The sequence below is a fragment of the Thamnophis sirtalis genome, unplaced genomic scaffold, assembly GCF_051295495.1.
Source record: "Thamnophis sirtalis isolate CommonGarterSnake01/CBP01778 unplaced genomic scaffold, rThaSir2_p1.2 scaffold_4, whole genome shotgun sequence".
In the NCBI taxonomy this organism is placed as follows: domain Eukaryota; kingdom Metazoa; phylum Chordata; class Lepidosauria; order Squamata; family Natricidae; genus Thamnophis; species Thamnophis sirtalis.
In genome coordinates, this window is record NW_028261384.1 from 121,679,143 (window position 1) to 121,822,570 (window position 143,428).

General features: G+C 42.7%; 5 protein-coding genes, 1 long non-coding RNA gene and 1 pseudogene across 8 annotated transcripts; 4 read left to right on the top strand and 3 right to left on the bottom strand.

Moving 5' to 3' along the window:
• Nucleotides 1–8,067: 8,067 nt before the first annotated feature.
• CD2BP2 (CD2 cytoplasmic tail binding protein 2) lies at nt 8,068–24,398 on the bottom strand. 2 transcript variants are annotated; one of them, XM_014065082.2, is made up of 7 exons: nt 24,283–24,398; nt 22,084–22,178; nt 20,834–20,969; nt 12,761–12,918; nt 11,508–12,021; nt 10,659–10,774; nt 8,068–8,401 (listed from the first exon to the last, which is right to left on the bottom strand). In XM_014065082.2, exons 2-7 carry the CDS (start codon nt 22,156–22,158, stop codon nt 8,291–8,293), a joined length of 1,110 nt encoding a protein of 369 aa, XP_013920557.1. In that variant the 5' UTR covers nt 22,159–22,178; nt 24,283–24,398; the 3' UTR covers nt 8,068–8,290. The 2 variants fall into 2 exon arrangements, with proteins under 2 accessions (XP_013920557.1, XP_013920559.1); XM_014065084.2 differs by having other exon boundaries at nt 22,084–22,165; nt 24,283–24,390.
• A 6,522-nt stretch (nt 24,399–30,920) lies between these two features.
• Nucleotides 30,921–36,449, top strand: LOC106547822 (sesquipedalian-1-like). Its single transcript, XM_014065086.2, has 3 exons — nt 30,921–31,092; nt 34,779–34,837; nt 35,709–36,449. The coding sequence occupies exons 2-3, from the start codon at nt 34,835–34,837 to the stop codon at nt 36,303–36,305; spliced, it is 600 nt and encodes a 199-aa protein (XP_013920561.2). The 5' UTR covers nt 30,921–31,092; nt 34,779–34,834; the 3' UTR covers nt 36,306–36,449.
• A 3,720-nt stretch (nt 36,450–40,169) lies between these two features.
• Nucleotides 40,170–62,588, bottom strand: TBC1D10B (TBC1 domain family member 10B). Its single transcript, XM_087714039.1, has 9 exons — nt 61,681–62,588; nt 56,294–56,393; nt 55,577–55,684; nt 54,747–54,853; nt 52,995–53,109; nt 51,693–51,758; nt 49,170–49,359; nt 44,209–44,363; nt 40,170–43,437 (listed from the first exon to the last, which is right to left on the bottom strand). The coding sequence occupies exons 1-9, from the start codon at nt 62,514–62,516 to the stop codon at nt 42,706–42,708; spliced, it is 2,409 nt and encodes an 802-aa protein (XP_087570165.1). The 5' UTR covers nt 62,517–62,588; the 3' UTR covers nt 40,170–42,705.
• Nucleotides 62,589–72,759: 10,171 nt separating this feature from the next.
• On the top strand, nt 72,760–84,113 carry MYL11 (myosin light chain 11). The gene is made up of 7 exons (XM_087714041.1): nt 72,760–72,916; nt 75,989–76,078; nt 82,096–82,171; nt 82,277–82,381; nt 82,473–82,551; nt 83,005–83,053; nt 83,753–84,113. The coding sequence occupies exons 1-7, from the start codon at nt 72,914–72,916 to the stop codon at nt 83,855–83,857; spliced, it is 507 nt and encodes a 168-aa protein (XP_087570167.1). The 5' UTR covers nt 72,760–72,913; the 3' UTR covers nt 83,858–84,113.
• Nucleotides 84,114–85,409: 1,296 nt separating this feature from the next.
• QPRT (quinolinate phosphoribosyltransferase) lies at nt 85,410–90,536 on the bottom strand. The gene is made up of 4 exons (XM_087714040.1): nt 90,362–90,536; nt 87,779–88,335; nt 86,680–86,811; nt 85,410–86,032 (listed from the first exon to the last, which is right to left on the bottom strand). Exons 2-4 carry the CDS (start codon nt 88,328–88,330, stop codon nt 85,811–85,813), a joined length of 906 nt encoding a protein of 301 aa, XP_087570166.1. The 5' UTR covers nt 88,331–88,335; nt 90,362–90,536; the 3' UTR covers nt 85,410–85,810.
• Nucleotides 90,537–96,671: 6,135 nt separating this feature from the next.
• Nucleotides 96,672–100,644, top strand: LOC148046342 (uncharacterized). The gene is made up of 3 exons (XR_015696498.1): nt 96,672–96,724; nt 98,393–98,479; nt 100,525–100,644. It is a non-coding gene; the product is annotated as an uncharacterized LOC148046342 (long non-coding RNA).
• Nucleotides 100,645–100,830: 186 nt separating this feature from the next.
• On the top strand, nt 100,831–103,453 carry LOC148046343 (E3 SUMO-protein ligase KIAA1586 pseudogene; annotated as a pseudogene). The gene is made up of 2 exons (XR_015696497.1): nt 100,831–102,881; nt 102,980–103,453. The product of XR_015696497.1 is annotated as an E3 SUMO-protein ligase KIAA1586 pseudogene (transcript).
• The last annotated feature ends 39,975 nt before the right edge of the window (nt 103,454–143,428 follow it).

The window sequence follows — 143,428 nt, forward strand, 5'->3', positions numbered from 1 at the left end:
TTCTGCATATTTCACCACAAAATCATCAGAACAATATGTTAGAGGGAAGAAGTTCATTGTTATAAATAATTCTTTCGCTTTCTTTATGACAGTTCTTTCTACAAAAAAAACAATAACACAACCACAGGGCTGCCTTAGAAATGAACTCCCTGTCTCCATGTTATCTACATCTCTGTGATTTTTCTTGAGCAAGATACCCTCAGTGCCCACTGGTGAAACATCTTGTGTAAAAAAAACCCAAACTGAAGCAGATGACAGGTACAGTTAGCACAACCAGCATGTCATCTCATGAAAAAGGCAAATGAACTTGCTGTTCCGCTTTGCCTGGATAATGCGGTCAGCAAGAACAGGAAAGAACCAGAGAAACAGTTAATAAGAGTGGCAAGCAGAGGTGTCAAACTCAATTTCATTGAGGGCCACACCAGGGTTGTGTTTGACCTCAGGGGGACAAATAGGCATAGCCGGGGTGGGCATGGCCAGCTTGATGTCACTCGTGCCAGGGGACACCTGTGGTGGCCCCGGCGGGGTTGGGGGGATCCTCCTGCAGCCCTCTCCTCTGTTTTTGCTGGCAGAGGCACCACGGGCTAGTCCTTCACTATTTCCGCGGACCAAATCTAAGCACCCCATGAGTTGGATCCAGCCCACGGGCCTTAAGTTTGACACCCCCGGTCTAGAGGCTTTGATGAAGGAGAACAATGCAAGAAGTTGTGTCAGGCTCCAAAACGCAAAAAAGACATGCTGAGTTTCCAGCAATTCCCTTTATTGTTCGTTGCTTATGGACAGAAATCTTACCAAACTAAAGCAAACGATTAGCGTCAAGTAAGATTTCTGCCCATAAAGATATACTCTGAGAACCTCTGGGGAAGAATTGCCTTCCTCACAACCAAACTACCTAAACTTTGCTGTGTCTCAGTCCTCTGGAATGCAGCCCCTTCCTTCTGGGAATCCAGACTGCCCGGTTGCTGGGTGGGCATGGCTATCGTGAGCGTGGCCTAGTCAGCCTCCTGCACCATGGCAGGGGGGAGTTTGTTCCCTCCCCGGGCTCCGGAGGCTTTCTTTGAGCCTCCAGGAGGGCAAAAATGGCCTCCCCAGGCTTTGGAGGCCAGAAATTGCCCTGCTTCTGGCTTTCTGGAACTTCAGGGCTGCCCGTTTTTCGCCCTCCTGCGTCGACCTGGCATCCCAAAAGGCCTGTATGGAGACTTCTGAGGTGGGTGGGGCCAGCCAGAGGTGGGATTTGTGGGTTTGCCGAACTGGGAAAATCCTTTATTTTAGTCCAAAGAGTCTCCTAGTCCAAAAAGAGTGGGACTGGTGTATCAGATGGAGCTGAACAAAGTGCCCTTGGCTGTGCTGAGGTTATCTTCAGATGATATGCTACTTTTGAGTGAGGAAGTGCTACCATATCTAAGAGTATGGTTGGAAAGTTCTTGGGTCCCTAAAACCCACATTCAGATCCAACTACAGGTCACATTCCTGGATGCCTTAACAATCCAAGAACTAATAGAGCAGGCAACTTTTTCCTCAGGTGTCACCAATCCAAACCTCTCCCAAATCACATAACAAGGCTGATCCCAGGCATTTCAGCCCAAATATTCTTTACAGAGGCCCTGTAGATGTACTTGCCTGATCCTCCTCATCAGGACTGGGACATCCATGGCTATCAATTGATACAATTAGGGAAATCGGTGGCAGCAATTCCAAGCATGACCTTAAGCCCAATCCAACCAGAAGACTTCATATCCCATTATCTCCAGAGAACTTCTAAAAGCCTTGTAGGGTAACAACTTTGCTAAGTATAGAAAATACTAGATGTGTGGGGGAGGGGCAGAGATTAAGGTCCTACAAGATTATACAACCTGTCCCTAAAATACAGAGCAATCGTGTTTAAGTGATCTATGATGGGGCATGTGTATTTTGGTGTTCACTTGTGAATAGCTGTGTGGCATGGGGTAAATTTGCCTGTGTGGCCTAAGTTCTCTCAAGGTTGATGTTTGAGCTCTTCATCAGGTAAAAAACATGATGCCTTTAGCTGCTCTTTGCCAGTGGGGTGGAATGTAGTCTGGATTCCCAGGAGAGAATGGCTGCATTTCAGAGCAGAGGTGGGTTCCTACCGGTTTGGACTGGTTCAGCCAAGCAGGTAGTAACTTGGCTGGCCATGCCCCTAAACTGATTCTATCAGTGGCACCATAGGCACCACCATCTTGGTTTTTTTTTACTTCTACGCATGCGCAGAAGCATTTTTCCCCACTAATGTGCATGCCCCCGAAGCGTGAGCCCTCCAAAGCACATCCCTGAGCGGACTGGCAGTAACAGAAGCCGGAAGCCACCCCTGTTTCAGAGGATCGAGAGTCAGCAAAGTTTAGATAGTTTGGTTGGGAGGAAGGCAGTTCTTCCCCAGAGGTTCTCAGAGTATATCTTTCTTGACACTAATTAATTGTTTGCTTTAATTCGGTAAGATTTCTGTCCATAAGTGAGGAACAATAAAGGGGATTGCTTTGGGGTAACTCAGCATGTCTTTTTTTTTTTACATTTTGGAGCCTGATACAACTTCTTGCATTGCTATCCTTGATCAAAACTTCTAGACCAAGGGTGTCAAACTTAAGGCCCGTGGGCTGGATCCGAGCCATGGGGTGCTTAGATCTGGTCTGCGGGGCTGCCCTGGAAATAGTGAACCACCAGCCCACAGTGTCTCTGCCAGAAAAATACAGGAGGGCTGCAGGAGGATCCCCCCCAACCCCACCTGGGCCACCACAGGTGTCCCCTGGTACGAGTGACATCAAGCTGGCCATGCCCATCCCGGCTATGCCTATTTGTCCCCCTGAGGTCAAACACAACCTTGATGCAGCCCTCAATGATGCCTCTGCTCTAGACCTTCATAAGAGCATTCCACTCTTATTGACTGTTTTTCTGGTTCTTTCCTGCTCTTGCTGACCATATTATCCAGGCAAAGAGGAATAGAGAGTTCATTTGCCTTTTTCATGAGATGACATGCTGGTTGTCCTAACTGCACCTGTCATCTGCTTCAGTTTGGGGTTTTGTTACACAAGATGTGTCACCAGTGGGCACCAAGGGCATCTTGCTCTAGAAAAATCACAGAGATGTAGATAGCACGTAGATAGCTGTTCATTTCTAAGGCAGCCCTGTGGTTGTTATTGTTTTTTGAAAGAACTGTTGTGGGCAGTAAAGAAAGTGAAAGAATCATTTACAATAATGAACTCCTTAGTTTGGAATTCAGAGAAGTAATAAAAAATGGCTTAGAATAAAATATCAATCAACAGAAATTTAAAAAAAAAACAGTTGTAAAATATGCAGAATAAAATCCGATAGAGAGAAAAAGTGAATGCAAATGACATTGGGTTAAGAATAGAATTTACCACAGAAAGGGAAGCCTAAGCACTTTGAATTATGCAAGGCACTAGAAGCATCTTATTTTGAAACATCGAATCTGAAATGGCTGTTTCTGATACAATATGGGCTGTTCCCAAGTATTTCAAAAATGTCTCTCTCTGTAAATTATTGTTTCAAATTCAAAATATCGCCAGAATGTTCAATACAGCAGTTTTGATCTCAAAATGGGAATTTTCATGCTCAAAACGATTTGAAATTATGCGTTTTACATACCCTTCCTGGGAAATTATTGTATTTAAAAGCTGGTCCTATCTTTTTTCTTCTATTTGGCCTGGTGTTACAAGTTCCTAGCAGTTGTCTAGGATTAGTTTAAGATGCTTAGAGTACTCCACATTAATCAGACCTCCTTAAATTAGAATTCATTAGGATGAAATACTGTGTCCCTTTTCAAGCACATAACTTGAAATGCAGTTTGTTATTTTTTGGGGGGAGGAATTGCATTACAAATATAAAATGCAACTTTAATCAAACCTACTGTTGGTTTAAGTTGGCCTGAGGTTGTAAGGCTGTTTCCCTCTGCTATGGTTCAAAACTGGTTTTTACCGCTTCTTGTGAATATAATACACATTAAAGTGAAATCAATGACAAAACTACCTGCAATATATAATGACTAAATTAAACTTGGTTAATTTCACAGGCCACTGCTGGAGAATTATACAGGAAATCTGAAAACATCTAGTTGAAAGGTACGATATAAATTGATGGCATTATTAGACTATATCTTTCATGTTCTGAAATGGATAACATGACATTTTATAAAGTCTTGGAATGTTTCTTATGTTGTACTGCCTCAGGCAGTGATTTTTGCATAATCCCATAGAAAAAGTTAACGAAGCTTAAAAGCAATCCCCTATTTTAATAACTGTCTTGAAAATTCCTTAGGCAGAAAACAAAACAGGCTATCAGTGAAAATTAATCCCGTAGCTGGGGCCAGTAAGCACCCAGTTCTTTTAGTACTGATTTCTACATTAGGTATTGAATAAATAAGCGTTTTATAAAAACTGCTTAGATTGGATGAGTAGGAAGCACTCCTTCAAACATGAGTGAATTTAACAAACACCATTCTCTTCCCACCTGGTTTGCGTGACACAGTGTGTGAGCATTTAACCTACTTTACAGAGTTTGACAGAAGGGCTAAGTCGAAGCGATATTTAGCGATCCTCTCAAAATTGTTCTGCCAGTGCAACACTTAAGAAAGGCTTCTGTGCTAATATTAACTTTTCTTTTTTTTTCAAAATACCAACAGGTGGAATTAATTCAAGAGCATTTAGGCTCCCCATTTTGTGGGGATACCCAACCCTTGCAACACAACCTTTACTTTGGATGCTTTGGAATTATCATTCCTTCCCCAGCCAATTCCTCTCATTCCAGATGAAAAATATTAATCCAGTTCTATAAAGAAATAAGAATTCCTCCCCATCCCCAAGCTGGAAAATACGCTGAAATTTATGAAAGGCAAGATAAACCTGATACTTTTCAGGCCACCTGTTGCCTTGTTCCTGAGCCACTCAACACAACGGAGATCTGCTACCTACCATAGGCAAGACAAAGAAGGATCACGGCTTGGTAGAAAAGCTTCACTTCGGTGATAGGACCCATGGTGTTGCTTCAACGATCTGGAGCTTCTTGCCTGGCTCCACTCTGCATCTGACTTCCTTTTCTTCATGCACCAATATATATTTCCTCCCAACACTTAGTTCCTCCAACTTTTGCTCCTTTGTGTAATGTCTATCTAAAGTATTGCTAAACCACTTCCTGTGGTATATTGTGCACTAGAGTGATTATATGGTCCCTTTCTCCTCCTGACCAGTGTACGCTTAATGTGGTAGGCCGGCAATGGCAGACGTATGACATATGTATCGCAGGTCATTTTTGGTGATGTGGCAGGTTTCCAGACCCTTTGGCAGTCACTCAAGAGTGTCCTGCTCTTGTGGCCACTGAGGTCTCCAAAAATTGTGTGAGCATCCCTGTGTAGCTTTTGGAGTTTCCAGAGGCACCAGGAGAGCAGGAGTTTCTCATGCGACTTTCAGAGTCCAGAGAGGTCTTGAGAGGTCTCCTTTGTCCATGCTTTGTGTGTGTGTGAGATAAAGCAGCAGAGTCAAGAAAGGCATTTTCTAAATCTTTTGACACATCAAGCCCAAAAGTTTTGCCATCATTGCCGTAGGCGAACCCAGTGGGCAAAACTTTTGACAGGCAATGCTGTGGTTTCACTTCCATAGCTTCATCCTAGGAAAACGTTGCTCGATGAAGAAAAATTGACAGGGAATTCTGTCAATGCCTCTTAGTCAATATTGCCAACTGGACTGCGACTACAACTGAGCTGAGATTTCCACTGCTGAACAAGACAGTTGAGTTTTGCTTCATTTTACCATATTTCTTGCCACAGTTGTTAAGTGAATCATTGGAGTTGTTAAGCAAATCTGACTTCCCCATTGACTTTGCTTGTCAGGTCACAAAAAGTGATCACGTGGCCCCAGGACATTGTTAACTGCCATAAATATATGTCAGTTGCAAGTGAATTTTGAATCAAGTGACCGGATGCCGCACTGGTTGCAAGTGTGAAAAATGGTCAAGTTACTTTTTTTCAGTGCTGTTGTAACTTCAAACGGTCACTAGACGAAGTCACAGGCTACCTGTATCCTAAAGATGGATATTGGCAGGCAAGCTTTCTAGAGATGGGGTTGCTCAAAGTTGCTGTTAAAAAAATAAGGCTAGATAGATTTACAGGGATGTCAAACTGGCGGTCCGCAGGTAGATGCACCACACACAGGCCACGCTCACCCCAGCTCCACAAAGGGGAGGGGAAACATCCCGAAATGTCACGTGACGGTAACATGATGCCGGGAGTTTGACACCCGTGAGCTAGAATTTCAGTCTGGGTCACTAAATCGGGTCAATTTCAATTCTGTCCACAAAAGGGCCACATTCACTCTGTTGCAAAATAATCAGCTGAAGGAATCGCACACATGACATCTGCTTCCTGGCAGGGACAATAAAATTCACAGGAAACAAAAAGCTCATCTTCCAAGAATGAAGCTATAAATTAATAACCAATCACAACCTCCACAGAAACTCTATGAAGATACCATGAGATAGGGTTCATCCCTACAAGATGGTGGGGAGGAAGGGTAAGCGCCACCAGAACCATCTCTAAAATTGAGGTTCCTATCCCCTTCCCGATCCGTTCTTTTTCTAAAATAAAAATAACATAAAGCTTCACATATCTATCTCTGGCTTGCTTCATTGGACACAGCAAAGGATCGATTGCTCAAATAATTTACCATAGTTTCCTTCCTGTGCCAAGTTGGCTCACGTTGAATTTCAGGAAATCAGGATTTCAAGATGGTTATCAAACATGTCCATTAGACTGCCTGCCACTTGTTTTAATCATTAATCTATTCTTTAATTTGAAAGAGACATTCTGCCTCTTCAGCAGATCTTTTGATATGATACAAGAAGTCATACTGAAGCTCTTTTGAACTTGCAAAGAATCCCTTAAGGCAGGGGCACATGACTATGGTCCCTTTAAAAATCTGTGGACTTCAACTCTTAGAATTCCTGCTGTCTCAGGAATTTTGGGAGTTGAAGTCCATAGATTATAAAAAGCCTTAGTCATCCACCTCTGTCTTAAGGGAGTAATAATGTGGCATCTATTTATTTGATCGTAACTATCTTGCTACAACAGCATTTTCTATCTCAGTTGCCATAAACTTGCCGAGTTCCACCCAGAGAACTATTTAGATCAATGTTCCCAAATCTGAAATTTTATTTTTAAGGGATCTTTTGAAAAGATAATTTCCTTTCTATAAATCTAAGGACACAGCTGCCACCTATGTGGCAAGATAGCTAACTATTTGGCTTTGGACTAAGCAAGACTGAGTGGAAAATACGTTGACTTTATTTTAGGAATTAGGTTAGTCATCTATGCTTTTTTGTGTTTTTAAATCTGTGTATTAAATTTTTTCCCCCTTGTTTGACAGGCTCTGGGCTGGTGTGTAGAAGAAGCATAAAGCATCACTTGATAAACTTAAAAACTCTGGGCTGAAAGAAACTGTCTTGTACACAGGTAGTCCTCGGCTTACATACCATTCATTTAGTGATGAAAAATCTTATTTTCCAGCAACCAATCACATTGACTGCTGCAGTTGATATAATGCATGTGATCCCAAATAAGCCACTTGCTCTGGTTAATGAGCCATGCTCAAGTAGTCCTACACATATACAGATATTCCTCAACTTACAACCATTTGTTTAGTGACTGTCCAAAGTTACTGAAAAGAGTGACTCATGACTGTTTTTCACACTTAACAACCACTGAAATATCTCCATGGTCACATAATCAAAATTGGCAACTGGCATGCATTTATGATGGTTACACTGTCCTGGGGTCATGTATCACCTTTTGTGACCTTCTGACAAACAAAGTCAAGAGGAAGCCAGATTCCCTCAGGAAGTGACAACTTTGACAAGAAAGGTCATAGAATGGGGCAAAACTCACTTAATAATTGTTTTGCTTAGCAACAGAAATGTTTGGCTCAATTGTGGTCATAAATCGAGGACTACCTGTACAAAATTATTTGTCTCTGGCAACCGTTACCCCACACAAAACATACAGCAATGGGACGTAGTAAGCAGGAAAATAGAAAGAGCTGACTATCCAAACCAATTTAAGGTTATTTTATTTTTCACAAAATACCAAACATCCTTGGATTTAAGTGAGAACCCCCTCTTCCCCTCGGCAAATGCACCCACCCACGCACACACACACACATATCACCCCTGTGCCCTCACCCCACCCCACCCCAAAGTCTGGCAAGTTGTTTCAGTCTGTCGATGGGTTGAACTCTTGTCCTTCGTGCTCGGCAGGATCGGAGGTGGGTTCCGATCATGTGTAGAGATCAAAATCAATCCGCCTGGAATTGTAGAACTGGCCCTCGGAATTATCCGCCTTCCGGCAGTAAACCCCATCAGGGAAATAGCCTTGGGATACCCAGTCCTGAAGAGACAGAAAAAAGAATTTGAAAGAGAAGAGAGAAGGATGGCAGGGAAAAGAAGGAAAGGAAAGAAAACAGAGAGAAGTTCCCTGAGGATGGGGCTCCAGCACGAGTTGGGAAAGCTCAGAAGACTAAGCCTCTGGTCCCGGGGGCTGATCCAAATATTATCCTGGGACTCATCTATTCATCTTCATTCATGAAAGAAAACAGAACCATCTGGCACAGAATCTCACAGAAGAGGCAACCAAAGTTGAACGCTTAACTGGCAGCATTAATAAAAGGGCCATTCCGAAATGCACTCAGCCAATATGGTATCTGATAGGACTATATTAGAAGAAATCAAACTGTATTAATTGCACATGTTTTGCTAATAAGGGAGTAGAAGATCATTTATCATCGAATCTGGTATTGCAAGGAAACTGAATGCTGCACATCATTTCTGATTCTGGTTTTAACAGTTTTATTGAGTTATAAAATGCTGTAAAATACACATTACAAAAATAAATAGAAAAGCAATTGGCGGAGGGGAAGGGGGAAGAGAAGTGAAGAAAGATAAGGAAAATAGAAAAAGAAGCATTGACTTCCGACTCTATTTCAGTAAAATAAGGCATTAACATCAAACCACAACTTTTTGCTTTTTCATAATAATTATGAACAAGCCATTTCTGTAAAAATCTATCAATCTACTCGGTAAAACCCCAAATCAAAATTTCATTGTTTTCCACATCAAGAACGAAGTTCGGAAGTGGTCAGATTCCTACTAGGGACGAATGGTTGCAGACGTTGACGCAGCTGGCTGAAATGGCAAAATTGACTACTTTGGTTAAAGAAAAGAACATGTAAATACTTTTGTTTCCACACATCATTTCTGATTCTATATTCAAGACTGCGCAATATGCTGCCCTTGGTTTAGGTTAGTTAATCTAAAGTCTAATAAAAGAATCATCATTCACAGGATGTCAGGAAAAGAACAGATACTAAAAGATGCACATTGGGTATGTTAGCATGGATTTGGGGGCAGTGATGCTATATCAATCAAAACTAATTCTCAAGCACCATCCTCACAGGAAATGAATTGTCCAGGAAAAAAATTCTGTCCAAGGAAATAAATTATAACCAATATAGCAATATGTGTCATGTGATTAAAAATCCCTCTGATGCAATCTGCCTAGGAACAAGCTTTCCTTCTCACTATTGGCCAAAACAAGGTGCACCAACAGAAACCTCCTTCCATCAGTACAGATAGTCCTCAACTTACTGCCACAATTGAGCCCAACATTTCTGTTAAGTGAGAAATTTGTTAAATGAGTTCTAGCCCATTTTACGACTTTTCTCGCCACGTTTGTTAAGTGAATCACTGCAGTGGCTGAATGACTAACATGGTTGTTAAGTGAATCTGGCTTCTCCATTGACTTTGCTTGTCAGAAGGTCGCAAAAGGGGATCACATGACCCCGGGACAATGCAACTGTCATACATGTGAGTCAGTTGCCAAGTGACTGGATTTTGAAAACACCTGATCATGGGGTCATTAGTCACTTTTTTTCAGTTCTGTTGTAACTTTGAACAGTCACTATGTGAACTGTTGAAAGCCAAGGACTACCAGTATTCAACGTAAGCCAGGATGTATATACAACTAGCCGATAACCTGGCATTGCCCGGGTATTTATTTATAGGGGGGAAATGTCCAGACCAAAAATAATTTCTAATGTTGGATTTTCCTCCAAGAGGGGAGCCTCCTTGTGGAGTACTGTGAAGCCGTTGCCATGGCAACTCCACTGCGCTGGACAGTAGAAGCCATTTTATAGCAGTACAATAGAAGACATTTTAAGGCACAACATGCTGTATCTTAACAGAACACACACACACCCCCGAGGGGTGTTAATGGTGCCTTACCCCCACAGAATTTGTCTCCAGAGACTACGTCATCTGTGTACCAAGTTTGGTTGAAATTGCTCGAGGAGTTCCAAAGTTATGTTGGAACATACACACACACACACAGCGCCATTTTTGTATATGTAGATTGCAAAATCAAACAACCAGCAACACTAAATAGACGGCCATCAAAATGAATAGAATTGCATTTTTTTAAAAGTCACTCAGGAAAAAAGAAAGATAAATGAAATATTGGAGAAGGGAAAAGGATATCTGTACCAACGAGGGAAAAAGAACATTATTAGGATAATGAATAGATAAGAGAGAAATGGACACAAAATGAGGAAGCGAACAAGAAGTTCATCTGCCCTCTTTTGGCCTCTTACCTGCATCTGAGAGCTGCTGAAAGGTCCGTAAAGTTCAGACGTGTTTGTGTTTTCCCACTTATATTCCCACATCACCTCAGAGAGTGTGTCGTCAGTCTCCCCACGTGCCTGACTTCCTGTTGTTGGAGAATAAGCATATATGTCAGAAGAATTTTTCTTAAACTCCCTAATAAAAGACGCCTCACCCCCACTCCCCCCACTTCCCAATAGAACATCATGTAGTTAAGGCAGCTATTCTCAACCTTGGGAACTTTTAAGACGTGTGGATTTCAACTCCCAGAAAGCTCCAGCAAGCATGGCTGGCTTGGAGCTTCTGGGACTTGAACTCCACACTTCTTAAAGTCCCCAAGGTTGACAAATATTGAGTTAAGGATTGTTGAGCATGTTAAGATGAGGGCAGGGGTGGGTTCCAGATGCTGCTATTGCCAGTTTGCTCAGGGACATGCTGTGCACGCGCTCGATGCGCGCTATGCGGGCATTTGCAGTACGTTAAAAAATGCTTCTGCGCACGTGCAGAAACTAAAAACAAGATGGCGCCGCCTATGGAGCCACCAAAAGAACCAGTTTGGGGGCGTAGCAGGCCAGATTACTACCTATCCAACCGAACTGGTGCAAACCGGTAGGAAGCCACCTCTGGATGAGGGGTTGTTTATTTCAAGGCTTCCCCAAATAAGCTCTTGACACACAGCTTTGCAAGTTTGAGAGGGATTTCCTCCTGAACCCTGACATAGTGAAAAACACCCCAACAAGTGATCCTTCGCCCGCTAGGATAAAATTCAGCAAACCGTTCTTGACTGTATGTTTCCAATCCTGGAACACTGTAGCCCTCAGTTCCCCAAGCACACTCACCTGCTGATGTCTTCTCTCCTAGTTTGGCTTCGTCGATTTCCTCAGCGAACATGTCGAGTTCTGGTTCACCAGAGGAAGGTGCCGCAGGAGGGTGCTGCAATGCCCGGAGTCTCACGGCCAGCTTCTCCCGGGTTTCCTGATAGATCTCATAGACGCCTCGCGCCACCATTTGGTCAGCCAGCCCTGACAGCTGTTCCAGCTGCTCTTTCCGCTCAGGTGACCCTGGCTTCTGGGGGTCATCTTCCTCAGCTGGATCAGCTTCATCTACTTTGAGGCGGGTCCAGGGCTTCCGCTGACGTCCACTACTTCTCTGGCCACCCTTGTCTCCAAACCTTTGAATGGCTCTAGCTACTGTCTCACCAGGTAACATTAGGTCTACCATCCTTTCCAGGAGTTCCTTCTTCTCCAGAGGTGTTCGGCCCACCTCAAGATCTTCATCGTCTTCATCTTCTTCGTCGTTATCTGCAGAAACAAGTAGTTTCTTCTGACCGGGAGGCTGTTCCTTTATCTTGACCTGGTAAACAGAAAAGGATAAATTAGGTAAAATAAAAGTGATGCATTATGGATTAAAATGGATTTTAGGTTCAAAACAAGAACGTAAATGGCTGATCTATCCTTGCAATCATTTCCAATTTTTGCAAGCCCACTTTCCACCAATATTGGTCTCAATTTTATTGGTGGAGGGGTACTATGTAGGGGAATTCTGGGAATTGAAGTCCACACATCTTAAAGTTGCCAAGGTTGAGAAACATTGGCTTAAACTGATAATCATTATGGAGTGGATGGCAGAAAATTATATGGCTTGTTCATGTTATTTCCTTTTACACTCCTGAAACTCGCCTACATTTACTTCAAATAATGTATATGCACACTTTTTCCATAGCAGCAGTGAGACTTTAGCAGCAGGAGGAAAATCAAGCTATATAAACACACACCGGTGGTATCCCTACTGGTTTGCAAATGTGAACGCATGCGCTTAGCCTTCCATGCATGTGCTTTTGGCTAAAAAAGGGCCTAAATGGGATGCCATAGATCCAGGGCCGGTGGGCGGGACCACTCACGATTTCCGCTACCGGTTCAAGCGAACTGGTCTGAACTGATCGAATACCACCACCCCCTCTCTCTCTGCATGTGTGTGTATGTATGTATGTATGAATGCATGTATGTATATGTAGGTAGGGAGGGAGGGGGGAAGGAGGGAGGGATAGAGAGAATACGTTGTCTTCCCTTCAAATGTACCTGAAAAGACTTACCCAATCTATGTTGTCCAACCAATTGTCCCGAATCATTGCCTCTTTTTTCAAGAAATAGTTGCCTTCTGAATCAAAATGACCTTCCTCCATCTCCTCTTGCAAATTGAAAGGGGTGATCCGGATACCATCTTCATAGTCAATAGTGGCAGATTCCTGCCCTAAAAAGATAAAAGTAAGGAGATTACCATATTTTTCAGAGTATAAGACGCACCTTTTTTCCTCAAAAAAGAGGCTGAAAATCTGGGTGTGTCTTATACATTGAATACAGCATCTTTTGCCTCCCGAAGCCCCACCCCTTCAAAAAATGGCTGTGCATACCCTAATGGAGCCTTTCAGAGAGCTCCTGGGGGCTGGGGAGAAATGAGCAAACAATGGACTGTTTTTTGTCCCCCCGAGCCCCCAGCAGCAATCCATAAGGCTATGCATGCAATTTTTTTGACAAAACTTGCTCCTGTTTTTGCGAAAACAGGCCACTTTCTGTACATTTTTTGGGGGGAGGCACCCACCAGGGGCACTGAAAGCCCCCAACCGAGGTTATTCATGCCTTTTATTTGAGAAAAACATGGGCCCCTTTTTGTGAAAAATGGGCTGTTTTTTGGGAAGTTTGCAGATTGCAACAATTTCCTCCCCCTCTTTCCGAAAGCTCTTTAGTTAGCGTGAGTTAGATGAGAATTATATTGATCAAGTGCTGTGCCAGCAGAAACAAATCTTAGGTACTGCAGTTTGTCAGCAATTTCCTTCTCCAGCACATGGATAAATACACCTGGAAACCCTCCCTATCTACTTTCTCTCTCTCTCTCTCTCTCTCTCTCTCTCCCTACCAACTGTATTGCTCCCTCTCTCTTTATCCCTCTATCTATCTATCTACCTACCTACACACTCTCTCTCCCTACCTACCTACTCTATTTCTCTCCCCCTCTCTGTCCCTCTATCTACCTACCTAACTATTCTATCTCCCTACGTACCTACTGTATTCCCCTCTCTATCCCTCTATCTAGCTACCTACTCTCCCTTCTTCCTTCCCTATTGTATTTCTCCCTCCCTCTCTAATCCTCTACCTACCTACCTACCTACCTACCTACCTACCTACCTACCTACCTACCTACCTACCTACCTACCTACGTACTTCTCTCCCTACCTACTGTATTTCTCTCACTCTCTATCCCTCTACCTACCTACCTACCTACCTACTCTCTCTCTCCCTACCTATTGTATTTCTCTCTCCCCACCTACCTACTCTTTCCGCCCTACCTACCTACTGTATATCTCTCTCTATCCCTCTATCTACCTACTCACTCTCTATCCCTACCTACCTACTGTATTTCTCTCTCTTGCCCTCTACCTACTCTTTCCTCCATAACTACGTACTGTATTTCTCTCTCTATCCCTCTATCTACCCACCTAGTCTCTCTCCGCCCTCCCTCCCTACTGTATTTCTCTCTATCCCTCTACCTACCTACCCGCCAACTCCCCCTATCTACCTACTGTATTTCTCTCACTCTCTATCCCTCTACCTACCTACCTACCTACTCCTTCTCTACCTACCTACTGTATTTCTCTGCCCCTCTCCCCACCTACCTACCCTCTCTCCCTATCTACCTACTATATTTCTCTCTCCCCCTCTACCTCCCTCCTTCCTCCTCCCTCCCTACTGTATTTCTTTCTCTCGCTATCCTCTATCTACCTACCTACCTACTCTCTCCCCCCCTACATACCATATTTCTCTCACCCCCCTCTACCTACCTACCTACCTACCTACTCACTCTCCTCGCTACCTACCATATTTCTCTCTTTCTCTCTCCCTCTTTCTACCTTCCTATTCTACCTACTGTATTTCACTCTATCCCTCTATCTATCTACCTACCTACTCTCTATCCCTATCTACCTACCTACTGTATTTCTCTCTCTATCCCTGTGTCTACCTACCTACACTCTCTCTCCCTACCTACCTACTGTATTTCTCTTTCCCTCCCTCTATCTACCTACCTACACTCTCTCTCCCTACCTACCTACTGTATTTCTCTCTATCCCTCTATCTACCTACCTACACTCTCTCTTCCTACCTACCTACTGTATTTCTCTCTCTATCCCTCTACCTACCCACCTAGTCTCTCTCCTCCCTCCCTACCTACTGTATTTCTTTCTCTCTCTATCCTCTATCTACCTACCTACTCTCTCTCCCCCTACCTACCATATTTCTCTCACCACCCTCTACCTACCTACCTACCTACCTACCTACTCTCTCTCCCTACCTACCTACTGTATTTCTCTCTCTATCCCTCACATACCTACACTCTCTCCCTACCCACCTACCTACTGTATTTCTCTCTCTCCCTCCCTCTACCTACCTACCTACCCTCTCCTCTCTACCTACCTACTGTATCTCTCTATCCCTCTACCTACCTACCTACCCACTCTCTCCCTACCTACCTACTGTATTTCTCTCTCCGCCCTCCCTACCTACTGTATTTCTCTCTATCCCTCTACCTACCTACTTACCTACTCTCTATCCCTCTCCCTACCTACCCACCTACTGTATTTCTTTCACTCTCTATCCATCCATCTACCTACCTACCTACCTACCTACCTACCTACCTACTCTCTCTCCCTACCTACCTACTGTATTTCTTTCTCTCCCCCTCTACCTCCCTCCTCCCTACCTGCTGTATTTCTTTCTCTCTCTATCCTCTATCTACCTACCTACCTACTCTCTCTCCCCCTACCTACCATATTTCTCACCCCCTTTCTACCTACCTACTCTCCCTACCTATCTACCTACTGTATTTCTCTCTCTATCCCTGTATCTACCTACCTACCTACACTCTCTCTCTACCTACCTACTGTATTTCTCGCTCCCTCCCTCTACCTACCTACCTACCCTCACTCCTCCCTACCTACCTATTGCATTGTTCTCTCTCCCTCTATCTACCTACCTACCTCCTCTCTCCCTACCTACCTACTGCATTTCTCTCTCTATCCCTCTACCTACCTACTTACCTACTCTCTCTCTCTCCCTACCTACCTACTGTATTTCTCTCTCTATCCCTCTCCCTACCTACTTACCTACTCTCTCTCTCTCCCTACCTACCTACTGTATTTCTCTCTCTATCCCTCTCCCTACCTACTTACCTACTCTCTCTCTCTCCCTACCTACCTACTGTATTTCTTTCACTCTCTATCCCTCTACCTACCTATCTACCTACCTACTCTCTCTCTCCCTACCTACCTACTGTATTTCTCTCCCCCTCTCCCCACCTAGCTACTGTATTTCTGTCTCTCCCCCTCTACCTCCCTCCTCCCTCCTCCCTCCCTACTGTATTTCTTTCTCTCTCTATCCTCTCTCCACCTACCTACCTACTCTCTCTCCCCCTACCTACGTACTATATTTCTCTCACCCCTCTACCTACCTACCTACCTACCTACCTACCTACCTACCTACCTACCTACCTACCTACCTAGTCACTCTCCTCCCTATCTACTGTATTTCTTTCTCTTTCTAACCCTCTATCTACCTACCTATTCTCTCCTTCCTACCTACTGTATTTCTCTCTCTATCCCTTTATCTACCTACCTACCTACCTACCTACCTACCTACCTACCTACCTACTGTTTCTCTCTCCCTACCTACGGAATTTCTCTCACCCCCCCGCTATCTACCTACCTACTCTCTCCTCCCTACCTACCTACTGTATTTCTCTCCCCCTCTCCCCACCTAGCTACTGTATTTCTGTCTCTCTCTATCCTCTATCTACCTACCTACCTACTCTCTCTCCCCCTACCTACATACTATATTTCTCTCACCCCTCTACCTACCTACCTACCTAGTCACTCTCCTCCCTATCTACTGTATTTCTTTCTCTTTCTAACCCTCTATCTACCTACCTATTCTCTCCTCCCTACCTACCGTATTTCTCTCTCTATCCCTTTATCTACCTAGCTACCTAGCTACCTACTGTTTCTCTCTCCCTACCTATGGAATTTCTCTCACCACCACCCCCGCTATCTATCTACCTACTCTCTCCTCCCTACCTAACTAATGTATTTCTCTATCCCTCTATCTATCTACCTACCCCCTCTCTATCCCTACCTACCTACTAGATTTCTCTCTCTCTCTCCCCCTATCTACCTATCTACTCTTTCCCCCCTACTTACCTACTGTATTTCTCTCTATCCCTCTACCTACCTACCCACTCTCTCCCTACCTACCTACTGTATTTCTCTCTCTATCCCTCTACCTACCCACCTAGTCTCTCTCCGCCCTCCCTACCTACTGTATTTCTCTCTATCCCTCTACCTACCTACTTATCTACTCTCTATCTCTCTCCCTCCCTCCCTATCTACTGTATTTTTTTCACTCTCTATCCATCTACCTACCTACCTACTCTCTCTTTCTACCTATCTACTGTATTTCTCTCCCCTCCTCCCCACCTACCTACCCTCTCTCCCTCCCTACCTACTGTATTTCTTTCTCTCTCTATCCTCTATCTACCTACCTACCTACTCTCTCTCCCCTTACCTACCTACTATATTTCTCACCCCCTCTGCCTACCTACCTACTCACTCTCCTCCCTACCTACTGTATTTCTTTCTCTTTCTAACCCTCTATCCACCTACCTAGCTACTCTCTCCTTCCTACCTACCTACTGTATTTCTCTCTCTCTCCCTCTATCTACCTACCTACCTACCTACTCTTTCTCTCTCCCTACCTCTCTAAGGTATTTATCTCACCCCCCTCTATCTATCTACCTATCTACTCTCTCTCCCTACCTACCTAATGTATCTCTCTCTCTATCCCTCTATCTACCTACCCCCTCTCTATCTCTACCTAACTACTATATTTCTCTATATATATATACCTAACTACCTACTCTCTTTCCTCCCTAGTTACCTACTGTGTTTCTCTCTCTATCCATCTATCTACCTACTTACTCACTATCTCTACACCTACCTACTGTATTTCTCTCCCTCCCCCTCTACCTACCTACTCTCTCTCCTCCCTCCCTCCCTCCCTACCTCTATCCCTCTATCTACCTACTCACTCTCTATCCCTACCTACCTACTGTATTTCTCTCTCTCTCCTTCTACCTACTCTTTCCTCCGTAACTGCGTACTGTATTTCTCTCTATCCCTCTATCTACCTACCCACCTAGTCTCTCCCCACTCCCTACCTACTGTATTTCTCTCTATCCCTCTACCTATCTACCTACGATCTCTCTCTCCCTACCTTCCTACTGTATTTCTTTCTCTCTCTATCCTCTATCTACCTACCTACTCCCTCTCCCCCTACCTACCATATTTCTCTCACCCCCCCTACCTACCTACCTACCTACCTACTTACTCTCCTCCCTACCTACTGTATTTCTCTCTTTCTCTCTCCCTCTTTCTACCTACCTAGTCTCTCCCTACCTACCTACTGTATTTCTCCCTCTACCTCCCTCCCTACTGTATTTCTTTCTCTCTCTATCCTCTATCTACCTACTTACTCCCTCTCCCCCTACCTACCATATTTCTCTCACCCCCCTCTACCTACCTACCTACCTACCTACCTACCTACCTACCTACCTACCTACTCTCCTCCCTACCTACTGTATTTCTCTCTCTCTCTCCCTTTCTACCTACCTAGTCTCTCCCTACCTACCTACTGTATTTCTCTCTCTATCCCTGTATCTACCTACCTACCTACACTCTCCCTCCCTCCCTCCCTACTGCATTTTTCTCTCTATCCCTCTACCTACCCACCTAGTCTCTCTCCTCCCTCCCTCCCTACTGTATTTCTTTCTCTCTCTATCCTCTATCTATCTACCTACTCTCTCCCCCTACCTACCATATTTCTCTCACCCCCCTCTACCTACCTACCTACTCTCTCTCCCTACCTACCTACTGTATTTCTCTCTCTATTCCTCACCTACCTACTCTCTCTCCCTACTTATCTACCTACTGTATTTCTCTCTCTATCCCTGTATCTACCTACCTACCTACACTCTCTCTCTACCTACCTACTGTATTTCTATCCCTCTATCTACCTCTTCCTATCTACCTACTGTATTTCTCTCTATTCTATCTATCTACCTACCTACTCTCTCTCCTCCCTCCCTCCCTACTGTATTTATCCCTCTCCCTACCTACCTACTCTCTCTCCCTACCTAATGTATTTCTTTCTCTCCTCTATCTACACTCTCTCTCTCCCCCTCTATCTCCCTACCTACCCCCTCTCTCCCTACCTACCTACTGTATTTCTCTCTCCCTCTACCTACTCTTTCCTCCGTAACTACGTACTGTATTTCTCTCTCTATCCCTCCATCTACCTACCCACCTATCTCTCCCCACTCCCTACCTACTGTATTTCTCTCTATCCCTCTACCTATCTACCTACGATCTCTCTCTCCCTACCTACCTACTGTATTTCTCTCACTCTCTATCCCTCTACCTGCCTGCCTGCCTGCCTGCCTGCCTACCTACCTACCTACCTACCTACTCTTTCTCTACCTACCTACTGCATTTCTCTCTCTCCCCCTCTACCTCCTCCCTCCCTACTGTATTTCTTTCTCTCTCTATCCTCTATCTACCTACCTACCTACTCTCTCCCCCCCACCTACCTACTAGATTTCTTTCACCCCCTCTATACCTACCTACTCACTCTCCTCCCTACCTACTGTATTTCTCTCTTTCTCTCTCCCTCTTTCTACCTACCTAGTCTCTCCCTACCTACCTACTGTATATCTCTCTCTATCCCTGTATCTACCTACCTACCTACACTCTCCCTACCTACCTACCTACTGCATTTCTCTCTATCCCTCTACCTACCCACCTAGTCTCTCTCCTCCCTCCCTACCTACTGTATTTCTTTCCCTCTCTATCCTCTATCTACCTACCTACTCTCTCTCCCCCTACCTACCATATTTCTCTCACCCCCTCTTTCTACCTACCTACTCTCTCTCCCCCTACCTACCATATTTCTCTCACCCCCTCTTTCTACCTACCTACTCTCTCTCCCCCTACCTACCATATTTCTCTCACCCCCTTTCTACCTACCTACTCTCTCTCCCTACCTACCTACTGTATTTCTCTCTATTCCTCACCTACCTACTCTCTCTCCCTACTTATCTATCTACTGTATTTCTCTCTCTATCCCTTTATCTACCTACCTACCTACACTCTCTCTCTCTACCTACCTACTGTATTTCTATCCCTCTATCTACCTCTCCCTATCTACCTACTGTATTTCTCTCTATCCCTCTAGCTATCTACCTACCTACTTTCTCTCCTCCCTCCCTACCTACTGTATTTATCCCTCTACCTACCTATCTACTCTCTCCCTACCTAATGTATTTCTCTCTCTCCTCTACCTATCTACTCTCTCTCTCTCTCTCTCCCCCTCTATCTACCTACCTACCTACTCCCTCTCTCCCTACCTACCTACTGTATTTCTCTCTCTATCCCTCTATCTACCTACCTACTTTTTTTAAAATTTGCCTCTTCAAAACCTTGGTGCGTCTTATACTACAGAAAATAGGGTAATTTCTGATTGACCTGACAAGAGCCAAGGTGGCGCAGTGGTTAAATGCAGCACTGCAGGCTACTGCTAGATCAGCAGGTCAGCGGTTCAAATCTCACCGGCTCAGGGTTGACTCAGCCTTCCATCCTTCCGAGGTGGGTAAAATGAGGACCCAGATTGTTGGGGGCAATATGCTGACTCTCTGTAAACCGCTTAGAGAGGCCTGAAAGGCCTATGAAGCGGTATATAAGTCTACTGCTATTGCTATTGCTATCAATAAAAATATTAATTAAACTTATTTTTTAACACTGTTAACAAACAGTAAATTATTGGAGTAGAAAGTGCAAATAAGAAACCTGCCCCCAAATTATCATTTTACTTCAATTATAAAGTCTGAAAACATTTTTCCTATTGAGATTGAAGATTATGTAATAGGTTATCACATAATTCAGAGTGTCTTAACTGTTGTCACTAAAACAATCCACAATCTTGGGGACTGACTTTTTTTTAACTGAGAGGAGAAACAATGTAGAAGTTCCAATTACTGAAATCTATAATCACTACAGCTCCCTACTTACCTTCCACATCATCTGATGCAAGGATATCATATTTACTACCCTGTCCTTCATCCTCCTCCTCATCTTCCTCATCGCTGTCCAATGAATGCTTCCCCTTAAAGCGGCTGCCTGGCCCTCCAATAGCAGGTTCCACCAGCTGTTCAAGACATGAAGTGAATTGTTCAGCATTTGAAGAATCTACAGTGTTTATGTGTTTTCCCCCAAGTGTCAAGTTAGAAAATTAACTAATTCTTCAAATTAGCAAATTACTCCCTGTAACTTTCTCTATTTTTTCTGAATAACTTGAGGCCCTTATAGGCAGTCCTCGACTTATGACCACAATTGAGCCCAACAGTTCTGTTGCTAAGTGAGGCAGTTAAGTGAGTTTTGTCCCCTTTTATGACTTCTGTTGACATAGTTGTTAAGTGAATCACTGCAGTTGTTACTTAGTAGCATAGCTGTTAAGTGAATGTGACTTCTCCATTGACTTTGCTTGAGAGAAGATTGCAAAAGATGATCACATGACCCCAGGATGTGGCAACCATCATATATATATATACCAGTTGCCAGATATACAAATTTTGATCATATGCCCATGGGGATGCTGTAATGGTCATAAGTGAGAAAAATAATATCATGTCATTTTTTTTCAGTGCTGTTGTAACTTCACAGGTCATTAAACAAGTGGTTGTAAGTCGAGGACTACCTGAATTTAAGTCTGTAGTTATTGACTTCAACTTTACTGTCCAGTATTTTTCAAATATGATAACTTTAGGATGTGTAGCCCAAAGCTGCTTTTTCAAGAGGCAACTGGACTTCCTTGTTTTTCTTTTAAGACATTTTGCTTCCGATCCAAGAAGCTTCTTCAGCTCAGCTGAAACATCTTCAAAAAACCTCCAAGAAAGTCCAGTTGCCTCATGAAAAAGCCAACTATGACCTGGTTGACTGAAAATTTCCACAGACATTTAGGAAGTGTGGACTTCACACATTTCAGAATACCCCAGATAGCATGAGAATTCTGAGAGTTGAAGTCCATCTATACCTTAAAGTTGCTAAATTGACAACCACTGTTATGAACAGTTCCCCTTAAGCTTTATTTTCTGGATCTCAGGTTAAATAATAGCTTTCCTCAACCTGGGTTCTATCAGGTGGTTTGTCCTACAATTTCTAGGAGCTCCTACCACTAGATTGACCAGCATTGATAGGAATTCTAACCAACAACAGGCAGAAGAGCTCAGATTAGGCAAAGGTGCTATAAAGCTTTATTTCACCTTCTTCTTTGGGGGAATCATCTCCTCTTCATCATCATCGCCTTGGTCTTCAAATGTGACTTTCCGTTTTGACATGATGACTCTGTAAAATACAACTTAGATCAACAGCAGAGAGAATTAAGAAACTCACACACAACTGACCACCTTCCAAAACATGAACTTGGCAATTCTGATAAGTTTCGTATCCAGCTTTACCAGAATGCTGGTTCCTCTATTGATAAGGACCTTATCATTACTATACACTACCCCTGGGGAAAGTTTGTAAACAAGCAGCTGTCAGCTCTGCATTTGCTACCCATTCCAGGGTAGATGCATACAATACATATTGCCTACCCTTTGGCATCAATGAAGTGATAGGTTAATATAACTGAAGAATATGATAAACTCTCAGAACCAAAACACTGCCCCCAAAAGCGCAATTTAAAACAATAACGCTTTTATTCCAAATAGCTGTCAGACACTCCCAAATGTTATAATAGAAATAATCCTGTATTCTGAACATCTCAGTTTGGAATTGGGAAAGTTTGTTAAAGGAATTGCAGAGGCAGAAAATTGCAGCTTCAACGAGTGTAACAAGACCAGTAACAAATGATGGGACAACTACTGCCTAGCAACAAGAAAGTTATAAGAAAGTTTGAAGTTAGAAGGACGCTTCCTTGTAATGTATGAAGAAGGAGGGTAAAGTACAAGAATCCAATCAAAAGAAATATGTGTCAAGCAACCAATGAATGATTTTTAGAATGCTAACTTTCTTAATCATAAGATTTGTATTTGTATTCATAGTTCGGGATCTTAACCCCTTTTACTGAAGTACAGGTAGTCCTCTATGACCACAACTGAAGCCAAAATATATTATTGTTAAGTAAGAATTTGTTAAGTGAGCTTTGCTCCATTTTATGACTTTTCTTCCCACAGTTGTTAAGTGAATCACTGCAGTTAATGTTAGTCACCCACTTGTTAAGTGAATCTGGCTTCCCCATGGACTTTGCTTGTCAGAAGATTGCAAAAAGTGATCTAATGACCCAGGATACTGCAACGGTTATAAGTAGGAACCAGTTGCTGCAAAGGTCATAACTGTGGAAAACAGGCATGTCACTTTTATCAGCACTGTTAACTTTGAACAGTCATTGAGTGAAGTGCTGTAAGACGAGGACTATCTGTTCGTCAATAAAAGTTTCTGCACCAGGCTAAACCCAGTTTGCAGACAACCATTCTCTACTTTCTTTGGTAGACAGAAAGATGAAAAACCATTATTTCCAAAAACCAGGGCTTTTGTTGCCATCTCTTAAAGTAAGTCTCCTTTTCTTCCTGAAGCATTACCAGCAGCACTACTCAGGTGACCCTGAGGAGAGATAAACCTCCAAGTGCTTCAATAACCCTCTAAAACAGTGGTTCCCAACCTGGGGCCCAGGCCCCACATAGGGGCAATTTGATTTTTAATGGGGGTAATATGAATCTTGTTTAAACCAAGTTAATGGCCTTTAAGGCTTCCTCCTCCATGTGAGTAGAGTTCACTTTTTGAGTAAAGTAAAAATTATATGGGTGGGGTGGGGTGGGGAGACCAGGATTTTAAAGATGCTTAGGAAGGGCATGGCCAAAAAAAGGTTTGGAACCACTGCTCCAAAAGAATGCAGATTACCAGCTGTCTGCCAGGAATATAAATTCTTCCATTCTCCACCATCCAGTCAGAACTGAAAAAACCTCTTGGATGAGAAGTGAAACATCTTCAAAAGATAAAAACTAAGTCCAGCCTCCTCCTGAAAAAGTACCTTTGGGACAACCATGGTCTGTGTGACTGAGAAGCTCTACAGACTTCACTTCCTGAACTTCACAACAATCTCCATTAATTTCAACCGAAGCCCACTCACTCCTTTCTCAATTGGGCATCCTGGAGAATTGGGTGTAAGGGACGTCTTTCGACCCCCACCCCCCACCCCAATAAAACAATTTTGCCCACACTTTCCTTCGGCCGATATGGAAGCCAAAGGGGGAATCCCCAGGATTTTTCTCGTGCATCTAATGAAGTTTGCCCCAAAGCAGCCACGTCTGAAGTCAACTCAGAAGGCGAACTGGACATTCATTTGGGAACCCCGGGAGCGCCCCATTCTTCTGACTCTCCAAGGGGGCCCCGCGAGACCCCTAAATTAGAAAAGGCGGATTTGCACCATCCCATCCCCGGAGAAACGACCCGGGCCGTACCTAGGCGGCTGCAACCACAGCACCCGAAGCCTCCCAGCAGCACTGCGCAGGAATCGACATCAGACTCCTGCTGCCATTAGAGCCGGATATGACGCCATAGCTAGAGACATTTTTCTTCTTTTTTTATCCCAACAACCCAACTTGGCGCACAGGAAGTGACATTATTTCTGGCAACCCGTGACTTCAACCGCGGAGCTCGGCCGAAGGAAAGTGTGGGCAAAACTGGAAAAAAGCGCTGCGTATGCTGAGGCCGGTGACGACAGCGGCAGCGGGCCAAATTTTTTATCTTTTGATAAAATGCTGCAATGGATAAAGGAGGATTTAAAAAAAAATAGATCTGATCAATAATAGTCTCGCCCTTTCTTGAGCTTCTGTTAGCGGGAATAGTATATTTATATTTTCAGCCCTCGCTGACTTTTTCCCGCCCTTTTATTGCGCAATGACGGACGTGTAATGAACGCGCATGGGGTGGTCGTTGCGGTTAAGCGTTGCTACTGTTCCAAGAACACTTGAAGAAATGTAAAGAAAACCCGTCTGAGAGACTCCCAGAGTTGTTTGAAAGATGGGCGGCGTTGTAAATGTTTTAAATAAACAGCTTTGTTAAAAGATGGGCTTATCATTAATTCTAATTGGTAGATTAAAAACTCCATGGCCAAAGGAAATTATCTTAATTAAGCTCTAAATAAGGAAGAATAGGCTTCAGCTTCTTGGATGAGAAGCGAAATGTCTTAAAGGAAAAACAAAAGTCCAGTTTCCTTTGGAAAAAGCACCTTTGGGAAAACCAAAAAGACAAGAATAGCCTACATTAACTTATCCTGTTTCTGCGGTAACGGCTTCTTTCTACACAAAAAATCCTATACACACAATCTGAAATTGACTGAATCTTCATAGCTCTTCATAAAACCATTTTATTCCCTTAGGGAAACTTCCTTGATTCAACCTTGGCTCCTGGCAATTTGATAAGGTTTTTGTGTGTGGCAACAATAAGGAAATTAATTTGGGGGGGGGGGCTTTTTTTGCCTTTCCATTATATTGTTTTCAAGTTTCCTGATTGATTCCACTCAAATATTAACCATTTGTTCATACTTTGTTTTTTGAGATCAGCCAAGGTAGTTTATCCTCCAGTGTTCTATCAGTTCCACCAGCATGCAGAGATCCTTATACAATGGGGGTGCACAAAAAACTTTAATTGGGCACAAACCAGTTGCTGTGTTTAAGCAAAGTTTAGACTCACTTTTAGGTTATTGTTCAGTTCTTATTCCTCTGTGACCTGGGTGCCATGGAACAAAGGACATTCAGCCCAAGAGTCTAGTTTGGATCAAAAAAAATATTGCTGGGGATATTCAGCAGGTCTTATTGTGATAGAACTCATTCTATGTTCTTATGCAAAAATAGAATGCATTTGCTTTCTTCCGTCAATAATTGTTGCCCTTCCTTATTTTAATTCAGTGCCTGTGGATCTACATCTATGTTTTTCAAACTTGGCAACTTTTAAAATGTGTGGAATTCTGGGAGTTGAATCCACGCATCTTAAAATTGCTGAATTTGAAAAATATTGTTTTACATTATTGTGACTACTACTTGGCTGATGGATTGATGGGCATTAAATCCAATACTATATCATCTTACAAGTCACAGGTTTCATTATTCTTCCTTATAGTGAGATATGTGGTAATTGCCTTTTCTCTATACTTGATGTTGAACTTTTGAAAATGAGACAAAGGCCAGGATTCTCCAGCTATTCCCCCTAACGCAGCTTACTGGAATTTGGTACCCCACAGATGAATGAGTAATGATATACAGAAACAAATTCTGTCGTATTAATAGTTTTTGCACTCTCATGGATAATTTATACATAATTTACTTAGTCCAGTTTTCACATATTATAATAATCAGATAGATTAAGTTCACCCATTTGGTTGGATGTCATGCATATACAACATACAAATTCTCAAGCAGTATAAAGGTTTTAGAATTTACATCAAACACATCAGGACACTGGGTTGAGGAAATTTACCAAAACATATGCAAATTAAACTATTGAAAAATTGTCAGATTTATTTATTGTTTAAAAGGTAAAGGTTTCACCTGCCTAGTCATGTCTGACTCCAGGAGGTGGTGCTCATCTCTATTTCTTAGCTAAGGGAAGCCAACATTGTCCAAAGATGCTTCCTTGGTCATATGGCCACCATGACTGTTTGCTGAGACATACAGACCACTTACTTTCCCACCAAAGTAGTACATATATTTACTCGTGACCCGTCAAAACCGCGCTCGACTAAACCGCGCCCGACTAAACCGTCATCAACAGGGCGACAACAGCCAGCGCGGAGAAAGAAGGGCGCTTTAAATAGCGCTTTGAAAGCAAGCTGATTCAACTTAAGGTAAGGGTTAGGTTTAGGGTTAGCTTTAGGGTTAGGTTAAGGGTTAGGTTTAGGGTTAGGTTAAGGGTTAGGGTTAGGGTTAGGGTTAGGTTTAGGTTTAGGGTTAGGTTAAGGGTTAGGTTTAGGATTAGGTTTAGGGGGGTTAGGTTTAGGTTTAGGGGTTAATTTTAGGTTTGGGGTTTACAGCGTGCTTCTGTCTCCGCGCTGTTGTCGCCCTGTTGATGACATCAGCGATGCAGTTTAGTCGAGCGCGGTTTTGTCGGTGAATCATATTTACTTGCTTTTGCATGGTTTTGAATTACTAGGTTGGCAGGAGCTGAGGCAAGTTGCGGGAGCTCACCCATCACGCAACACTCGGGTCTCAAACCTAGGTGTCAGGGTTCCAAGTAACACCCTCAACGAAATCAAACTTCCAGGGTATGTGTTTTCCACAAAGCTTGAATTTATTAGAGATGTCATATTGGCACATCTGGAAAAACCTGAATCTGAAGCCCCCGGGTTTTCCCCACCCAAACTAAAGTCAAAGTCTCTTCCCCTGTGTTGGATCGGGTAAAGGAAAGGCTCACTCAGGCTTAGGCAGCAACAGCTCTTTATTAACTCTGAAACAACTATGTACAATCCAGCGAAGGTTCAGTCTGACAGCAGCACTTTTATAGGGAGCTGTCAGACCCTTCAACCAATCAGATTGAATCTCTGTTCCCACCAGAACAGAGGTCCTTGGTGTAAACCATTGTAACTGATTCTGGTATCTAACATCTGTCCCCTCTTAGATGGGATCAACCAATTTGTGACGTAGTCATGTAGGTAGGCGGGCTTTCTGATGGCTCGCTCAGACCTGCACAGTTCAGTTGGTGGGTGTTCTTAAGTCAGGTCGGATGAACCTGTTGTCTCCACAGCTTTGCCTGGTGGAAACTCCTGGAATTTCTCACAAGCCATGGCTGGAGCTTCTAGAGCCAGTTCGCTCGGAGCTCGGCCTGCAACACTAACAGATAAGTGCCCTGGTACCTTCGGGCTTGAGTTGGCTGTGGAAGGAGTGACTTTGTGCTCCTTTTGGGTAGGGCTTTGACTAACTCGTGGAGTTACCTCTGGTTGCCTAACATTGGAGTTGGAGAGGCGGCCACGGAGTTGATCAACGTGCCGTCTCCAGTTCCGACCATCCTCAAGCTCTACTAGGTAAGAGCAAGGTCCGGTGATGCCTATTACTGTGGCAGGAATCCACAGAGTTCCCCCAGCGTAGTTGTGGGCGTAAACTGAATCCCCTTCGCTAAAGTTCCTTACTTTGCTTGTTGAATCTGGGGGCGATGCGGCAGAGTAGTTTGGGTGTAGCCGGTCTAAGTGGGACCTTAGCAGGCGACTCATTAGAAGCTGGGAAGGATTTCTCTCAGTGGTAGCACTTGGCGTGATGTGCTGAGGAGGAATTGATCAACCCATGTTTGCCAATCTCCCGGGCCCATCCTCTTTTGCAGATCTCACCATTCTCTCCACCTGACCATTGGAGGCCAGATGGAATGGAGCGACCAGGGTATGTCTGATTCCCTGCGCTGCTAAGTAGGTCTCAAACTGCATAGCCATAAATTGGGGGCTGTTGTCAGAGACCAAGACATCGGGTAGGCCGTAAGTGGAGAAAAGTCTCTGTAGTGCCTTGATGACCGCTTCTGCCATGGTAGAGGTCATGAGGACTACTTCTAGCCATTTCGAGTAGGCATCCACAACTACCATGAAAGTCTGGCCATGAACTGGGTCACCGAAATCTATGTGTACCTTAGACCATGGTGCTTGAGGTCGCTCCCACTCCTTAGCGGGCACCTCTGGGGGAGTTGGTCTGGACTCCTGGCACAGTGCACAGGTAGCCACCCATTCTTCTATCTCCCTGTCCATGTTAGGCCACCACACATAACTCCTGGCCAAAGACTTCATCCGGACAATTACAGTATACCCTACGTGCAAAGCCTCTAATACTGCAATGTGCAGTTTGGGTGGAACAACAACCCACTCCCTCCCACAGTAAACAATTTATTACCGACAGTTCATCACGTTTGCAGTAAAACATTTTAAATTCAGACTCAACAGGCCCCTTGGGCCACCCCCTCCACACCCAGTTCAAAGCCTGTTTGAGTGTAGAGTCTTTTGCAGAGTGGCGGGCAACGTCAATAGACGAGATAGGACCAGTCTTTAGGCAGTCAATGAAGGCAATTTGGAGTGTCAGATTAGATTTCACTAGTAGTCTCCTCTGCAGGCCAATGTCTCGAACACCACATATGATGCGGTGAAGTATCAGTTCATCGAGATCTCTAAACTCGCAGTATGCTGCGGCTTTTCTAAGTGCCACAACATATTCATTGATGGATTCAACCTCTTTCTGGTTATGAATGTTGAATTCATGTTTTCGGACGTGTTTAGACGGTTTGGGAGCATAGTGTGTCCTCAGCATCTGTTGTAGCAATAGCAGTTAGACTTATATACCGCTTCATAGGGCTTTCAGCCCTCTCTAAGCGGTTTACAGAGTCAGCATATCGCCCCCACAGTCTGGGTCCTCATTTCACCCACCTTGGAAGGATGGAAGCCTGAGTCAACCTTGAGCCGGTGAGATTAGAACCGCTGAACTGCAGATAACAGTCAGCTGAAGTGGCCTGCAGTACTGCACCCTAACCACTGCGCCACCTCGGCTCTATTGTAGCACTGACCAAGTGACCGATTGGAGCAGCGTTGGCTCGGATAAGTCCTTTGCTGTCTCAAACACCTCTCGTCCACAGTAGCTCAGGAACATGTTCTTTTTCTGGCTTTCAGAAAGGCCCATGAGGTCGTTGGCTTCAAGGAAGCAATCGAACCTCAGCATGTAGGATTTCCAGTGCTCGGTGACTGGGTTGTACAGAGTCAGTGGAATGTACATTGACATCTTGTGTCCCTGAGCATATTTGAATTTGCCACTCAAAGATGGCTGCTTGATGCCGTGTCAAGCTCCGAGCTGGATTTACTTGCTGGATTGTTGTACTCTTTTCGTTTGCCTAGTTGCCTTCCAATATCACCCTCGTCGCCAGTGTTAGATCGAGTAAAGGAAAGGCACACTCAGGCTTAGGCAGCAACAGCTCTTTATTAACTCTGAAACAACTATGTACAATCCAGTGAAGGTTCAGTCTGACAGTAGCCCTTTTATAGGGAGCTGTCAGACCCTTCAACCAATCAGATTGAATCTCTGTTCCCGCCGGAACAGAGGACCTTGGTGTAAACCATTATAACTGATTCTGGTATCTAACACCCTACATCCATATCGGCGCCACATGGTCCAATCAGGTCACTGTCCCAATTATAGTTGATTCCCAGTCATGCCTCCCCAGGTGCAGGCTGAACATCCTTGACTTCCAAGGGAAAATATGTTGTTATGGCTATACATCCCATACTGTCTCCACCCCACCCCACCCCACTCCTGATCCACCGCTGTGGCAGCCCTGAAGATTCCAAGTTAAAGATGGCTCCAGGGCTGACACTAAGCTTTCCAGCTGATAAGCTCAGCATCTTTAACCACTGAGCCATCGTGCCCCCCCCCCATTTCTTTTTTAGCGACCATAAATGGAACCAACAACTTGGTTGTTAAACAAACTGGTTACTAAGTAAAATTGCAACTATGTTTCAGCTTTCCTTTGCTTTGCACATATGCAAAGGTTGTAAATACGAGGATTGTAAAATACTTTTTCTTCACTGCCATAATTGCAAATGGTCGAGGCAGTCGCTAAATGAGGACTACCGCACCTACCAGTTAAACTCCATCTATCTTGCAGTAACTCTGAAGCTGAACTACCTGCTCTGTAGAAGCAAGCAGAAAAGTTAATTTCCAGAATTGTTTTTCTGATTAGGATTTTAGTCATTCTATACTTCACCATTTCATGATGCCATCTCAGAGTAGCTTACAGTATGAATAATAAAAAGGAAAACAGAAAGTTTTTTAAAGAAAAAAAAATTAGAAACAAATATAAGGTTCACCCATGCAAAATTCAATAGATCCAAATGTTTAAACAGAATGCTATAAAAACCATTAGTACCTCAGGTGTTTGATTCTATTTTGCAGAACAATTTGTGTTATATTCAATTTATTTCCCTCCTAAAACTGTTTCTCTTTAGGACCAGTGAGAACTCTTGTTTGTGGTCAAGTTAACTTCCTTTTTTCTAGCCATTTGTTCTTCAAACTCACTTGTGGGTAGGTGTGGATGAAGAAAACAAGAAACCATGATCAAAGTCATTTCCTGCTCTTATCTCTGCCTCTCTGCACTCAGAGATCAAATGACTTTTAATGGCACTTGCAGAGAGGACATAGGTGAGCATTAGCCCCACCCTCTTCATCTAGGAAATTACTGCTTTTGCATCGAAAGCAAAGCAAAACTGTCCTAGTGAAAAATCTAAGGGGGAAAACCTGATGAATTTGGCACCAAAGGTAAGGACTGAATACATTCAGCAAGTGCTTGCATGTCATACTTTTCTCTCATTACCCCTATCTGGATCTTGTGATTAATTTACTTCAAATATCCCTGAAAATGCCCTATCTAGCCTCTTTTGAAACAATGGGTTTGGTGTTTTTTTTGCAAACTCAGAATCTCGCACCACTGTTTTGAGACTCCATTTGGGCATGTCTGAAGGCAGCCTGTCGTTTCATTAAGCAATATGACCTAGGAGACATAACATTACAAAATTGGCCTCTTTCCCTTTCTTTGCAATCCACTTTCCTTTCGTGCTCAAAAGCTTAGACTTTTTTTTTAATGACATTTTTTTTGTACTACTTCAGCATAGATTTTAAATTTCTTTTGCATCAGGCTTTCCACTTTCCAGTGTCTCTTTTCATTCCCCTGTATTTCTTCACCACTCTTTTGTGAAATGATTCGTGTACTTCCTCATTCAGATCATCTCTCTCTTTTTTTCCACTGTATTTTTCCTTCCATTGTCCACAATTTTCAATTTTGTGTTTACTTTTACATCCCATTTCTTCTTTAAATTCCATGTAATGGCCTGATTGACAGCAGTGGGTTGTACACATTTAGTTATCACTGGTTCACCAACCACATGCCGGCATGCTTCATGCGCATGAGGTGGGCTCACGTGCATCTTCTGCGCATGTGCCCAGCCTTCTGTGCATGTGCTTTGCTCACAGGTGCGCCTTTTGCGCATGCACCTGGCCTAAAAAGTGCCTAAATAGGACAGCATAGAGCTGAGGCAGGTGGTTGGACCCACGATTTCCACTACTGGTTTGTGCGAACCAATCCAAACCACTGTATACCACCTCTGCTGACTGAGCCTTTAGGATGAAAGGCTGAAGTTTGAAATTAGAAGCCTTCTCAGTCCATACAGATAGTCCTTGACTTACGACCACAATTGACCCCAAAATTTCCGTTGCACAGTGGAACATTTGTTAAGTGCATTTTGACGCATTTGATGGCCTTTCTTGCCACAGTTGTTAAGTTAGTAACTCGGTTGTTAAGGTATTCTGGCTTCCCCATTGACTTTGCTTGTCAGAAGGTCATAAAATGAGATCATATGACCTTGGGACACTGCAATTGTCAGAAATATGAGCCAGCTGCCAAGCGTCACATTTTGATTGCGTGCCCAAGGGGACACTGCAATGGCCATAAAATATGAAAAATGATCACATCACTTTTTTCAGTGCTATTGTGACGTTGAACAGTCACTAAATGAACTGTTGTAAGTTGAGGATTACCTCTGTCTCATGTCTTGGTGCATAGGCTTGGTAGTCCCTGCCAACACCAAGTGTTTTCAAAGGGGCATCCATCTCCAGCATATGTGGGGTGGAGGATTCTCACAAGTATGTTGCTCGACTGGCAATTTAAAAGAAAAAAAAACTGGAATCCCAAATCCTGGGCCTTTAATCCTGGGCCTTTACTGGCATGTTACTTTCCTCTTCCCTTTAGACAGTCCTTCTAGAGCAGTGGTCTCCAACCCTGGCACCTTTACGACTTGTAGACTTCAACTCCCAGAATTCCTCAGCCAGCATGGACTTGCGGACTTCGACTCCCAGAATTCCTCAGCCAACATGGGCTGGCTGAGGAATTCTGGGACTTAAGAGTCCACAAGTCATAAAGTTGTCAAGGTTGGAGATCCTACTCTGGAGATAATTTAAATGGAACTTGAGGAAGACAATTTTTAGCTTTAAGTTCTCCCATGCCATTCATTGGCAAAAACAGGGGAAAATATAAAGTTACACAATTTCCAGGCGACTTTAGAAAAATACAAAGGAAAATATGAGCAGAGCCATTGGTCTGGATCCAGTGTAGAAGTAGTAGCTGCTTATAAAATTGCAAAATAAATAAATATATAAATACTGAGCTTGCAGAGAAAGAATACATTTCAGACATGATAAAACTTAAAATGTTAGTTTTGCCTAGAAGTATACCTAATCTGGGACACACAGATTCCTGAAGTAAAACATTCTGCTTGCTTCCCTTATTTTTTTTCCCCATTTCCTAATACAATAGTTTTCTTCTTTGGAAATTTTAAGAAGTGTGGACTTCAACTCCCAGAATTCTAGTTGACATCCACACCTTTTAAAGATGTCAAGGTTAGATTCAGGCCTCCATCAGAAGGAAGATGCTGTTTATTTCCATTATCTTTCCATGGCTCTGAGCCTGGGTCTTTATTTTCAAACAAAACTTTCCGATTCTTATCTGCTCTTTAATTTCTCTCTGAGATTATTGTAGATTCGGTTCATTGGCTGCCTGTTAGTGCTCATGTGCTGCCACCCATTCAGCTTACCTTTGCTATACAGCAGTCAATAAAACATAGGGCTGTTTGACAGGTTCCAAGCCACGGTGCTGAAGTTGGCAATTTTTGATGCCTTCAAATCAGTTTTGGACTCTGGTGATTCATGGGATACGTCCTGGCAATTTTCTTGGCAAGGGTTTTTGGAAGTGTTTTGCCATTGCCTTGTTCCCAAGGCTGAAAGTGACTGGTCCACTATCATCAATTGACTTTGTGGCAAAATCAGGACTAGAACTCATGGTCTGCTACTTTCTACCTTGATGTCCTAACCCTACATCAAACTGAGAGTCCATGGAAGTCATACCTCAGCCAAACCCAAGTAAATTGTGGTTTAATTACATTACAATACAATGCAATAGCAGAGTTGGAAGAGACCTTGGAGGTCTAGTCCAACCCCCTGCCTAGGCAGGAAACCCTATACCGTTTCAGACAAATGGCTATCCCACATCTTCTTAAAGACTTCCAGTGTTGGGGCATTCACAACTTCTGGAGGCAATTTCTGTTCCACTGATTAATTGTTTTAACTGTCAGGAAATTTCTCCTCAGTTCTAAGTTGCTTCTCTCCTTGATTCTTGTTCAACCCTCAGGTGCCTTGAAGAATAGTTTGATTCCCTCTTCTTTGTGGCAACCCCTGAGATATTGGAGCACTGCTATCATGTCTCCCCTAGTCCTTCTTTTCATTAAACCAGACATACCTAGTTCCTGCAATCATTCTTCATATGTTTTAGCCTCCAGTCCCCTAATCCTCTTTGTTGATGATATTATGTTGTCCTTGCTCTGCCTCCTGCCCCCGCTCACCAGAAAGGTCTCTCTCTCCCTCTTTTTCTATTAAGTATCAAAAGTAGTGTTGTCTGGTAGTGCTAGCAGTAATACCTGGTTCATCTGCTGCCTTTCCTTTCAAGGTAAGCAAACACCTCTCCAACCTACCTACTGACAAGAGGAGGGGAGAGGCATGTGGCCCAAAAACATGGCTCTCCCCCAGTGGTGAGATTCAAAAATGTTTACTACCAGTTCTGTGTATGTGGCTTGGTTTGGTGGGCATGGCAGAGGAAGGATACTGCAAAATCCCCATTCCCATCCGATCAGCTGGCGGGGCTAGTCAGGGGTGGTATTTACCAGTTCCCCGAACTACTCAAAATTTCCGCTACCAGTTCTCCAGAACTGGTCAGAACCTGCTGAATACCACCTCTGCTCTCCCTTCCTTTCACTGTTTTTCCTTTAAAAAAGAAAGACAGAATAACTTCATCAAAGAAATAGAGCACTTGATTTTTCAAAGTTAAAAAGAAAAACACTGTTGAAAGACTAAAATGTCTTGAAAACTTGACTTGCATGTTTTTTTTTTTCCTGCGCTAGGTGAAATCGACAAGAATTCTGCCATTTTCTCCTTCTAAACCAAGCAACAGAAAAAAATGGTAAATTTTTTCTTCTCTCTGTGGTCAAAATTAGGTTAGCTGTTGGCTACCTCAGTGTTGGAGGTTGAAGTATTCCCACGAGCATTCCTGAGATTGGAGTGATGGACAAAGAGGGTTTATGGAGTAAATGCATAATGCTCTAGTAGCTACATCCCTCTGTCCCCTTGTGTATAGTAGGTCACGAGGCACTAAAAGTATTAGTGCTCTTGGAGTCACAACTCCAACTGCGAGGAAGATCGGGGCAGAACATGGCCATGATCACCACCATCATGGTCAAAGAGGAGGAACTTCTCTGTAGTGCCTCGAAACCCCTAGACCATGGGTGTCAAACTCAATCGCATCACGTGAGGTATCGCAAACGTTTTTTGCCTTTGCGGAGCTGGGCTAGGCATGGCCTGTGCATGATGCATCCAGCCTGCGGGCTGCCAATTTCACAGGCCTGCACTAGACAGTTTTGAATGGCTTTCTACCATTTCTTAAAGTATACTACTTCACTGTGCTTTACAGCCCTCTCTAAGTAGTTTACAGAGTCAGCATAGTCCTCCCAGAATTTCAGTCCTTGTTTTACTGACCTCAGAAGGATGGAAAGCTGAGTCAACCTTGAGCCAGTGAGAATCGGATTGCTGGTGGTCGTCAGAATTAGCCTGCAACACTGTATTCTAACCATTGCACCACTACAGCTCTTTAATGAGTTAAACATCTTTTGCTAATGAACTATAACTTGCTCAGGTTGCTGGGGGAAATATAATTCCACACATGTGGAAGCCTGGCTTAAGGAAAAGTGCTCAGCTCAGTTCCTCTTTTAGCTTCTTCATTTTCCTTGTTATTTGTCTGTATGCTCCCTCATCCCTTTCTATGATTCTTTCTCCAGTTTCAGAGCCAGTCGGCCACCAAACTCCACATTGCCAGCATCCTTACCTCTTCCCGCCTGGAACAGCCCCCGGACTGGCAGGGCGTCCTTTTCAAGAAAAATAACCGCACCGCTTCCTATCAGCACTGCTGGTGTGAGCTCAGAGGAAATCTTCTTATCTGCAGGGAACAGCCTGGAGACCGGGGTCCTTGTCACCTCATTGTGTTAGAAGGCTGTAGGGTGGAATTGCAGGAATCCACCTCGGAACCTCATACTTTTAAAATCTGCTACCCCGATGACTTGCCTGACCAGTCCTATAAGATGGCAGCTGAGGATCAAGAGACCATGGAAAACTGGATGCGAGTTCTGAGCATGGCGGGATTCGAGAACCTCAGAGCGTTGGTTACCGAGTTAGAAAGCCAATTTCACCAGTTGAAGAGCCAACAGTACTCTAAGGAAGAAGCAAGCTGCAAGGCAACAGAAAGAAGATTCTCCGACATGGATTTCGCTTGCCTCCATCAGGAGTTTGGGAAGGATGTCAATGAGGCTAGGAAAAATTGGCAGGAGGGAAAGAGGAAGCATGTCCCAGCACGGGAGAATTTGATGCATTTTATATAGGACAACCAGCAATCTCCAAACATTTGGCTGTGACCGAATTTGGAGGCAGCCAATTTCAGTTTCAGTGGAGTCAGTGTCAGTGAAAAAGATAATTCTTGTTTCAAAATATTGGTTCTTCTTTAAACACTTTTAATAAATGCATCTTCGGAAAAAGTTGGGAGCCGGGTTTGTTTGTTTGTTTGACTGAAATGCAGCAGCGTTCAAGAAGAACGAGATCTCTTCTTAGGAAAGGGACATTTGTGGGTTTCTTATTGTGGGTTTTATTTACACCAATGTCTAGTGAACGAAATCAGAACGAATCCAGAACGCAAGAGTAGTTCCCCACCAGGATCTTTTCCAGCAAGGGTCAAAATACTGATTTCCAGTGAGGCAGGAGGGGGATCCACATATATTGCAGCCTGATCTATATTAGACCGCAGGGGCCTATTACTAACAAAAATGATCACAGCATCAGCCCTGAAGCTATTTTGGGAGCATCTTCAGGGCCGCCACAGCCAGGCATGTTGAAGCTGTGGGGATGTGGGGGAGGGGGGAGATAAGAGAAAGCTGAGGGGGAAGTGTAGTCAAAATAACATTCTTCCCTGTGGGAGCCAAGGACACTGTACCAGGTGTTGGAAGGGCATGAACAAGAGCCAGCCGGAGCTGGGACTCTGACCTGATGGAACTATGGGATGGACTTGTGACCTGGGGGCAAGAATATGGGGTTTTGATTTGGGTGGGGAAAACTCCCGGTCCTTCAGAGTTGGATCTTCACCAGCTGTGCCAATTTGATATTCCTAATAAATTTACACTTTGAGGAAATTTTAGGCCTCAAGAGTTATGATTGCTGTGAGTCTGCTACTGGGAAACCTGATACATAGATTCCTAAATGTATGCTTAGAATAAAGCATGGAATCCAGTCTTGAAAAAAAGGCTACCTATACTGTTTTTTGTTGTCTGATACTATCCAGACAGCTGGGGCTACAACTGACAACTTCTAGCCAGGATAGCCACCAGGGTGCAGAGATGCTAATTAAACATGTATTAGCGATAGCGATAGCACTTAAGACTTATATACCACCCTATAGTGCTTTTACAACATTCTCTGGGTGGTTTACAAATGTCAGCATATTGACCCCAACAATCTAGGTTCACATTTTATCAACCTTTGAAGGATGGAAGGATGAGTCAACCTTGAGCCGATCAGGATCAAACTCCTGGCTATGGGCAGAATTAGCCTGCAATACTGGATTCTAGCCACTGCACAATAGCAATAATATGCCTCAGAAGGATGGAAGGCTGAGTCAACCTTAAGCCGGTGAGATTTGAACTGCCGTTTTGCAGCTAGCAGTCAGTTGAAGTAGCCTGCAGTACTGCACTCTAACTACTGCGCCACCTCGGCTCTTAATCATTAGTTGAGGTCAGCAGTATCCAGGTCAGAGGATCTTCTCTGGCCTGCTATCAAATACCACTGTAGATAAACCAGGGATGATGGTGTTTCCCCAATCATTATCTTTTTCTTCCATTGAGTGGAAATACTGTTTACTATGTATCGTTTATTAAGCATTTCCTCAAGCTTTACTACAAGTTGCAGCATCTGTGATGTTCTATCTTTATTTAGTTCAGCTTTGTGGGGGAAAAATACTTACTTCAGACTCCAAGAAGAGTCCACACCTTTTCTGAAGTCTGATTCTGCATAGAATCATTGGGCGATTCTAAGTGTAATCTTTATTGTCATTGTACTTAAATACAACAAAATTGGTTCTCAAGATGATCTCCCAGTAGTAGCAGATTAGAGTGCAGAAGATGTTATAATTTTGGGGTGCCAATGGGGGGAGTACTTCCTGGGAGTACCTGCTTTCCTTTTGCAGGAAACTCTTGACAGAAAGCAGAGATGAGATGTTGAATACTACTTATTCTGAAGTAAATCTCAAATCTTAAAATTTTCTGTCCTGATTCTTAAACACAACAAAAAAGAATAAAACCGACCTGTTTACTATGACCCAACACCTAGCATACACTACTGTACTTTATTTAAAATTAAGGCAAATATATATATATGCAATATCAGAATGAAAATTTAGTGGAGGGAGTTTTCAGTTGGCAACAAAGAGAATAGGGTTCCCAAGATAATCCCAGTTTAATTATATATAATATATATAACTTAATTATAATTCCGGCATATTTATATTTTACTCCTTGTTTTAAGTTCCAGAATATCGTGCTTCATTTTCCTTTCCTACTTCTGGCATGTTTCCAATGAAACATGAACGCTCACAAAGGTGAGGGGAAAATGACTGTCCAGATGATGTCCAGCTATTAATTCCCCATTAGCTAGACTAGGGGTCCCCAACCCTTGGGTCGTGGTCCACTATCGGGCCTTGAGCCATTTGGAACTGGGCTGTGGAAATGGTAGGCAAGCTCGAGCAGTGGACCCGCATACCTAGTGCTCATGCAAGTGGGACTACACCTGTGCCATCCCCCCCCCCCTCCCACCAGTCCGCAAAGCCAGAAAGATTAGGAAACTCTGGGTTAAACCGAAGGAGTTGACTTCAACATCTGGAGGGCTACAAAATCACAGAATGTATGGGCTAGGAAGAGGGGAAGGAATCTCATGGAAATTACTTGTAGAAAAAAGGGATGCAAAATATTTAGTGGTATCTTGCCACTTAACTGCTTTGAACTCACCCAATTTGGTACTCATTTTGACGTGAAAATTTTGTCCCGAACTCAATGTACCAGCTAGAATTTGTCGGTGTCAGCTGCCTTGTGACTTACATTATTCCTTATGGGAAAATTTTGTTTGGTACTTATTATTTTTGGTATTCATTACGCCTCCCGGAACCAAGCCTCCCAGAACCAATTATCAATGAGTAACAAGGTATTTCCTTATCACCTTCACAGCCTCCCTCCTAGTTAATTAGCCTAGCCTAATTAGACTCATAAAAATACTTAAGGAACTGCAACAGAAACTTGTGGAGGGGAATGCAAGTTCAAATCTCCAGTGACCATGGCAGATTCATCATACTTCATATTACTGATCAGCAGGAGAGCAAAGTGAAATTCCAGCAGGTACCCACCCAAGCACTATTCAAAGAACAGGATGTGCAATGTGTCCAAAGCATTGTAAAATGCTTCAAAAGGCTGACCCAACTGGAGGCTTTGCTATGGACCAAGACTTCCACCTGCCAGGCCTGTCCACAAGAGGCTTGGATGATCAGATCATTCATTTGGCAGCTGCCAAAGAAGCTGCAATCTCCCTTTCCATTTCCGACAGTTTTCCCTCTGAAGGGGAAAACAAATCTGGGATGGCACCATAAGAGTTGGAACAACCTTGGACAGGTTTAGGGGAAAAGCAGCCACTCTCACATCTCTATCCATTTTGCCCCCTGTCCTCATAGGGCACGGGATGAAATGTACAATGAGATGGAGTGTCTAGAAAAACCAAGTTTTAGCAAAACCTCTCTAGGGCTTGATTTCAGTCACAAATGTCAGTGAATGAAGTTAGCTGTCCAGAAAGAATTTGTCTGACTCCCAGCACAATCTGATCTATTTAGGACTAAATCTACGTCACTCTGGGTTGTCTGAATCCACTTCCCCCTGGTTAATTGAAATTTGTGTGGTACAAGCTTTCTGAACCAGGACTTCTTCAATAAACAAACCATTTCTTTCAATCTGAACCATCCCATAAAAATAAATAGCTTAATTCAGAATAACAACATAACAGAGCTGTAACCTTGGACACCTTCTAATTTAGCCCCCTGCTCTGGCAGGAAACCCTACACTATTTCAGACAAACGATTGTTCAGTCTTTCCTTAAAAACCTCCAGTGTTGGAATTTCAGTCCAATTCATCCTTGGTTAACAAAGTCACTCGACAAACATGGTCTCTATTTTGTTTTGTTAACATTTTTAGACAAAGCAATGCAGGAGAATGGGGAAATCTAATAAAAATGAAGCACAAATTATTTTTTTAAAAAAGAAAACATATTAACAAGTAGGACAGCAAAGAGTTGTTATTTGTAATTTACTGCTTGACCAAATTAGGGGCAGTGGTTAAAAAAAAACGTTAAAAATAACAATAAGGCATGGGGAGATGATGGATTCCTAATTTCCAGTGTCTGTCCCATTAAATAAGAGCATAAGGTCAAAGAAAAAACTCCAAGGATCTGTATACATAATTACAATACTGAAACATATATATAATATATGTGTTAGAGAGAAAAAGTATATACAGAGAGGAGAATAGGCTAATAGAACATTTTCGTTAGGGATGTGATTCAAAGAGAAACTGCTATTTGGTACAGATCTATTTGGGGAAATGAGATTCTGAAACAGGCTCATGATTTTCAAACTATTCACAACTGCAGAGAACATGACACAAGAGAAGGAAAAGATGCTGCGGAAGAATTGAGAACTCACGAATCCAGTATGGACTCATAATACTGTAGCCCAGTCTGACTTCCAAGGCAGCAAGAATTTATCTTCCAGTTTCAAACTCCCCAAACCTCTTTCCACCATTCCTAAGCTGATCAACTCTATGACCTGCCAATATTATTTTCCTAGACTGCATAGAATAAAAACCCAGAGTTTTGACAGTTGCCTTCTGCTCCACCATTAAAGGTTTGCAAGACAGTTATCAGCACGTAATTCCTTAAAAGGAAACAGATCTCCATTGTGGCCGCACAGCGAACCACAGGGGGGAAAAAAACTTCTAGAGCAAAATACATTCCAATTACTTTAAAATAGTGTTTCCCAACCCTGGCAGCTTTAAAATGTATAGACTTCAACTTCTGGAATTCCTCAATCATTCCCCATGCTTGCTAGGGAATCCTGGGAGTTGAAGTTCCCACATGTTAAATTTGCTAAGGTTGAGAAATACTGCTTGAGGGGCCTATTTTTGTGGGACAAGGAAATCAGGCATGCATCATATTTGTTATTACCTACATCAACAAGTTATAAACCAGTTTTAAACCAGTTTTATCAGCCACTGCTCAAGAAACCCTGTCCGTTTTGTGAAAAGACAGGGGAGCAGCACTAAAATTGGGGGGAAAAAATCAGTTATCTTCAAAAAGTACACCCCAGGAACTATCTAAGTAAATCAGTGGAAGTTAAAAACTAATTCTTAAGGAATTTATTCTGTAAGGGAGAAGGATATTTTGTTTTTAAGGGATAGGATTAAAAGCTAAATGTAATAAACATTTCCATAATTTACAGCTATAGGCATTTGGGGGAACAGTTTGCCAAAATCTCTTCTTGGGAACAGACGTTCTCCCCAAAATACCTCTTTTGGACAAAATAGCAAGCGGTCAGACAAAGGTTATCCTCCTAGATTTCTCAGGAATGTTTCTGCCAAAAGCTATTATTGAAGGGTAAGAAATTGACCCCCCCCTCTTTTTTTTCTGATTGAAACTATTTGACAAAAACAGAGAACCAGAAAATGCAACCTCTCTTTTGAACCCAATCTAATTACTTCTCTTTTCTGCACCAATGCAGCAAACCTTTCTAGAAACTGAGGGGTTTTTCTTTCCTCATTGACTGCTAGGAATCCCTTATATGGGAACAGCCAATTGGCCAAACCTAGCTTCCTTAATCTTCTGCCACAGTTTTGACACACATCATTGTAAAAAGTCAAGAGGACCAAGCTTCTCTTTTCTTGAATGTCCAAGCTCGAAGAAGCCACCCTGGTTCCATGTCTGCCTATCAACAAATGATTCTGAAAAGAGAGGCAATTTGGCCGGGAGGCAAGGCAGCTAGCTTAGCCTGTAAGAAGCCATGCAAGGGGGTGGGGGGGTGGGGAGTACCTATCTATATGGGATGTTTCCTAAGTGCCTTGTAGAGTCCATCAGGTCAAAGAGAATTGGGGGGGGGGGAGGAAATATGTGATAATGTTGAAAGGGCCAATCCACTTTGCAATGGCAGAAGAGCCTCTTAATACTGGGGAGGGGCAGAGTCCATATTTTGCCTTTCTGGAGGGAGGTGATGACATGGAGCGACTGAGCAGTTTTAAAGAGAAGCGGTTGTATTACAAAGTACTCATGAAGAACGCAATTGCTTCCTTGGTTAGGCTCCCAGCTTGGAGGGGACGGAGGAGGGTTGTGCAGTTGCATCTGTCGGTTGTGGCAAAATTCATACGGGGCCCACCAAGTTCCATATCCATGCGTAGAGCAGAGCAGCTACTGTGGACCTTTTTTCTCTGGTCCTTAGGATTCAGGAGAGCAGGATGGGGGATTCAAGCCCACCTCCTCCAACCTTCTCTCACCCTCAGTCTGGGGGATTTCCGTATCCAGTTGCAATTCCCCTTGGCGTACCTCTCCTCCAGTCCTTTGGGTCCTTCAACCACACTATGCCTCTAGTGGCAACCATATTCTTGGTCCTCGGGAGTTGCTCAGCCTTGAGCTGTCCCACTCCTTTAGTATTATTCAAAAATAAGTGTCCTGGAGCACAGACCCCCCTGAGGTCTCCCCATCTCTTCCATCTTCAGGGGTCGGTTTGGGTTCTTTTTTCCTCAAAGACAGCTTCTTCTCTTTCTTTAGCTTGGCTTCCTCTTTGGTTCGTTCTTTCTGCTGCTTCTTCTCCCGCTCCTTTTCCTGCCTCTCCCGCTCTTTTTCCTGCCTCTCCCGCTCCTTTTCCTGCTTCTCCCGCTCCTTCTGCAGCTTCTTCTCCCGCTCCTTCTGCAGCTTCTGCCTCTCCTTCTCTATCTTCTCTTGCTTCTCCCGTTCTTTTTCTTTCCGCTTTTCTGCTTTGCTGCTGCTGCTGCTTTTCTTAGGGCCACCCAAAGGGGTGTTGTTCCCGGTAGGGGAGGGCAGGGCAGCGTGAAGACCTTCGGATACCACCACCTGGTTCTGGGCAGCAGCAGGGACCCGGGAAGGTGAAGGAGACTCAGCCAGGGTACTTATGGAATGAGCTGGGGAGAAGGAGGGACCGCTGATGCTGCCTAGGGCAACCCTGTGCTTTAGCCCCGTGAGGCTCAGGAGGCTGGCGCTGGCTGTCAGGGGAGGGTTCATACGGTAGCACTCCTCGTAGATGGCTCGCGAGCCATGGAGTCGGCGGGAGGGCTTGTACTGAAGCTCCCCCCGAGTTTCCCGCCATTTCTTTAGCTGGGTGGTATTCTCTCGCTCTATGAGTGCTTCAGTAACTGGAAGATTGATCACCTGAATCAGAGAGGAAGGAAGAAACAGGAGGAGGAGGAATAACTACATGTGGCATCTTTTGATCCCTCTTCCCTTCTACAGCTGAGGACTTTGTCATGAAGTACATGCAAGCCAGGAGCAGATCTCATTCAAAATCCTTGTTAATAGAACCAGACCCTCTGCTTTTATACATAAAGCAATAGCGTCTAAACTTATAACTACTTCAAAGTGCTTTACAACACGCTCTTGAGCAGTTTACAAAATCAGTACACTGCCCCCAACAATACGTACACATATACACATCCCCACCAACGCCCATCACAGCATTAAAATTAGGAAAAGCCTTCTAAATATTTTTTATTACGTAATTAAAGAAAAGCTAAGGAAGTTCTTATCAGCCAATTTCAAATTACTGCATAAATGTGATATTCAGAAAGTATTAAGCATTCCAACTGAGTTTCTGAATTTAAAATCCATTAAAAAATTCAAAACATGATTATTTCAGCAGGCTTGAGGATTCCAGGGAAATGGAGAGTTGTGAGATGATGTAATGGGATATGGGATGACCTTGGGAGAAGAGAAGAGCTATTAGCCATGGAATGGTCAGGTAAGGTAGCTTGCAGCATGGCTAGCTCAGGGATTCTGGAAATTGAAGTCCACTGTTCATAAAATTGCCATATTTCACATCCTTGGTTTACATTATATTTGAAAACCTTCTTTCCTGCCTTGGGCCAAAAACCTTTGGGGCAGCAATATAAGAAAAGCAATAAAGAAAAAATTTGGGATTCTCACCTCATGGACCAAGTATTCCTCTTGCATGATCTGAACGGGGAGATTTCGCAATTTCTCCATTGTCTCATACATGCCTTGACAAGACCGCAACTTGTCCACCGAGCCCAAGGCATTTCGGAGTAGCACTAAACCCACCCGGAAAATTATCTTCACTCCTGCAAGAAGATAAAGAGGAGGAAGAAAGGATCAAATTAAAAAAAGAAGGGGGGGGGGGGAGAGAAAGAAAGTTGGAATAAATGCCCAAGGATCTGGTCACAAATGCAAGATTTGATGCAGTTGAAGGAACCAAAGTCTATTAATGGAGAAATGTCGTAAGATTTTAAAACAATCCTAGCTGAATTTGGCTCTCAAATGCACCACTCCGTTTTATACAAAGTGCCTCTGGGTGTTTATGACAGTGTATGTGGTCAGCTACTAGGAAATTGTACCACATATTCCTGGCTCTAATCTGCATTGTATTGCTCACTGAGTGAGTAATCACCATTACTTTATAGAACAAAGAGGATTCAATTATAAGCTCCAATGCAGAGAATCATTTGGCCCAACTTGAATGTTTTGCTAAAATCACAATTTTTATTTAATAATCCCAGGTTCTAGCACAGAGTCATCTGGTTGAGGAGAGCTTGATTGAATAAATAAATAAATAAGTATAAACCAAATACTAGAACTGTTATTCCAAGCATTCCAAGCATTCTTGCAAAGACAAGCTTTGCAGAATACAATGGAATTCCAAGTTACAATGCCCCAGCACTGAGACAGCCAGAATCAATTTTTTCAATACTATGCATAATTCACAAACATCTGATTCGTCAGCTTAGTTCTTCTGGTAAAGAGATTGAATGATCTCCAGTACAATTTTGAGAATAATTACGTTAGACTAGATTTTACATCATATAATTCTTCTCTTTCTTTCCTTCCACCCGTTTTTTATTATTATTATTATGTGATTAATCTTTGGTGAGATTCACAGCCTTAGGGGCTGGTTGGTAGCTGAACAGCTCGAGTCCTAACCAAGGACCTAGGAACTGTTAAGGTAACGTCGAAGGATATAAGCTGTTCTAAGTAGGGTGGTTTTTTGTAAAGTCAGAATGTTCAAGTCTGATAAATTTAGAATTTCCAAATACAAAGGTAGCCCTTTAGGTATTGCTCCAAGGGCTCCAATTACAATCAGGACAACACTCGATTTCTTTTTCCACAGTCGCTCAACTTCAATTTGCAAGTCCCGGTACTTTATGATTTTTTTCTTGCTGTTTATCTTCAATTCGTGCATCTCCAGGTATTGCAATGTCAATGAACCATACTTTTTTCTTTTCAACTATTGTTATGTCAGGTGTGTTGTGGGACAAGTGTGTGTCACTCTGGATTCTGAAGTCCCACAAGATCTTGACGTTCTAATTCTCTAAAACCTTCTGAACCTGATGTTCCCAGTGGTTTTTGCTGTACTCAAATCCAAACTTTTGGCACAATTTCCAGTGAATGGTTTTAGCAACGCGGTCATGGCATTGTAGGTAGTCAGTTTGTGAAATTATGCTGCACCCACTGATCAAGAGGTCGACTGTCTCGTCTTTCTCATTACAGAGGCAACATTTGCTGTTGGTGGTAACATGTTGAATTTTTGCCTTTATGCAGTTTGTGGCTAAGGCTTGTTCTTGAGCTGCCAAACAGAAGCCTTCTGTTTCTTTTTTCAGTGCTCCTGATCTTAATCAGTTCCAACTTAGCTTTTGGTCAGCTTTGCCTTCAATACTTTTCAAGTATTGGCTATGCATAGCTTTGTTTTTCCAATTTTCAGCTCGCTTCTCAATTACTTTTCTTATATTCAGCTTTTGACTTAGTTGTCTTTAAAAGGCTTCCTTTACTTACTTCCTTAATCACTGATTCTTCACTTTTCTGGATGTAATCTTTCAAGCTGTGTTTTTCTTCTTTCACAGTCTGTTTTACTTGTAGGAGTCTTCGACCACCCTCTGCTCTTGGTAGATATAATCGGTCAACATCACTTCTGGGGTGCAAAGCATGATTCATTGTCATAACCTTCCTTGTTTTTCTGTCCAAATTGTCCAATTCCAGTCAATTATTCCTGCAGAGTATCAAATCACAGGTATAGACCAGGTATTTATGGCTTTTATGATGTTTCCTCCATTCAATTTGGACTTTAATATCTTGTGAATTCGTCGGGTGCACTTGGCTACAGAATTCCTTGACTTTATTATGCATTAAGTCAGAGGCCTCTAAAATCCCCAAGTACTTGTAGCCTTCTTCTGGTTTTACTGCCTTTATCATTTCTTCATTCTCAAGTTCTATTCCATCATCTTCTATGTCCTTGCCTGCTTTGGTTGCCATTGTTGCACATTTGTCAATTCCAAACTGCATACCAATGTCTTGGCTAAATTCTTTTGTGCTTTCAATTAATAAATTCAGTTCAGCTTTTGTTTTACCAAACAGCTTCAAATCATCCATGTACACCAAGTGCGAAATTTTCAGTCCTTTCTTTGCAAGTTTGTATCCATAGTTCATCTTCTTCAAAATGATTGTCAGTGGTAGCATTGAGAGTATAAAAAGTAGGGGTGAAAGGAAATCGCCCTGGAAAATGCCTCGTTTAATTTCAACTTCACCCAGTACTTCTTCATTAGCTATAAGCTTCGTTTTCCAGAGATTCATTGAAGTTTCCATGAATGTTTGTATGTTGCTGCTGATACCAAAGATTTTCAGGCATTTCTTGATCCAGCTATGGGAAACTGAATCAAATGCTTTCTTATAGTCTATCCAAGCCATGAACAGGTTGGTTCGTCTTTTCTTTGAATTCTTTAGGATTAGTTTGTCAATCAGCTTTGTTCCTCTTGAATTTTTGCAGCATCCTTTCTGTTCTACAGGAACAGAATACTTTCCAAGTATCCATAAATTTGGTTTGCAAAGACACCAGTAAGGAGCTTGTATGTTGTTGACAAACAGGTGATTGGTCTATAGTTTCCAGGATCCTTTCCTTTTTCTTTATCTTTTTGGATCAAAAATGTCCTTCCAGTTGTCACCCATTCATCATTTTCAGGTGCTTTTAAGATCTGGTTCTTTTGGACTGCCAATCTTTTGTGCACACTTGTAAGTACCTTTAACCAGAAGCCATGTAACTCATCTGGTCCAGGTGCACTCCAGTTCTTCACTTTTCTTGACTGTCTTTGCATCATTTCTTTTGTTATTTTCACATCTTCTTTTTTATGCACTTTAATAGAATCCTCAATCGATCTGATCCATTTTGCATTTCTTTTGTGCTTCTTGTTTTTCCCCCACAAATTCTTCCAGAATTTCAGAGCTTTCTCTTTGTCAGGCTTTTCATTTGTTGTTACTCCATCTCCACTTTCTAAGCTCTTATAAAACTGGTGCTGATTTGCTCTGAACTGTGAGTTTTCCTTGAATTAAGTTACTCGGTTTTCATATCTTTTAATCTTTTCAGCAATGGCAAAAACCCTCTGCTTCAGCTCTTCAATTACTATCAAAATCTCTTTATTCTCCAAATCGTATCTTGCTTCCAGGCTGCTTTTGACCTGTTCTTTAGTTCACCTTGCCTAAGGTTCTTCAAGTTGCTCAAGTCTCCACGAAATTTTTTGATCTTCAACTCCAACCGAGTGTTCCATTAGGCTTCCTCTTCTTGTCTCTTTGGTTCTTTTGTATTTTCAAACCCAATTCTTTGGTGGTTATGAAGGCTGCTGCATATATCAGCTGGTTTGTTTCAGCTAATGTAGTGGTTTGAATGGTTTGCACAGCCTCATTGACCTTTTTAGTACCTTTCTCAATTCTTTCCAGTTCACTTGATTCAGCTTTGGCAAACGTGTTCTTTTGGCATCTTCCATTTGATGCTTTATTTTCTCAGCTAATTGAGCAATATCTGTTGGTGTTTGTTCTTCAATGCTTCCTTGTTCTTTATCTTCATCCATTACAGCATCCTCTTCCTCCCTTTCTTCCTCAGTTTGCTTTTGAGTCTGCAAATCATTCTTGATGTTACTCTTCTTTGGTGGTATACTCAGACCATTAGTTGCTTTCTCTTCGATTCTTATTATTTCTGCTGTAGTGAACAATTTGTGGCTTAGAATTACACGTCATTGGTCCATTAGTCTTTGTTCACTGATATCACAATCTGTATGGTTCACCTTCCAGATCTGATATATTCGTTTTTGAAATCCACGTTTTGCTGGCTTAGACTGATAGTAAGCTTTCATAAGAGATGTTTTCTTCCCTAGTCCAGATTTTTCACTTTTTCACTTTTTCTTCCAGTAGCTTGTCAGCTCCTTGCCCTGGTTGCCTAGCAGAGGGAGCTGAGCCCTGTAGCTCATTTTGTGCAGAATGCCCAGGAACCATAGCATCCAACGGAACCCGTTAATCTGGGCGACGGTTCAGCCAACATAAATTTCACTTTTTTCGTATTCACCATATTTGTATGGGTTGTGGAGCAAATTTTGTCTGGCCCTTCACCTAAGACCTGTCTGATATGGTTGTACCTGTTCAGCATATCCCTTGAATGTTTGAATGTTTATTTTATTTATATGCTGCCCTTTTCCCCCGAATGGGACTCAGGGCGGCTCACAACTCAACCAAGGGAGGGGGATACAGACAAAAATTAAAGCGACACGCAACAATACATAATTTAAAACACACAACTTTGTTAGGATCATTAGGATCCTTAGGATCATTAGAGCATGCAAGCCACTCCACCACGGCACGGTAAAGATTGTTGTTGTTGTTGTTGTCAAATAGCCATGGAGACTGCCAAGATGCTGGCCAGGACTATTTAAAAAATGGTTGAGGGAGGTTCTCCTCCATCCAGTCAATTAAAAGCATTTCAAGGAGGGGGGAAAAAACCAGAGATTGCAGAATCACTGTGGGTTTTTTCCCTTCCTGATGGAATCTGTGTAAGAGAAGAAGCAGGCACACAGCATTTGACAGAAAGCCAAAGAGAATTGAAGATCACAGCTCACCTTCACAGAAAAACATATCCCACACACGTAACACGGAACACCAAGGCAAGGTCCGGGAGAAGATGCACATAAACCACTCGGTCATATACAAGATGGGGTCGATCTTGTATCTCTTCAGGTGACGATAGGCAATGGGAGACGCTCGTCGGAGAAGCGCAAAGAAGATCTCCCCATCTAACTGGATTGCCTCCTGAACAAGAAGCACAGATGGAATATGGAGTGAATTCAGGGGCTCTAGACATGATAGCCTATATTCCCCTTCCAATGCTTTTATCTCCCTCCCCCCAGGGTTTATAATCTCTGAGCAGCAAGGAAAGTTGGGGAGACGAGATGCAGAACTCAGTCATATATTGCACCAAGCTACTGTTTGCTTAACCATTGTTTGTTGAACATAGCACAACAGGTGGGGTCCAGACACCAGACTAAGCTTTAAAGCAGGGGTCTCCAACCTTGGCAATTTTAAGCCTGGAAGTTTAAGCAAAGCTGGCTGGAGAATTCTGGGAGTTGAACTCCTCCAGACTTAAAGTTGCCAAGGATGACATTCCAAACCAACGTCAAATAAAATTTATGATGGGTCATCATGCTAACTGAAGGCCAAAAATAAAAAATAAAAAAAAATCTGCAGGACTGAAATGGTTGCAACCGTTCAAAGTTTCTACGGGCAAAAATTGTGTTGCTCCTTTCAGTTCAATGAATTAAGAAACCAGACTGACTTCAAAGGGGTGGGCAGGGCTCATCAGTCTCCTTGTCAGAAGTCAGCCTACTCATGACAGATAACTCATGATTTAACTCAGTCTTAAGATCAGTCAGAGAATATGAAATTTCAAGTTGACCCAGAAGTGGTGGGGAGAGGGGGGGGGAGAAGGGGAAGTGAGAAGAGGTTGAAGAAACCTGCCGAAAAACCAACTGAGATGAGGTAGCCTAACAGAAAAACTATTGCCTTTCTTTACAAGAAGTACATATTCTAGCTGTGGAAAGCCAAAGTTTGCAGATAGCATCCATTGGGAATTCCTTAAGACCACACCCTCTGTTTTCAAAACTGCTCTGCAGCTGCACAATCCTGAAAAAGGATGAGCTTCTTTAAGGAGCTGCAAAAGGGTGGGGGGGGGGGTTGCCCTACTGAATATTTTTCCAACTTTTCCAGGAAATTCCATCCTCCAGCACAATATATATTTCTACTAGAGCAACGCTATGTCTTCCTTAGATGATACCAAGAAGCACCATCATTTCTGTACATTGATAAGGGAATCCCATCCGTTTTGGCCAGATTGGAAATCTACAGGCTGAATCAGGTGCCTTTCCATTCATAATCCCCCCAAAACTCTTTAAGATTCAAGTGACAAGAACAATGTTTCAGCAACCAATGAACATTTTTCATCAGTGCAACTTATTTTTTAAACCAACAGGGTGTAAAATCAAAGCAGGTTTGTTAAAGCTTCTAGCAAGCTTAATACAGGTAGTCCTCAACTTACAATCACAACAGAGCCCAACATTTCTGTTGCTAAGTGATTCATTTGTTAAGTGAATATTGCCCTATTTTACAACCTTTCTTGCCATAGTTGTTACGTGAGTCACCACAGTTGCTGAATTAGTTACATGGTTGTTAAATGAATCTGGCTTCCCCATTGGCTTTGCTTGTCAGAAGGTTGCAAAGGGGGATCACATGATCCCAGGACACTGCAACCGTCATAAATATGAGTCAGTTGCCAAGCATATGAATTTTGATAATTGAAGCTGCCATGGTGATAAGTATGAAAAATGGTCATTAGTCACTTTTTTCAGTGCCGCTGTAATTTTGAATGGTCACTAAATTAACTGTTGTAAGTTGAAGATTACCTATGCCTTTTCTTATTTGTATACATCTATTTTGGCTGTTTTAAAAAATCCACACTTTATAAAAGAACTTTTATACTATTTTCCTTCTTGTGACATCAGGTTGCTAACTCCTTGATTCTCAGGATCTTTAACATTTTATCAAGAAATGAAACCCCTAGTGCCCATCCTTATACTGGAAGTTTCTGTGCCCAGGTATTTCTCAACTTATGACCCCTAATGGAGCCAGGATTTCCCGCTGTAAGTTATGTTGGCCGTAAATTGAGGCATTCATATGACCAATCCAACTTTACAACTCCTTTTTTTTTTTTTGCAGCGGTTGTTAAGCAAATGCCCCGCACTTGTTAAGCAAACACCACAATCAGTAAGCAAACCCATTGGCTGTTTCCCCACCCCCTTCCCACCAGAAACCATAGTCAGGTCTCTGCAGGAGATCTGCAGATAGTCATAAATGCAGGCTAGTTGCACTCAAAAGGCAATCACATAAATGCAGGGATGGGTGGGTGGAGTTAAAGGGCGCAGTCATCGGAACTTCAAATATGGGTTGTAAATTCTTTTTGAGGAGTCCATCATAATTTCAAACGATTGCTAAAAGACCGATCGTTAAGCAAGAACTACGTGTCATACAAAAGGTATTCCCAGTGAAGAATTCTAAAGTGCTTTTCTCTATGGGAAAGCAGTTAAACTTACCAATCCAGCACTGTAGTATCCAGGAAGATATTTCTCACAGATTTGCACCAGGCACCAGAAAGCTTGCTGAGGAGAGAGAGAGAGAGAGAGACCAAGGAATCTTTATCCCAGATAATCGCAGCAGCCATGGTTGGGTGCATGGCAGACTAGCAAACTCCTAGTTAAAACTTTCCAGTTACTAAGCCAGCAAATTCAATTCAGGGGCTTAGCCCTTTCCCAAACCTGGAGCTTCCAGGTTTCTTCAACGACACAGAAGTAACACATCAGAGCTGGTAGCAAAGCCACAGAAGAAAAACAAAGTCACAATTGGAAACAATTTAACCCAGATCCCATCAGGACTGCCAGCTAGTGTAATAGTTATATTTTAACCTCACACATGCATGAGGCTGCATGAAAACATGGTCACTGTCAATGCTCTAGACCCGGATTCTGGAACTGATGAAGTCCCTGGCAGTCCAAAAGACAGAGGTTGATATGTAGAAGAGCAGGGTGCCTGTTGTAAAAAGACTTCCAAAGTACAGCGATTATTATCTATATATCAGTGGTCCTCAACCTTTGTGGCTTGGTGGCCTGGATGGTTGGGAAAGCGAGGGGAGCCGGGCTTCATGGAGTGGTGGTGGAATGCGGGCAGCTACATTCAAGCATGAGGGAAGCCTTTGGGGCACGGCTTCATGCTCCTTTAGGCTTCTCCATGCCAAAAGTGTTTGCAAAAGGATGGAAGCCTGAAACAGCCCGAAAGCTTTTTATTCATTTACAAAAGCTTTTGGCATTGAGAAGATTTGGGGGGCGCCGTCTCATGCTCCTTCAGACTCACCCAGGTTGCCCAACAGTCCAAAAGCGGACGAGGTGTCCAGCACAGGCAGCTTCAGTGAGTCAGCAAAGCTGAGCAGGGCACACTCGTCCCCTTCACTGCCTCTTCTCTCACTGCTCCCCTCTTGAAGAATCAGGAGTAGGCGGCTTGGAGGCCTAGTTGGCAAGGAGAGAGGGGAACTGGCCCAGGCAAGGGCAGGCCAGTATTCACTCACACATGCAGCTCCATTAACCCAATGGAACAGCCTTTGGGGCGCCACTCATGCAAGTGGAGCTGCACACACACAACAGCCTGCCTCTTGTGCTGCCCGTTCCGAATAAGCGATGGCCCAGTAGTGGTCCACAGCCTGAGGATCGGGGACCTCTGATATACATGCTCCAAACTGCTGAAATATTCTGCAAATATAAGTAAAATTAGGTAGTGTGGTTCTTTCCCAGAGAAACTAGGATTTCCAAGCTGGCAATTGCAGTGCAAATGAAGCAGCTCCTCACCTCTGCGGGCATATGCATCAGCAAAACTGCAGCTACGGGCGCCTGTGCTTGGCAGTAACCTTCTTCTGGCCGGTAGATGGTATAGGCTTTCAGGATGCGATAGAGGTCCTGCTGCCTGTGAGGGAAAAGGATGAGGAGTGGAAATTTTAATCTAGATTCTTGGACTCTGTCGGAGTTCCCTGTTCACAAGGCCAAACTTTAGGAAAGCAGAATTCTCTGTTATGTTTCTTTGGCGTCTTTAATTAATAACAAGGTCTACAGCCGGGATGGCGAACCTATGGCACGTGGAGCCATTTCTCAGGGCACGCAAGTTCACCCTTTTTAAAAGCCATTTTTCGCCCTCCCAAGGCTCCAGAGGCTTTATAGGAGCCTGGGGAAGGCGAAAAGAGCCTCCCCCTCCCCTGAGGCGCTCGGGAGGTTTCAGGAGCTTCCCTGAAGCCTCCAGAGTGCAAAAAAAACCCAGCCATATTGGGAAACCGGAGGCTTGGGAACAGACTTCTGGTTTGCTCGGAGAGTCGTTTTAAGAGTTCCGGAGGCTTCAGGGACCTTCAGGAGGCTTCCCTGAAGCCTCTGGAGGGCCTCCCGGGGAGTGGGGGCTTTTTTGCCTCCCCAGGCTCCTATAAAGACTCTGGAGCCTGGGGAAGGCGAAAAAAGAATGCAAAAAATTGGGGGTTGCGTCTGTAGTGCACGCATATGCATTGGGGGGGGGGGGTCATGCATTGCATTATGGGTGCGGTACACCCACACAGGATTCCCCTGCACTCCTCCCCATTTATGGCATGCTAGCCAAAAAGGTTCTCCATCACTGGTCTATAGGGTAGTTCATTCATGGCTAATCTTTTTCTAAAGGTGTGCCAAAATTGTGTGAGAGCACTATTGCGCGCGCCCATCTGCGCTGTGCAAGCCGCCAGCCCCACTTGCGCATGCGCAAGCAACACTCCCGCCCCCACCCCCCTAAAATGATCTCCTCTGGCCCTCTGGAAAGCTGAAAGTCAGCTGACCGGCAAGCACATGCGCACTGGAGCTGAAGGCTGCCGTGCCGTCAAATATGCCATAATGGGGCTACTTAATGAAACAGCTAAAAGTGTCATGGCAGACACGAGTTCCTGATTAACCTGTGTCCCATTATCTTAAGTCTAGAGATGAAGAAAGGCACATCAGAGGTCAGATACAGGAGCAGGAATAGTAGAGGTTGGGGTGGTAGAGACAATTCAATGTGAGAAAGAGCTGGGCCAATAAAGATAGTTCTCAACTTACCACCATTTGTTTTAAACTACAACAGCTCTGAAAAAAAGTGACTTACGGCTGGCCCTCACTTTTACAACTGTCACAGCATCCCCATGATCATGTGATCAAATTTTTAGGCCCTTGGCAATATATTTATCATGGCTGCAACATCGCAGGATCATGTGACTGCATTTTCAACCTTCCCAGCCAGCTTCCAACAAGCAAAATGAAAGGGGGAGGGGGGGGGAAGAGCCAGATTCACTTAATGATCGTATGATACACTTAACAACCATGTGACTCACTTTGTTTAGCAATGGAAATTCTGGTCCCAATTGTCATTGCAAATTGAGGACTACCTGTATGCTTATGAAAAATTTCAAAAGGAGTTGGGGCTGACAAGCTGATCTAGTGTGTGTAGGGGAAAAAGTGTTTTATGCATTCTGAGAACGGAAAGGATCTTAGTGGCTTCCCAGCCCTAATGGTCTCAGCACTGGACCCAAAATGCCCCTTCTTTAATTTTCTCACCCATGGCCTCCTCGAGCTGCAAACATCTCATGAAAAGGGAATTGCCTATGGAGGTCCTTCTCAATCACATCTAGCCATTTGGGATCACCAGACTGACGCTCCAAATCCTAAGAGAAAAGAAAGGCCAACAAGGAAAGAAAGTTGGTGAATTTGGAGGCAGAGGCCTATCTTAGAAGATGGACCACATCCCCAGAATGGGTGGACTGCAACTCCAGAATTCCCCAGCCAGACAAACTGGCTGGAGAATTCTGGGAGTTGAAGTCCACTCAACTTCAAGCTGCCAAAGTTGAGAAACACTGCTTCACAGGACTGATTGTTGCTGTTTTATGGAAAGGATTCCAGAAAGACATTCCAGGTGTCTGCTTGTTCCAGCTCAACCTTCACCCTTCCCATCTTGTTATTCAGGAGAGTTCCCAATTGTTAGGTTTAGAAGCAATGGTGAAATTCATTTTTTTTTACTACTGGTTCTGTGGGCGTGGCTTGGTGGGCGTTGCAGGGGAAGAATACTGCAAAATCTCCATTCCCACCCCACTATGAAGGCCAGCCAGAAGTGGTTTTTGCCGGTTCTCCAAACTATTCAAAATTTCCACTACCGGTTCTCCAGAACCTGTCAGAACCTGCTGAATTTCACCTCTGTTTAGGGGCTTTCTATTGCAGCTTATTAATATAGCTTAATATTAGGTGTAAGCTACTTCAGAATAAGTTGCGTTCGGAAAAGTAGGATATAAATATATCTTATTAGACATGATCAAATCTTCTGCATTCTCCAAGATAAAAAAAAATAGGCTTTCCTGTATATTTTAGTAGTCTCAAAAGATTCACGGAAATACCTCAAATTTTCCCTGATTTTGATCCAAAAGTTCCTTGCTATTTGAAAGTAGCTGCCATGCTTTGGCACGGAGAGAAGAGGGAATCCCCTTCCGGCACCGCAATTTCACCTGCAATAAAATGTACAATCATTAGTACATGAAGTAAATACTGCTTGCCTTAAGGCAGAAGTTCTCAATCTTAGCAAATATAAAGTAGGTGGATTTCAACTCCCAGAAATAATTCTGGGAATTCAAATTCCAGCAAGATCAATTCCCAGCAAGGATTACTGGGGAATTTGGAGACTTGAAGTCCAGCCATCTTGCCAAACATTGCTTTAAAGTAACACCATACAGGTAGTCCTTCACTTATGGATCACAATTGGGTCCCAAATTTCCATTGCTAAACAAGACAGTAAAGTGAGTTTTGCCCCATTTTACAAACTTTCTTGCCACAGTTGTTAGATGAATTGCTACAGTTGTTCATAATATGGTTAAGTAAATCTGGTTCCCCATTGACTATGCTTGTCATGTCACAAAAGGTGATCACATGATCCTGGGACACTTCAACCATTTTAAATGCTGTTACCAAGTGACCGAATTTTGGACATGTGACCACAGGGATGGCGCAATGGTCATAAAAAAAAAGTAAAGAGACAGAAATTCCAAAAACCCAAGCAGAAATTAAAGCTCTGTTTTATTAGTCAGGAACAGAGGTCTCTGACCCTGATCTCTGCTCACCTTCTGAAACCGACGTGAGAGCCACTTATCCCAATGAGAAAACATGTCCAGCCACTTAAGTTCCCTCTGTCTGGCCACGTCCACAGGGATGGCGCTCTCCCTGCGGCAAAAAACAACAAAAAAAAAACTGAGGAAGATGAGGAGCTAAGAAAAATGCTACAAATGCTGTGTCTTGCACAATTCTAAGGAACTGTGCAATATGATGGACCTCTCAGCCTCTCCTTTATATTGAGATTTCATAACAACAGAAACAAAGTAAATTCCTTTACTGAGCAAAGCAATTCAAACCCTAAAAGACAAACCCTTGGGATGGTGGCAAATTAAGCTTTTTCCAAGGCTTATCTATCTCCTCTCCCCACCCCCAAGCTCTACAAGCCCTTCCTCATTGTGACAAGATAGATCACAAACACCCTCAAAAGTAGTATGTATAAGTGATCCTTGACTTACGACCACAATTGAGCCCAACATTTATGTTGTTAAGCAAGACATGTGAAGTGAATTTTGCCCCATTTTATGACTCTTCTGGTCACAGTTGTTAAGTGAATCACTGTTGATAAATTAGTAACCCAGCTGAGTGAATCTGGCTTCCCCATTGCCCTTGATTGTCAAAATGTTGCATAAGGGAATCACATGACCTTGGGACACAGCAATGATCTTAAGTACGAACCAGTTGCTAAGCATCTGAATTTTGATCACATGGTCATGGGGATGCTGCAACAGTTGTAAGTGTGGTCATAAGTCCCATTTTCAGTATTGTAACTTTGAACGGTCACTAAATTGAACTGTTTTAAGTTGAGGATTACCTGTAGTCATCCCATTCTGAGCAAACTATGTTAGGTCTATATTTAGCTAAATTGCCTGCAGACACTATAACTTAACACATTCTTCATTGTTCACTCACACAGAGTCAGATGCTGTACACATGGTAAAAAAATAATCATGGATTACACTTTTGGCATTTATGGCTCCAAGAGGGTTATGGGAGAAGAGTTCCTTATACATTTGCATCTGTAGAAGGAAAGACAGAACCTGGGGGTGGAGTGAAAAGAGGGATCAGCCTAGAATCTGTAGGTAGCTGCAAATGTACTCCCAACCCTATCAGAGAGCCAATGAGCCTTATTTAATTCTACTCAGGTGCTGACCATTAATAATAAAATAAATAATAATTAATAAAATAAATAATTAAATTATTGAAAAAAATGTCTGTGCACAGGCCTTTAGCAATAAATCAGCTTAACTGAACCTTCATGTACCTGATTTTTCCTGCCTGAGAGTATCTCAGAGAAATGTTTTTCTACCTCACTATTTATGGTTTCTCACTGCAAATTATTGCCTCCAGCATCAGCTGATGCACATCACTACAAACAAGGTTCACACATAGCCTCCACCTTAACAATAAAACAAAAACATGAAAGAATATGCAGGGCAGCTGGGCTAGTGTGATCTGAAAGTAGGAAGCTGCCTTCAGCCCGCTGTGAGTCACAATCCACTGAGTCTTTCCTGAGAGCTTATGGGGCAATGAGAATTTGGTAAGTTCTCATTAGAATAGTGCAGCATCCGATTGAAGGTCCCCAACTTCATCGGTTTCAGGCAAGGGGGTTTAGGGTTGATGGTGATCATAAACCAAGATCTAGGCAGGACTGTCATTAACAAAACCCAGCAAAAAACAGGAAGGGCTGCTTGCCAAACAGGAAGTGGTGAGACTGGTTGTAAAAAGACATAGAAATAAATATTCTGAGTGGGCAACCTGAATACTGCTCCCATGAAGCCACACCAAGGAAGAAGGCAGTAACTGGTGCTTTTGTGAAACACATTTTCACAAAAGAAGCAGGTGCACCAACATTATTAAGCATGTCTTTCACTGCCCTAAAGAAGCTTATCAACCAGCCCCTGGTCATTTACTGACCATGGTCGTATCACAGATACAATCCTGGACTTGATCATTAATGCCACCTCAAATCTGCATCACGCCTTTCTTTCCTTCCATGTCCTCCCCTAAACCTTTGCCAAAGGCTGTTCAAGGATAAACAGGAGATAGAGAAGAGATAATTTGGATCACACCGATCAATAGCCCGACCTCAGCACCTGCCCAGTTTTATTTGGACTCCAAAGCATGAGAAGGCCTGCTCAGTACTTGAGTACCCCATCAGCAAATCCCAAGGTGATAAACTAGTCGAGGAACATTCTGGAAGAAGGCAAAGGCAAACCTTTGTATTTGCTAAGAAAACACAGATGTACGAGGGGAAGAAAAAAGAGAATACTATTGCACAACGAATTTACATCAGACCCATGTTGTAGCTAAACGTTTGGCTACTGGAATAAGGAAAGGAAAAATGGTTAAATGTGAACTGCAAACCCCAATTCTAGACTGCTTTTCTAACCGTCTCTTCCAGTTCAAGCTATGAATAAAAGTGAATGTAACTGGAAAGTATATTCAAAGCTTAGTCAAATACTAAATACTATCTTCTCTTTTTCAATTGTAAGCCAATTTAGTTCTTAGCATGCACATCTTTTTCTATTGGTTACTCTGGCTTGTGCTGATCAGCTTTCCTCAAAAAAACAGGCTTCCTGTAGAGGGTTTCCACTTCACAAGCAGCTGAGAACGACATAAGGTTAGTACAGATGGTTAGGCAAAAATAGCAGCTAATCCACAACCAAAAAGAGAATCTTGCCACCAAGAAACACCATCATCCCCTCCCACAGCACGTAGGCCAACTGAAACAAAGTGAAACCTACATCATAATCTATATTAACACATTTCCTTATTATCTGCTTTCCTGCAGAGAAATATCAGCAGCTCAGGAGGGAGAGCATACACCTTTTTTACATGTGTAAAACTGAAAGAAATGTTCATATTTAGCAAAAATGGACATGCTTTGTTCCACCTCCTATTTTAACTGCAATTGAAACAAATTCAGAGAGTGTTCCTTGGAGATAATGCATATAAATAGCAATTAGCTGCAACAATTTATAATTAAGGACAGTCTCCACCATACCCTATTCCTATTTAGAAGAGTATTTTCATCTGCTAGCTGATGAAAGTGATTGTTCGATCTTCCTTTGAACGAGGATCGGCTGCTGCTAGACAAAGGTTTCTATAACTGGGAAGACAGTTGTGAAATTTCCTTCAGCATCTTGAAATACCTTAGGTTGAATCTAATGCTGCATAAGAAAAGTTGACATTTGTTAGCAAATCTTTTTCTTTAATGAACGGTTAGTTTCAGAGACAACTGCTGGAATTGCTGCATTAGTGTCCAAATGGACACCATAATGAATGGGTCAATGTTTAGATGCATAAGACACACACTGTGTTTACATGCCACAAGAGATTAGGACTGCAGGGGGAAAATGCTCTCTTTCAGTCACCAGTGTATAATGCTAGCATAGCCATGTGAGTTTGGAAAGAAATGCTAACTGGGTACAGTTTGGCACTTGCCACTCAGGGACCATGGAAAGTGGTACATGTTGTAATGCTGCATCTAACTGTGATCGAAGGCCACAGAAGCTCACCGTTTCACATACTGCTGCACGATAACCTTTTCAATCAATTCCAAATTTCCCGGCTGAATAGGATGTTGAGACACCGTAGCAGAGACAGCAAGGAGAAAAGCAATAAATTCCAAATGGCAGTGCTCGAAAGCTCTTCTGGAAAGGCAACATGTGCTTTTTCAGGCTGCACAAAGAATGCATCAACCTCAGCACAAATTCATTATTGTATCTGCCACCCTCTCTGCAGCTGAGAGTCTCGTGGGAAACGTAAGCTGATTCTAAAACAATCAGGAGCTTTAAAAGCTGCTTGAAATTAAGGCTCGTGGGATGTGTGCACAGAGCTTATACAAATTTATCTAATGAGATGCAGCATCTTCTTAAACTTATCTAGGCTCAGAAACTAAGCAGAAGAGGCAAGCTTGCAAGAATTTGGATGGGAAATGCTTATATTCACTCTAGTGCAGTATTTCCACACATCTTCAAGTGGCCAAGACTGAGATACAGTGCCCTAACAAAATACCAGAAGTATAGGCTAGACTGGGAAGCAAAAAAAAAATTAAATTATAGAAGGCAGTGGCAATCTGCTTGTATATAATTGCCATGAAAATTATCTATAATGTCTATAGATATCAGTTAAAGTTATCAGACTCAATCTTTAAGAAGACTTCACCTTTCTGAAGTTTTGACCAATCAAATTCCTGAACCAGGAATTTTTTTACTGCTTTTCTTTTTGCATCATTACAAAAGTATGCAGTTACTGCAATAGGGATGATTTCAAGAGAACAGTATGTGGAATGATTTTTATGACTACTATTCAAATCAACAAGAAACCACAGAAAGATTGTCAGGAGCCACATTACTGGTGCTCAAAAACAAAAAAATGCATCACACGTATGGGCCAAGTCAAGAAATACAGCCACTCTATCACAATGAAAAGGTGTATGAAGCCACACCCCGAAGGACAAGACTCTGATTTCACACCAAAGGGAAGAGCAATGCAAACTGAAAAGGAAAAATATAGTTATGGAAAAGAGGATAGAAATACATTTTAGCTATATATGGAGTGGAGAAATGATTCATTTGGCAGACCAGAGAACCAATGTTGCAATGTGATATTTAAGTGTTTAAGGAAAAGGAACTTGAGATAGTCCAATTGTCTACTTTACTGGCCCAAGCTACTCAGATTTATGGACCTTCCCTCCCATGAAAAAGTGAAGTGTATTGTCCATTTCTTTAGAGGAAGTAAATGTAATTTGTTAGTTGCCCTTTGAATTTGATGCATGCCAAATACAGAATGATCAGAAGAAAAGGAAGTTTATTTAATGAAAACCAAAAAAAAAAAAAAGCATTCCTTCCTGAATGCTAATCAGAAAAAATGAAGCGGTATTATATCTTCGCAGAAAATTGTATTAGGTAAAAGTATAACAGAGTTGGAAGTGACCTTGTAGGTCTTCTAGTCCAGAGATCTCCAACCTTGGCAACTTTAAGACTTGTGGACTTCAATTCCCAGATTGATTCCTCAGCCAGCTCCACAAGTCTTAAAATTGCCAAGGTTGGAGATCCCTGTTCTAGTCCAATTCCTTGCTTAGGCAGGAAGTATCCCAGAGTCTCAAACTAGAAAAAAAGTCATTTAAGAAACCTGATCAATAATGGATCACTGATACGGTTTAACTCCGTGGCCGCGTAATCGGGACAGTACCTAAGACACAATTATTTCTCCTGAGTTCACTTTCACCAGGATAAGAGCTGGTGGCCCACAGGGCAGAAATGTGAAGTTCTCCATTATCAGCACTCTAGTCCAAGTGAGAGGGATGCCTATCAGCAGGACTAGTTTGACTGAGATAAAGAATTTCTTTTCCTCAGCATAGAAAGGCCATCACAGGGGTGCCAATACTTACAGTGTAATGGAATACTGGCTGCCCCCTAGGAAGCCGTATTTATCAGTCTTACGATAGGCAAGTCCATTGATTTCAGAATCGGACCCCAGAGAGCTAGCATCGTCAAGGAATCCAGCACCAGTCAGCGATTCATACGTGCCTGACATGAGACTAACAGACTCTAAATAGCTGAACGTATCAGAAGCCGGAGGGACTTTGGACGCAGTAGTGCCCAGGCTAGACTGGGAGCCCATGTCTTGAGGTGGCCGAGGAGTGGAAAAGTCATGAAGCATCAAACCCTCTGGAGATGTTGGTGAAGTCTTCTCTGGTGGAGTCATAGGACTGGGGGCTACCACAATCACTGTCGGCGAAGCCGGTGCAACCAGTAGGGGTTTCACTACCGCGTCTCTTGGCAAAGCCACTGATGATGGCATCACCCCACCGTCATTCACGGTAGCGTTAGTAATGGCAGGAGCCACAGAATTGACCACGGGGACCATGGTATCTGCCGAAAACCCATCTCCAGCGTCCAACGCTATGGCTTCAGGCCTCGCCTCTCCAGGCTCTGCTACCTTTCCAGCACTGTTGGCCACAAGTGTCATCTCTGCAATCATCGTGGTTAACGTCACCTCTGTAGGGTGGCAAGGTGCTGCCGGGGTGGCACCAGTTGGCACTTCTCCAGGGTTCATGGCTATTGCTGTATCGTTGGCTGTGGCCAGAGGCAAACTTGGCTTGCTGTTCGTCGTCCCTTCGAAGGCCTCAGGAGTGGGAGCCCTCCGCTTGAGAACGTGAAGGACCGAACGGGAGTCATTGGGCCGGGGCGGCGGCGACGAGGGGTCCCCAGAACCTGTCTCCATAATAATGCCCCCTCCCCCCAATGGGCGGGACGCCCAGCCCAATGCCTGAGCAACGGTAAGGGAAGGGAAACGAGAGGGAGGAAGCTCAAAGCTTCACGGCTCCCTCCCCCCCGCCCCCCACCTAGACGGCGGCAGCGACGGCGGCAGCTCCAGAAAAAGAGAGACAGAGCGCTACCCGTGTTGCGCACGCACTCCGGGCCGACGTTTCACCCAATCACTAGCGAGGAGGAAGATGGGTTTATCCAATCGCGAAAGGGCTAAAAAAAATGGACGCTGAGGTACTCGGAACGAAGACAGGGGGTCCTACGGAGACGTAGCCAATCGGAATAGAGCGGGGCTTGGGGAGGCAGCCAATCACTAAGGGGACTTGTGGTAGAGTGCGATGAAAATGAGGAAGGGAGATGAGGTGTTCCGACCCAGAGGCGGGACTAGCGGAAAGTACCCGCCAATCCCTGACAGGAACGCAGGGTCGGGATTCCGTTTCTCTTACCCGGGAAGCTTTAGAAGCCGCAATAAAGTAGACCGAAGTCATTGTTCGGAGGCAGAGGAGGCGTGCACTTAAACACCACACAACCAATGAAAAGACGAGCCGGCAAGCCTCCTCCAATCAGCAGGGAGAGCCCTCCTCTCGGCGCCACCAATGCACGTGATGCTCGTGCCGTATAGGCGACGGCCTGTCGTCAAATGAACGTCAGCCGTAAATGTGAGTCTTTCCAGAGTAGCCGTAAATGCGAGTCCTTCCAATCCGATAAAGCGCCGGGTTGTTAATCTGGGCGCGAATGTGTCCAACCCTGGGCAATCGATTGAAAGGTCCCACATGTTTTTGAAGGGCTGGGAAGTGTTGTCCGGAGACAACGACGCTAAGCCGAGCTTCGCATTTCAAACTAACGGGTGTCGGACAGGAAACCAATAAGGGAACAATTCGAGCCAGGTGATTGACTGAATTGCCTCTCACGATTTGGATTGACACCTGGCTTGGCGAATCGGAGGCGGGAGGAGGGTCCCGAGGGCACGAAGCCCGGGAAAGACGGTTTTTAACGTTATTTTGTCAGTTCTTTGATTCCAGCGGCCTTTGTCCGGCCCGGTTTTCTTCAGGATCCCCGAAGCAAAAAGGGAATCTAAAAGCAGCGGCGATGCTGATTGAGTAATCGGCCTCGAGGTTTTCGCTTCCCTCCCAAGTTTTTGTTTCCCCTTGTTTGGATCGTTGCTAAGTGCTTTCGTTTCTTCCTGGACAATAGCCTTCCTTCCACAATCAACCAGCCAAAAAAGGAACAAGCAGACCAAAACACGCCCCCCCCCCCCAGTAATCAGCACCCAGATCAGCATAGATTGGTTAACATCAGACCAATCAAATAAACAAACGCAAGAATACCCTAAAGCAGAAGCTTGTCCACCCCGATATTTTTATAATCTACCCCAGCCACAACCTGATCAACCTGGAATATGCAGTGTAACGCAGTGAGCCATGTGCAGATCTATACCTTGGGGAAACAAAACAACCACTTGATAAAGGCAGGGCACAACATAGAACAAACTAATCAGGACAAGATCCAGCAGTCTGTCTGCATTTAAAAGACAAAGGCCACTCTTTGGAAGACAGCAAAGACCACATTTGGATAGAAAGGACCGCTGGTTTGAAAAGGGTCAGAGGTCATATATGTCAAAATTTAATAGAGGGGGAGGAATATGACATCTATCTACAGTTTACAAAATAGTTCTTTCAGCAGTTCCAAGAAGGCTCCACACCCATATGTGCCACTCAGGTGACCCTGAGGACACAGATAAATCTCTAAATTGCCTCAACAACTCTCTAAAAAAAGCAAAGGACCAGCTGTCTGCAAGGAGTATAAATCCTTCCACTCCACATCATCCAGTCAGAACTGAAGAAGTTTGGATGAGAAAGGAAACATCAAAGAAAAACCAGAAAGTCCAGTTGATTCTTGAAAAAGCACCTTTGGGACAACCATGATCTGGATGATTGAGAGTCTTCATTGACAATCAATAAACAATACCCCAATCAAGAAACTGCCAAAAAAGCCAACAGTAAACTGTCCAACCAAACGACTTCTAAGAGCACTCCATGGCCAACCACTAGAATAAAAAGCAACATAAATATTGGGTTCAATTGTGGTTGTAAGTTGAGGACTACCAGTATTAATGATCACGTCTTTTTCTTCCTAAACAAAAATAAAAATTGACCCATTCTATTCTCTGCTGCTTGTACCTACCTGGAAGTAGAGAAAGAAAATGTTGCAACAATAGGAGAGTCCCCTGCAAACACTGTATTCATGACCTCTTCAAACTTGATAAAGTCATACTGTATATTATCTTTGACTTCCTGTTGTCTCATTTTCACCTCTTCTATACTTTTCTGCCACTTATGACTATCTGATCTACTTTAAAAACTGCTCTGCAGATTTATTGTCTGTCCTCAAATGATACAAAATCTTCTTGACCTTATTTTTGGCTTTATTTTATTTTATAATGCATGGCATCCTACAAGCCCATAGCTCCATACACTTTGCTGTCCGGTGGTCTCTTATGTCCTGTAATTAAATACCTAAATCTTTTCCAAGTCAATTTGTGATGACTTCATTGTCCCATTCAAGAATTTACCTTGGCAGCAATACAAAGATTATTTGGCCTTGTTTTTCAAGATTTCTTTGATTTTCCACTCTCTCTCTCTAAATCCTTGAAAGTTTCCCGTCCAAATATTAACTAAGATTGATTCTGTTTAACCTTTCTGAAATTGTCAAAGAAAGCTCAAAGCTACCACCTGGATGAAACACAAAGTTATCTTTCTTTACCCCCATTTGACTGGAACTGCCTACCAGGTACCCTCCTTTCTCTTCATTCTAAATTTACTTTCAAGTTACAGGAAAAATTCAAATAAGCGTTTAATTTCTATATTTTATTGAAGGGAAGCCAGGTTTCCATAACTGAAATAACCACATTTTCTTCAGCTGATCCATGCCTAAATTACTTCCTTTTATTTCATTTTTTATATATACACTAGCTGAATACCCGTGCGTCGTGACGAAACTATGTAATTGCACTATGCAGGAGAAATTCGGTTTACAATCTGTTGGCTCAGTGGTGGTCGGTGATTGAAACACATAAGGAAATATCGCTTCTGCCGCCTTGAGTCCGGAAGCAGTTCCATAGGTGGAAGGTATACTATAGACACTTTGGTGAGGTACCGACGTTTGGTACTGTAAGGCGCCCCAGACTGCTCCTGAATGAAGGAGTGAAACATTTGCCATTTGAACTGAGGTAGCGGAATGTGAGGTAACTGGCGTTTGTAACAGAGTTCAGGTGGGAAAGGGTAGTAGAACTCCTTAGCATCAGAGCACATTTATAACAATAATATAAAAAATAGTAATGCTCTCATGATCATTTTGAAAAAATCCTTTCTAAGTGAGCTCCTAGAAGCAAGAGGAACTATGTGCCACATTTCAAGTTTGTAGGCTTTACGGTTCTGGAGATTTCATGATGTGGCATGAGTAGTTTTCGCTTTTATGTATATAGATGTCTACTTTAGCAATAGCAATAGCAGTAGACTTATATACCGCTTCATAGGGCTTTCAGCCCTCTCTAAGCGGTTTACAGAGAGTCAGCATATTGCCCCCAACAATCTGGGTCCTCATTTTACCCACCTCGGAAGGATGGAAGGCTGAGTCAACCCTGAGCCGGTGAGATTTGAACCGCTGAACTGCTGATCTAGCAGTAGCCTGCAGTGCTGCATTTAACCACTGCGCCACCTTGGCTCTATAAGACTGGAATCTCTTATTGCCTTTATTCTTTTTAAAGTGCTATGTACAGGTAGGCCTCAACTTAGCATCATTTGTTTGGTGACATTTCAAAATTATAGTAGCACTTACAAACAGTCCTCACACTTTTGACTGTCAGAGCATCCTCACAGTCATATAATCATCATTTGGGAGCTTAGCACCAGGTGTGTATTTGCAATGTTGCCCCATCCCAGGGTTTTGTAGTCACCATTTGCAATCTTTTCAGCTGGCTTCCGATAAGCAAAGTCAATGTGGGAAATCCAGATTCACTTAACAACTGTAGTGATTTTCTTAACAATTGCAGCAAAATATACATAAAAAATTTGGCATGTCTAGCTTAACAACCTCCTTGTTAGCAATGGAATTTATGGTTCCAATTGTAGTTGTAAGTTGAGAATTACCTCTACATGCATGAACTAGACAACACCTTTTGTTTACATTTTTATGTAGATAATGCTACATGAATAAGAAGGCCAAATACAGATAATCCTTGACTTAACAACCTCAATTGAGCCCAAAATTCCTGTTCCTAAGTGAGACAATTGTTAAGTGAGTTTGGCCCCATTTTACCACCTTTCTTAACACAGTTAAGTGAATCACTGCAGTTGCTAAATAACAGTTATTCAATAACAGGGTTAGGTGAATTTGACTTTCCATTGAGTTAAATTGTCAGAAGATTGTCAATCACATGACCCCAGGACACTGCAACTGTAATAAATATGAGTAAGTTGCCAAGCATCTGAATTTTGATCTTGTGACCATTGGGATGTTGCAATGATTGTAAGTGTGAAAAACAGACGTAAGTCACTTTAAGTGACATTTTAACTTTGAACGGTCACTCAATGAACTATTGTGGGTCGAAGACTACCTGTAGTGGTACCTTCCTCCCCATTTTTCTACTATATAATATTAATTTTAAATCTGTATAAAGTGACAATCTAATTCAAAATATAAAGTCCATATTTTTCTCCCTTTTGTTTTTCAAAATCTCATTTGCTTTAGCAACTTAGACTGGAAAGAATTCAGTTTTCCCTCTTAATCATTTATCACCCCTCCTGACCTGAAAAAAAAAAATCTAAAGCATGGGATGTTACGTGTAGCATATTAGCTCAGAAATGTCTGCCATATGTGAACTGATTGCAGCTTTCTGAGATGTCCAGCAGGAGTCTTTCTTAGCCACATTGGGGTCTTCTTCCATTCCAAGAATGTCTGGAGAACTTATAACACAGATGCAGGAAGACTCAAAAGGACTAGATACATATCAAATTATGGGGGCAAAGGTTCATTCTCCGAGCTTATGAGTTGGGTTCTGAGCGTTTCATTACCAGGCTAGGTAACATCTAACCAATTTCGTTGTATTTATTTTGTACAATGACAATAAAGGCTATCTTCAGCGGAGTTTAGGGAAAGCCCTCATAAACAGAAGAATATGGACACTGATATCCCCTAAACTCCGCTGAAGATGTTACCTAGCCTGGTAATGAAACGTTCGGAAACCAACCCACAAGCTTGGAGAACGAACCTTCATCCTCATCCTACACCCAGACTACAGATATTCGCCACTATTGTAAAACATATCAAATTAACCCTTGTGGACAATACTAAATAAGAAGGTCTGAAGTCCTTGCTTACTATGGCACAAGTCTTATGGTCTCCAGAGTTTTATTTTCAAGTCAAGAGTACAGAAGATACTTTTTCTAGGTAGTCCATGAATATCACTTTCCATTTTGGGAATTTATCCAGGACAAGGATGTGTCAATTTGACATGAGTTATTCATGTTGAGGCCTGAAGGGTCAAGTTAGCCTGAGCTGAATTGATGGGCTCTGTCATTCCCCCTTAGCCAAAACATTTAGGTCCGCAACCCCATGAACACATCTCATTCAAATTTTCCGTATCCTGGATTTTTTTAAAAAAAATATCTCAAGGCTTTGGTTGCTCTTGTGGCTGGGGCCTCTGCTTACAGTATGTTACTATATGTAATTACAGTATGCAATTTCTTGTTTTATATTAGGGTGAAGTGTAAACCTAGCTTTGTTCCCCCCTAGCTTTGAGATGACCCATGAATCCAGTCAACTGAATATAAATGATACAGGTAGTCCTCGACTTAACAACAGTTCATTTAATGGCAACGGCACAGAAAAAGTGACATGACCATTTTTCACAGTTACCGCCTTTGTAGCATCCCCGTGATCATGTGATCAAAATTCAGCTGCTTGGCCACTGGTTCATACTTATGAAGGTTGCAGTGTCCCAGGATAATGCAATTCCCTTTTTTTAAAATTAAAAGTTTTTTTTTAATTTTTAGTTTTCAAAACAGACACAACACAAAAAATCCCCTTTCTTTACATACTGTAGAAAGTGTATCAGTTGGTTATAAAAAAAATTCGTGCATTTCTTTCACAGTCACCCATGATTCATATTAATTCTAGTATTTTAAATCAAATATATTTGTACATATTACCATCATCCAACCCCCATTCTCGTTTGACTATAATTGTTTAAACGTCCTTCATCATAAAACATACCAAAACTCAAGGCATAACCACATACTGGCATCTCATTTGCTATTTCTAGTAACCCAATAACACTATTCCTTATGGCCTATTCTAGCTAAACATCAATAACATTTAGTAACAAAGGTTTCTAATCTTCCTTTCCAAATCACTGTTTACAATTTACATCCAATTTCCCCATGTTGTACCCATACCTATACATACATTGTTATCATTATCTCTCCTTTATTTGACTATATCCATTATCATAATTTAGTTCTTTTTTATTAATCTTTATATGTAACCAAACCATTTCTCACCTTCCTTTCATAGGTACCATTCAATATTCATATCCAATTACTACTTGTTATGCCAATACATATGTATACATTATTATCATTTTCAATTGTTTATTTAACCACATTTATTGTCACTAAATTTCACTGTCCAACTAGTTTTAGATTAAACACTTTCATCTATCAGCCTGTATCTTTCCAGTAACAAAACAATCTCATGTCTTCTGCCATTTGTGGCATTAGTCCTCTAATCGTCTCTTTAATCAAGTTTGTATGGACTCTTCTTTGCAACTCCTTGTTTATTGATTCTCTCATTTAATTTCGATGCCCTTCTTTTTCCTTAATCAGCTTGTCTTTAATTGTCAGTGTTGTTATCGATGGTGTTACTAATAAAATGTCTCCCTTTAAATCCATAAGTTCTTTTATTTCTTCTTCTTCTTCTTCTTCTTCTGTGTCTTGCCATCTAGGGTAGGGTTCCCATCCATCTGATTCCCCTTTCCATATTCCACTTTTTCCATTTCCAGACAGAAAACATTCACCATAGATGTCAGCAAATTTGATTTCTTTGTAGTCAGTTTTCTCTTTATTGCTTGGGACTCTACCCTCTATTTTTCCCATTTGATAAACATCTCCATCCTTTTCATCATATTTTTCTGTTAGGTGCTCTAATTTTTCAAACATTTTCTCAAATGTATTTGATAATTTCTGTATTGCAAATATTATCTCTTGCAAGCTGACAGTTTCTCTCTGTTGTTGGAAATAAGCCATTGTTTCCAGCTGTTAAAACCCTGCTGCTCTGACTTGGAAGATTTTTACAAGGTTACACCTAGGTTCACCATGAGATCTCTGGTTAAGGATATACTTCAAAGGAACATTTGTATAAAAAAATGGTGCTTTACTTCTTATCACATTCTATAAACAAACTGTGAGACTTTAAAGTTCCAGACCAGAATAATCAGTAGTGAAAGTAAACGCATTTTGTTTTCAATAAGTCTCCAGTCTTCCAGTAGCAGTTATCTCTCCCTTTGTTGTTGCAATTGTTGCAATTCTTTGTTCTTTTTGTATCTTTTAATATTCCAAGTTTTTTAAAAAAGTCAAATTCTTACATGAAATAGAGAAGAAAGAGTAAGAGACACATGTAGTGATGAATAAGGAGAAGTTTAGTCCGTAGGTTGTGAAAGTAATAGTAAAAATTTTAGAAGAAGAAAACTTGATCCATTCATTTCAAACAGTTTGCATAAATTCAATCCATGAAAATAACGTTTAAAAATTAAGATAACACACTGACCAAAACCATCCAAAGCTTAATTCCGCCATTTATTTCTTTTATTCTTAGATTTAAATTAGCTTTAAGTTTTTTTATAGGCAGGCTCTTTTAAAACGGGTAAAAAATCCTCACCAGCTATAAACACTTTCTCTTCCGTTTCCTTCCATTTTGGAGCCGTCCCTACTTCATCAGCCTAGGCCTAGGGCTGAGCTTTTAACGCCAGCTGAGAGACCTTCTCCTGCATCAATCAGGGACTTTGCGATGTCCCTGTGATCAGCAGAACGTAGTCTTCCTGTTCACCATCTCTCCAGGACGGTTTAGGTCCAATTGGACCACCCAGCAAGAAAAGTATTGGCGGCGATCTCGGAGCATCGAGATCGGGCGACCATTTTGTAGCGACATAGGCTCCTCCCCCATGCGATTCCCTTTTGAGACCTGACTAGCAAAGTCAATGGGGAAGCCAGATTCACTTAACCATGTGACAGACTTAACGACTGCAGTGATTCATTTAACAATATAGAATAACTTTATTGTCACTTTGAATGTACACTGATCAGCATACATTATAATGAAATTTCATTGCATACAGCTCTCAAAGGGTCATCACACCCAATATACACCACATAAGCATGACAAAATCAATAAATACCAAATTATGCATATAGCCACATATTATATGACCTAGAGAAACAACACAGTCTAGTTCAGATGTATACATGTACATGGCGAGAGAAACGAATCTTGTGAGTTTACCAGGCAGATGGCATAAGTAACAAAGCTGTTACAGAATCTGGTAGTCCTGCTTGAAGTACTTCACATATAGAAATACATTACTATTGACTTTACATATCTCACTGAGACAGGATGGTTGGTTGGTTTCTGCCTAACACAATATATGAACGTAGCCACCGTGGGGCGTAAACTTTGATTGATCTCTTAGCATAATGTACAGGTGGACCTTGACTTATAAAAGGTCATTTAGTGACCGTTCAAAGTTATAAGAGCACTAAAAAAAAGTGGCTTATGACCATTTTTCACGGTTATGACTGTTGCAGCATTCCCATGTTCATGTGATGAAAGTGCTTGGCAACTGACTTGTTTATGAGAGTTGCAGTATCCTGGGGTCATGTGATCACCTTTTGCAATCTTTTGACAAGCAGAGTCAGTGGGGAAGGAAGCCAGATTCGCTTTACCGACTTAACAACTGCAGTCATTCACACTGTGGCAAGAATAGTTGCAAAATGGGGCAAAACTCACTTAACAAATGTCTCACTTAGCAACAGAAATTTTGGACTCAGTTGTGGACATAAGCCGAGGTCTAACTGATGATATCCAACCACTCTATAGTCAATTCAAAAACCTGTGATTAAAACAAACTATGGATGAAAGACTCATTGGAGTGTAGATAATATGAGTTCTTTTAGACAAGAAATGGAGGATCCATGTAAATGGACAGTCAGTCTGTAGTGGAGCAAGGAAAGAAATTCTCATAGCTATCTTTAGGAGCGTCTGCTCATGTCTGTGTGTCTCCCAAGTGACAGCTGAACTAGCGATCCCAAAAAGGAAATTTTCTCAGGGACATTGGATACCTTGAGCTCGGAGGGAAGGAGGGAGGAAAGAAGGGAGAAGATGGAACACAGAAGTTCTCTCGGCATGCTGGATCTTCCATGCTCATGTTTGAAGCTTTCCTGTATCTCAATAGAGGGGATCAATGGAATCTGCCATCCACGTGTCCTAAGCAGGATGGAGACTAATGCCCAGACCAGTACAAATGTTCAGGCCGACATACTAGGGATGAGCTATCCAATCATCCCAGTGAATTGGTTAAGGATTAGCCAGTCTTAAGTCTTAAAATCCATGGAATGTCTTAAATTTCAGACTAAAAATGTTCTTTTAAACTTTGCAAATCCTTGTCTATCAAATCTGACAAATTCGGGATCTCTGACATTCTTTGACATGTTTTTTTTTTTTAAAAAAACAACAACAATGCAATTTTATACCCAGAATTTTGCTGTGTACTCTTGAAAAGAGATGTTGTATTTGTGTGATTGTTTTCCTTTTGGTTTCTTCTATGGGTCAATTTTTGAGCAAGGAATTATCCCCTGACTGGTTTCATATATCGACCAAAAACATATTTGCAGAACCATGGTTAATTGGTAGATTGGCAAGCCATAATCAAGCAAGCCATAATAAGGGGTTTGTGTGGGTTGTGAGCTCATCTTCTTTGGATTTGGAGCTGGATCCCCAGAATAATGAAAGCTGTTGAATTATGGACCATCAAACCTAATGGACTTACCCCCTGTCTCCAAGAAAGGACTTGGCCCTCTTGCGTTCCTCTGGAGTCTATTTCTAGTTACCCCCATCCATCCTCCACCCACCCAAACTTGAAGATGTGACTATAGTTAGCTGTCCCGCCTCCTCTGAGGGAGCCTATATAACCCCAGGGGAATTCACAGCCAAGTGTCTAGGCTGTTTGCCCTTCTGGCCCCTGGGACATCCCCATCGCATCCACAGTTGCTGTTCATCCATTTACCTGCCCACTGAGACAACATGGTAAGTGAGGAAAAATTGGGGTAGACAGGCAAGAGCATAATAGACATAAGGAAATCAGGAGCTATCTAAGCCCAAACTAGTGGAAAAATGTATAACACCAAGGAAAAAATTTTTAAAGTTGAATCGTGTATTGATCTGCTTTTTTAAGTCAAGCATTGGAATAGGGAAGCTTTTCAAATGCTCTTGATGAAGGATAAAATCAGAAAAAACAAGGTGTAGAAAGGGGTCCAGTTCAGCCTTTTCTTCCACATATGTGAGTGAATTTTGAGTATTTTCAGTTAGGGCTTTTTAAAATATCTGGAAAAGAGGAATATGTGTATTGAGGAAGCTTTGGCACTGTTGGAGAGACAGGGAGGGCAATGAGAACCCAAAGGCATCTGTGCTGCTTTGAGATGGGGAGGGAAACTTAGAAAAGCTGCAGACTATCAGATTACTATCTACGGGTGATGATTCGACATCTATCATTCTGTTTCATTTTCTTCACTTTCTGAAAAAGTTCGGATCTTGCACATGTATCCCATCGCAAGCCATCTTCCTGCTTAATACTTTGTGTTACTTGGCTTTGCGCATTCAATCTTACAGGTGAATCCCTTCAAATCCCTGAATAACTGCACAATGCTCTTCTTGAATAATACAGCAGGATGTTTTATTACACATGGAATCTTTCAAAGGGTGGCTGGACAGCTGCTGAGCAGACAGGAGCCTCTGAGTCAGACTCCTCAAGGCACCATAAGATCCAGACAAAGGAAGCTGCACCCTGTCTGGGTTTTGGTTTTTTTTCCAAATGAGAAACAAAGAAAAAACTTTTTAAAAACATTTCCTTCACCCTTGAAGTTTTCTTGTATGCCTGGTGTACCTCCTCCTCTGAAAAGCCACATCAGACAAAATGTAGTAGTTAGTAAACTCTGTAAGAGTTTAGAGCAATCCTTCCAGAACATTCCTATAAGTCTGGCCATGGCGGGAAGACAACCTGCAATAGTTTAGACTGTTGAATCTCTCAGGATTTCATTTCCTGATGCTAAAAGATTAGTTTGTCAGCATATATTAACTTTCTCTACCTAAGGCCTCCAGCCTTAAAAACCCATCATCTGTAGCCATGTGCCTTGTTATAAAGGCTTTCAAAAATAAAATTGGGTTTTTATATCTGGCCAACTGTGATTAGAGGATTGAGATGCATTTATTATTTCTAGCCAATACCCCAAAGTTCATACTTTTGCTCTAGTTCAATTCATGAGAGAGACCCACTTAGATTGGATAGCAAGGCAAAAATGGAATGAAAGCCTGAATCTTCATTCCATTTTTGCCTTGCCACTCCTGTCCCATCTTTGGCTCTTCTTAGAAGTAACACATATATCAGTTTTCAGGAATTGAGGATCAAGTAAGAGCCATTCTGAAGATAGAAAGGAGATTCTTGAAATTATCTCCAGATAATTACAGTCATTCTAAATAACTTCCTGTGATGTAGATCATAATCCTATATATCCTATATTCTATATATAAAATAACTTTGTTCAGAAGGAAGCATAGTTGACAAGTATGAGAGAGAAAAAGAGAAAATTTTCATTTTATGGTTTTCTTTTGGGTTAAATTTGTGAAACTAGCTGGAGTTATTTATAGTCCATTCCTTCCCCTCTTTTCAATTAGGTATACCAATTGTGGATTAGTGCTATTTTCTGAAACAGTTGTCATTTATCATCAAATTGGGCTTGTTCATATGTGTTTTATTTGCCCAGGCTATCATTTTAAAAGTTAAAGCACCCTTGCTTATTGCATCAATTAATTACTTATATATTACTTATTAATTTAAAACTTGCAAAGTGATTTTGGGGAAGATGAAAACTATCCCCTGTTTTCCTGAAAATAAGACCTCTCTGGATAATAATCTCATCGGGCTTTTGAGTACATGCACTAAAATAAGCCATTCCCCACAAAGTAAGCCCTCCTCAAAAATATTGCAACACAGCAGCAGCCATGAGGAGACCACACTCGTCGCCTCCTGCACCTCAAAAATAATAAGACCTCCCCGAAAATAAGGCCAAGTGCTTATTTCGGAGGGCAAAAGAAAATAAGACCCTGTCTTATTTTTGGGGAAACATGGTAATACCCACATACAACATAGTTGCCTTAAAGAAAAGATCACCCTGGTGGAAATTAGTTGTTACAATCTGAAATGAAAACTTTGAAAAGTTGCAGTAAACTTTTATCAACTCCATATTTGTATTGAAATTAAGAGTAGATGCTTCTTCTGTTTCTCAAACCAAAGTATACACTTTCTTTAAAATCATGAATATTAACTCTTCTCCCCAATGATCCAAGTTTTCAGACTTTTGCTATAGCAATAAAATTGTTTGTTGGGTTCTCCTTAATGGATTAACCTATCCCTTCCCTTGTGTTACAGAAAACAACACATACTAAAAATATTTTGAAAATATACACCTAACATCAAAGAACATTTAAAGGAAGTTTTAATTATTAAGTTAAACTAAATGATATTTTCTGATTTTAGTAAGGTTCCCTGCCCCTGGAGGCAAAAATGTAGAAAACGATCAAGTATGGCTTACATAATCAAATTCAGGAACCTTCTTGGTTATACTGCTTAGAGTCGACTATAACTGAAGCCTTTTATATGTTTGCAAAACCAATAAGTAACTCTAGAAACTTTGCATGGTGGGAATCCTTTCTTAATAAGATGTTCTCATGTCACTGATGAATTGACTACTTACACATTGTCAAAAAAGAGGAAATGCATCAGGATAAAGCAGGACCAAAGGTGCTGGTTTGTGTCACATTTGCAGTGAGAACTGTACTAAACTATAAATCAGTTCTACAATTTAAGATGAAAGATAATTCATAAAGGGGAAGCTGTGACTTGGTGACCTATGTATTTCCTTAATCAATGATGTCTATGCTAGGACCTGATGGATCCAGTACTACTGGTTCACTCCTTTCCCCCCCCCACATTCATCTAGTTTCAACTTTGAATAGAGACTCTCGCCCTATAAAAGTGGGAGGCTTGGTTGCCCTGTTAAGGATTCAGTGAGCTTATCTTGAATATCCATCTTTCTCTTCTAGGCACCCAAGAAGGCAAAGAGAAGGGCAGCAGAAGGAAGCTCCAATGTCTTCTCCATGTTTGACCAAACCCAAATCCAGGAGTTTAAAGAGGTAAGAAAAAGAACAGAGATGACATCAAAAGGGGGTGTCATCCATTGGGAAATATCACAAATATAGTGATGCCATTAAAGGAGGACTTTGGGGTAAATTACTGCCTCCCTATGAGCATTTTCCAGGAGCACCACCCAAAATTGACATTCTAGTTTTAACTACATCACTGAATATATAGGAATGAATTTTAAAAACAAAGCTGCTTGTACTAGTAAATTCAGATTCTGTCTTTGAAAAACATTGCTGACTAATCACATAAATTTTACCTGTTTTAATAGAATCTAATGTTTCAGGTGAGCCTGTTTTACATATGCAGGTAGCTCCAGTTTAGTGTACACCAATGTATTGTAGGAATCCCAGCTACATTTTCTCAACTTCAGCAGAAGTGACTATATATAAAAGATCTAGATAAGTTAAGGAGTTTTTAAAACATAATTTACCTCAAAAATCCACACATGGATATCTGTTCATGTAAGGTTTGGGTAGTGGTTTCATTTGAGTCTGAACCTTTACAAAAATAGGGATTCTTTGTTCCTGAAATTATGCCCATCAAATAGAGGCTCACCATTTATTAATTTTCCTTTTCTTTGCCTTTTATATAGTTCTATTAGTTGTTGAACATGTTGAATGCTTCTAGGTTTTAAAGACATTTTCCATTGCCCATTCCAATATGTGTTGAATTACAGCTTCCATTATTCACAGGTAGAATGGTTGTTGATTGGGAATAATGTGTTTTATTTTTGCAACATCTGAGGTGCCACCTTGAGGAAGGCTATTGTGAAGAACGTTCTGGAGAGAGAAAGTGGAAATCGATAGATATCACATGGTGGACCAACCCTTTTAAAAATGTTCTTCTGCCCCTGATATGTAGGCTGAGTGCTAGCTGATTTTTGTTTTCTTCAGCAAGTCAAGATTAAGCAATGTGATGTGTAAAGCAGAATAAAAATTGGGTTTGTAGACCATAGGTAATGACTTATTATGATGTGTGAACATGGCCATATTTTGGAAAAGCCAAAATAATGAAAACTATGAGTGTATGTCTCCACAATATCCTGGAGCTTAGAACTTATTAACTGTACATGGAAGATTAGCTTTTTACCTGCTATTAAAGTTGCTTTTCCTTTCCCAAGGGTAATTCCAGATTCTTCTCCTTAGGACACTTGTTTTTAAAATTAATTTGGACTTTGAATAGAAATTTTCACCTATAAAAGTGAGAGTGAGGGCCAGATTTCCATATGAAGATATTCTCTTCTCCTTACTACTTAAATTCTTAATCTTCATTTCAGAGGAGCATTTTTTGCCCTTTGGCAGGCAGTAGACCTCCACACACACCCCACCCCCAAAGTTGATGGTGTTTCCTTTCTAGGACCCTTGCAATGCAGCAGGGTCTATTTTGGGTGAAGGAGGACTGAGCAAAGAGGTGACATCTGTGCTTGGATGAAGCAAATGGCAGAGCCTTACAAGGAGATCTTTGGAAACCCATTCTGGCTGGCTAGTTTTGGGGGGAGGAGGAAGAGATGAGAAGATTTCTGATTTCTATCAAAAATGAAGACTGAAGGTCTTTCAGTCTTAAAATATCAATCAACTATAAAGGAGACCAAAGCTACATTAGAAGTAGCATTGGTCCTTTGGATTTTCTTCTTTTTCCTGCAATCTATGTTTGTGCTTCTTTTTTTTTTTGAGGGCCTCCTTTTAAAAATATGAGAGGACAGATCAGTTCTTGCAATGTGCATATTTATTTAATTGTATCTGTCACCTGCCCTTCCTTCAGAAAACGCAAAGCATGAGACTTGCCTTCTTTCTCCTGTTCTTCTTCCACAAGCATGCTGTTAGATTGGTAACACCAAAGATCAACTATAGAGCTTTGTGGCAGGATGGAACCCATCTCCCCTTAGTTTTCAGGTGCTTTAGGTGGGCTTCTGCACTGTGCAATAATCCTGATGTAATCATGGAATTTCAGGAGGACTAGGTGATGATTTCCTTCATTTTAATTATTTTGCCCTTTCTACTAGTCCTTCTGCCATTTTTACATTTACCATAATTTGCTAAGGGTGAAAATATTACATTTGTACTTGGTGGAAGTAGAGTCCACTGGGGTAAATCCATGGTGGAAACATAGGTATTTGTTGGCATTTTTTAATGAAATAAAATTGGCCCATATGATAGATGAGTATCTAATCCAAAACTGCAACTCCCATTATAAGATATAAGTTATATAAGTGGGAATTTAAGTACATTATGAGAGGGAATGTAGTTTGGGAAGGTTGCTTGAATACAGGTTAGCAGAAGTAACAATCTTGATATTTAGATCTAGGGATACCAGATCTGGATGGACATTCACTGGAGGGCAGGAAGAGTTTTCTTTTTTTTAAAAAACCCACTAATTATTGACTATTATTTAGCAGGCATCAGGATTTTTGCAGGCCAGGATAATCCTGGGCTCGGCTACTCATTTCTCCTTGCCCAGTTTGCCTCTTTGGGGAATCAATCAACTGCTTTTTGAGGTCTGCCTTTGTTGAATTCCATCCTGGATTGAATCTCTTTGGAGAGATCCTGCCATCCTGAACAGTGAAGAGGATGAACTCATGATTTGATGAAGTTGTGTGTCATACATGGTATTTTTCTAGCTAGATATTTTTTTAGACTTTTGTGGGAAACAGGATAGGTTTGCCGTCAATATTTCTGGCCAGCCTTGGTTGTCTTCGCTTTGCTTCAGAATATCCTTTTATGCTTTTGTACTTAGAATGTAATTTTCTCAGAGTAGAGGATCTTTCTCGCCCTTGTTTAGCAAGTGCTGAGTAAAAGGCAACTGGTCCGCTTTTTCCTTGAGGAGGAAGAAGAAAATGTTCCTCTTCTCATTCAAGAACTACATCGGTTGTGATGTGGGGGGAATCACATCACCCGCCGTCACAAGTGATGAGAAATGAAACGTTTTCTTCTTTTTCCTCAAGGAAGAAACAGCCCAGTTGCCTTTTGAAAAAGCACCCTTGCGATAACTAAGACCCGGATGACTGAGAATCTCTAAAGAAAAATGCTGAGCACATTGCTGACACCGGAATGCTGATGTTACCTTAGCTCTCTCGGCTTCCACCCAAAGTAGTCAGGCCCTTTCCTTTGTGTGAGTGTGCATGCATGGGGGGGTGGGGGGGTGGTTGGGGGGTGGTTGTTAACATAAGTTGGAAAATCTTGCTAAAGGTACTTCTCCAGCCAACATCCAAATTACAAGATTAGATAGTTGAGATGGTACAATTTCCACTCCGCCTGTTATTTATTCTCTAGAAGTTTATAGTTTCCTCCTCCTTTCACATTTTTATTTAGAAAGAGATAGACACATAGCATTTAGCAAGAAAGAAAAAAAAAGGGGGGGGACAGGAGGGGAGGAGTGAATTCCACCAGTGCCTGCCAGCCTTTGGAGACCTCATCAACAGCCCCTTCAGAATGTACCACCTGTCCCCTTAGGGAGGGCTTGGGGTTTAATATGGGACAGTTTAAGGTTATTCACATTCCTGGCAGAAGCGAAGAAGGATATCAAATGACAGGTGTTTCCAGGGCACAGCTGCAGAAAAGGGAGGAGGGAGAGGAGGATTGTACTAGCTGGAGTTAACTCTTGTCTCCAATCCTAAAATGAGTTGCTAGATAAGCAGACAACTAGACAAACCACTGAAGTCTTTTTTTATATCCAGTCCAGAATGTTTATTTATACTTTAATTTAAATTGTCCAGTAAACATACTGAGGGCTAAAGAACTACTATAAGTATCTTAAAATATATAGACAAAAGTGAGCTACTATTTTGTGTCCAGGGTTCAGCAACAGCTACTTAATTTTTCATTCCCATCTGACCTGCTCTCTGGAATGAGGTTCTTCCTGAGATCCAGATGGGGCCCACTTCTCTGTTATTTAGAAAAGCCATGAAGATCTGATTCTTCACCCAAGCCTTGGCCAAAGGAAAGGAGATCCCTCACTTTATCATGCTTCCCGTCTTTTAAGTTTTATTGATTTTATTATAATTTGTTTTTAGGGGCCTTCCAGAGTTGTTGAGTACCAGGTGGCATATAAGTTTAACTGTTTGTGATGAAGATGATTACCAAAATCACTAAGAGATCTTCTTTCTTTCATTCTACATGGTTGTTATACAATACATTAATCCAAAATAAATAAAAGTATAGCTTATTGTGATACGCAAATCCAGCTGGATTTGTGTATCACAATAAGCTAAAATTGTGTATTGTATTGTATGAATCTAGCTCTTGAAATTGAGTAAACACAATTTGTGCCTTGATGTTGCATGCATCTAGCCGAAGATGATTCTTTAAAGGCTGTCTTAGCATGATAACCAGCTTTGTCAACAATACTGAATTACTGTATTTTTCACTGATTTGTTTCTTGAGCTTTTGCTGTTATGATGTGGTGTTTGGAATCAAAGCTGTATCCAGTTTGCATCACTGATGGCCAGAAGGGCTTTGCACAAAATCATGGGAAGAGAGAGGGATACAGAAGTTATTCGTCATTCAAAATCCTATAATTATTTATCCTGCCTGGTATACACTACTTTTCACAGCCAGAATTTTTTCTCCTGCAAGTTGAAAAATCCTTTCTAATAGGATGTTTGTGCAAGACTAAAGATGGCATTCCATATGGCTCAGCCATAAGGATGGTTGTGCTGTGAAAGGGAAAAAAATTACATACTGATACGGTAGTTCAAGTGTAGGATTTTATGCAGTTTTCCACTTATATATCACCTGTATAATTATTAAGTAATAAATGTAGGTAGATATATACATTCAACAACCATATATGTTGCAGATTGTATAAGTTGTCCATGTATACACATTCTTTTGATAACCCAGTTTAGGAACAGATAATATTGGGTTCTCAATTTAGAGTTGGGCTACAGTTCCGGCAGGTTTCCATCTAACTGATCACGTTAACTAACAGCAATAAAAACGGAAACTCTCAGATATCTAGAAGATCGCTAATTCCCAATCCCTGGTATAATTAGTTAAAACTTGATGAATAAATTTGAATTTAAATGAATTAAAGGCATGAATTGCATCTAGAAAAAACATTGCAGCTAAGAGTATCCACGAGGGACAAAGTCAAAGCAGGCGACCTGATCATTGAGATCGAAGTCCCTTTCGTTCTATAAAGAGGCAGGGCTTCAGTCATGACATCACAACTGCCTGTCTTTCCACCTACCCCATGTTGCTGGTTTTGTCCATTGGCTGCTATCCAAAACAATGATCAAAACAATTTCATCACGGGTTTCCCCTGCTGTGGGTTAATTACATGCTACTTGATATGGCAGTGATGGCAAGAGATGAACCAGTTTTCAGAAAAACAGAAAAAGTTTTCTCTTCAGAAATGCAGGCCTCTACTTTACTACATTGTGATTTGCAAAAGTTGTGACAACATAACACACATATAGTCATGAGTGGTCCTTGGTGCTCTCTGGGCTTCCTTGTTTTCTTGCAGACTTTCATTACCCAACTAGATAACATGATGTTACCTAGTTAGCTAATGAAACAGATGTTTCATTACCCAACTAGGTAATATCGTCCGTGCTAATAAGGAGTGCCGTTTTAAAACAGCACTCCTTACTAGCACTGATGATGTTACTTAGTTTGGATAATGAAACGTCTGCAAGAAACAAAAGGAAGCCCAGAGAGCACCAAAGACCTCTAGCTCAACCCTGAGCTTCAAATGTTCTCCTTTATTAGCATTTATAGTCAGATACATGTTGAGAGAGGATAGGTTTAAGTCCAAAAGCTATTATAAAGTAGTTAGTTTGCCATTTTGATATCCTGGCAACTGTTCATTTTGGTAGGACAGGGAGAAGAAAATGAATTTTCTAGAGCCCAAACACGTTGCTCTCATAGATTATGCCATGCTATAATGTGGTTTCCTTAGTTTTTGCTTGGTGTAGCAGTTGAACCAAGCCATTGTGAATAGCTCAAGAAGCCCGTTTACTGTAATGCATGAACTTGGTTAATGTATTTCTTTCTGTCCTGCTTCTTAGGCCTTCACTGTTATTGACCAGAACAGAGATGGTATCATTGACAAGGAGGACCTGCGAGATACATTTGCTGCTATGGGTAAGAAAAAGGAGAGTGGGCTTAAACAGATAAAGTAAAGCTGGATGGATAATAAGGCCCTTAAATCAAATCCTAATCAGTTAAACTTTCTTCCTTTCTGCGTAGGTCGCCTGAATGTGAAGAATGAGGAGTTAGATGCCATGATCAAGGAAGCCAGTGGCCCCATCAATTTCACTGTCTTTCTTCAAATGTTTGGGGAGAAGCTGAAGGGTGAGAGAGTCTCTTGTTCTTCTCAGTCTTCTTCTATATGACAGATGATCTGTTCCAGCATCTCACTACTCTTCCTGTCTTATCTCATCAGGTGCTGATCCCGAGGACGTCATCATTGGTGCCTTCAAAGTTTTGGACCCCGAGGGCAAGGGGAATGTCAAGAAGAAATTGTGAGTGTTTACCTCCCATTTCACTTCCAGCAGAAGCACTGAATATGTTAAAAGTCTGTAGAGATTCTCAGTCATCCAGGTCATGGTTGTCCCAAAGGTGCTTTTTCAGGAGGCAACTGGACTTTCTTGGTTAGTGAGGAATCCTGTCAGAGCGTAATAAGCTTCTTGGATGACAAGCGAAACATCTTCAAAAGAAAAAACAAGGAAGTCCAGTTGCCTCCTGAAAAAGCACCTTTGGGACACTGAATTCCTCCAGACCTAAATCTAAAATGGCTTTTCCTAGGTCCCATGATCTCCTCCTCCATGTTGCAGGCACTTCGAAGGATTCCTCCTGATTAATTACTTAAGCAACCCATATGTTCCCATTAAATTATATTCTATGATAGTTGGATCAGAAGTCACATATATTTAGGGCCTTTGTCACATACCATGTCTCTCCTTGTCTTGCTACAGCTTGGAAGAACTCTTGACTACCCAGTGTGACCGGTTCACTCCAGAAGAGGTAAGAAAATGTATCCTGTTGATGCCCCATTCTTTTCTTTATTAGATTAAAAGTCCCCTTGTCCAGATCTTTTACTTCAGTGTTACCTTTCCATGTTGTCAACAATTCAATCTAAAATCTGTAGAACTAGGAAAAAAGGAGAAAAGATAATCTGGATATACTGTATTGATTTCATTGAATCATTACATTAATTTTAAATGTATATGAGGTCAATCTGAAGCCAGAGTCAATATTGAACTTTTTTTTCAACTTAATAAGATTATTCCAAGGATTGCATACCACTTTATTCTGTTACCACAGAACAAAAACAGATATTAACACCTCACATTCACTTTGCACATAGTCAGTTTAACCACAGCGAGCAAAACCATATGTGAAAATCAGAGACTGAGGGGATCAGGCCAGGAAAGAAATCTATAATAGTCTATATTGTTCTTTTTTAGCACAAATCCAAATCCTGAATAGCACATTAAAGAAAGCACTTATGAGGCATCCTTCTTTTGTTAGCCACCCACAACTCTTCTTGAGCAGTGTCAACAAGCACAACCATCCTCTTTCATGGCCAAGGAATTCTGGGAGTTGAAATCCATCAGTTTAAAGTTGCAAAGTTTGGAGACCCATGGTTTAGTGAGACAATTGAAAACATTGAAAGTCATCAGCTGCAATCCTATCACTTCTCAACTTCTCTCTTTCTGGCAGATCAAGAACATGTGGCACGCTTTCCCTCCAGATGTAGCTGGCAATGTTGACTACAAGAACATCTGCTATGTCATCACACACGGAGAGGACAAGGAAGGGGAATAAAACCTGATTTTTTTTCCACCCTTGCTTTGTGGGGAAATCCACCTAGACACTCCCAGGCTGGGGAATTTAATTTATGCTGGTCCCTGATGATCCACACTTTTGTAACCAAACAACAAACATCTCAATCTGTTATTTATTATCTTATGGGGAGAAAAATTATGCCCCCCAAAGCCAACCCTATTCACTACAACTAGATTTAACCTAACTGGGACTTCACACCATCAAATGTCTTAATAAAAATGAGGACAGCTCTGTTTCTAATGCCCTTGTTTTCACAGTCTGCTTGTCTGCTCAGGCCACAAAAAGTTAGCACAGATTTGAATGGTGCCCCCATTCCTATTTTTAAAACTAATTTAGCTTCAGGTTCTGAATGTGATTGTTTTTCTTCCTTTTAGCACTGCGATCATTAATTAACTCAGGGGTTGTTTTTTTTAGTGTGGCCGATACAATTGCTAGAAAATAGTTTTGAGACATCCTTAGTACAATTTTAAAAGATCATTCCTTCTTCTATAAAAGAAAACGAGACAAGATCACCTCTTACGTTGCTAGTATTAGAGACTCATCTAAAAGGAAAGAATGTCTGCTTCTGGGTTCAGAATAAGTTATTTTTAATCTATAATTCAATTTAAAGAATTATTTGATTAAAATAGGCTAATTAATCATGTAAAATTTTTAAACCCTGATAGCAGGCCTAATATTGCTTCACTTACACATTTATCTTATATCTATCCCATATATGGAAAATTGTGTGATTGCCTCTCCATTCTAGTTCTTCCCTTTCAATCAGCCATTAGTGGCAGGTGGAGTGGAGTGGGATGGGCAAAGAGAGAAAACACAGTCATTTTATACAATACAGGGCATTTGAATTAACTGAGGATCATATTTTATAAGGGGTCTGATACAGGATAACTCTAGCTAGGGTGGCTGGATCTGTGCTGCAAAAATCAGCCAAACATGGCAGAAAAAAATTAGGATGATCAGAAGTGGCACCTGGATTTTTGGCAGCTCTGCTGCAACATTATGTATTATTCTTATCAAGAGGAATTAAAGAAAAGGCAAGTGATAAATTTTCCCTCCATGCTTATAATGCTCATAAAGTGGCAAAATGAGGATTTTGAATATGAGTACCAAAGCAAAAAGATTGATGGATCTTGGCTTCGCAAAGGTTGCCACAATTTTAAGGAAGAGAAAGCCACTGCGGGGATTCTTCAGAGAATTAGATTCGAGTCTTTCTAAAATTTCGGGCTCATTCATTGTGTCTGGAAGAAAATTCCAGGAAGCCTTCAGCTACGCCTGGTTGTGATTTGCCCCGGAAAGTGTGTAATACTGCTGAGGAATGCAATAGACTAGGAGGTGAGATGTGATGAAGATAGAAAGTACCAATAGAAATAGAAATTTGGGTAAGTGCGAGGTTGGCCAACTCAGAGATTGGACATAGTACAGATGCATAACAACTCTGGGAAAATAATGGAGTGGAAGACGAGACCAATGCTGATGTTGCTGGCCACAATAACTTTGACAAATGACAATGGAACAACTAATTCTTTTTTTTTTTTAAGATTTATTTGGCCAGCTTAGTGAAATTGATTACAGCAGACATGCAAGGCACAGATTAGAGAAAGTAGGAAGGAAATTACATACATTTTATTGCTGTTAAAAATCACATATGTTGAAGAAGTTACAAAACCCAGCTGCCCCCCTTTCAGCCCTGATGCTGTTTCTGTTCCAATCATCCTGTGAAAGAAAATAATCTTTTAAAAAATGCCTAGGGAGGTTTTACCAGGCAAACCCTGTACAAGAAATTTCCTGTCTTCCAGAAGTTTTAGAGTATAACTTCCATCATCTTAGATCAGCACAGTTAATAAGCAGCAGATACAACTCAGCCTCTGTTACCTCTTCAATTACCCAACTCCCAAATATTCTAATGGGACTGGTTGGCTGTCCCATCTCAGCTCAGAAAACGAAATTGCGTAGTGACGGCTTGGGAGTCTGATCCCGGCTGATTTTGAGGGAGAAATCTACCACTTTGGATGACTGGGTGAGGCAACCCAGGGAGATCACATCAATATTGGGACCCACAAAGCGTGCCACATTCTCCTCAGTGATTCCGCCACTAGCTTCGATTGTGACACGGGGGAAGGAGGCCTTTACAGTACTAGCTGTAGGATGCAAGTCCTGCAGAAGATGATAAGAGAGATAAGCAGAAGGATGAGGGAAACCAAACTTTTCCAGTCTTATGATGATGATACCTGTCAGAGTTATGAATATATATGGAATATGAGGTCCAAATTGGGAGCAAGCCAAGTGAGGGAATGGTCCCACATGAGACATTCTTTTGTTAATGCTCACAGTATGTAATATGGGGTCCTGAAGGTCTCTCCAGAAGCAGAACCTTCACAAATCATGTTTTGTTCAAGGGTGGAAGATACCCACGTCAAAGCTTTGTCCACGTTGGAAGTGTGACCAGCTTTACTGTAAACATGTTTGTATGCCATGTTTCACTATGTAAACCCCTTCAAAGAACTTCTGTCATGTGTAGTGACACATACATAATCTAAATAAATAATACAATTAAACCAAACCCTGCAGCAACCTAATTCCTGTCTCCAGGAAACAGCAGCTGGTTGTAATTTGGGGAAAACAAAGATTTTTGAGCCTGAAGGCTTTTAGAGAAGCCCTCTTAACAACCTTGAAACTCTATTTTAGCTTCCAAATGTCAATATTTCAACTGAAATCAATCCGAAAGAAACAAGCCATTTTTTTTTTTAATCAGTCATAAATTTTAGTTTCTAGATCTACCCCATCTTCTCTCAGCCAAATACCTCAGGAGCAAAGTTGTCCAGCATGACAATATCAGCGCCACATCCTGATGCTTCAAGAGCTTCTTCCAAGGAGCCACACTCCACTTCTATTTTCAGGGCAAAGCCACCGACCCGCCGGGCATTGAGAACTGCCTGTGGGGTTGCAAACATTGTGAGATCAGCAGCGGTCGAGGTTATATGTTGATGCCTGCAGAAGCTTGAGCTAATCTTAGGGATACTCATGCCAGCCATTTGGCTGGATTCTCCATGAAAAGATCTTCTATGGAAGACACGCCTTAGGACAGCTTGCCTCTTATATTGGGTCCTTTGAGGGCCTCTATCAGGCCTGCTTAAACCTGGATGCAGGTTCTAATTCTGCGAACCAGGGTTTCCCAACCTTGGTGACTTTAACTCTCAGAATTCCCCAGCCAGCTTCAAATTCTAGGAGTTGAAGTCCATGCATTAAAGTCACCAAGGTTGGGAAACCCTGCTGCAAACAGTCCCAGCCAACAAAAGAAGATTATTTTAAAAAACAAACAAATTTTAAAATAATTCTCTCCTTGATTTCCAAAGGTGCAACCATTTAAATTGAATTATTAATAAAATATAAAAACAATTGCAATATAACAGCAAAAGAGTCCTACCAGGTCAAAAAAGCCAAAATGATTTTGAATCTGTCCATTGTTGTTTGTAAACTATAGTTTATAGCTGAATGTAATTTTTAATCTAGATAAGTGATGGTTAACAAAACTGAGATGTATGCCACCTATCACTACTTTATCACGTAGCACATATAATAGTGCAAAACTGAACTAAGATTGCAATCAATATTGATTTTAAGACTAATACTAATTTAATGAATAATATATAGAGCATTTAAATTTACTTCACTCTTTTTTTTTTGTACATCTGATTCTATATTGGATTTAAGTATTTCTTTTAAAGGCTGATTTGTATAGCTACCAAAGCTGGAGTGCCACACTCAGTTCTACCCCTAAGTGGCAACAGAGAGCTATGGGAAAACATTTCTTTTCTGCTGCCCTCTAGCAATCATTTAGATGGTTGCAGGCTAGATCACAACCATTGTATAATATGAACACCTTTGTTTTTGTGTACTCACTTGTGTAATACTGCCAGAAGCCCAGACATGGTTGTCCTTCAACATGATGAGGCTTCCCAGATCATAGCGGTGACAGGAGGCTCCCCCAACTAGAAGTGCATATTTTTCTGGGAGACGGAACCCCGGTGTGGTCTTCCTTGTCCCAGCGACCTCTCCATGCCATCCGGCTTCCTGTGCTGCCCGACAAGCTTTTGCTGCTGATGTGGCAACACCACTACAGCGTCCAATACAGTTCAAAGCTACTCGCTCGCCCAGCAAGAGGTCATTGGCACGACCATGGACTTCAGCCACTCGGGTGACGGGTTCAACCCAGGTTCCTTCGGTTTGGAGCCACTCCACCGAGCAGCCAACTTCAGCAAAGATAGCTTTGAAGAATGGAAAACCAGCTAAGACTCCAGGGGATTTGCAGAAGAGCACAGCAGATACCTGATGGTTTCCCACAGCATAGCCACCATAGTCAAAGCTGGGAGCATCTTCTTGCAACCAATCTCGGGCGAGTTGACGCAATCGGGCAGCGGGGAGAAGCTGCGAGAGGTTTGGGTAGGAAGCCATGATGACTAAAAGGAAACCAAAAGGATGTTGGCCAAGTTGTACCAGACAATATAAGTAGTCCTGGACTTACAACAGTTCATTTAGTGACTGTTCAAAGTTACAACGCACTGAACAAAATGACTTATGACCATTTTCCACACTTAGAACCAGTGCAGCATCCCCATGGTCAGGTGGTCAAAATTCGGACGCTTGGCAACTGACTCATATTTAAGATGCTTGCAATGTCCCGGGAGTCCCCTTTTGTGACTTCCTAACAATGCAGAAGCCAGATTCACTTAACAACCATGTTGCTAATTTTAACAACTGCTGCGATTTGTTTAATAATTGCATCAAGAAAAGTTGTAAAATGGGGCAAAACTCACTTAACAAATAGCTCACTTGGCAACGGAAATGTTGGGCTCAACTGTGGTCAAAGCGAGGACAAACTGTGCAGGTGGTCCTTGACTCATGACTGCAGTTAGGATCAGAATTCCCCCTTTGCTAAGTGAGTTGGGCCTGATTTCACAACCATATTTTGCCATGATTGTTATTAAGCAAATATTGTTGGTTAAGCCCGAGGATAAGGATAAGGTGTGTGTATATGTTACCTCTGTTCTTAATTGTTCCCCATCCAAAAATGGTGAAAAGTAACTTTGAAATTAAGTGGGGCAGTTGAAGGGCACTTTGGGGTCAGAAAATGACTGGGAAATTGCCCGACATTGCACAGCCACAGGGATGGGCCGGGTTGCTTCAGAACTCCAGAAGGCACAAAAATCCAAGGGTTCTCATTAGGCCTTTTAAGAGTGTGGCTCAAAAGGCAATTGTGTATTCTTATCATATGCAAGTAGTCCTTGACTTATGACCATTCATTTAGCGAATGAATGTTCAAAGTTGCAAGGATGCTGAAAAGTTATAACCGGTCTTTGGATTTAGAACCACTGCCATGGTGATGTCATCAGAATTGGGGTGTTGGGAAACAGCATGCATTAACAACAGTATCCTGGGGTCCCGTGAATGCCATCGTTGACCTCCTTGGAGGCTTCTGACAACCAATGTTAATGGGGAAAGAGAATTTGCTTAACAATTGCACATAAGTCACTTAATGACCAGGGTGATTCACTTAACAACCATGTCAAAAAAAAGGTCGTAAAATCAGGCACGGCTCACTTAATAATCACATCATGTAGTGACAGATGTTCTAGTCAAAATTGCGGTCATAACTTAGTTTAGTTTAGTTTCCATTTATTTGTATGCCGCCCTTTTCCCTGGGGGGACTCAGGGCGGCTCACAGTTCAAAAAGGGGGGGGGGAGGACAAACAATAACTTGAGGACTATCTATACAGTGACACTGTCCTTCTTACTCTGGGAATCCCACTCCAGAATCCCTCATAAACATTTCTGATTCAAATCGATTTTACATAAATATTCTAAGTTTCCAGTTCTTTTTCATCCAAAATGCATTAAAGCTCAGATGCATTAGTCCCAGTAATTCCCATTGCACAGAAACCCCGAATCAATACTGTAATCATAATGTCAGTAAAAGTTAAAAATACACAGATTAACCATTAGGAAGCTTGCTCTGTAATTCACCCATTCAATGAATTTTAAAAAGTTAACCGTATTGTACCTTTTGGAAGTTTCTTCCTCAAAAAAGGGCAACAAAGGCATGTAACAATTTTACCTCCTAAAGAAATGGGCACTTAATTCTACTATCCAACCCTCCCCCCTCCTTAAAAGATAAGCTACCTCTGAGAAGATTTGCAACCTCTGCCAATTTGGAGCCACTCCTCAATGGCCACGATCAAATCTTAAAACAACCCAAGGCAAATCCACTAAATGTATGAAACCTCCCCCAAACAAATAAACAAACAAAATCTCAGGAAAACTATTGTATTTCCAGTTCATTGACAGGAAAAGGGAGATCAAGTAAAGCAGTGGTGTGGTCCTTTTGCTACTTCTTGATTTTCATTATACATTGATCAAGCCTGATCTTTATTTCTCTTCAGATCCCACACGTGGCAAATTAAAAAAAGGGGGGGCCCAGCTGCTCACCTGAAGTTTTGGTCTGGCCTTCCTAATGCCGTCTGCTCTGTAGCCTTTTCTCTTGTCTAACTGGTCGTAGGAAGTAAATTTTTGGAATTCCTGGGAGGTGGGAGGCTCCGTGGTGAGGGGTGGGATTAGAACCCTGATTATTCTTTTTGGCACTTTGGACCTTGGCTGTTGTAATCTAAACAAATCTCTCCCACAGCAGCTGGAAACCCAGCATCCGGCAGCTCAGTTGACAAAGTTCCTTTGTGGGCATAAAAAGATTTTAAGTTCTATTAGCTACCTAAAGGGACAAAAGAACTTTGCAACACTCCTGTCAAGAAGCAATTACTGGAAACTGGTTGCAGATCAGTGCAGGTTTCAAAGACACCCAGATAAATTGGCAATCCTAGCACATTTCTGGGGGGGAGGGGGGCTGAAATCCAGCTGAATTTTGCACGTTTTATTGTACAAACAAGGTCAAACATCAGAGGGTACCCTGTAACGCCTCTCTTTAACTATCCTTACAACTTTGAAAAGGAATATAACAGCAAAATATGTTAATAGATGTTAAACTATATTACTAAATTATGGGGCGTCATTTTATGAAGAGTCCTGGGGCTTGCAAAGAAAACAAACTTACAAAGATGGAAAGAAAGTCAGGAATGGATTCAAGATCCGTTTATTACTGATTTTTGAAATGTCCTTATATTCTAAAAATGGAAAGATGAAATGGTATGTTTTTATATGTGATAGATTTAACAGTAAGATTAAGTATTACATTCACTTATATGAACATTTATTTATTTTTCAGTTTCTATAGTCACCCATCTCCGTCAATGACTCTGGGAAGCTTACAATTAAAAATACATATATTAAAATTTAAATGCTAGAAATATTTTATAATAAAGACTATATATATATATTTATCAGCACAAATACAACACACACACACAAACATATATATATATATACTAGCACTATTTGGATCTTATAACTTTTTGTTATTGTTTTGTTATTTTATATTAATTACTATAGGTATGTAGAGTTTTTATATTGTATAATCATTAGTGTATTTTGTGGCTTGATATTTTTTAAATTAATACTCTACAAGCTATAGTAAAAAAAAACACACCACAATAGGCCAATTTATTGTGTAAAACTTTTATAGCACTGCAGCTAAAGCCTCTCAAGTTAATTCAAAGTAGCTTCTTCTGTTTAGATTCTAATACTTGTTTACCAGGTATTAAATCCCATGGAAGTTGATTGGAATTCCTTATTAAAAAACCTCTCAACGGAGCTGGTCTGTTGGCTCAGCATCTGATAACTGAAGCTGAAGTCAAAGTACAAACAGATAATCCCTAACTTTGGCAACTGTCTCTGGAAAGGAACTTCCACAGAATTGTCCTCTACAATACATGGAACCAGTGGTGGGTTTCAAATTTTTTTCGAACCTACTCGGTGGGTGTGGCCTCCTTTGTGGGAGTGGCTTGTCAGCCATGTGACCTGGTGGGAGTGGCTTGTCGGCCATGTGTTTTCTTTCTCTCTCTCTCTCTCTCTTTCCTTCCTTTTGTCTCTCTGTCCCTTTTTCCTTTTTTTCTTTCGTCTCCCTCTCTTTTTCTTTCTTTCTTTCTTTCTTTCTTTCTTTCTTTCTTTCTTTCTTTCTTCCTCTTTCTCTCTCTGTGTGAGTCTGTGTGTGTGTGTGTGTGTGTGTGTGTGTGTGTGTGTGTCAGTGGTGGGTTTCAAAAAAATGTTGGAACCTCTTCTGTAGGTGTGGCCTGCTTTCCGGGTCCACTGGTGGAACCTCTTCTAACCAGTTCGGTAGATTTGACCAACCGGTTCTACTGAACTGGTGCGAACTGGTAGGAACCCACCTCTGCATGGAACTCACATATCCCCTTTAACTGGCTCTTCTTATTGTACTTCTAGGACCACTGTGGCATGCAAAAATTAAATATCCAAATTAGTGTTTCTCAAGTCAACTTTGGCAACTTTTAGGATAACAGAATAATAGAGTTGGAAAGAACATTGGAGGTCTTCTGGTCTAACACCTCAGGCAGGAAACCCTGTATCATTTCAGACAAATTCAGTCCAAGCTGTTTAAAAGCCTCCAGTGTTGGGGCATCCACAACTTCTGAAAGCAAGTCGTTCCACTGATTAATTGTTCTAACTGTCTGGAAATTTCTCCTTAGTTTTAGGTTGCTTCTCTCCTTGACTAATTTCCATTGCTTCGGCCTTCTGCTTTGGAATGTAGGAAGGAAATGGGAGGAATTGCCACTACTAAAAGAAAAAGAAAAAGGATAAAATCCTAAATTCATAAACAAAGGCACCACTAGACTAGAAGCTTTTTAGGAAAATCAGGAAATGCAGATACAAGACGAGATCAGGCTAGATGATAAGGGGGAAGCAAAAGTGCTAAAGACAGGCCAGGATGACAAGGAAGGAGGAAAAAAGATGCTGAAGACAGGTTAAAAAAATAGTATCAGTTTTGGGAAATATACTTGGGGCAAATAAAGTTAAAATTACAAACACAAACTAGCAAACACCTCCTTGCCAATCAGAGAGCAAAGCAGGAATGAAACCATTAACACAGGAATCACGCAAAAGCCAGAATCGTTAGCAGAAAGCTACAAAAAATATATCAGACTTTAAAGGTATAATCCCAGTTTAGTAGCTAGCCCAGGAATGGTGTCCTTGCTGCTTGTACCTCCTTCCTGAAAAATAAAATACCTGGCTTGCATGCAGCTGTTTCACTCAAATTATTTTTCACGCTTCCCGGCGGGAACTTCAATCCTAGCAAAGGAAGATTTGAAACTTTCCAACAGGAGAATAGGTTGACCACTCTCCTCTTTTCATTTAACTCGACATACCCAATTCCTGCAACCCTTCTTCACATGTTTTAGCCTTCAGTTGCCTAATTGTGTTTGTTGCTCTTCTTTACACTTTTTATGTGGACATGCTGGCTGGGGAATTCTAGGAGTTGAAGTCCACATCTTAACACTGCCAAGATTGAGAAACACTGGTCTAGATTAACCCGTATGCCAGTTGCTATTAAAAGCATGACAACTGGCTCAGAGCCAATTTACAATAGAGGATCACAAACCAGATTTCAACCATGGCAAGTTGTATCTGGCTTGCTGGTTGGAAATACCATATTTTTCAGAGTATAAGATGTACCTTCTTCCTCCCTCCCCAAAGAGCATGTCGGTGCATCTTATACACTGAATATAACCATTTTTTGGCCTCTCAAAGCGCTGCCCCCACATCCCATTTTTGTGAAAAATGGGCCAAAAAATGGGCCATTTTTTGCAAATACTGGGGTGTTTTAGCCTTCCCCCCAATCTTAGAAGCACTCTGCAAGCTTCAGCAGGGCTGGGGGAAGGGGAAAACACCATTTTGGTGAAAAACAGGGACTTTTTGCCTTCCCCGGCCCTGCTGAATCCTGCAGAGTGGGGGCCGGGGAGGACAAAAACTCTTTTTTTCTTACTTACCCCTTCAAAATTTTGGTGTGTCTTATATGCTGGTGCATTTTATAGTCTGAAAAATACAGTAGCTCAGCCAGGATATTTTGACTGGGGATCACTGGAGTTGATATGCAAGTACATGATCAAAATCTCCCCAATTTTCTCTGGTGAAATATAAAGATTCCAGGTTGAGGTCAATCCTGATGACTTGGTGTCCAAATTAGGAATTTTTTTTTTGGGGGGGGGGCAATGATACAGACTCTCATGGCTTTTTTCTAGGACATTTTCCAGCTCAAACATGATGATGCTGGAAAATCTCCCTTCCAAGCTAAGGTGTCTGACACTGCAGTGCTGAAATCTGAGTGAGATTTATCTGATCTATCCCAGGTCTAGAGTTTAAAGCACACAGGATCTCAATAACAAAAAGTTTTCTGGAAGAAAGAAAAGGGAAAAATATGAATTATTCACACCTAACACACCATTCAGGAGTTCAGGACAACCACACTCCCAATATTGCTGATCTACAACTCCCAGCAACCCCCAGACTGCTTCCAGGGGATGCTGGAAGTTGTAGATCAACAATACTAAGAATTCCAGAGGTTGATCAACCCACAGCACCAATTTACTAACATCTGATAGTCTCAGCTTTAGCTGGGGATCACACATCGCCTTCACGTTGACTCCTGAAGTCTTCCCTTCCTCTGTTATTAGAAAAAGAAACTTTATTTTATTGAAATCAACACTTGTTTGGAGAGGGCAATTCAGTCTGCAGGGTTCCTATTGACTTGCTATATAGGGCAACCGTAAATTGTTTTATAGGGAAATAAACTTCCAATAGAAGAAAATTAAATAAGTGAACTAAATTTTTATTTTCCTCCCCACTTGAATATATAAGAAGAAGCATTTTTCTCCACACACTGAAAGTTTCCAAAAGTGTTTCAACAATCTCCCCATCAGATAGGATGGATGAATATCCATTACAAACTATTTAAATTTAACTAATTATTTTTAAAAAATATTTATCCTGCCTTTTTTAATTTCCCAAATAGCTCAAGGAAGCGAACATATCCAACCCAGCTTCCTCCTTCTACTTTCCCCACGAGGCAACTGATCAGAAAAAGCCACTTGCCTAAAATGATCTAGGGTCTCCTGCTTGAGCAGGGGTTGGACTAGAAGACCTCCGAGGTCCCTGGCTTTCAAAGTTAAGGCAGGATTTGAACTCACAATCTCCCGCTGATTGATAGAAAAGGGGAAGACTTGATGAAAAGTGGAAATTAAAGGCTTATCTTGAGGCCATGGCTGCAGCAGATTACCTTTTTATAAAGGGGAAAATAGATATTTTAAAATCTTTTCTCCCCGCCCCCAGATATTCCGCATACTAGGCTTTGGTTCCATCTACTATATTGTTTTCTCCCTTTCCCTTACGTCTTCTCTGATTGGATGAGATCAGGCGCAGATGCCCGCCCCTCTAACTTCCTTCTCTTTTGATTGGTTAGGAAACTAGGCGCGAGTTTTGATGACTCCCTTCGAGCGATCGCGACTGCTGACGTCATGCTCCTGCTACCCAATGAGGGCCCATTGGACTGGCTCTTGTTGATTGGCGGAGAGAGAGAGTGAACCCGGGGAAAAAAAAGCAACCCGCGACCTACTGCTCCTGGCGTGTGTCTCGCGTGCTTTCTTTTTTGGGGGAGCCTTCGAGTGGCTCGGAAGAAATTCAGGTGAATTTGAATGCTTTTTTAAAAAATTCATTTAGCTAGCATGAGACATACTGGGGGTGGGTTTAACTCTTCAATAATAATCGCACAGAAAACGGGACTTCGTCTAGTGCTTGATTGAATTTCATGGAATGTATGGCTACCGAATCTGGTTTGCAAAACTCCCTGCAAATTCTAGAGAGCGGGAAGAAGGTCCTGCATGTTTAACAGCTGCAGTTTTTCTCTCAACAACTCTGGCAAAATTCACTTAACAAGTGTCTGGCTTAGCAACAGGAATTTTGGGCTTAGTTGTAGTTCTAAGTCGAGGACCAGCTGCATAAGTTTTTGTTTAATATAGGAAATGAGTTACAGGAGAATGTCTGAAACAGTATCTCTTGTTTTTGGCAAACCACTTTATTAAACCCTTCCTCCTCTCCTTCCCTTTCATCTGTCCACTTCCTTCCTTCCTATCCTCCTTTCTCTCCTTCCCTCCCTCCCTTTCATCTATCCCCTCTCTCCCTCTTCTCTCCCTTCCTCCCTTTCCTTCCTTCCTTTCCTCCTTCCCTCCCTTCTTTCTCTCCTTCCCTCCCTCCCTCCCTTTCATCTATCCTCCCTTCTCTTCCTCCCTTCCTTTCCTTCCCTCCCTCCCTCCATTCCTTCCTTCTCATTCCTTCCCTCCCTTTTATCTGTCCACTTCTTCCTCATTCCCTCCTTCCCTTCCCTATCCACTTCCTTCCTTTCCTTCCCATACCCTCCCTCCCTTTTATCTCTCCCCTTCCTTCCTTCCTTCCTTCCTTCCTTCCCTAATTCACTCCCTCCCTTTCTTGTCCACTTCCTTCCTCCCTCCCTTTCCTTCCTTCCTTCTCTCATTCCCTCCCTTCCTTTTATCTCTCTACTTTCCCCCTTCCTTCCTTCCTCCCTTTCATCTGTCCCCTTCCCTCCTTCTTTCCTTCATTTCTTCCAGGTGTAACTGATCATAGCATCAACAGAGCGGGACAAAGAGAAGAAAACAGACTCAAATGCCCAGTTTCAGGCCACCATAGGTGAGGAAGGGAGGGGAACCTGCCAAACCTGCAAACATGAAATGCGTCTGTATCCATCTGACCCTCAGCAGCACATGGCCAGCAATGCCCCTGAGAGCACCATAGAGTCTTCTGGGTCCCAGACGGGTGAAGAACATAGAATTTCAGAGGATTGTGGTCTTGCAAACACCATATTCAAGAAGACAAGAGGTAACAGAGCTTCTGCTATGTTTGCTCACCCATAACCATTTTCTGCATTTCCGCATCTATTGCATTGAGGCTTTATTTTGTGTATCTATTTTATTTATGCATCTCATTCGTCATTTGTCTCATCTTCAAGAAGTTCCTGAGACTATTTTGATCCTAAGAATTTCTTGGGGGGGGGGGAGATAAGAATTATTTAAAGTCACAGTTTTGAAGAAAGTGAATGACACATGTGGCTGTCTAGCCACAGTTTCTGGAGTATTTATGATTGTCTGGCTGTTTGCAAAAACACTGTGCTTAGGCCAAGCTGCAGGTTCTCCATCCCAAACTTCAAGAGTTGCAGATGGATGCACAGTTGTGCAGAGGAAACTCTCACATCGGTCATTTACAGAGAAACATGTCCCCTTCCTTGTGGAGGTGTATCAGGGCTGGGTTCCTACCGGATCGCACGATCCGGTTCGTCGGTGAAGCCGGAAGTAAGGAACTTCCGGGAACGCCGGTCCTGGGCCCTGTCGCGCGCTCCCCCGCCCGTCTGGACTAAGCGCAGCCTCCCGCTCACCGTTTGGCTGGAGTCCAGCCAATCAGTGAGCGGGCTGGCTTCGTTTAAAAGTGTGGCGCCAACGGCTAACATTCCTCTTTTGAAAAGAATCTTTCTCTCAAAGAGTCTTTTCCAAAGGGTTTGTTTGTTGCCGAGACGCCTCGTTTCACGCTTCACGCCTTCCAGGAGCTTGCTGCTTTCCCCACAGGTAAGCAACCAAGCCCTGGCGGCAAGACTCGGGACGCTAGCGGCGGGACTTCGGGTGGGCGGTGGCGACGGCAGCGGTGGTAGCGGCGGTAGGAAGCTGGGGGGGGATAGGGGTGGCAGCGGTAGCGGCCTAGGTTTTGCCAGGGAAGGCCTCCAGGCCTTCCTTCGTGAAAGCCGCAGCGTCGCATAGGCCGCGTGGCTGCCTCCGGGTGGGGGGGCGGCGGCGGCCTTGCTTACGAAAGCCGCAGCCTCGAGTAGGCCACGGGGCCGCTTTCGGGTGGGGGGGCCGCTGGTAGCCGCCTAGCTTTCGCGAGGGAAGTCCTCCAGGCCTTCCCTCGTGAAAGTCGCGGCGTCGCGTAGGCCGCGTGGCTGCCTCCGGGTGGGGGGCGGCGGCGGCCTCCCTTTCGAAAGCCGCCGCCTTGCGTAGGCCGCGTGGCCGCCTCCGGGTGGTGCGGGCGGCGGCGGCGGCCTCGCTTGCAAAAGGGAAGTCCTCCAGGCCTTCCCTTGCGAAAGCCGCGGCCTCGTGTACTACGCGTGGCCGTCTTGTGGTCGGGCTGGGGGCGCGGCCTCCCTTGCGAAAGCCGCGGCCTCGCGTAGGCGGCGTGGCCGCCTCCGGGTGGTACGGGTGGCGGCGGCGGCCTCGCTTGCAAAAGGGAAGTCCTCCAGGCCTTCCCTTGCGAAACCCACGGCCTCGTGTACTACGCGTGGCCGTCTTCTGGTCGGGCTGGGGGCACGGCCTCCCTTGCGAAAGCCGCGGCCTTGCGTAGCCGCTTTCGGGTGGGGGGGAGCCGCCTCGCGTACTACGCGTGGCCGTGGCGGCGGCTGTCTAGTTTTTGCTAGGGAAGACCCCCACCCCCCCCTCTACCCTCGCCTGGCTTGCTAAGCATGCCAAGCAACCTAAGTGACTTTACCTAGCCTTGTCCCTCCAGTCAGGTTTCTTACCTGTTCCTGCTGCCTGCCATCGCGACGAGGATCCATCCATCGCATCGGAGTGCTGCTGATTCTGCCTGCTGCTGGTAAGTGGCCCGGTTTTATTTAATTATTATTTTAATGTATTTTAAAATATTTTATTTAATGCATAGAATTTTTTATAATAGTTTTACATATAAGTATTGAGTGTAGAATACTTTAAAATGGTTTACTTTAATTTATTTTGGATATAATATTTTTTTAAATCGTCTTAGATTATTTAAAAAAAGATTCTATCCAAAATAAATTAAAATAAACCTTTTTAAAGTATTCTACACTCAATACTTTGAAATGTATTGTGCATTGAATTTTTTATAATAGTTTTATTGTAACTTATTGTGTGTTGAATATTAGTAATGGTTTCATTTATGTTATTGTGTGTTGCCATAGTTTGAAATGAAATATGAATTATTGCTTGTGCTTTGAAATAATCCTAATGCATGAAACTAATTATGATTGAATAGTTTTACTGAAACCTTGGGATCTAACATCAAAATTTTGATCGCGTGGCCATGAGAATGCTGCAACGGTCACTAAGTGTGAAAATGGTCGCTAGGTGTGAAAAATGATCATCAGTTCACTGTTTTCAATGCCATTGTAACTTTGGTCACTATACCACCTTTCTGGCCACAGTTCTTAAGTGAATAACTGCAGCTGATAAGTTAGTAATATAAGTAAGTGAATCTGGTTTCCCCATTTGACTTTGTCAAAAGGTCACAAAAGGCAATTACATGACCCCAGGACACTGAAACCATCATAGATACGAATCTGTTGCCAAGCATCAAAATTTTGATCGCGTGGCCATGAGAATGCTGCAACGGTCGCTAAGTGTGAAAATGGTCGCTAAGTGTGAAAAATGGTCATCAGTCACTGTTTTCAATGCCATTGTAACTTTGGTCACTATACCACCTTTCTGGCCACAGTTCTTAAGTGAATAACTGCAGCTGATAAGTTAGTAATATAAGTAAGTGAATCTGGTTTCCCCATTTGACTTTGTCAAAAGGTCACAAAAGGCAATTACAGGACCCCAGGACACTGAAACCAGCATAGATACGAATCTGTTGCCAAGCATCAAAATTTTGATCGCGTGGCCATGAGAATGCTGCAACAGTCGCTAAGTGTGAAAATGGTCGCTAAGTGTGAAAAATGGTCGCTAAGTGTATGTATACTAGAAAATCAGATTTAGTGTGTTTTACCCTCATTGTTTAGGTAATTCTGAGGTGGTTGATGGTTCTGTGAATGCCTGTCCTTTAAAATTGCCCGCAATGCCTTGATGGTTTTTATTCCAGTGGCTTTGTCTTTCCTGTCCTTAGGCTTAGGGAAAAAAAAACCTGGTTTCATTCGCAGTCTTTTGGGGGGGGGGGTTCTTATTTTTTTGTGTTTTCCATCATAGTTTGTGTGTGTGTGTGTGTGTGTGTGTGTAATGTCCCGCAGTTATCTACGCATTAATAATGATCTAGTAATATTTCCTTATACATTTTAGGGACCTTTCTTTACATAATTGGTCTTTTCTTTCATACTTTTGGCTTTCTAATTCCTGTTTCCGTTAGTTGGCAATAGCTAAAACCAATCCCACGTGAAAAAGTATTCAAAGCCTTCTTGATTTTAATTGTCAATTTATTTATTCCTGCACATTGTAATATTTATTCATTTACATATCTCTGTTTTTCCACTGTTGTGCAAACACATCCCACGTAATCTACCTTTACGATTGCTCTTCTAACCACTAACTTCTGAATAGCTTCTTGGACCGACCTAAGTACTAATTCATAATTTCATATGCATTCATATATTCCTGTCTTTTGGAACTGAGAACTAAATTTCAGAAAAAGGAAATCTGTATTGCTCTGGGAATATGACATTCGTTCTTGAACTATCTTCTGTATTGCTCTGGGAATATGACATTCGTTCTTGAACTATCTTCTTGGATGAAAGACTATATCTTTCCTGTTTGTTTATATCTTTCCTGTTTCTCATCCTTCCTGAAAAGACTGTACATTGTTGGTTGAAAGCAGAGGTCCCTTCTTGTTACCTACAGAGTCCTCAACTTACAACCACAATTGAGTCCAATATTGTTTTATTTCTTTGGCAGCAGTTAGATCTACTTAGCACAATGAAGAAGAGGCAACAGAGTTTGACCGCTTTCTTCTGCAAAAAGCCAAGAGTTGATGAATCAGCTGATCCAAAGCAGTCACCAGCACCGCCAGCCGCACCAGCTGCACCAGCACCGCCAGCCGCACCAGCTGCACCAGCACCGCCAGCACCACCAGATGCACCAGCACCGCCAGCTGCACCAGCACCGCCAGCACCACCAGCTGCACCAGCACCACCAGCTGCACCAGCACCGCCAGCTGCACCAGCACCGCCAGCACAACCACTACCACCAGTTGAGGTCGGAGAAAGCAGCCAGTCCATCGACTCCACTGCAGTTTTACAACTTCCTGACTGCTGGAATTTGCAGCAATACACACACTTCAAGGAGAGGTTTGATGGACTGGAAGTATCCAACAAGAAGCTGGGTTGTGCATACTGTGCAAAACCCATGTTCGCGTTGGAGAAAGGTATTCATGTTTCCAAAGAGTGGAAACATTTCCAGGTGTCAACATCAGGGAAAAGCAAGGATGTACAACCAGCATCGCTGAGAAAAAAATTAAGGGAACATTTTCAGTCAAAGGCACACCTTATTTGCGTGGAGACCAGTAAGCAACAGGAGCAGGAAGCTTTCACCAAATCCCTGGATAAGTCAACTGAGAAACATTTATCCAGTACCTGCACAATATTTTCCACCGTTTACGATCTGGCGCAGAGATGTCAGCCATTCTCATACATCGAAGCGCAAGTAAATTTGCTGAATACGCTTGGAGTGGATGTTGGAGTTGGCTTGCATTCACAAAGAACTGCAGTAAAAATTGTTGAGTTCATTGCGAAACAGATCAAGACCACCGTGTTTTCAACGATTATTGCAAATAATCGAAAGGTGTGCCTAATAATTGATGAAGCCTCAACACTTTCAATGACAGCAGTGCTGATAGTTTTTGTTAGAGTTGAGGATCCAGAATGCCCAGCAACCATCTTTGTTGACCTTCTGGAATTAGAGAGACAAGATGCGGAGACCATATATTCCGCAGCAATGGAAAGCTTGCACAAAGTTGGATTCACCACCGAATATCTACGGAAGAACTTAATCGCTTTCTGCTCCGATGGCGCCAACGTTATGCTTGGAAGAAAATCTGGAGTCAGCGCCAGAATAACTCAAGAATTCCCAAGGATCATCATCTGGCACTGCTTGAACCACCGCCTGCAACTTGTGCTGGATGATGCAATAAGAGAAGTGAAGCAGGTCAACCACTTCAAGATCTTCCTGGATAAAGTGCACACCATCTTCCACAAATCCTGCAAGAGCCAGAGGGACCTATTCCAAATTTCTGCACAATTGGGCATCGAAATAGTGAAGATTGGCAGAGTTTTGGGACCAAGATGGGCTGCCTGTAGTTTAAGGGCAACCATGGCTGTGTGGCGTGCTTATCCAGCGCTATATCACTTTTTTCAAGGCAACGAAAGGTTCCCAGGCATGGCTTCCCGCTTTCAAAATTTAAATTTTTTGCAGGATTTGGCCCTGATGATTGACATCCTACTTCAGATTGCTGCCCTGTCAGATTCCCTACAGGAGAGAGTGACAAACATCATCGTGGCCGAAAAGCTAGTGTTGCGAACAATCGGTGGTGTTGAAGTGCTACTACAGAGAAAGGGCGAATATGAGAATGAACTTGAGAAATTGTTAGAAACACAAGCCTACCAAAACATGAATTTAGCTCCAAATCAACGGTTTGTTGCCCTTCCCCGTGAAAAACTTTTGGAAAGCATCATCACCAACTTAAAGAAAAGGCTGATGGATTGCGACCATCTAAGAACAGGTAGCCTATTGCCAGCAGCACAAAAGTTACACTTTATCACCTATTTGGAGCCAGATAGCTGGGACATGAAAGATGTAGTCGTTCCATGGGCTGATGGAGAGGAAGCATTGGTTGAATTTCGCCGCGTTTTTAATTATGAAATTGATTTGAACGACTACAGGGATTTTTTGGAAAATGTGCTGAAAAATCCAAAGAACTACAAAATTCCTGACACTGTCAGAAGAGCTAGAGACATTGTCAGGACAATTGCTGTGAGTTCAGCAGAGGCGGAAAGGGGGTTCTCAAAAATGAACCTCATATGTTCACAGCAAAGAACAAGCCTAACCATTCCAAACATCAGTAACCTGATGGTGATAAGTGTTGTTGGCATACCTGTTGAGAGATGGGACCCAATTCCTACTGTGAAAGTTTGGCTCAGAGCGCACCACCCCACGGCTGATGATCCACGCGTAAAGAAGAAGAAAGCTGCAACAGAGGAATCGGGAAGCCTAAGAACAGTATGGAGATATCAACAACCAGAAAAGCAGTAAGACAAGTAAGTACTTGAGTGTATCTCTTTCATTGTGTTATTCTTATGTAAGGTGTAAGTGCCAGCAATTAAGGCGTTTCTTTCCGTGTCTGTCCTTTGTGCAGGTATTTGGAGCCAAGCAAAGCCAATCAACCTACCGTATATACTCGAGTATAGGTCGATCCGAATATAAGCCGAGGCACCTAATTTTACCACAAAAAACTGGAAAAGTTATTGACTCGAGTATAAGCCTAGGGTGGGAAATGCAGCAGCTACCGGTAAATTTCAAAAATAAAAATAGATACCAATAATGTTTTTGAATATTTATTTCAAAGAAAAACAGTAAAGCTAAGGTTTTCAGGACCTACAATTTTACCATCCAAAACAAGAGTGTCAGCATCGGTGTGCACAGAGTATAAGGACATCCCAGCAGCTCTCCCATTCATTCCCCAAAGGATTCCCAATGACCCCATAAACCATTTTTACCATGTTCACACTCTTCCCTACCTATAAATACACACAGTGCTACAGTAATGCTAAGGGTCAGCAACTGTCACAAGGGCTTATAGACAAAACAGCTGAAAGAAAGGGGATCCGAGGTCAAGTCTGACTACCCCCAAAATGATGAATCAGCAGATTATCTGTTTGGGTCCCCCTTTTTCCTTTCTTCCCCTTAACCCTAGTTAGCCCCCATTCCTTTTTGTGTGTGTGTGTCTGTGTGTGTGCAGAGCATACTTATGGGTGACCTCATGTTGATGAGTCAGCAGTGTCTGGACTCTGCACACAGAAGGCTGCAGCCAGCAGATACAAGGGGGTAATTCAGTCCACCTCATCCCTTTGTAAAACACCCCCCACCCCCAGCCGCTCTGTGAAACACCCCCCACCCCCAGCCGCTCCTCAGCCTCACCCGTTCCCAGACACCTGATGAGTCAGCACTACTTTCCCAGATGGGGACAGCGCACCCAATGCTTAGGTAGTCCGAGAAGAAGCGGGGAAGGGCCCCACTTCTTCTTCTTTCCACCCCACCTCCGCAGAAGGAAAACTCAAAGCATCACGGTGATCCCGGGAAAAAGAGGCGAGCCGGGGAGCGGCGGCATTTCTCTCTCCCTCTCCCTCTCTTTGCCGCGACCTGCCGCCGGCGGGCAACAAGGACGGCCACCCACGCCGCAGATCCACGTCCAGCAGGGAGGAGGAGGAGGGAAACCCACCCACCTATCAGCCACGGGAGAAAGGAAGTCGGCGAGCGGAGGAAAAGACGGGGGAAAAGGAAGCTCGGCGGGTGAAATGCGGTCCCCGCCAGGATCTCACCTCGCCCTCTTAGCCTCCCCACCCTTGACACACATGCACGCACACGCACCCTCCGCCTAGCCCGCCAGAACATTCCCGGGTGGGAACAGCCGGGGGTGGGGGGAAGAGAGAGAGAGAGAGACGCGATCGCGTTCCCGGCAGTCCAGAGCAGGAGGCGCTTTTTTCCAAAAATAAACACCGTGGATCATCTATCTCAGTGTTTCTCCACCTTGGAGACTTGAAAGTGTGTGGACTTCAACTCCCAGAATTCTGGGAGTTGAAGTCCACATATTTTCAAGTCTTCAAGGTGGAGAAACACTGATCTATCTAATTAATATAATTAGTTATAATTAGTTGGGAGGGAAAAGCGCTTGGTGCAAAGAAGGACTTTCTTTCAACCAGCGGAACCCCCTGGCGCAATCGGGCTGCGATTGGCGGCCGTCCTTGCTACAATCCGCGCCGAGCTCTGATGAGGGGGAAATTAGATTCCGGCTGATGCGGCAGGGGCTGCGCTGGTGGGGACGGGTGGAGGGGATGGGACTTGGAGTCCTACCATCTTGGCGAGTGGGGAGTCTCACCCCGCCCCGCCCGTCCCCGCCAGCGCAGCCAGGCTGCGATCGGCGGCCGTCCTTGCTACAATCCGCGCCGCCCGCCTCATCAATGGGGTAAAGTCCTTACGTCCAGCTCTGATGCGGGCGTAAGGAAAGTCCTCTCTTTCCCCCTCATCAGAACACAAGCCCGGGAAGCGAGTGGAAGTTCTCTGCGCGACTGAAACGGAAGCCACGGCAGGAGAGTGAGGCTGCTGCCGGCCATTTCACCTCGCGCAGAGAACTTCCACTGGGTCCCGAAATGGAGGAGAAAAAGGGGCGCCCCTTTTTCTCCTCCATTTGGGCAAATTTTTCACTGACTCGAGTATAAGCCGAGGCAGCTTTTTTCAGCCCAAAAAGTGGGCTGAAAAACTCGGCCTATACTCGAGTATATACGGTAGATGTAATACGGTGGTGTGCAGAAGACCGGCAAGCCAGAGATGCTTCCCCTGTAAGTACCTGTCTTTATTGCTGGGTGTGGTGTGCTCTGTGTTGTCTTCCTCCTTGAGATAGTGAAGTGCCAGCAATTAAGGCGTTTCTTTCTGTGTCTGTCCTTTGTGCAGGTTTTTGGAGCAAGATGGTGAGGTGATGGTGCAGAAGACGCAAAAAAGGAGAGTAATTTTCCTTTTCTATTATTTTGTGTGCTGGTTTCATCCCAATGCAGTGCATGCAATTAAAGTCTTGCTTTCTGTGTCTTTGTGCAGCCCATTCATTGGAGTCCGTGATTCTGAAGACTGGCAAGAACAGGCATCTTCCATCTGTAAGTAGCTCTTTTATTGTTTTTGTACTTATTTTAATCATATTGTAGTTGGGGGAAAGAATTCAGTGACATCGTCTTGGACACTCCCATCCGGTCACATGGGCGGCAAGCCACTCCCATCCGGTCACATGGGCGGCAAGCCACTCCCATCCGGTCACATGGGCGGCAAGCCACTCCCATCCGGTCACATGGGCGGCAAGCCACTCCCATCCGGTCACATGGGCGGCCAGCCACTCCCATCCGGTCACATGGGCGGCAAGCCACTCCCATCCGGTCACATGGGCGGCAAGCCACTCCTATCCGGTCACATAGGCGGCAAGCCACTCCCACAAAGGAAGCCACGCCCACAGAGGTGTTTCGAACAATTTTTGAAACCCACCCCTGAGGTGTATCCATCATAAAAGTGCAAGGAGCTTTTCATAAACTCTGCTTTCTTAGTGAGGCCAGATTCTTCTCTCCAACTTGTGGCTGTGGTTTAGTTTGTAAAATAATAAAATTTCAAGGGTTTGCCAAATACACCTTCTCTGTGTGGAGTCATTTGCTGCTACAAAGTGGGCAAAAAGGAAGGGGGATGTCATGGTGCACATGTGTCATCCCCTTACATGCACATAACAGTACAATGCATAGGCAGCACATGCGTGTATGATATTGCAACATAGGCGCAGAAACTGGAGTACGTTTATGAGGTTGTAGCACAAATGCCATGAAGTGGGATATATTTTGGATAGAAATGGATACCTATTTTCTTCTTTAGCACTTTACTATCCCCTCCATCATATTGCTATTCTTAATTTTCTCTGGTGAAATATAAAGATTCCAGGTTGAGGTCAATCCTGATGACTTGGTGTCCAAATTAGGAATTTTTTTTGGGGGGGGGGCAATGATACAGGCTCTCATGGCTTTTTTCTAGGACATTTTCCAGCTCAAACATGATGATGCTGGAAAATCTCCCTTCCAAGCTAAGGTGTCTGACACTGCAGTGCTGAAATCTGAGTGAGATTTATCTGATCTATCCCAGGTCTAGAGTTTAAAGCACACAGGATCTCAATAACAAAAAGTTTTCTGGGAGAAAGAAAAGGGAAAAATATGAATTATTCACACCTAACACACCATTCAGGAGTTCAGGACAACCACATTCCCAATATTGCTGATCTACAACTCCCAGCAACCCCCAGACTTGGACCTGCTTCCAGGGGATGCTGGAAGTTGTAGATCAACAATACTAAGAATTCCAGAGGTTGATCAACCCACAGCACCAATTTACTAACATCTGATAGTCTCAGCTTTAGCTGGGGATCACACATCGCCTTCACGTTGACTCCTGAAGTCTTCCCTTCCTCTGTTATTAGAAAAAGAAACTTTATTTTATTGAAATCAACACTTGTTTGGAGAGGGCAATTCAGTCTGCAGGGTTCCTATTGACTTGCTATATAGGGCAACCGTAAATTGTTTTATAGGGAAATAAACTTCCAATAGAAGAAAATTAAATAAGTGAACTACATTTTTATTTTCCTCCCCACTTGAATATATAAGACGAAGGATTTTTCTCCACACATTGAAAGTTTCCAAAAGTGTTTCAACAATCTCCCCATCAGATAGGATGGAGGAATATCCATTACAAACTATTTAAATTTAACTAATTATTTAAAAAAAATATTTATCCTGCCTTTTTAAATTTCCCAAATAGCTCAAGGAAGCGAACATATCCAAGCCAGCTTCCTCCTTCTACTTTCCCCACGAGACAACTGATCAGAAAAAGCCACTTGCCTAAAATGATCTAGGGTCTCCTGCTTGAGCAGGGGTTGGACTAGAAGACCTCCGAGGTCCCTGGCTTTCAAAGTTAAGGCAGGATTTGAACTCACAATCTCCCGCTGATTGATAGAAAAAGGGAAGACTTGATGAAAAGTGGAAATTAAAGGCTTATATTGAGGCCATGGCTGCAGCAGATTACCTTTTTATAAAGGGGAAAATAGATATTTTAAAATCTTTTCTCCCCGCCCCCAGATATTCCGCATCCTAGGCTTTGGTTCCATCTACTATATTGTTTTCTCCCTTTCCCTTACGTCTTCTCTGATTGGATGAGATCAGGCGCAGATGCCCGCCCCTCTAACTTCCTTCTCTTTTGATTGGCTAGGAAACTAGGCGCCAGTTTTGATGACTCCCTTCGAGCGATCGCGCCTGCTGACGTCATGCTCCTGCTACCCAATGAGGGCCCATTGGACTGGCTCTTGTTGATTGGCGGAGAGAGAGAGGGAACCCGGGGAAAAAAAACAAACCGCGACCTACTGCTCCTGGCGTGTGTCCCGCGTGCTTTCTTTTTTGGGGGAAGCCTTCGAGTGGCTCGGAAGAAATTCAGGTGAATTTGAATGCTTTTTTAAAAAATTCATTTAGTTAGCATGAGACATACTGGGGGTGGGTTTAACTCTTCAATAATAATCGCACAGAAAACGAGACTTCGTCTAGTGCTTGATTGAATTTCATGGAATGTATGGCTACCGAATCTGGTTTGCAAAACTCCCTGCAAATTCTAGAGAGCAGGAAGAAGGTCCTGCATGTTTAACAGCTTCAGTAATTCTCTCAACAACTCTGGCAAAATTCACTTAACAAGTGTCTGACTTAGCAACAGGAATTTTGGGCTTAGTTGTAGTTCTAAGTCGAGGACCAGCTGCATAAGTTTTTGTTTAATATAGGAAATGAGTTACAGGAGAATGTCTGAAACAGTATCTCTTGTTTTTGGCAAACCACTTTATTAAACCCTTCCTCCTCTCCTTCCCATCTGTCCACTTCCTTCCTTCCTATCCTCCTTTCTCTCCTTCCCTCCCTCCCTTTCATCTATCCCCTCTCTCCCTCTTCTCTCCCTTCCTCCCTTTCCTTCCTTCCTTTCCTCCTTCCCTCCGTTCTTTCTCTCCTTCCCTCCCTCCCTCCCTTTCATCTATCCTCCTCCCTTCTCTCCCTCCCTTCCTTTCCTTCCCTCCCTCCCTCCATTCCTTCCTTCTCATTCCTTCCCTCCCTTTTATCTGTCCACTTCTTCCTCATTCCCTCCTTCCCTTCCCTATCCACTTCCTTCCTTTCCTTCCCATACCCTCCCTCCCTTTTATCTCTCCCCTTCCTTCCTTCCTTCCTTCCCTAATTCACTCCCTCCCTTTCTTGTCCACTTCCTTCCTCCCTCCCTTTCCTTCCTTCCTTCTCTCATTCCCTCCCTTCCTTTTATCTCTCTACTTTCCCCCTCCCTCCCTTCCTTCCCCCCTTTCATCTGTCCCCTTCCTTCCTTCTTTCCTTCATTTCTTCCAGGCGTAACTGATCATGGCATCAACAGAGCGGGACAAAGAGAAGAAAACAGACTCAAATGCCCAGTTTCAGGCCACCATAGGTGAGGAAGGGAGGGGAACCTGCCAAACCTGCAAACATGAAATGCGTCTGTATCCATCTGACCCTCAGCAGCACATGGCCAGCAATGCCCCTGAGAGCACCATAGAGTCTTCTGGGTCCCAGACGGGTGAAGAACATAGAATTTCAGAGGATTGTGGTCTTGCAAACACCATATTCAAGAAGACAAGAGGTAACAGAGCTTCTGCTATGTTTGCTCACCCATAACCATTTTCTGCATTTCCGCATCTATTGCATTGAGGCTTTATTTTCTGTATCTATTTTATTTATGCATCTCATTCGTCATTTGTCTCATCTTCAAGAAGTTCCTGAGACTATTTTGATCCTAAGAATTTCTTGGGGGGGGGGGGGGAGATAAGAATTATTTAAAGTCACAGTTTTGAAGAAAGTGAATGACACGTGTGGTGCTAAGCTGTCTAGCCACAGTTTCTGGAGTATTTATGATTGTCTGGCTGTTTGCAAAAACACTGTGCTTAGGCCAAGCTAACTATACGGCTAGAACAATATATCAGTGGGACAGAAGTTTTGTATTCTGAGCTTTTGGACTCATGCTGGAGCCCATCCAGAGAGAACTTCTCTAGCCTAAAGAGTTACCTCCAGCAGGAATCTGAAAGCTCAGAAGAAAGTACCTCTGATCCTGGTGACCGACCCATATTGGATCCTGCATAAATGGTGTTATTTATTTATTTAAAAATAAATTACCTTAGCCTGTACAGATACATTTCGACTTACAACAGTTCATTTAACGACCATTCAAAATTACAACGGCATTGACTTGTGACCGTTTTTTGCGCTTACAACTGTTGTCGCATTCTCATGTCCGCACGATCAAAATTCAGATGCTTGGCAACTGGTTCATACTTACGACTGTTGCAGTATCCTGGGGTCATGTGACCGTCTTCCGCTGCCTTCTGACAAGCAAAGTCAATGAGGAATCCAGATTCACTTAACAACCATGTGACTAACTTAAATGCAATGATTCGCTTATCAACTGTGGCAAGAAAAGTCTTTTAAGAGAGGAAAAATTCACTTAATGTTTCACTTAGCAGAATAAATTTTGGACTGAATAATGGCCATAACCTGAGAACTACCTGTATCAGTTGTATTTTTTAATATTTTTTTTTTACATTTAAAATAAAGGCTAGAATAATACTTTCTGGGCTAAATAAATAAATATCACAATCTATGGCTAGAGAAAGCTCAAGTATGGACAGTTGCTTCCTAGCCCTATTCTACTTACCAAGAAAAGAAAGGATTGATGTTTGATGTTGATGTTTAATAAATTTATAGGCCACCCAATCCCGAAGGACTCTGGGCAATTTAAAAAATAGAAAAGTTAAAAACACAAAAACATAGATTAAAAAGACCGCAACATACACCCAATCTAATCAGGGCTGGAACTCAAAACATGAGTTCAACAGCCCAGGGCCTGTCGGAATAGCCAGGTCTTAATAGCCTTTCGGAAGGCCATGAGAGCGGGTAGGGTCCGGATCTCTGGGGGCAGTTTATTCCAGAGGGTCGGAGCGGCTACAGAGAAGGCCCTCCCCCGGGTGGTTGCCAGCTGACATTGTCTGGCTGACGGCACCCGGAGAAGGCCCACCCTGTGCGATCTTATCGGTCGTTGGGAAGTATGTGGCAGAAGACGGTCTCGCAGATATCCGGGTCCTAGGCCATGTAGGGCTTTTAAGGTAATGACCACAGCTGTGGTTCAGGAGTCCATTTTCCATGAATATCGGCTTGTCAAGGTTGAAACATTTTGGTTTAGCACCTCAAGAGAAGAGAACCTGCCTCAGGTTTTCTTCCCCCTCTTCAATCAGGCTCCGTTTAAGTTGTTTTTTGCACTCAATGCTTTTGTCTGTGCTCTTTTTTAGCCAATGGCGGGATGAAGCTCCCGAAGGCCTACCAGGGTGGGAAACATCGGAGCGTGAGGCCCTCAGCGATGAGCTCAGTGATGTCCTCATTTATCTGGTTGCGTTGGCAAACAAGTTCCACGTGGACCTCCCTACGGCTGCTCTCCGTAAAATAGAGAAGAACCACCTTAAATACCCAGCCAAGCGTGTCTCTGGTTCCTCAAAGAAATACACAGAGTATCAGGAATAAGTATGGAACTTATCTCTTCCTGGATAGATGAGAAGAAAAATCACTCCCTGGCTTCTAGAAGATGCTCTTTTCAAGATTTAGGACTTCTTTGGGATGAACAGTTCAAAATGACCCCTGATTGACTCTTGACTTTGTGGGGTGGATCCAGCAAGCTCTGATAGGCAAACAGACCTGTTGTGGCAATCTCTGCTTTTTTTGTTCATTTATCGTTTCTTTTCTTTCGCAAAGGAGATTGGGCCACCCAGGAAATGTTAGGCTTCAATTCCATCACCCTGAGACCATGTTGGCTAAGGGTCATTGGAGTTGATGTCCAGCCACAGTTGAAAGGCTGCAGGTTCTCCATCCCAAACTTCAAGAGTTGCAGATGGATGCACAGTTGTGCAGAGGAAACTCTCACATCGGTCATTTACAGAGAAACATGTCCCCTTCCTTGTGGAGGTGTATCCATCATAAAAGTGCAAGGAGCTTTTCATAAACTCTGCTTTCTTAGTGAGGCCAGATTCTTCTCTCCACCTCGTGGCTGTGGTTTAGTTTAGTTTTTAAAGAAAAATAGGTGGCCACCATTTTGACCTGAGTAATTGACGATTTCTTCCTGTCTGCACATTCTTTCCAATAGGATTACCCTCCTCAAGGTGTAGATTACGCCTCATTTGGTATTCACTTTGAGTCTTAAAAACAGGGGGCATTTTTGAGGGGGAAAATGGCGAGAGGCTGAAGAATGAAGTGGCTACATTACAAGGCTACTGTTGTAAAATAATAAAATTTCAAGGGTTTGCCAAATACACCTTCTCGGTGTGGAGTCATTTGCTGCTACAAAGTGGGCAAAAAGGAAGGGGGATGTCATGGTGCACATGTGTCATCCCCTTACATGCACATAACAGTACAATGCATAGGCACCACATGCGTGTATGATATTGCAACATAGGCGCAGAAACTGGAGTACGTTTATGAGGTTGTAGCACAAATGCCATGGAGTGGGATATATTTTGGATAGAAATGGATACCTATTTTCTTCTTTAGCACTTTACTATCCCCTCCATCAAATTGCTATTCTTAATTTTCTCTGGTGAAATATAAAGTTTCCAGGTTGAGGTCAATCCTGATGACTTGGTGTCCAAATTAGGAATTTTTTTTGGGGGGGGGGCAATGATACAGGCTCTCATGGCTTTTTTCTAGGACATTTTCCAGCTCAAACATGATGATGCTGGAAAATCTCCCTTCCAAGCTAAGGTGTCTTGACACTGCAGTGCTGAAATCTGAGTGAGATTTATCTGATCTATCCCAGGTCTAGAGTTTAAAGCACACAGGATCTCAATAACAAAAAGTTTTCTGGGAGAAAGAAAAGGGAAAAATATGAATTATTCACACCTAACACACCATTCAGGAGTTCAGGACAACCACACTCCCAATATTGCTGATCTACAACTCCCAGCAACCCCCAGACTTGGACCTCCTTCCAGGGGATGCTGGAAGTTGTAGATCAACAATACTAAGAATTCCAGAAGTTGATCAACCCACAGGACCAATTTACTAACATCTGATAGTCTCAGCTTTAGCTGGGGATCACACATCGCCTTCACGTTGACTCCTGAAGTCTTCCCTTCCTCTGTTATTAGAAAAAGAAACTTTATTTTATTGAAATCAACACTTGTTTGGAGAGGGCAATTCAGTCTGCAGGGTTCCTATTGACTTGCTATATAGGGCAACCGTAAATTGTTTTATAGGGAAATAAACTTCCAATAGAAGAAAATTAAATAAGTGAACTACATTTTTATTTTCCTCCCCACTTGAATATATAAGAAGAAGGATTTTTCTCCACACATTGAAAGTTTCCAAAAGTGTTTCAACAATCTCCCCATCAGATAGGATGGATGAATATCCATTACAAACTATTTAAATTTAACTAATTATTTTTTTTAAATATTTATCCTGCCTTTTTTAATTTCCCAAATAGCTCAAGGAAGCGAACATATCCAACCCAGCTTCCTCCTTCTACTTTCCCCACGAGACAACTGATCAGAAAAAGCCACTTGCCTAAAATGATCTAGGGTCTCCTGCTTGAGCAGGGGTTGGACTAGAAGACCTCCGAGGTCCCTGGCTTTCAAAGTTAAGGCAGGATTTGAACTCACAATCTCCCGCTGATTGATAGAAAAGGGGAAGACTTGATGAAAAGTGGAAATTAAAGGCTTATCTTGAGGCCATGGCTGCAGCAGATTACCTTTTTATAAAGGGGAAAATAGATATTTTAAAATCTTTTCTCCCCGCCCCCAGATATTCCGCATCCTAGGCTTTGGTTCCATCTACTATATTGTTTTCTCCCTTTCCCTTACGTCTTCTCTGATTGGATGAGATCAGGCGCAGATGCCCGCCCCTCTACCTTCCTTCTCTTTTGATTGGTTAGGAAACTAGGCGCGAGTTTTGATGACTCCCTTCGAGCGATCGCGACTGCTGACGTCATGCTCCTGCTACCCAATGAGGGCCCATTGGACTGGCTCTTGTTGATTGGCGGAGAGAGAGAGGGAACCCGGGAAAAAAAAACAACCCGCGACCTACTGCTCCTGGCGTGTGTCTCGCGTGCTTTCTTTTTGGGGGGAAGCCTTCGAGTGGCTCGGAAGAAATTCAGGTGAATTTGAATGCTTTAAAAAAAAATTCATTTAGCTAGCATGAGACATACTGGGGGTGGGTTTAACTCTTCAATAATAATCGCACAGAAAACGGGACTTCGTCTAGTGCTTGATTGAATTTCATGGAATGTATGGCTACCGAATCTGGTTTGCAAAACTCCCTGCAAATTCTAGAGAGCAGGAAGAAGGTCCTGCATGTTTAACAGCTGCAGTAATTCTCTCAACAACTCTGGCAAAATTCACTTAACAAGTGTCTGGCTTAGCAACAGGAATTTTGGGCTTAGTTGTAGTTCTAAGTCGAGGACCAGCTGCATAAGTTTTTGTTTAATATAGGAAATGAGTTACAGGAGAATGTCTGAAACAGTATCTCTTGTTTTTGGCAAACCACTTTATTAAACCCTTCCTCCTCTCCTTCCCTTTCATCTGTCCACCTCCTTCCTTCCTATCCTCCTTTCTCTCCTTCCCTCCCTCCCTTTCATCTATCCCCTCTCTCCCTCTTCTCTCCCTTCCTCCCTTTCCTTCCTTCCTTTCCTCCTTCTCTCCCTTCTTTCTCTCCTTCCCTCCCTCCCTTTCATCTATCCTCCCTTCTCTCCCTCCCTTCCTTCCTTTCCTTCCCTCCCTCCATTCCTTCCTTCTCATTCCTTCCCTCCCTTTTATCTGTCCACTTCTTCCTCATTCCCTCCTTCCCTTCCCTATCCACTTCCTTCCTTTCCTTCCCATACCCTCCCTCCCTTTTATCTCTCCCCTTCCTTCCTTCCTTCCTTCCTTCCTTCCTTCCTTCCTTCCCTAATTCACTCCCTCCCTTTCTTGTCCACTTCCTTCCTCCCTCCTTTTCCTTCCTTCCTTCTCTCATTCCCTCCCTTCCTTTTATCTCTCTACTTTCCCCCTTCCTCCCTCCCTTTCATCTGTCCCCTTCCCTCCTTCTTTCCTTCATTTCTTCCAGGTGTAACTGATCATGGCATCAACAGAGAGGGACAAAGAGAAGAAAACAGACTCAAATGCCCAGTTTCAGGCCACCATAGGTGAGGAAGGGAGGGGAACCTGCCAAACCTGCAAACATGAAATGCGTCTGTATCCATCTGACCCTCAGCAGCACATGGCCAGCAATGCCCCTGAGAGCACCATAGAGTCTTCTGGGTCCCAGACGGGTGAAGAACATAGAATTTCAGAGGATTGTGGTCTTGCAAACACCATATTCAAGAAGACAAGAGGTAACAGAGCTTCTGCTATGTTTGCTCACCCATAACCATTTTCTGCATTTCCGCATCTATTGCATTGAGGCTTTATTTTGTGTATCTATTTTATTTATGCATCTCATTCGTCATTTGTCTCATCTTCAAGAAGTTCCTGAGACTATTTTGATCCTAAGAATTTCTTGGGGTGGGGGTGGGGTGGGGGATAAGAATTATTTAAAGTCACAGTTTTGAAGAAAGTGAATGACACATGTGGTGCTAAGCTGTCTAGCCACAGTTTCTGGAGTATTTATGATTGTCTGGCTGTTTGCAAAAACACTGTGCTTAGGCCAAGCTAACTATACGGCTAGAACAATATATCAGTGGGACAGAAGTTTTGTATTCTGAGCTTTTGGACTCATGCTGGAGCCCATCCAGAGAGAACTTCTCTAGCCTAAAGAGTTACCTCCAGCAGGAATCTGAAAGCTCAGAAGAAAGTACCTCTGATCCTGGTGACCGACCCAGATTGGATCCTGCATAAATGGTGTTATTTATTTATTTAAAAATAAATTACCTTAGCCTGTACAGATACATTTCGACTTACAACAGTTCATTTAACGACCATTCAAAATTACAACGGCATTGACTTGTGACCGTTTTTTGCGCTTACAACTGTTGTCGCATTCTCATGTCCGCACGATCAAAATTCAGATGCTTGGCAACTGGTTCATACTTACGACTGTTGCAGTATCCTGGGGTCATGTGACCGTCTTCCGCTGCCTTCTGACAAGCAAAGTCAATGAGGAATCCAGATTCACTTAACAACCATGTGACTAACTTAAATGCAATGATTCGCTTATCAACTGTGGCAAGAAAAGTCTTTTAAGAGAGGAAAAATTCACTTAATGTTTCACTTAGCAGAATAAATTTTGGACTGAATAATGGCCATAACCTAAGAACTACCTGTATCAGTTGTATTTTTTAATATATTTTTTTTACATTTAAAATAAAGGCTAGAATAATACTTTCTGGGCTAAATAAATAAATATCACAATCTATGGCTAGAGAAAGCTCAAGTATGGACAGTTGCTTCCTAGCCCTATTCTACTTACCAAGAAAAGAAAGGATTGATGTTTGATGTTGATGTTTAATAAATTTATAGGCCACCCAATCCCGAAGGACTCTGGGCAATTTAAAAAATAGAAAAGTTAAAAACACAAAAACATAGATTAAAAAGACCGCAACATACACCCAATCTAATCAGGGCTGGAACTCAAAACATGAGTTCAACAGCCCAGGGCCTGTCGGAATAGCCAGGTCTTAATAGCCTTTCGGAAGGCCATGAGAGCGGGTAGGGTCCGGATCTCTGGGGGCAGTTTATTCCAGAGGGTCGGAGCGGCTACAGAGAAGGCCCTCCCCCGGGTGGTTGCCAGCTGACATTGTCTGGCTGACGGCACCCGGAGAAGGCCCACCCTGTGCGATCTTATCGGTCGTTGGGAAGTATGTGGCAGAAGACGGTCTCGCAGATATCCGGGTCCTAGGCCATGTAGGGCTTTTAAGGTAATGACCACAGCTGTGGTTCAGGAGTCCATTTTCCATGAATATCGGCTTGTCAAGGTTGAAACATTTTGGTTTAGCACCTCAAGAGAAGAGAACCTGCCTCAGGTTTTCTTCCCCCTCTTCAATCAGGCTCCGTTTAAGTTGTTTTTTGCACTCAATGCTTTTGTCTGTGCTCTTTTTTAGCCAATGGCGGGATGAAGCTCCCGAAGGCCTACCAGGGTGGGAAACATCGGAGCGTGAGGCCCTCAGCGATGAGCTCAGTGATGTCCTCATTTATCTGGTTGCGTTGGCAAACAAGTTCCACGTGGACCTCCCTACGGCTGCTCTCCGTAAAATAGAGAAGAACCACCTTAAATACCCAGCCAAGCGTGTCTCTGGTTCCTCAAAGAAATACACAGAGTATCAGGAATAAGTATGGAACTTATCTCTTCCTGGATGGATGAGAAGAAAAATCACTCCCTGGCTTCTAGAAGATGCTCTTTTCAAGATTTAGGACTTCTTTGGGATGAACAGTTCAAAATGACCCCTGATTGACTCTTGACTTTGTGGGGTGGATCCAGCAAGCTCTGATAGGCAAACAGACCTGTTGTGGCAATCTCTGCTTTTTTTGTTCATTTATCGTTTCTTTTCTTTCGCAAAGGAGATTGGGCCACCCAGGAAATGTTAGGCTTCAATTCCATCACCCTGAGACCATGTTGGCTAAGGGTCATTGGAGTTGATGTCCAGCCACAGTTGAAAGGCTGCAGGTTCTCCATCCCAAACTTCAAGAGTTGCAGATGGATGCACAGTTGTGCAGAGGAAACTCTCACATCGGTCATTTACAGAGAAACATGTCCCCTTCCTTGTGGAGGTGTATCCATCATAAAAGTGCAAGGAGCTTTTCATAAACTCTGCTTTCTTAGTGAGGCCAGATTCTTCTCTCCACCTCGTGGCTGTGGTTTAGTTTAGTTTTTAAAGAAAAATAGGTGGCCACCATTTTGACCTGAGTAATTGACGATTTCTTCCTGTCTGCACATTCTTTCCAATAGGATTACCCTCCTCAAGGTGTAGATTACGCCTCATTTGGTATTCACTTTGAGTCTTAAAAACAGGGGGCATTTTTGAGGGGGAAAATGGCGAGAGGCTGAAGAATGAAGTGGCTACATTACAAGGCTACTGTTGTAAAATAATAAAATTTCAAGGGTTTGCCAAATACACCTTCTCGGTGTGGAGTCATTTGCTGCTACAAAGTGGGCAAAAAGGAAGGGGGATGTCATGGTGCACATGTGTCATCCCCTTACATGCACATAACAGTACAATGCATAGGCACCACATGCGTGTATGATATTGCAACATAGGCGCAGAAACTGGAGTACGTTTATGAGGTTGTAGCACAAATGCCATGGAGTGGGATATATTTTGGATAGAAATGGATACCTATTTTCTTCTTTAGCACTTTAGTATCCCCTCCATCAAATTGCTATTCTTAATTTTCTCTGGTGAAATATAAAGTTTCCAGGTTGAGGTCAATCCTGATGACTTGGTGTCCAAATTAGGAATTTTTTTTGGGGGGGGGCAATGATACAGGCTCTCATGGCTTTTTTCTAGGACATTTTCCAGCTCAAACATGATGATGCTGGAAAATCTCCCTTCCAAGCTAAGGTGTCTTGACACTGCAGTGCTGAAATCTGAGTGAGATTTATCTGATCTATCCCAGGTCTAGAGTTTAAAGCACACAGGATCTCAATAACAAAAAGTTTTCTGGGAGAAAGAAAAGGGAAAAATATGAATTATTCACACCTAACACACCATTCAGGAGTTCAGGACAACCACACTCCCAATATTGCTGATCTACAACTCCCAGCAACCCCCAGACTTGGACCTCCTTCCAGGGGATGCTGGAAGTTGTAGATCAACAATACTAAGAATTCCAGAGGTTGATCAACCCACAGGACCAATTTACTAACATCTGATAGTCTCAGCTTTAGCTGGGGATCACACATCGCCTTCACGTTGACTCCTGAAGTCTTCCCTTCCTCTGTTATTAGAAAAAGAAACTTTATTTTATTGAAATCAACACTTGTTTGGAGAGGGCAATTCAGTCTGCAGGGTTCCTATTGACTTGCTATATAGGGCAACCGTAAATTGTTTTATAGGGAAATAAACTTCCAATAGAAGAAAATTAAATAAGTGAACTACATTTTTATTTTCCTCCCCACTTGAATATATAAGAAGAAGGATTTTTCTCCACACATTGAAAGTTTCCAAAAGTGTTTCAACAATCTCCCCATCAGATAGGATGGATGAATATCCATTACAAACTATTTAAATTTAACTAATTATTTTTTTTAAATATTTATCCTGCCTTTTTTAATTTCCCAAATAGCTCAAGGAAGCGAACATATCCAACCCAGCTTCCTCCTTCTACTTTCCCCACGAGACAACTGATCAGAAAAAGCCACTTGCCTAAAATGATCTAGGGTCTCCTGCTTGAGCAGGGGTTGGACTAGAAGACCTCCGAGGTCCCTGGCTTTCAAAGTTAAGGCAGGATTTGAACTCACAATCTCCCGCTGATTGATAGAAAAGGGGAAGACTTGATGAAAAGTGGAAATTAAAGGCTTATCTTGAGGCCATGGCTGCAGCAGATTACCTTTTTATAAAGGGGAAAATAGATATTTTAAAATCTTTTCTCCCCGCCCCCAGATATTCCGCATCCTAGGCTTTGGTTCCATCTACTATATTGTTTTCTCCCTTTCCCTTACGTCTTCTCTGATTGGATGAGATCAGGCGCAGATGCCCGCCCCTCTACCTTCCTTCTCTTTTGATTGGTTAGGAAACTAGGCGCGAGTTTTGATGACTCCCTTCGAGCGATCGCGACTGCTGACGTCATGCTCCTGCTACCCAATGAGGGCCCATTGGACTGGCTCTTGTTGATTGGCGGAGAGAGAGAGGGAACCCGGGAAAAAAAAACAACCCGCGACCTACTGCTCCTGGCGTGTGTCTCGCGTGCTTTCTTTTTGGGGGGAAGCCTTCGAGTGGCTCGGAAGAAATTCAGGTGAATTTGAATGCTTTAAAAAAAAATTCATTTAGCTAGCATGAGACATACTGGGGGTGGGTTTAACTCTTCAATAATAATCGCACAGAAAACGGGACTTCGTCTAGTGCTTGATTGAATTTCATGGAATGTATGGCTACCGAATCTGGTTTGCAAAACTCCCTGCAAATTCTAGAGAGCAGGAAGAAGGTCCTGCATGTTTAACAGCTGCAGTAATTCTCTCAACAACTCTGGCAAAATTCACTTAACAAGTGTCTGGCTTAGCAACAGGAATTTTGGGCTTAGTTGTAGTTCTAAGTCGAGGACCAGCTGCATAAGTTTTTGTTTAATATAGGAAATGAGTTACAGGAGAATGTCTGAAACAGTATCTCTTGTTTTTGGCAAACCACTTTATTAAACCCTTCCTCCTCTCCTTCCCTTTCATCTGTCCACCTCCTTCCTTCCTATCCTCCTTTCTCTCCTTCCCTCCCTCCCTTTCATCTATCCCCTCTCTCCCTCTTCTCTCCCTTCCTCCCTTTCCTTCCTTCCTTTCCTCCTTCTCTCCCTTCTTTCTCTCCTTCCCTCCCTCCCTTTCATCTATCCTCCCTTCTCTCCCTCCCTTCCTTCCTTTCCTTCCCTCCCTCCATTCCTTCCTTCTCATTCCTTCCCTCCCTTTTATCTGTCCACTTCTTCCTCATTCCCTCCTTCCCTTCCCTATCCACTTCCTTCCTTTCCTTCCCATACCCTCCCTCCCTTTTATCTCTCCCCTTCCTTCCTTCCTTCCTTCCCTAATTCACTCCCTCCCTTTCTTGTCCACTTCCTTCCTCCCTCCTTTTCCTTCCTTCCTTCTCTCATTCCCTCCCTTCCTTTTATCTCTCTACTTTCCCCCTTCCTCCCTCCCTTTCATCTGTCCCCTTCCCTCCTTCTTTCCTTCATTTCTTCCAGGTGTAACTGATCATGGCATCAACAGAGAGGGACAAAGAGAAGAAAACAGACTCAAATGCCCAGTTTCAGGCCACCATAGGTGAGGAAGGGAGGGGAACCTGCCAAACCTGCAAACATGAAATGCGTCTGTATCCATCTGACCCTCAGCAGCACATGGCCAGCAATGCCCCTGAGAGCACCATAGAGTCTTCTGGGTCCCAGACGGGTGAAGAACATAGAATTTCAGAGGATTGTGGTCTTGCAAACACCATATTCAAGAAGACAAGAGGTAACAGAGCTTCTGCTATGTTTGCTCACCCATAACCATTTTCTGCATTTCCGCATCTATTGCATTGAGGCTTTATTTTGTGTATCTATTTTATTTATGCATCTCATTCGTCATTTGTCTCATCTTCAAGAAGTTCCTGAGACTATTTTGATCCTAAGAATTTCTTGGGGTGGGGGTGGGGTGGGGGATAAGAATTATTTAAAGTCACAGTTTTGAAGAAAGTGAATGACACATGTGGTGCTAAGCTGTCTAGCCACAGTTTCTGGAGTATTTATGATTGTCTGGCTGTTTGCAAAAACACTGTGCTTAGGCCAAGCTAACTATACGGCTAGAACAATATATCAGTGGGACAGAAGTTTTGTATTCTGAGCTTTTGGACTCATGCTGGAGCCCATCCAGAGAGAACTTCTCTAGCCTAAAGAGTTACCTCCAGCAGGAATCTGAAAGCTCAGAAGAAAGTACCTCTGATCCTGGTGACCGACCCAGATTGGATCCTGCATAAATGGTGTTATTTATTTATTTAAAAATAAATTACCTTAGCCTGTACAGATACATTTCGACTTACAACAGTTCATTTAACGACCATTCAAAATTACAACGGCATTGACTTGTGACCGTTTTTTGCGCTTACAACTGTTGTCGCATTCTCATGTCCGCACGATCAAAATTCAGATGCTTGGCAACTGGTTCATACTTACGACTGTTGCAGTATCCTGGGGTCATGTGACCGTCTTCCGCTGCCTTCTGACAAGCAAAGTCAATGAGGAATCCAGATTCACTTAACAACCATGTGACTAACTTAAATGCAATGATTCGCTTATCAACTGTGGCAAGAAAAGTCTTTTAAGAGAGGAAAAATTCACTTAATGTTTCACTTAGCAGAATAAATTTTGGACTGAATAATGGCCATAACCTAAGAACTACCTGTATCAGTTGTATTTTTTAATATATTTTTTTTACATTTAAAATAAAGGCTAGAATAATACTTTCTGGGCTAAATAAATAAATATCACAATCTATGGCTAGAGAAAGCTCAAGTATGGACAGTTGCTTCCTAGCCCTATTCTACTTACCAAGAAAAGAAAGGATTGATGTTTGATGTTGATGTTTAATAAATTTATAGGCCACCCAATCCCGAAGGACTCTGGGCAATTTAAAAAATAGAAAAGTTAAAAACACAAAAACATAGATTAAAAAGACCGCAACATACACCCAATCTAATCAGGGCTGGAACTCAAAACATGAGTTCAACAGCCCAGGGCCTGTCGGAATAGCCAGGTCTTAATAGCCTTTCGGAAGGCCATGAGAGCGGGTAGGGTCCGGATCTCTGGGGGCAGTTTATTCCAGAGGGTCGGAGCGGCTACAGAGAAGGCCCTCCCCCGGGTGGTTGCCAGCTGACATTGTCTGGCTGACGGCACCCGGAGAAGGCCCACCCTGTGCGATCTTATCGGTCGTTGGGAAGTATGTGGCAGAAGACGGTCTCGCAGATATCCGGGTCCTAGGCCATGTAGGGCTTTTAAGGTAATGACCACAGCTGTGGTTCAGGAGTCCATTTTCCATGAATATCGGCTTGTCAAGGTTGAAACATTTTGGTTTAGCACCTCAAGAGAAGAGAACCTGCCTCAGGTTTTCTTCCCCCTCTTCAATCAGGCTCCGTTTAAGTTGTTTTTTGCACTCAATGCTTTTGTCTGTGCTCTTTTTTAGCCAATGGCGGGATGAAGCTCCCGAAGGCCTACCAGGGTGGGAAACATCGGAGCGTGAGGCCCTCAGCGATGAGCTCAGTGATGTCCTCATTTATCTGGTTGCGTTGGCAAACAAGTTCCACGTGGACCTCCCTACGGCTGCTCTCCGTAAAATAGAGAAGAACCACCTTAAATACCCAGCCAAGCGTGTCTCTGGTTCCTCAAAGAAATACACAGAGTATCAGGAATAAGTATGGAACTTATCTCTTCCTGGATGGATGAGAAGAAAAATCACTCCCTGGCTTCTAGAAGATGCTCTTTTCAAGATTTAGGACTTCTTTGGGATGAACAGTTCAAAATGACCCCTGATTGACTCTTGACTTTGTGGGGTGGATCCAGCAAGCTCTGATAGGCAAACAGACCTGTTGTGGCAATCTCTGCTTTTTTTGTTCATTTATCGTTTCTTTTCTTTCGCAAAGGAGATTGGGCCACCCAGGAAATGTTAGGCTTCAATTCCATCACCCTGAGACCATGTTGGCTAAGGGTCATTGGAGTTGATGTCCAGCCACAGTTGAAAGGCTGCAGGTTCTCCATCCCAAACTTCAAGAGTTGCAGATGGATGCACAGTTGTGCAGAGGAAACTCTCACATCGGTCATTTACAGAGAAACATGTCCCCTTCCTTGTGGAGGTGTATCCATCATAAAAGTGCAAGGAGCTTTTCATAAACTCTGCTTTCTTAGTGAGGCCAGATTCTTCTCTCCAACTCGTGGCTGTGGTTTAGTTTAGTTTTTAAAGAAAAATAGGTGGCCACCATTTTGACCTGAGTAATTGACGATTTCTTCCTGTCTGCACATTCTTTCCAATAGGATTACCCTCCTCAAGGTGTAGATTACGCCTCATTTGGTATTCACTTTGAGTCTTAAAAACAGGGGGCATTTTTGAGGGGGAAAATGGCGAGAGGCTGAAGAATGAAGTGGCTACATTACAAGGCTACTGTTGTAAAATAATAAAATTTCAAGGGTTTGCCAAATACACCTCGGTGTGGAGTCATTTGCTGCTACAAAGTGGGCAAAAAGGAAGGGGGATGTCATGGTGCACATGTGTCATCCCCTTACATGCACATAACAGTACAATGCATAGGCACCACATGCGTGTATGATATTGCAACATAGGCGCAGAAACTGGAGTACGTTTATGAGGTTGTAGCACAAATGCCATGGAGTGGGATATATTTTGGATAGAAATGGATACCTATTTTCTTCTTTAGCACTTTAGTATCCCCTCCATCAAATTGCTATTCTTAATTTTCTCTGGTGAAATATAAAGTTTCCAGGTTGAGGTCAATCCTGATGACTTGGTGTCCAAATTAGGAATTTTTTTTGGGGGGGGGCAATGATACAGGCTCTCATGGCTTTTTTCTAGGACATTTTCCAGCTCAAACATGATGATGCTGGAAAATCTCCCTTCCAAGCTAAGGTGTCTTGACACTGCAGTGCTGAAATCTGAGTGAGATTTATCTGATCTATCCCAGGTCTAGAGTTTAAAGCACACAGGATCTCAATAACAAAAAGTTTTCTGGGAGAAAGAAAAGGGAAAAATATGAATTATTCACACCTAACACACCATTCAGGAGTTCAGGACAACCACACTCCCAATATTGCTGATCTACAACTCCCAGCAACCCCCAGACTTGGACCTCCTTCCAGGGGATGCTGGAAGTTGTAGATCAACAATACTAAGAATTCCAGAGGTTGATCAACCCACAGCACCAATTTACTAACATCTGATAGTCTCAGCTTTAGCTGGGGATCACACATCGCCTTCACGTTGACTCCTGAAGTCTTCCCTTCCTCTGTTATTAGAAAAAGAAACTTTATTTTATTGAAATCAACACTTGTTTGGAGAGGGCAATTCAGTCTGCAGGGTTCCTATTGACTTGCTATATAGGGCAACCGTAAATTGTTTTATAGGGAAATAATAGAAGAAAATTAAATAAGTGAACTAAATTTTTATTTTCCTCCCCACTTGAATATATAAGAAGGATTTTTCTCCACACATTGAAAGTTTCCAAAAGTGTTTCAACAATCTCCCCATCAGATAGGATGGATGAATATCCATTACAAACTATTTAAATTTAATTATTAAACTAATAATTAAAACTAATTATTTTTTAAAAATATTTATCCTGCCTTTTTTAATTTCCCAAATAGCTCAAGGAAGCGAACATATCCAACCCAGCTTCCTCCTTCTACTTTCCCCACGAGACAACTGATCAGAAAAAGCCACTTGCCTAAAATGATCTAGGGTCTCCTGCTTGAGCAGGGGTTGGACTAGAAGACCTCCGAGGTCCCTGGCTTTCAAAGTTAAGGCAGGATTTGAACTCACAATCTCCCGCTGATTGATAGAAAAAGGGAAGACTTGATGAAAAGTGGAAATTAAAGGCTTATATTGAGGCCATGGCTGCAGCAGATTACCTTTTTATAAAGGGGAAAATAGATATTTTAAAATCTTTTCTCCCCGCCCCCAGATATTCCGCATCCTAGGCTTTGGTTCCATCTACTATATTGTTTTCTCCCTTTCCCTTACGTCTTCTCTGATTGGATGAGATCAGGCGCAGATGCCCGCCCCTCTAACTTCCTTCTCTTTTGATTGGCTAGGAAACTAGGCGCCAGTTTTGATGACTCCCTTCGAGCGATCGCGCCTGCTGACGTCATGCTCCTGCTACCCAATGAGGGCCCATTGGACTGGCTCTTGTTGATTGGCGGAGAGAGAGAGGGAACCCGGGGAAAAAAAACAAACCGCGACCTACTGCTCCTGGCGTGTGTCCCGCGTGCTTTCTTTTTGGGGGGAAGCCTTCGAGTGGCTCGGAAGAAATTCAGGTGAATTTGAATGCTTTTTTAAAAAATTCATTTAGCTAGCATGAGACATACTGGGGGTGGGTTTAACTCTTCAATAATAATCGCACAGAAAACGAGATTTCGTCTAGTGCTTGATTGAATTTCATGGAATGTATGGCTACCGAATCTGGTTTGCAAAACTCCCTGCAAATTCTAGAGAGCAGGAAGAAGGTCCTGCATGTTTAACAGCTTCAGTAATTCTCTCAACAACTCTGGCAAAATTCACTTAACAAGTGTCTGACTTAGCAACAGGAATTTTGGGCTTAGTTGTAGTTCTAAGTCGAGGACCAGCTGCATAAGTTTTTGTTTAATATAGGAAATGAGTTACAGGAGAATGTCTGAAACAGTATCTCTTGTTTTTGGCAAACCACTTTATTAAACCCTTCCTCCTCTCCTTCCCATCTGTCCACTTCCTTCCTTCCTATCCTCCTTTCTCTCCTTCCCTCCCTCCCTTTCATCTATCCCCTCTCTCCCTCTTCTCTCCCTTCCTCCCTTTCCTTCCTTCCTTTCCTCCTTCCCTCCGTTCTTTCTCTCCTTCCCTCCCTCCCTCCCTTTCATCTATCCTCCTCCCTTCTCTCCCTCCCTTCCTTTCCTTCCCTCCCTCCCTCCATTCCTTCCTTCTCATTCCTTCCCTCCCTTTTATCTGTCCACTTCTTCCTCATTCCCTCCTTCCCTTCCCTATCCACTTCCTTCCTTTCCTTCCCATACCCTCCCTCCCTTTTATCTCTCCCCTTCCTTCCTTCCTTCCTTCCCTAATTCACTCCCTCCCTTTCTTGTCCACTTCCTTCCTCCCTCCCTTTCCTTCCTTCCTTCTCTCATTCCCTCCCTTCCTTTTATCTCTCTACTTTCCCCCTCCCTCCCTTCCTTCCCCCCTTTCATCTGTCCCCTTCCTTCCTTCTTTCCTTCATTTCTTCCAGGTGTAACTGATCATGGCATCAACAGAGCGGGACAAAGAGAAGAAAACAGACTCAAATGCCCAGTTTCAGGCCACCATAGGTGAGGAAGGGAGGGGAACCTGCCAAACCTGCAAACATGAAATGCGTCTGTATCCATCTGACCCTCATCAGCACATGGCCAGCAATGCCCCTGAGAGCACCATAGAGTCTTCTGGGTCCCAGACGGGTGAAGAACATAGAATTTCAGAGGATTGTGGTCTTGCAAACACCATATTCAAGAAGACAAGAGGTAACAGAGCTTCTGCTATGTTTGCTCACCCATAACCATTTTCTGCATTTCCGCATCTATTGCATTGAGGCTTTATTTTGTGTATCTATTTTATTTATGCATCTCATTCGTCATTTGTCTCATCTTCAAGAAGTTCCTGAGACTATTTTGATCCTAAGAATTTCTTGGGGTGGGGTGGGGGATAAGAATTATTTAAAGTCACAGTTTTGAAGAAAGTGAATGACACATGTGGTGCTAAGCTGTCTAGCCACAGTTTCTGGAGTATTTATGATTGTCTGGCTGTTTGCAAAAACACTGTGCTTAGGCCAAGCTAACTATACGGCTAGAACAATATATCAGTGGGACAGAAGTTTTGTATTCTGAGCTTTTGGACTCATGCTGGAGCCCATCCAGAGAGAACTTCTCTAGCCTAAAGAGTTACCTCCAGCAGGAATCTGAAAGCTCAGAAGAAAGTACCTCTGATCCTGGTGACCGACCCATATTGGATCCTGCATAAATGGTGTTATTTATTTATTTAAAAATAAATTACCTTAGCCTGTACAGATACATTTCGACTTACAACAGTTCATTTAACGACCATTCAAAATTACAACGGCATTGACTTGTGACCGTTTTTTGCGCTTACAACTGTTGTCGCATTCTCATGTCCGCATGATCAAAATTCAGATGCTTGGCAACTGGTTCATACTTACGACTGTTGCAGTATCCTGGGGTCATGTGACCGTCTTCCGCTGCCTTCTGACAAGCAAAGTCAATGAGGAATCCAGATTCACTTAACAACCATGTGACTAACTTAAATGCAATGATTCGCTTATCAACTGTGGCAAGAAAAGTCTTTTAAGAGAGGAAAAATTCACTTAATGTTTCACTTAGCAGAATAAATTTTGGACTGAATAATGGCCATAACCTGAGAACTACCTGTATCAGTTGTATTTTTTAATTTTTTTTTTTTACATTTAAAATAAAGGCTAGAATAATACTTTCTGGGCTAAATAAATAAATATCACAATCTATGGCTAGAGAAAGCTCAAGTATGGACAGTTGCTTCCTAGCCCTATTCTACTTACCAAGAAAAGAAAGGATTGATGTTTGATGTTGATGTTTAATAAATTTATAGGCCACCCAATCCCGAAGGACTCTGGGCAATTTAAAAAATAGAAAAGTTAAAAACACAAAAACATAGATTAAAAAGACCGCAACATACACCCAATCTAATCATGGCTGGAACTCAAAACATGAGTTCAACAGCCCAGGGCCTGTCGGAATAGCCAGGTCTTAATAGCCTTTCGGAAGGCCATGAGAGTGGGTAGGGTCCGGATCTCTGGGGGCAGTTTATTCCAGAGGGTCGGAGCGGCTACAGAGAAGGCCCTCCCCCGGGTGGTTGCCAGCCGACATTGTCTGGCTGACGGCACCCGGAGAAGGCCCACCCTGTGCGATCTTATCGGTCGTTGGGAAGTATGTGGCAGAAGACGGTCTCGCAGATATCCGGGTCTAGTTTTATAGTTTTTTTTTATAGTTTTATTGCAAATTTATATGCCGCCCTTTTCCCTGAGGGGACTCAGGGCGGCTTACAGCAATAAAGGGAAGGGGGTGCAAGACAAAACTTAAAAAGAAAAAAAAATCGTGATTAAAGGAAATTGGTCATAAAAACACAACATTCACTCAACATTCGGGCGGGGTGAGAGTAATCCTATCCCCAGGCCTGACGGGATAGCCAGTTCTTGAGGGCTGTGCGGAAGGCCTGGACTGTGGTGAGGTCCTAGGCCATGTAGGGCTTTTAAGGTAATGACCACAGCTGTGGTTCAGGAGTCCATTTTCCATGAATATTGGCTTGTCAAGGTTGAAACATTTTGGTTTAGCACCTCAAGAGAAGAGAACCTGCCTCAGGTTTTCTTCCCCCTCTTCAATCAGGCTCCGTTTAAGTTGTTTTTTGCACTCAATGCTTTTGTCTGTGCTCTTTTTTAGCCAATGGCGGGATGAAGCCCCCAAAGGCCTACCAGGGTGGGAAACATCGGAGCGTGAGGCCCTCAGCGATGAGCTCAGTGATGTCCTCATTTATCTGGTTGCGTTGGCAAACAAGTTCCACGTGGACCTCCCTACGGCTGCTCTCCGTAAAATAGAGAAGAACCACCTTAAATACCCAGCCAAGCGTGTCTCTGGTTCCTCAAAGAAATACACAGAGTATCAGGAATAAGTATGGAACTTATCTCTTCCTGGATGGATGAGAAGAAAAATCACTCCCTGGCTTCTAGAAGATGCTCTTTTCAAGATTTAGGACTTCTTTGGGATGAACAGTTCAAAATGACCCCTGATTGACTCTTGACTTTGTGGGGTGGATCCAGCAAGCTCTGATAGGCAAACAGACCTGTTGTGGCAATCTCTGCTTTTTTTCTTCATTTATCGTTTCTTTTCTTTCGCAAAGGAGATTGGGCCACCCAGGAAATGTTAGGCTTCAATTCCATCACCCTGAGACCATGTTGGCTAAGGGTCATTGGAGTTGATGTCCAGCCACAGTTGAAAGGCTGCAGGTTCTCCATCCCAAACTTCAAGAGTTGCACAGTTGTGCAGAGGAAACTCTCACATCGGTCATTTACAGAGAAACATGTCCCCTTCCTTGTGGAGGTGTATCCATCATAAAAGTGCAAGGAGCTTTTCATAAACTCTGCTTTCTTAGTGAGGCCAGATTCTTCTCTCCAACTCGTGGCTGTGGTTTAGTTTTGTTTTTAAAGAAAAATAGGTGGCCACCATTTTGACCTGAGTAATTGACGATTTCTTCCTGTCTGCACATTCTTTCCAATAGGATTACCCTCCTCAAGGTGTAGATTACGCCTCATTTGGTATTCCCTTTGAGTCTTAAAAACAGAGGGCATTTTTGAGGGGGAAAATGGCGAGAGGCTGAAGAATGAAGTGGCTACATTACAAGGCTACTGTTGTAAAATAATAAAATTTCAAGGGTTTGCCAAATGCACCTTCTCTGTGTGGAGTCATTTGCTGCTACAAAGTGGGCAAAAAGGAAGGGGGATGTCATGGTGCACATGTGTCATCCCCTTACATGCACATAACAGTACAATGCATAGGCAGCACATGCGTGTATGATATTGCAACATAGGCGCAGAAACTGGAGTACGTTTATGAGGTTGTAGCACAAATGCCATGAAGTGGGATATATTTTGGATAGAAATGGATACCTATTTTCTTCTTTAGCACTTTACTATCCCCTCCATCATATTGCTATTCTTAATTTTCTCTGGTGAAATATAAAGATTCCAGGTTGAGGTCAATCCTGATGACTTGGTGTCCAAATTAGGAATTTTTTTTTTGGGGGGGGGGCAATGATACAGGCTCTCATGGCTTTTTTCTAGGACATTTTCCAGCTCAAACATGATGATGCTGGAAAATCTCCCTTCCAAGCTAAGGTGTCTGACACTGCAGTGCTGAAATCTGAGTGAGATTTATCTGATCTATCCCAGGTCTAGAGTTTAAAGCACACAGGATCTCAATAACAAAAAGTTTTCTGGAAGAAAGAAAAGGGAAAAATATGAATTATTCACACCGAACACACCATTCAGGAGTTCAGGACAACCACACTCCCAATATTGCTGATCTACAACTCCCAGCAACCCCCAGACTTGGACCTCCTTCCAGGGGATGCTGGAAGTTGTAGATCAACAATACTAAGAATTCCAGAGGTTGATCAACCCACAGCACCAATTTACTAACATCTGATAGTCTCAGCTTTAGCTGGGGATCACACATCGCCTTCACGTTGACTCCTGAAGTCTTCCCTTCCTCTGTTATTAGAAAAAGAAACTTTATTTTATTGAAATCAACACTTGTTTGGAGAGGGCAATTCAGTCTGCAGGGTTCCTATTGACTTGCTATATAGGGCAACCGTAAATTGTTTTATAGGGAAATAAACTTCCAATAGAAGAAAATTAAATAAGTGAACTACATTTTTATTTTCCTCCCCACTTGAATATATAAGAAGAAGGATTTTTCTCCACACATTGAAAGTTTCCAAAAGTGTTTCAACAATCTCCCCATCAGATAGGATGGATGAATATCCATTACAAACTATTTAAATTTAACTAATTATTTTTTTTAAATATTTATCCTGCCTTTTTTAATTTCCCAAATAGCTCAAGGAAGCGAACATATCCAACCCAGCTTCCTCCTTCTACTTTCCCCACGAGACAACTGATCAGAAAAAGCCACTTGCCTAAAATGATCTAGGGTCTCCTGCTTGAGCAGGGGTTGGACTAGAAGACCTCCGAGGTCCCTGGCTTTCAAAGTTAAGGCAGGATTTGAACTCACAATCTCCCGCTGATTGATAGAAAAGGGGAAGACTTGATGAAAAGTGGAAATTAAAGGCTTATCTTGAGGCCATGGCTGCAGCAGATTACCTTTTTATAAAGGGGAAAATAGATATTTTAAAATCTTTTCTCCCCGCCCCCAGATATTCCGCATCCTAGGCTTTGGTTCCATCTACTATATTGTTTTCTCCCTTTCCCTTACGTCTTCTCTGATTGGATGAGATCAGGCGCAGATGCCCGCCCCTCTACCTTCCTTCTCTTTTGATTGGTTAGGAAACTAGGCGCGAGTTTTGATGACTCCCTTCGAGCGATCGCGACTGCTGACGTCATGCTCCTGCTACCCAATGAGGGCCCATTGGACTGGCTCTTGTTGATTGGCGGAGAGAGAGAGGGAACACGGGAAAAAAAAACAACCCGCGACCTACTGCTCCTGGCGTGTGTCTCGCGTGCTTTCTTTTTGGGGGGAAGCCTTCGAGTGGCTCGGAAGAAATTCAGGTGAATTTGAATGCTTTTAAAAAAAATTCATTTAGCTAGCATGAGACATACTGGGGGTGGGTTTAACTCTTCAATAATAATCGCACAGAAAACGGGACTTCGTCTAGTGCTTGATTGAATTTCATGGAATGTATGGCTACCGAATCTGGTTTGCAAAACTCCCTGCAAATTCTAGAGAGCAGGAAGAAGGTCCTGCATGTTTAACAGCTGCAGTAATTCTCTCAACAACTCTGGCAAAATTCACTTAACAAGTGTCTGGCTTAGCAACAGGAATTTTGGGCTTAGTTGTAGTTCTAAGTCGAGGACCAGCTGCATAAGTTTTTGTTTAATATAGGAAATGAGTTACAGGAGAATGTCTGAAACAGTATCTCTTGTTTTTGGCAAACCACTTTATTAAACCCTTCCTCCTCTCCTTCCCTTTCATCTGTCCACCTCCTTCCTTCCTATCCTCCTTTCTCTCCTTCCCTCCCTCCCTTTCATCTATCCCCTCTCTCCCTCTTCTCTCCCTTCCTCCCTTTCCTTCCTTCCTTTCCTCCTTCTCTCCCTCTTCTCTCCTTCCCTCCCTCCCTTTCATCTATCCTCCCTTCTCTCCCTCCCTTCCTTCCTTTCCTTCCCTCCCTCCATTCCTTCCTTCTCATTCCTTCCCTCCCTTTTATCTGTCCACTACTTCCTCATTCCCTCCTTCCCTTCCCTATCCACTTCCTTCCTTTCCTTCCCATACCCTCCCTCCCTTTTATCTCTTCCCTTCCTTCCTTCCTTCCTTCCTTCCTTCCTTCCCTAATTCACTCCCTCCCTTTCTTGTCCACTTCCTTCCTCCCTCCTTTTCCTTCCTTCCTTCTCTCATTCCCTCCCTTCCTTTTATCTCTCTACTTTCCCCCTCCCTCCCTTCCTCCCTCCCTTTCATCTGTCCCCTTCCCTCCTTCTTTCCTTCATTTCTTCCAGGTGTAACTGATCATGGCATCAACAGAGTGGGACAAAGAGAAGAAAACAGACTCAAATGCCCAGTTTCAGGCCACCATAGGTGAGGAAGGGAGGGGAACCTGCCAAACCTGCAAACATGAAATGCGTCTGTATCCATCTGACCCTCAGCAGCACATGGCCAGCAATGCCCCTGAGAGCACCATAGAGTCTTCTGGGTCCCAGACGGGTGAAGAACATAGAATTTCAGAGGATTGTGGTCTTGCAAACACCATATTCAAGAAGACAAGAGGTAACAGAGCTTCTGCTATGTTTGCTCACCCATAACCATTTTCTGCATTTCCGCATCTATTGCATTGAGGCTTTATTTTGTGTATCTATTTTATTTATGCATCTCATTCGTCATTTGTCTCATCTTCAAGAAGTTCCTGAGACTATTTTGATCCTAAGAATTTCTTGGGGTGGGGGTGGGGTGGGGGATAAGAATTATTTAAAGTCACAGTTTTGAAGAAAGTGAATGACACATGTGGTGCTAAGCTGTCTAGCCACAGTTTCTGGAGTATTTATGATTGTCTGGCTGTTTGCAAAAACACTGTGCTTAGGCCAAGCTAACTATACGGCTAGAACAATATATCAGTGGGACAGAAGTTTTGTATTCTGAGCTTTTGGACTCATGCTGGAGCCCATCCAGAGAGAACTTCTCTAGCCTAAAGAGTTACCTCCAGCAGGAATCTGAAAGCTCAGAAGAAAGTACCTCTGATCCTGGTGACCGACCCATATTGGATCCTGCATAAATGGTGTTATTTATTTATTTAAAAATAAATTACCTTAGCCTGTACAGATACATTTCGACTTACAACAGTTCATTTAACGACCATTCAAAATTACAACGGCATTGACTTGTGACCGTTTTTTGCGCTTACAACTGTTGTCGCATTCTCATGTCCGCACGATCAAAATTCAGATGCTTGGCAACTGGTTCATACTTACGACTGTTGCAGTATCCTGGGGTCATGTGACCGTCTTCCGCTGCCTTCTGACAAGCAAAGTCAATGAGGAATCCAGATTCACTTAACAACCATGTGACTAACTTAAATGCAATGATTCGCTTATCAACTGTGGCAAGAAAAGTCTTTTAAGAGAGGAAAAATTCACTTAATGTTTCACTTAGCAGAATAAATTTTGGACTGAATAATGGCCATAACCTGAGAACTACCTGTATCAGTTGTATTTTTTAATATTTTTTTTTTACATTTAAAATAAAGGCTAGAATAATACTTTCTGGGCTAAATAAATAAATATCACAATCTATGGCTAGAGAAAGCTCAAGTATGGACAGTTGCTTCCTAGCCCTATTCTACTTACCAAGAAAAGAAAGGATTGATGTTTGATGTTGATGTTTAATAAATTTATAGGCCACCCAATCCCGAAGGACTCTGGGCAATTTAAAAAATAGAAAAGTTAAAAACACAAAAACATAGATTAAAAAGACCGCAACATACACCCAATCTAATCAGGGCTGGAACTCAAAACATGAGTTCAACAGCCCAGGGCCTGTCGGAATAGCCAGGTCTTAATAGCCTTTCGGAAGGCCATGAGAGCGGGTAGGGTCCGGATCTCTGGGGGCAGTTTATTCCAGAGGGTCGGAGCGGCTACAGAGAAGGCCCTCCCCCGGGTGGTTGCCAGCTGACATTGTCTGGCTGACGGCACCCGGAGAAGGCCCACCCTGTGCGATCTTATCGGTCGTTGGGAAGTATGTGGCAGAAGACGGTCTCGCAGATATCCGGGTCCTAGGCCATGTAGGGCTTTTAAGGTAATGACCACAGCTGTGGTTCAGGAGTCCATTTTCCATGAATATCGGCTTGTCAAGGTTGAAACATTTTGGTTTAGCACCTCAAGAGAAGAGAACCTGCCTCAGGTTTTCTTCCCCCTCTTCAATCAGGCTCCGTTTAAGTTGTTTTTTGCACTCAATGCTTTTGTCTGTGCTCTTTTTTAGCCAATGGCGGGATGAAGCTCCCGAAGGCCTACCAGGGTGGGAAACATCGGAGCGTGAGGCCCTCAGCGATGAGCTCAGTGATGTCCTCATTTATCTGGTTGCGTTGGCAAACAAGTTCCACGTGGACCTCCCTACGGCTGCTCTCCGTAAAATAGAGAAGAACCACCTTAAATACCCAGCCAAGCGTGTCTCTGGTTCCTCAAAGAAATACACAGAGTATCAGGAATAAGTATGGAACTTATCTCTTCCTGGATGGATGAGAAGAAAAATCACTCCCTGGCTTCTAGAAGATGCTCTTTTCAAGATTTAGGACTTCTTTGGGATGAACAGTTCAAAATGACCCCTGATTGACTCTTGACTTTGTGGGGTGGATCCAGCAAGCTCTGATAGGCAAACAGACCTGTTGTGGCAATCTCTGCTTTTTTTTGTTCATTTATCGTTTCTTTTCTTTCGCAAAGGAGATTGGGCCACCCAGGAAATGTTAGGCTTCAATTCCATCACCCTGAGACCATGTTGGCTAAGGGTCATTGGAGTTGATGTCCAGCCACAGTTGAAAGGCTGCAGGTTCTCCATCCCAAACTTCAAGAGTTGCAGATGGATGCACAGTTGTGCAGAGGAAACTCTCACATCGGTCATTTACAGAGAAACATGTCCCCTTCCTTGTGGAGGTGTATCCATCATAAAAGTGCAAGGAGCTTTTCATAAACTCTGCTTTCTTAGTGAGGCCAGATTCTTCTCTCCAACTCGTGGCTGTGGTTTAGTTTAGTTTTTAAAGAAAAATAGGTGGCCACCATTTTGACCTGAGTAATTGACGATTTCTTCCTGTCTGCACATTCTTTCCAATAGGATTACCCTCCTCAAGGTGTAGATTACGCCTCATTTGGTATTCCCTTTGAGTCTTAAAAACAGGGGGCATTTTTGAGGGGGAAAATGGCGAGAGGCTGAAGAATGAAGTGGCTACATTACAAGGCTACTGTTGTAAAATAATAAAATTTCAAGGGTTTGCCAAATACACCTTCTCGGTGTGGAGTCATTTGCTGCTACAAAGTGGGCAAAAAGGAAGGGGGATGTCATGGTGCACATGTGTCATCCCCTTACATGCACATAACAGTACAATGCATAGGCACCACATGCGTGTATGATATTGCAACATAGGCGCAGAAACTGGAGTACGTTTATGAGGTTGTAGCACAAATGCCATGGAGTGGGATATATTTTGGATAGAAATGGATACCTATTTTCTTCTTTAGCACTTTAGTATCCCCTCCATCAAATTGCTATTCTTAATTTTCTCTGGTGAAATATAAAGTTTCCAGGTTGAGGTCAATCCTGATGACTTGGTGTCCAAATTAGGAATTTTTTTGGGGGGGGGGGGGGGGGCAATGATACAGGCTCTCATGGCTTTTTTCTAGGACATTTTCCAGCTCAAACATGATGATGCTGGAAAATCTCCCTTCCAAGCTAAGGTGTCTTGACACTGCAGTGCTGAAATCTGAGTGAGATTTATCTGATCTATCCCAGGTCTAGAGTTTAAAGCACACAGGATCTCAATAACAAAAAGTTTTCTGGGAGAAAGAAAAGGGAAAAATATGAATTATTCACACCTAACACACCATTCAGGAGTTCAGGACAACCACACTCCCAATATTGCTGATCTACAACTCCCAGCAACCCCCAGACTTGGACCTCCTTCCAGGGGATGCTGGAAGTTGTAGATCAACAATACTAAGAATTCCAGAGGTTGATCAACCCACAGCACCAATTTACTAACATCTGATAGTCTCAGCTTTAGCTGGGGATCACACATCGCCTTCACGTTGACTCCTGAAGTCTTCCCTTCCTCTGTTATTAGAAAAAGAAACTTTATTTTATTGAAATCAACACTTGTTTGGAGAGGGCAATTCAGTCTGCAGGGTTCCTATTGACTTGCTATATAGGGCAACCGTAAATTGTTTTATAGGGAAATAATAGAAGAAAATTAAATAAGTGAACTAAATTTTTATTTTCCTCCCCACTTGAATATATAAGAAGGATTTTTCTCCACACATTGAAAGTTTCCAAAAGTGTTTCAACAATCTCCCCATCAGATAGGATGGATGAATATCCATTACAAACTATTTAAATTTAATTATTAAACTAATAATTAAAACTAATTATTTTTTAAAATATTTATCCTGCCTTTTTTAATTTCCCAAATAGCTCAAGGAAGCGAACATATCCAACCCAGCTTCCTCCTTCTACTTTCCCCACGAGACAACTGATCAGAAAAAGCCACTTGCCTAAAATGATCTAGGGTCTCCTGCTTGAGCAGGGGTTGGACTAGAAGACCTCCGAGGTCCCTGGCTTTCAAAGTTAAGGCAGGATTTGAACTCACAATCTCCCGCTGATTGATAGAAAAAGGGAAGACTTGATGAAAAGTGGAAATTAAAGGCTTATATTGAGGCCATGGCTGCAGCAGATTACCTTTTTATAAAGGGGAAAATAGATATTTTAAAATCTTTTCTCCCCGCCCCCAGATATTCCGCATCCTAGGCTTTGGTTCCATCTACTATATTGTTTTCTCCCTTTCCCTTACGTCTTCTCTGATTGGATGAGATCAGGCGCAGATGCCCGCCCCTCTAACTTCCTTCTCTTTTGATTGGCTAGGAAACTAGGCGCCAGTTTTGATGACTCCCTTCGAGCGATCGCGCCTGCTGACGTCATGCTCCTGCTACCCAATGAGGGCCCATTGGACTGGCTCTTGTTGATTGGCGGAGAGAGAGAGGGAACCCGGGGAAAAAAAACAAACCGCGACCTACTGCTCCTGGCGTGTGTCCCGCGTGCTTTCTTTTTTGGGGGAAGCCTTCGAGTGGCTCGGAAGAAATTCAGGTGAATTTGAATGCTTTTTTAAAAAATTCATTTAGTTAGCATGAGACATACTGGGGGTGGGTTTAACTCTTCAATAATAATCGCACAGAAAACGAGACTTCGTCTAGTGCTTGATTGAATTTCATGGAATGTATGGCTACCGAATCTGGTTTGCAAAACTCCCTGCAAATTCTAGAGAGCAGGAAGAAGGTCCTGCATGTTTAACAGCTTCAGTAATTCTCTCAACAACTCTGGCAAAATTCACTTAACAAGTGTCTGACTTAGCAACAGGAATTTTGGGCTTAGTTGTAGTTCTAAGTCGAGGACCAGCTGCATAAGTTTTTGTTTAATATAGGAAATGAGTTACAGGAGAATGTCTGAAACAGTATCTCTTGTTTTTGGCAAACCACTTTATTAAACCCTTCCTCCTCTCCTTCCCATCTGTCCACTTCCTTCCTTCCTATCCTCCTTTCTCTCCTTCCCTCCCTCCCTTTCATCTATCCCCTCTCTCCCTCTTCTCTCCCTTCCTCCCTTTCCTTCCTTCCTTTCCTCCTTCCCTCCGTTCTTTCTCTCCTTCCCTCCCTCCCTCCCTTTCATCTATCCTCCTCCCTTCTCTCCCTCCCTTCCTTTCCTTCCCTCCCTCCCTCCATTCCTTCCTTCTCATTCCTTCCCTCCCTTTTATCTGTCCACTTCTTCCTCATTCCCTCCTTCCCTTCCCTATCCACTTCCTTCCTTTCCTTCCCATACCCTCCCTCCCTTTTATCTCTCCCCTTCCTTCCTTCCTTCCTTCCCTAATTCACTCCCTCCCTTTCTTGTCCACTTCCTTCCTCCCTCCCTTTCCTTCCTTCCTTCTCTCATTCCCTCCCTTCCTTTTATCTCTCTACTTTCCCCCTCCCTCCCTTCCTTCCCCCCTTTCATCTGTCCCCTTCCTTCCTTCTTTCCTTCATTTCTTCCAGGCGTAACTGATCATGGCATCAACAGAGCGGGACAAAGAGAAGAAAACAGACTCAAATGCCCAGTTTCAGGCCACCATAGGTGAGGAAGGGAGGGGAACCTGCCAAACCTGCAAACATGAAATGCGTCTGTATCCATCTGACCCTCAGCAGCACATGGCCAGCAATGCCCCTGAGAGCACCATAGAGTCTTCTGGGTCCCAGACGGGTGAAGAACATAGAATTTCAGAGGATTGTGGTCTTGCAAACACCATATTCAAGAAGACAAGAGGTAACAGAGCTTCTGCTATGTTTGCTCACCCATAACCATTTTCTGCATTTCCGCATCTATTGCATTGAGGCTTTATTTTCTGTATCTATTTTATTTATGCATCTCATTCGTCATTTGTCTCATCTTCAAGAAGTTCCTGAGACTATTTTGATCCTAAGAATTTCTTGGGGGGGGGGGGGGAGATAAGAATTATTTAAAGTCACAGTTTTGAAGAAAGTGAATGACACGTGTGGTGCTAAGCTGTCTAGCCACAGTTTCTGGAGTATTTATGATTGTCTGGCTGTTTGCAAAAACACTGTGCTTAGGCCAAGCTAACTATACGGCTAGAACAATATATCAGTGGGACAGAAGTTTTGTATTCTGAGCTTTTGGACTCATGCTGGAGCCCATCCAGAGAGAACTTCTCTAGCCTAAAGAGTTACCTCCAGCAGGAATCTGAAAGCTCAGAAGAAAGTACCTCTGATCCTGGTGACCGACCCATATTGGATCCTGCATAAATGGTGTTATTTATTTATTTAAAAATAAATTACCTTAGCCTGTACAGATACATTTCGACTTACAACAGTTCATTTAACGACCATTCAAAATTACAACGGCATTGACTTGTGACCGTTTTTTGCGCTTACAACTGTTGTCGCATTCTCATGTCCGCACGATCAAAATTCAGATGCTTGGCAACTGGTTCATACTTACGACTGTTGCAGTATCCTGGGGTCATGTGACCGTCTTCCGCTGCCTTCTGACAAGCAAAGTCAATGAGGAATCCAGATTCACTTAACAACCATGTGACTAACTTAAATGCAATGATTCGCTTATCAACTGTGGCAAGAAAAGTCTTTTAAGAGAGGAAAAATTCACTTAATGTTTCACTTAGCAGAATAAATTTTGGACTGAATAATGGCCATAACCTGAGAACTACCTGTATCAGTTGTATTTTTTAATATTTTTTTTTTACATTTAAAATAAAGGCTAGAATAATACTTTCTGGGCTAAATAAATAAATATCACAATCTATGGCTAGAGAAAGCTCAAGTATGGACAGTTGCTTCCTAGCCCTATTCTACTTACCAAGAAAAGAAAGGATTGATGTTTGATGTTGATGTTTAATAAATTTATAGGCCACCCAATCCCGAAGGACTCTGGGCAATTTAAAAAATAGAAAAGTTAAAAACACAAAAACATAGATTAAAAAGACCGCAACATACACCCAATCTAATCAGGGCTGGAACTCAAAACATGAGTTCAACAGCCCAGGGCCTGTCGGAATAGCCAGGTCTTAATAGCCTTTCGGAAGGCCATGAGAGCGGGTAGGGTCCGGATCTCTGGGGGCAGTTTATTCCAGAGGGTCGGAGCGGCTACAGAGAAGGCCCTCCCCCGGGTGGTTGCCAGCTGACATTGTCTGGCTGACGGCACCCGGAGAAGGCCCACCCTGTGCGATCTTATCGGTCGTTGGGAAGTATGTGGCAGAAGACGGTCTCGCAGATATCCGGGTCCTAGGCCATGTAGGGCTTTTAAGGTAATGACCACAGCTGTGGTTCAGGAGTCCATTTTCCATGAATATCGGCTTGTCAAGGTTGAAACATTTTGGTTTAGCACCTCAAGAGAAGAGAACCTGCCTCAGGTTTTCTTCCCCCTCTTCAATCAGGCTCCGTTTAAGTTGTTTTTTGCACTCAATGCTTTTGTCTGTGCTCTTTTTTAGCCAATGGCGGGATGAAGCTCCCGAAGGCCTACCAGGGTGGGAAACATCGGAGCGTGAGGCCCTCAGCGATGAGCTCAGTGATGTCCTCATTTATCTGGTTGCGTTGGCAAACAAGTTCCACGTGGACCTCCCTACGGCTGCTCTCCGTAAAATAGAGAAGAACCACCTTAAATACCCAGCCAAGCGTGTCTCTGGTTCCTCAAAGAAATACACAGAGTATCAGGAATAAGTATGGAACTTATCTCTTCCTGGATGGATGAGAAGAAAAATCACTCCCTGGCTTCTAGAAGATGCTCTTTTCAAGATTTAGGACTTCTTTGGGATGAACAGTTCAAAATGACCCCTGATTGACTCTTGACTTTGTGGGGTGGATCCAGCAAGCTCTGATAGGCAAACAGACCTGTTGTGGCAATCTCTGCTTTTTTTTGTTCATTTATCGTTTCTTTTCTTTCGCAAAGGAGATTGGGCCACCCAGGAAATGTTAGGCTTCAATTCCATCACCCTGAGACCATGTTGGCTAAGGGTCATTGGAGTTGATGTCCAGCCACAGTTGAAAGGCTGCAGGTTCTCCATCCCAAACTTCAAGAGTTGCAGATGGATGCACAGTTGTGCAGAGGAAACTCTCACATCGGTCATTTACAGAGAAACATGTCCCCTTCCTTGTGGAGGTGTATCCATCATAAAAGTGCAAGGAGCTTTTCATAAACTCTGCTTTCTTAGTGAGGCCAGATTCTTCTCTCCAACTCGTGGCTGTGGTTTAGTTTAGTTTTTAAAGAAAAATAGGTGGCCACCATTTTGACCTGAGTAATTGACGATTTCTTCCTGTCTGCACATTCTTTCCAATAGGATTACCCTCCTCAAGGTGTAGATTACGCCTCATTTGGTATTCCCTTTGAGTCTTAAAAACAGGGGGCATTTTTGAGGGGGAAAATGGCGAGAGGCTGAAGAATGAAGTGGCTACATTACAAGGCTACTGTTGTAAAATAATAAAATTTCAAGGGTTTGCCAAATACACCTTCTCGGTGTGGAGTCATTTGCTGCTACAAAGTGGGCAAAAAGGAAGGGGGATGTCATGGTGCACATGTGTCATCCCCTTACATGCACATAACAGTACAATGCATAGGCACCACATGCGTGTATGATATTGCAACATAGGCGCAGAAACTGGAGTACGTTTATGAGGTTGTAGCACAAATGCCATGGAGTGGGATATATTTTGGATAGAAATGGATACCTATTTTCTTCTTTAGCACTTTAGTATCCCCTCCATCAAATTGCTATTCTTAATTTTCTCTGGTGAAATATAAAGTTTCCAGGTTGAGGTCAATCCTGATGACTTGGTGTCCAAATTAGGAATTTTTTTTGGGGGGGGGGGCAATGATACAGGCTCTCATGGCTTTTTTCTAGGACATTTTCCAGCTCAAACATGATGATGCTGGAAAATCTCCCTTCCAAGCTAAGGTGTCTTGACACTGCAGTGCTGAAATCTGAGTGAGATTTATCTGATCTATCCCAGGTCTAGAGTTTAAAGCACACAGGATCTCAATAACAAAAAGTTTTCTGGGAGAAAGAAAAGGGAAAAATATGAATTATTCACACCTAACACACCATTCAGGAGTTCAGGACAACCACACTCCCAATATTGCTGATCTACAACTCCCAGCAACCCCCAGACTTGGACCTGCTTCCAGGGGATGCTGGAAGTTGTAGATCAACAATACTAAGAATTCCAGAGGTTGATCAACCCACAGCACCAATTTACTAACATCTGATAGTCTCAGCTTTAGCTGGGGATCACACATCGCCTTCACGTTGACTCCTGAAGTCTTCCCTTCCTCTGTTATTAGAAAAAGAAACTTTATTTTATTGAAATCAACACTTGTTTGGAGAGGGCAATTCAGTCTGCAGGGTTCCTATTGACTTGCTATATAGGGCAACCGTAAATTGTTTTATAGGGAAATAATAGAAGAAAATTAAATAAGTGAACTAAATTTTTATTTTCCTCCCCACTTGAATATATAAGAAGGATTTTTCTCCACACATTGAAAGTTTCCAAAAGTGTTTCAACAATCTCCCCATCAGATAGGATGGATGAATATCCATTACAAACTATTTAAATTTAATTATTAAACTAATAATTAAAACTAATTATTTTTTAAAAATATTTATCCTGCCTTTTTTAATTTCCCAAATAGCTCAAGGAAGCGAACATATCCAACCCAGCTTCCTCCTTCTACTTTCCCCACGAGACAACTGATCAGAAAAAGCCACTTGCCTAAAATGATCTAGGGTCTCCTGCTTGAGCAGGGGTTGGACTAGAAGACCTCCGAGGTCCCTGGCTTTCAAAGTTAAGGCAGGATTTGAACTCACAATCTCCCGCTGATTGATAGAAAAGGGGAAGACTTGATGAAAAGTGGAAATTAAAGGCTTATCTTGAGGCCATGGCTGCAGCAGATTACCTTTTTATAAAGGGGAAAATAGATATTTTAAAATCTTTTCTCCCCGCCCCCAGATATTCCGCATACTAGGCTTTGGTTCCATCTACTATATTGTTTTCTCCCTTTCCCTTACGTCTTCTCTGATTGGATGAGATCAGGCGCAGATGCCCGCCCCTCTACCTTCCTTCTCTTTTGATTGGTTAGGAAACTAGGCGCGAGTTTTGATGACTCCCTTCGAGCGATCGCGCCTGCTGACGTCATGCTCCTGCTACCCAATGAGGGCCCATTGGACTGGCTCTTGTTGATTGGAGGAGAGAGAGAGGGAACCCGGGAAAAAAAAACAACCCGCGACCTACTGCTCCTGGCGTGTGTCTCGCGTGCTTTCTTTTTGGGGGGAAGCCTTCGAGTGGCTCGGAAGAAATTCAGGTGAATTTGAATGCTTTAAAAAAAAATTCATTTAGCTAGCATGAGACATACTGGGGGTGGGTTTAACTCTTCAATAATAATCGCACAGAAAACGGGACTTCGTCTAGTGCTTGATTGAATTTCATGGAATGTATGGCTACCGAATCTGGTTTGCAAAACTCCCTGCAAATTCTAGAGAGCAGGAAGAAGGTCCTGCATGTTTAACAGCTGCAGTAATTCTCTCAACAACTCTGGCAAAATTCACTTAACAAGTGTCTGGCTTAGCAACAGGAATTTTGGGCTTAGTTGTAGTTCTAAGTCGAGGACCAGCTGCATAAGTTTTTGTTTAATATAGGAAATGAGTTACAGGAGAATGTCTGAAACAGTATCTCTTGTTTTTGGCAAACCACTTTATTAAACCCTTCCTCCTCTCCTTCCCTTTCATCTGTCCACCTCCTTCCTTCCTATCCTCCTTTCTCTCCTTCCCTCCCTCCCTTTCATCTATCCCCTCTCTCCCTCTTCTCTCCCTTCCTCCCTTTCCTTCCTTCCTTTCCTCCTTCTCTCCCTTCTTTCTCTCCTTCCCTCCCTCCCTTTCATCTATCCTCCCTTCTCTCCCTCCCTTCCTTCCTTTCCTTCCCTCCCTCCATTCCTTCCTTCTCATTCCTTCCCTCCCTTTTATCTGTCCACTTCTTCCTCATTCCCTCCTTCCCTTCCCTATCCACTTCCTTCCTTTCCTTCCCATACCCTCCCTCCCTTTTATCTCTCCCCTTC

What these genes read in the sequence shown, in the direction of transcription:
- MYL11 (XM_087714041.1), top strand. An exon ending in GTTTGGGGAGAAGCTGAAGG is followed by an intron (nt 82,382 to 82,472) that starts GTGAGAGAGTCT and finishes TTATCTCATCAG; the next exon opens with GTGCTGATCCCGAGGACGTC. An exon ending in GGGAATGTCAAGAAGAAATT is followed by an intron (nt 82,552 to 83,004) that starts GTGAGTGTTTAC and finishes GTCTTGCTACAG; the next exon opens with CTTGGAAGAACTCTTGACTA.
- TBC1D10B (XM_087714039.1), bottom strand. Translation starts at nt 62,516, where the DNA reads ATGGAGACAGGTTCTGGGGACCCCTCGTCGCCGCCGCCCCGGCCCAAT. An exon ending in GATACTACAGTGCTGGATTG is followed by an intron (nt 49,360 to 51,692) that starts GTAAGTTTAACT and finishes CTTCTTGTTCAG; the next exon opens with GAGGCAATCCAGTTAGATGG. An exon ending in AGGAATACTTGGTCCATGAG is followed by an intron (nt 43,438 to 44,208) that starts GTGAGAATCCCA and finishes TCTCTGATTCAG; the next exon opens with GTGATCAATCTTCCAGTTAC.
- CD2BP2 (XM_014065082.2), bottom strand. Translation starts at nt 22,158, where the DNA reads ATGTCAAAACGGAAAGTCACATTTGAAGACCAAGGCGATGATGATGAA. An exon ending in TGATTCCCCCAAAGAAGAAG is followed by an intron (nt 20,970 to 22,083) that starts GTGAAATAAAGC and finishes TGTCTTGAACAG; the next exon opens with CTGGTGGAACCTGCTATTGG. An exon ending in TGCATCAGATGATGTGGAAG is followed by an intron (nt 12,919 to 20,833) that starts GTAAGTAGGGAG and finishes TTATCTTTTTAG; the next exon opens with GGCAGGAATCTGCCACTATT.
- QPRT (XM_087714040.1), bottom strand. Translation starts at nt 88,330, where the DNA reads ATGGCTTCCTACCCAAACCTCTCGCAGCTTCTCCCCGCTGCCCGATTG. An exon ending in CTTCTGGCAGTATTACACAA is followed by an intron (nt 86,812 to 87,778) that starts GTGAGTACACAA and finishes GCAACCCCACAG; the next exon opens with GCAGTTCTCAATGCCCGGCG. An exon ending in TGGACAACTTTGCTCCTGAG is followed by an intron (nt 86,033 to 86,679) that starts GTATTTGGCTGA and finishes CATCTTCTGCAG; the next exon opens with GACTTGCATCCTACAGCTAG.